Source organism: Prionailurus viverrinus, chromosome E2 (assembly GCF_022837055.1).
Source record: "Prionailurus viverrinus isolate Anna chromosome E2, UM_Priviv_1.0, whole genome shotgun sequence".
NCBI lineage: Eukaryota > Metazoa > Chordata > Mammalia > Carnivora > Felidae > Prionailurus > Prionailurus viverrinus.
In genome coordinates, this window is record NC_062575.1 from 50,339,028 (window position 1) to 50,481,262 (window position 142,235).

At 41.9% G+C, this 142,235-nt stretch overlaps 3 protein-coding genes and 1 long non-coding RNA gene across 13 annotated transcripts; 3 read left to right on the forward strand and 1 right to left on the reverse strand.

The window, feature by feature from the left end:
* Positions 1-15,475: 15,475 nt before the first annotated feature.
* Positions 15,476-45,200, reverse strand: ZNF404 (zinc finger protein 404). 4 transcript variants are annotated; one of them, XM_047834860.1, is made up of 5 exons: positions 41,317-41,394; positions 40,382-40,465; positions 29,549-29,624; positions 26,637-26,763; positions 15,476-20,306 (listed from the first exon to the last, which is right to left on the reverse strand). In XM_047834860.1, the coding sequence occupies exons 3-5, from the start codon at positions 29,555-29,557 to the stop codon at positions 18,784-18,786; spliced, it is 1,659 nt and encodes a 552-aa protein (XP_047690816.1). In that variant the 5' UTR covers positions 29,558-29,624; positions 40,382-40,465; positions 41,317-41,394; the 3' UTR covers positions 15,476-18,783. The 4 variants fall into 4 exon arrangements, with proteins under 4 accessions (XP_047690816.1, XP_047690815.1, XP_047690818.1 ...); XM_047834859.1 differs by lacking the exons at positions 29,549-29,624; positions 41,317-41,394 and adding an exon at positions 45,189-45,200 and having other exon boundaries at positions 40,382-40,767; XM_047834862.1 differs by lacking the exon at positions 40,382-40,465 and having other exon boundaries at positions 41,317-41,435.
* On the forward strand, positions 41,464-44,015 carry LOC125152686 (uncharacterized). The gene is made up of 2 exons (XR_007147267.1): positions 41,464-41,562; positions 43,395-44,015. It is a non-coding gene; the product is annotated as an uncharacterized LOC125152686 (long non-coding RNA).
* A 7,712-nt stretch (positions 45,201-52,912) lies between the features above and the next one.
* ZNF45 (zinc finger protein 45) lies at positions 52,913-84,365 on the forward strand. Of its 7 annotated transcripts, none has more exons than XM_047834947.1 (7): positions 52,913-52,978; positions 68,739-68,892; positions 68,985-69,057; positions 71,555-71,605; positions 75,774-75,900; positions 76,985-77,080; positions 81,811-84,365. In XM_047834947.1, the coding sequence occupies exons 4-7, from the start codon at positions 71,591-71,593 to the stop codon at positions 83,643-83,645; spliced, it is 2,073 nt and encodes a 690-aa protein (XP_047690903.1). In that variant the 5' UTR covers positions 52,913-52,978; positions 68,739-68,892; positions 68,985-69,057; positions 71,555-71,590; the 3' UTR covers positions 83,646-84,365. The 7 variants fall into 7 exon arrangements, with proteins under 7 accessions (XP_047690903.1, XP_047690908.1, XP_047690907.1 ...); XM_047834950.1 differs by lacking the exon at positions 52,913-52,978 and adding an exon at positions 55,384-55,438; XM_047834949.1 differs by lacking the exon at positions 52,913-52,978 and adding an exon at positions 57,190-57,306.
* An 11,922-nt stretch (positions 84,366-96,287) lies between these two features.
* Positions 96,288-141,751, forward strand: LOC125152580 (zinc finger protein 234-like). The gene is made up of 11 exons (XM_047834658.1): positions 96,288-96,346; positions 101,412-101,502; positions 103,857-103,983; positions 104,505-104,597; positions 113,256-114,647; positions 122,225-122,384; positions 123,895-123,959; positions 126,987-127,094; positions 128,471-128,565; positions 131,144-131,270; positions 139,210-141,751. The coding sequence occupies exons 2-11, from the start codon at positions 101,488-101,490 to the stop codon at positions 141,075-141,077; spliced, it is 4,050 nt and encodes a 1,349-aa protein (XP_047690614.1). The 5' UTR covers positions 96,288-96,346; positions 101,412-101,487; the 3' UTR covers positions 141,078-141,751.
* The last annotated feature ends 484 nt before the right edge of the window (positions 141,752-142,235 follow it).

A 142,235-nucleotide genomic window follows, 5' to 3' on the forward strand; every position in this document is an offset into this window, starting at 1 on the left:
GACAAATTTCAGACACTCTGAAAAACTTACAGAATAGTATAATATCCATATATTCTATTTAGAATCAATAATTGTTAACATTTGGTCCTATTTGTTTTCTCTATGAATTTATACGTACATATGTGTATGTATACTCATGTCGTTTGACTTACGATGTAGAAATTATGACACTTCCTTCCTGAACATATTAGCGTGCATCTTTTAAGAATAAGAACAGTCTTGGGGTGCCTGGGTGGCTGGTCAGTTAAGTGTCCAACTCTTGATTTTTGCTCAGGTCATGATCTCGTGGTTGTGAGATTGAGCCCCGTGTCATGCTCCATGTTGAGTGTGGAGCTTGTTTGAGATTTTCTCCCTCTTCCTCTGCCCCTCCACTGCTCGTGCTTCTTCTCAAAAAAGATTTTTAAAGAATAAGCACAGCCTTTAAGACCATGGTCATACAGGAAAATTATCAATAATTCTGTAATATTCTTTTATATTAACTTTATATGTCCCAGTACTCCCAAGCTACCCTATTGCTTTGTATTTTCCTTTTATTTTATTTTTTATTTTTATTTTTTAACATTCATTTTTGAGAGACAGAGGGAGACAGAGCATGAATGGGGAAGGGACAGAGAGAGGGAGACACAGAATCTGAAGCAGGCTCCAGGCCCTGAGCTGTCAGCACAGAGCCTGACACGGGACTCGAACTCACGAACTGTGAGATCATGACCTGAGCTGAAGTCGGATGCTCAACCGACTGAGTCACCAAGGTGCCCCTGCTTTGTATTTTCTAATGAGCATCTCGTTTATATTCATGCATTGCATTTGGTTTTCATGTCTCTAGATTTTAATCTTGAACAGACTTAAATTTTTTTTAACATTTATTTTTGAGAGAGAGGGAGACACAGAATCTGAAGCAGGCTCCAGGCTCCACGCTGTCAGCACAGAACCTGACAACGGGGCTCAAACTCACAAATCGTGAGATCATGACCTGAGCTGAAGTCGGATGCCTAACCGACTGGACCATCCAGGCACCCCCTTGAACAGACTTTTTGAAAATTAAGGAAAGCTGGTTTGTAGAATCCCATGCATTCTAGATTTGTTTCTTCCCTATGTCCTTTGTATCTCTGATAAAGTCAAGTTAGAGCCAGAAGCTTAAACATTTTTGGCCAAATACATCATAGGTGGTGATAGGTACTTCATATTGCAACACACCAGAGACACTTGCCAAAACTAAGTTTGCTCATTTGATTCCGATGGTGACTGCTAGAGCTCCCCATCATAAAGGTCCATTATACAACTACTTGGCCAACTACTTTTGAAAATGTAGTCCTATCATATGTATATATAAGTTCTGAATTAAAGAGAAAATTGAAACAATTATAGGTTGTTCGAAAAGTGATGATGAAATTGTGTATCAGAACTTGTAGAATGTGCCTGAAGCTCTGTTCCTTGGAAAATGCCTTTTAAAGTGTCTTGGAGAAAACCAAGATGCATCTGGCCAAATGGAGGGCCAGACCTATGCCTTGTTTTCCCCAGTATCTACACGGTCCCTGTCACACTGAACTAAGAAGCTATCAAAATAACAAACCCTAAGCCAATATACAGAAACCATTTATACCACTAAAATTGTCCCAGAACTTCTGAAGTTATGTGTCAAAAATTACCAGTACTGAATAGTGCTTGAGAAATCGTGGGAATCTCTGGTTAAAGAAGCTTATGAAGTAGCACTTACTAAATCTCTCAAGGAAAAATCAAACCACCGTATCAATTTATTGGAAAACTAAAGAGTATTCTAGTGAAGAAAGTTGTTCAACTTCCTTTAAGTTGGTGTATCTCAAACTTTGCCATGGAAATACAGATTCCCATTATGTATTTCCATCTTAGGGATATGAAACTGTATTGGGAAATGCTGCCATAACTAGAGGCTCTAAAGTTGGGCATTTCAGTCACCAAACGTGCCTGGGAGCTATGAGGGAATGGGCAGTTAGCATCATGCTCTCAAACAATTGCCTTCTAATGTTTTCTCTTACTCGTGAGTAAAAATCTTTGTTGTAGCTAAGTCGAAGTGGCTCCTGAGTCTTACCAAATGTCATTTCATCATCCCTTCCTGCAATGTATAGTATTTAATTTGTTAACATGATAATTTATATTGACAGATTCTCTTGAATCTTTTTCCCATTCCCGGATAAGCCCAGGTTAATTGTGTATATATTTTGATGTATTTTATTTGATATATTTATTTTACTTTGATATATATTTTGTATGTATTTTGATGCACTGCTGGATTTCATTTGCTCCCACTTAGAATATTGACATCTTATGAGTGAGATTACATAATAGTGTTATTTTTAAGATATATATATATATATATATATTTGTATTGCAATTACCTGTTCTTTAAAACTGTATTGGGGTGTTTTGAATTGGAGATCTTTAATCACATTTCTAGTTCTATCTGTTGATTTTTCTTGTCTTTGAAATTCTGCTTTGGACACAACAAATTCAGAGTGCCCAGCATAGTTCCTTTAAGGAGACTTTTCAGCCATGTAGTACCGGTCATGATCCACATAAAACGAGCATTCCAACATGGCCCCTCATTGAAAATCCTTCATTATGTGTTCTTGGGAATACTATGTTGGGAAGTCAGAGCTCCTCATCAGACTATTATGATCATACTTGTACATGTCTTTCTCCATATACTGGAAGTGGAGTTGTTTGGGTTTGGTCAGGGATATGCTTGTGTTCAACTTTAATTCTTCTAAATACATTCCCAAACAAGTGTACCAACTGGCACTCCCACCAACAGTTGTATGAATGTTCTGCTTTCTCTATATCCTTGACAACATTTGGCATCAATTTAAAACAATGTTTGCTACTCTGGTAGATATCATGGTTTGCATTTCCTTTTTTTTTTTTTTTTTCTGATTATTTATTAGCTGTTTGGATATTCTTGCAATTTCTCTACTCTTTGCTCCTGACATTGGATGCATTAGGTGTATCTGGTTTCACAAAGCATCTGTAAAACATGTAGGGCAGGATGTAACACCTGGGCAGTGATAGGCAGTGACTGTGTGTGTGTGTGTGTGTGTGTGTGTGTGTGTTCATCCCCCAGCAGACATGAGCTGGGTGATGGCTGTGGTGGAATTAGTTTTATCTTTGCCTCTCTAGCTCCCAATATGGGCCATGACCCTTAGTTATTTGATGTAGTTAGGATATACTCAGCAAAAATCAGAATACCAAACTAGCTGAAGCAATGAGGAAGTATACTGAGTCAAATAACAGGCTCTTGGGAGGAGAGGAGTTTCCAGAGATTTTTGATTCATCAGCAAAAGGAAATATTCAGAGACGCATGTTCTCTTCTGTTTTTTACTATGCATTCTTCAGTGTTGACTTGGGTACCATGATGGCTGACAGACATTTTAGACATTATATACAGGCATGACAATATTCAGGGCAAAGAGTATGAGAGATCAATTTTTGTGACGTTTAGGAGCAAGGAACATTTCCCATTAGCCAACATTGTATGTCTGCTTTTATCCTAATTGTTAAATTGGGTCACAGGTAATTTCTGAAATAATCACTGGTATTACTTTAAGTTAATCACAGACTCTTGAAGGTTTTATTTAAATAAATAGATCAGGCTCAAAGATTTCATTATCTTTTTTTTTTTTTTTCTTTTTTTTTTTTTGAGAGAGAGCAAGCAAGCGAGCACAAGCAGGGGAGGGGGCAGAGGGAGAGAGAGAATCTTAAGCAGATTCCACGCTAGACCGACATGGGGCTCAATCCCATGACCCTGTTATGGCCTGAGCTGAAATCAAGAGTCAGACACTCAACTCACTGAGCCACTCAGGTGCCCCTTCATTATCTTTTTATGCATATATGAAGAAAGAACCAGTGATCCTTTATTTTAACAATAACAAAAAATTTTACATGTATACATGTCACAAAACAGATAACAATTTAAAATTAAATGTAGGGGCGCCTGGGTGGCGCAGTCGGTTAAGCGTCCGACTTCAGCCAGGTCACGATCTCGCGGTCTGTGAGTTCGAGCCCCGCGTCGGGCTCTGGGCTGATGGCTCGGAGCCTGGAGCCTGTTTCCGATTCTGTGTCTCCCTCTCTCTCTGCCCCTCCCCCGTTCATGCTCTGTCTCTCTCTGTCCCAAAAATAAATAAAAACGTTGAAAAAAAATTAAAAAAAAATTAAATGTATATATTAAGACCACCAAACATAATCACAGACTAATCAGAGGTTTGCATTTATTTCGCAAAGGCAACAAAAATTCTGAAGTAGTCAATATTATTAGAACATTTACTAGTACTTTTTCATCATCTGATTTTTTTGTGTGTGTGCAGCTATGAGGGACAGGGGAAATATTAATGGTTTAACCTTGTAAAGTGTTTTTTTTTGTTCCCAGAGTCAAAGAAGCCTACTCTTTTAACTCCTGGAATTCTGTTAGTTTCAAGGATGAGAAGGTCAAGGTTGGCAATGTGGAAATGAAGTCAAAGGTGTAAGTAGAATTGGGCGGAATGTATTTGCTAAGTTTATTTTTATAGCACACAAACATAGTGCTAAATACAAAAGAAGTGTTTTTCTGTCCCCTTTCCTATACAATGACTATTCAGAGAAAACTACATTTTTCATCTTCTTCTGTATTCTTGGGCAGATATTCTGTATAAAATAGCAGAATATATTGCCTCAGAGTAGACATTCAAGACTGAAAATATCCCATTAATGCCTCATAATTCAGTGTCACCCATATGCCATTATTATGGATTTCACCAATAAAAATTTTCATTCAGTTTACTTTTACTATTCCTGAGTGTTTACTGTGGAGGAAAGGGTCTGCATTATCCTTGGCCACAATTTTTAAATATCACCCATTCTTAATGCTTTTTATGCCTGTTGCTCAAGAGATGTTTTGATTTCTTCTACCACCATCACTATGGTGATTTTCTTTACTTCTCTCCTATGTTGAATTTTTAATTTTCTTTCATTTACCTGGTGGAAAACCTCTAGTTGCTTTCTTAGAAGTGATTTTGAAATCATGTGGTTAAAAAAATTATTCTACCCTTCTGTTTCTAGTGTCTCCTTATTTGGGTCATATTGTATTAAATTTATGCCTACATATAAATGATTGCTTTTAAAAGTCTAGTACTTGAGGTAAATGCCTGACGTCTAAGTGCTACACCAGACTTAGACCAATCCATTCCATTACCTACCAGGCATTGTTCTCCCTACTGAATATAGTGCAGGAGTTGGCAGATTTTTTCTGTAAAGGGCCTGACAGTCAGTATTGTAGTTTGTGAGCCACAGGGTCTTTTTTTTTTTTTTAAATGTTTATTTATTTCTGAGACAGAGAGAGACACAGCATGAGTGGGGGAGGGGCAGAGAGAGAGGGAGACACAGAATCCGAAGCAGACTCCAGGCTCTGAGCTGTCAGCACAGAGCCCAACGTGGGGCTCGAACTCACGAACTGTGAGATCATGACCTGAGCTGAAGTTGGTCGCTCAACCGTCTGAGCCACCCAGGCACCCCTTCATGGGGTCTCTCTCTTTTTTTTTTTTTCTTCAATATATGAGGTTTATTGTCAAATGGGTTTCCATACAACACCCAGTGCTCATCCCAAAAGGTGCCCTCCTCAATACCCATCACCCACCCTCCCCTCCCTCCCACCCCCCATCAACCCTCAGTTTGTTCTCAGTTTTTAAGAGTCTCTTATGCTTTGGCTCTCTCCCACTCTAACCTCTTTTTTTTTTTTTTTTCCTTCCCCTCCTCCATGGGTTTCTGTTAAGTTTCTCAGGATCTACATAAGAGTGAAACCATATGGTATCTGTCTTTCTCTGTATGGCTTATTTCACTTAGCATCACACTCTCCAGTTCCATCCACGTTGCTACAAAGGGCCATATTTCATTCTTTCTCATTGCCACGTAGTACTCCATTGTGTATATAAACCACAATTTCTTTATCCATTCATCAGTTGATGGACATTTAGGCTCTTTCCATAATTTGGCTATTGTTGAGAGTGCTGCTATAAACATTGGGGTACAAGTGCCCCTATGCATCAGTACTCCTGTATTCATGGGGTCTCTTGTTGATCACAACTACTGAGCTCTGAGGTTGTAGCATGAAAAGAAGCCATAGATGATATATAAATGATTGGGTGTGGCTATGGTCCAATGACATTTGACATGACATTGAATCTTAAAATTTTCAACTTCCACAAAGGACTGTCCTTTGATTTCTTCCAACACTTAAAAATGGAAAAACCCCAAGGGGCGCCTGGGTGGCTCAGTTGGTTAAGCGTCTGGCTTTCGCTCAGGTCATGATCTCACAGTTCCTGAGTTCAAGCCCCGCATCGGGCTCTGTGCTGACAGCTTAGAGCCGGAGCCTGCTTCGGATTCTGTGTCTCCCTCTCTCTCTGCTCCTCCCCCACTCATTCTCTGTCTCTCTCTCCTTCAAAAGTAAATAAAGATGTTTTTTTTAAAAAATGGAAAAACCCCATAACCTCAAAATGTAAAAACTATTCTTACTCTGGTGATTGGCCATCGCCAAACAAAAAAAGACAGTGGGCCAGATTTGCCCCATAGGTCATAATTTTCTGACTCCTTTTAAAGATGAATAACTGAAAAGTCAACAATCATGCTGTAATGGACATTTTATTTTGCCTTTGGAGATGGACTTAGGAAAATCCAAATATAAACATAAAATGACACATTATGATGAGTGATAATGAAGAACAAGAAGGATTTTTTTTTGAGAACCAATGATGGGTGATCTTGATTTAAATATGGATATAAGAAGGGCCTGTAAGAGAAATCAATAAATACACTACAGTTTGAAAGACGAGAACACATTCCTATGGCAAAGACCAGGGGGAAGAGAATTCCTGGTACCACAAAGTCCCCAAGAAAACAAAGTGCTCGAGACTCTGAGAGGAACTGGAGGACGTTCAGAGATGTGGGAATATCAGTGCTGGGTGTTCACCTCATCCCCCTCTGTGAAAGCTTAGTTCTGATTTAAATGTTTAAATGTCATTTGGCTGGATCCCCTTTCTTAAGAGTTCCCTTAGACAGCTTATGTGGGTCACTTACAGTAAATGGCAGAATTGCTGAGCCCTTGTATGCCTGAGATTTCTTTTGCTCTTTTATCAGTCTGGGTTCTCCAGAGAAACAGAACCAATAGGATAGATAGAAAGATAGAAAGAAAGATTAGATAGATGATAGGTAGATAGGTAGATAGATAGATAGATAGATAGATAGATAAAATCTGTAGAGTACTATATATGTATGTCAATCCATCTGTCTATCTATCATCTATTGAACCAATAGGATGGAAAGAGGTAGGCAGTCCAAGAAGTCCCAAGATCTGAACTTGACAAACTGGAGACCCAGGAGAGTCAGTGATACATATATCACCATATATAGTGCCAGTTGGAGTTTGAAGGCTAAAGCTGATGATGGTTTAAGTTCCAATTGGAGTCTGAGTCAGAAAGCAGGAGGAGACTGATTGATGTCCCAGCTTCAAAACAAACACAGAATTCTTTCTTATTCAGCTTTTCAATTCTATGCAGGCTTTCCCTGGCTTGGGTGTGGCCTTCTCACACAGGGGAGGGCAATCTGCTTTACTCAGTCCTGATTCAGGTGTTCATCCATACAAGACACCCTCACAGACACACCCAGAAATAGTGTTTATCTGAATAATTCAAATACCTGAACACCTATGGCCCAGTCAAAGTGGCAGGTAAAATTAACCATCACAGCTCTGATACGATAGGGGGATTTTGGCTAAAGCAATAGACGCAATTCGTGTTCACCCTAACGATCATTGTCGGTTTTATTCCAGCGACAACATGCCTACCCCAAGGAGGGGGACTAAGTAAATTATGTTTATGCTTAATGTGTCTGGTGCAGTGCTAAAAGATTCATATAGTTAACCAATTTAAATCTAGCAACAAAACCCTGCATGTATGGTAATATATTGCCATTATAACAAAGAGGAAAAAGAGAGCTTATGAAAGTTAAAAAACTTGTTCAAGGCCCACCAACTTCCAAGAGGGGGAACATGGATTTGAACTGAAATGTTCAACCGAACTGAATGAAAAGAGGCTTAACCACTCTTTATATATAATCTTTAATTATTACAAATATTAAGGGAGGAATTATTATCTTCCTAAGGATGAAGAAACTTGAATTTCAAATTTTTATCAACTAGTTAGAATTAGCCAGTGTCTAGTATCATATATACTCTTAAAAATGCTGTTTATATTACAGATTTATATTTTAGGGCACATCTACAATTATACAAAATTGGGGAGACCTATTTTTGTATGTAACCTGTTTTTTCTTATTTCTTGAAATGTGACTATCAGCCATTATACCTCTACATAATTACTATTATTAACACCTGCCCAGATTCCCATTTTTAGAATACAATACTTTATTTGCCTATTCATAATTATTGTTTGCTAATATAATTAATCCTATGGAAAATAAAATTTTTTTCACTCTATCCATTACTGCGAAGTATTCTTTTATTTTTCTGTTTATTTTTTGTTTTTGTTTTTAATGTTTATCTATTTTGAGAGAGAGAGCACATGTGCACATTGTATGAGTAGGGGTGGGGCAAAGAGAGAGGGAGAGAGAGAATCCCAGGAAGGTTCTATGCTATCAGCCTGGAGCCCAAAGCTGGGCTGGATATCACAATCTCACAAACTGTGAGATCATGACCTGAGCTGAAATTAAGAATTGGACGCTTAACTGACTGAACCACTCAGGTGCCCCTGAAGTATATTCTTTTAAATGGTTGCCGGATTAAAGAACATATTTTATTTTATTTTTATTTTCTTAGAACATACTTATTTTTTAAAACTTTTTTTAGAGAGGGAGAGAGAGAATTCATGATCAGGGGAGAGGGGCAAAGGGAAAGAGAGAATTTTAAGCAGGCTCCATGCTCAGCATGGAGCCCAATGCAGGGCTTGATCCCATGACCTTGGTGTCATGACCTGAGCTGAAATCAAGAGTCAGACTCTTAACCAGCTGAGCCACCCAGGTGCCCCTAGGGCATATTTATTTTAAATAAGGACATAAAATACCCTCTAGGAAAGTTGTATATGGATTATTTTACACCAAATTAACTTGGAATTGATAGCACATAAAATTTATGGTACAATGGATATTATTTTTATAAAAGTTTGCCAGTTTTTAGGCTAATACGTAATATTTAGTGACGTTTCTACTCATGTCATAAATTTAGATATTTTTTCATGTACACATTTGTTTTATTAAATCTCCATTTATATCCTTAGCTCATTCTTTTTCATATCAGAGTGTTCATCTCTGTATTGCTGTACATAAGCTGCTTACTGAGGTGCCTGGCTGGCTCAGGCATATGACTCTTAATCTCAGGATTGTGGGTTTGCACCCCACATTGGGTATAGAGATTACTTAAAAATAAAATCTTTAGGGGTGCCTGGGTGGCTCAGTTAAGCATCTGACTTTGGCTCAGGTCATGATCTCACAGTGCATGAGCTCAAGCCCGACGTCGGGCTCTGTGCTGACAGCTCAGAGCCTGGAGCCTGCTTCAGATTCTGTATCTCCCTCTCTCTCTGCCCCTCCCCTGCTCACACTCTATCTCTCTCTCTGTTGGATTATATGGTAATTCTATAATCTCTGTTGGATTATATGGTAATTTTATATTTAAAATTTTGAGGAATCATCATAGTTTTCCACAGCAACTGCACCTTTTTACATTCCTGCCAGCAATGCACAAATGTTGCTGTTTTTTAACGTCTTCATCAACCCTTGTTATTTTTTTTTCTTTTTAAAGCATTTTTTTAATGTTTATTTTTGAGAAAGAGAGAGAGACAGAGTGCGAGTGGGGAGGGGCAGAGAGAAACAGAATCCCAGGCAGGCTCCAGGCTCTGAGCTCTCAGCACAGAGCCCAATGTGGGGCTGGAACTCACCAATCACAAGATCATGACCCAAGCCGAACTGACTGAGCCACCCAGGCACTCCTCTTTTTCTTTTTTTAAATAGTCATCCTGCTCAGGGTGAAGTGGTATCTATTTGTGGTTTCGATTTGCATTTCTTTAATGATTAATAATATTGATCATCTTTTCATGTGCTTTTTGGCCATTTGCATATCTTCTTGGGAGATACATATATTCATTTGCTCTTTTTAAATTGGGTTGTTGTTTTGTTGTAGAGTTGTAGTAATTCTTTATATATTCTGGATATTAATCTGCCAGATAGATAACCTGAAATATTTCCTTTGTTTCTGAGGGCCACATTTTCACTATATTTATAGTAACTGTTGATATACAAAGGTTTTTAATCTTGGTGAAGTCCAACACATCTATTTTTTCTTTCCTGTGCTTTTAGTGTTATATCCAAGAAATCACTGTCAAATCCAATTTCTTGAAGATTTCCTCCTATGTTTTCTTCTAAGAATTCTACCAGCTCTTAGTTTTGATCCATTTTGGGTTATTTTTTTGTATATGGTGTGAGACAAGGGTCCAGCTTTATTCTTCTGCATGAGGGTATGCAGTTTTCCCAGCATCATTTGTTGAAGAGACTGTTCTTTCCCCATCGAATGGCCTTGGCCTCCTTGTCAAAATCAGTTGACAGTATAGTGTATGGGTTTATTTATGGTCTCTCAATTCTATTCTATTCATGTGTAGGTCTATCACTTATGTCAGTAACAGTTTTGATGATAGCTTTGTAGTAAGTTTTGAAATCAGGATGTGTAAGTTCTCTAACTTGGTCAATCTTTAAACAACCCATATACATTTTATTCAGTGCTTGTTAAGTACATGGCTTTTATAATATGCTCATAAGATCAACATATTGATCATGCAATTTCTATCTGTTTGAACTTTTTACTGAGAGATGTGTTAAAATCTCCCACTATGTGTATGGATTTGTCTGTTACTCCTTGTAGCTTCTAGCATTGTTTTTGTCTCCAGGTCCATTCATTTTGTAACATCCCAAGGAGCCTCAGCATTATTGCCTTTTCAGCTAACTTTTTCATTTTTGCCCCAATGCAGATTTAATATTCTCAGATACTCAGCTCTATAACATTTATAGAATATCTATCAGCATTTGAGATAATTTTTCTATTTTACTGAGCATTTCCTGATATTTTGTAGGATTTTTCAAGTTATCTAGTCTGCTCCAAATAGAAGTCTTCATATTATTTCATGAAGTCCTGCCAGATTCTGTTTGTTTTCAGTGCCTACCTACCTCTGCCCCCTTTACTCTTATTTCATATAGTTGTACGGCATTATAAGTGTCATTTTATTGGTCTTCCTTTCTAACTCAACAGGCAGATCTTTGAAGGGACATACATTTCAGATTCATCTCCGTGTCCTCAGTAGAAGAGCTATCTCTAGGTTAAAAGAAGGTTCTTGGTCCCAAAATCCTGACAGGAAATGAAATCACAGAGTGTCAGAGGTCATGATTGGAACTAATGCAAATTTAGTAAATAGTAGGCTCATGGAAGAAGTACTTAAAATATTTGTTTCTGGGCTAGGTGAGAGAAGGGCCAATCACATGTCTGAAGGGGATAATTTGGGCCTAAGAGTTCACAGGAGTATTTACTTATCCCAAGCTTTAGGGCAAAAACCTTCATCCTTACAGTGCCAAGGACTTAAGTCATGTATCTGGTTCTGTCAGGAATTAAGGTTAGGAAAGATTAAGGACAAACATCCTAGCCTAGACCTCAATCCTCAGACTCTTCTTTGGGTCTAGTTTCAATTCTGCCCTTTGTAAGGAAAATTGTAACCCCTTTCTGCAAATTTTGAATGAATCAGGATATGGCATCTAATAGGCTAGAGTTCTGTCTCCACTCTTGAAAGAACCTAGGGTTCCCGAGGTTGGAGGTAGCAGTCCAGATTTGTGAAGTGTGAGTTGCAGAACGGAATTACTGTAAGTTGCCTAATTAGGAGTGATAAGTCAGCACTGTTCATTCATGGATTGTAGCTCCTCTTTCTCCACCTGCTTCAAAGCAGTTTTCTGTTTCAACTTCCCAAAGATAGACATGGGGGAATCATCAGTTTAAAAGCCAAGGATAGCAGGCTTTGATAATTCCACTATCTTCTGCTAATGCTCACTGCTTATGTTTCCCAAGCTTAGAAGCATTTATTTTACTTAAGTTCCTATTTTACAGTGTTCTAGAAATTATCTTAGCTCCTCTTCCCCAAGGAAGGTCTCAAATAACAGCCACTAATGCCTTTTCCTCCAAAGTTCATGTAGTCTTCCAAAATGTCACTTAGCACTATTTGAATTGTTAAAAAAGCAGAAAAGCGTGTCCCTAAGGAGGGAAATATCAGTGTCTCACCCTTGCAGGTATTCTGAATTTTTGATGAGGTGGGAATAAACACTTACGTGGAAATATTTATGTAAAATCTTTGCTCTGTTTTTGGTTGAGGTGAGATAGGAACATGTGATAGCTGTTTTTAGTATACAACAACCTGGGTGAATCAGTAGAGATTATGTTCGGCTGTAAGACAGAGACAGAACGACTGGCTCAAACAGGAAAATTTTTCTGTCACCTAGAATTCTGGAGGTGGCAGTCTAAGCCTGGTTTTGTGGCTCTGCTCCAAAGTCCTCCAAACCATTTTATCCAGCTCCAGGCAGCAGAATGGAGACACGGAGTAAGGAAGAAAGGGAGATAGCCAGGCGTGTTTAAGGAAGATTTCCCCAAACTGCCACACAATCTCAATGGTCTCCAGTTGGCCATAACAGAAGATCCATAATAAGGCGGGGGAATCATCATTCTGAGTTATGCACATAAGCAAATAAAGAAGTGGTCATTCTTTTATTATGGAAGAAAGTGGATGAATATAGGAGATAATTAGCACACTTGGCCCTAATTCAAATACGGACCATGGAAACCATCTTCTTGGATACCAGTATTGAACAAAAACTCTAAGGAGTAAATAATTGAGGGGTGCCTGAGTGACCCAATCGGTTAAATGTCCGACTTCGGGGGGCGCCTGGGTGGCGCAGTCGGTTAAGCGTCCGACTTCAGCCAGGTCACGATCTCGCGGTCCTTGAGTTCGAGCCCCGAGTCAGGCTCTGGACTGATGGCTCGGAGCTTGGAGCCTGTTTCCGATTCTGTGTCTCCCTCTCTCTCTCTGCCCCTCCCCCGTTCATGCTCTGTCTCTCTCTGTCCCAAAAATAAATAAAAACGTTGAAAAAAAAAAATGTCCGACTTCGGCTCAGGCCATGATCTCATGGTTTGTGGGTTTGAACCCCGCATTGGGCTCTGTGCTGACAGCTCAGAGCCTGGAATCTGCTTTGGATTCTGTGTCTCCCTCTCTCTGCCCCTCTCCCACTTGTCCTCTGTGTGTCTCCCTCTCTCAAAAATAAACATTAAAAAAATATATTTTTTTAAATAATTGAAATGGGAGTTTACAGGTACACTTACAGTATTTAAGTTTTTCTGGGGGTGCCTGGGTGGCTCAGTTGGTTGAGCATCCAACTTCGGCTCAGGTCACAATCTCACGGTTTGTGAATTCGAGCCCCATACCGGGCTCTGTGCTGACAGCTCAGAGCCTGGAGCCTGCTTCGGATTCTGTCTCCTCTCTATGCCCCTCCCCACTTGTGCTCTGTCTCTCTTGTCTCTCAAAAATAAACAAATGTAAAAAAAAATTAAAAAAAAGTCTTTCTGGAATTTTTGGTCTCTTACATCCCATTATGTCCTGCTAATTCTACTTAAAATATGAAAATTTTTTGACTTTTTTTCCTACCATCACAGCTGTAGTGAATCTTCCTTATATGCAGCCTGGATTATTGCAGTCCCTAGTAATATTGGACAGATACTTTGTATTCAGTTTTTCCTGATGCTCCTCTCATTCCTGTCCTATATCCAATACATACTATATGGCCACCCAATTGAACTTTCTAAGACACAAGGCTAGTGTAACTGAGAAATTGATTTAAACTTTATCTAATTGTAGTTAATTTAAATATACAAACAAAAGCAGTGTAGGGGCAACTGGCTGGCTCAAAGAGTGTGCAACTCTTGATCTCTGGGTCATAAGGTCAAGCCCCACGTTGGGTGTAGAGATTACTTAAATGAATGAATAAATAAAACTTTTTAATTTTTTTTTTTATTTAAAAAAAATTTTTTTTAACGTTTATTTATTTTTGAGACAGGGAGAGACAGCATGAACGGGGGAGGGTCAGAGAGAGAGGGAGACACAGAATCTGAAACAGGCTCCAGGCTCTGAGCTGTCAGCACAGAGCCCGAAGCGGGGCTCGAACTCATGGACCGTGAGATCATGACCTGAGCCGAAGTCGGACACTTAACCGACTGAGCCACCCAGGCGCCCCAATAAAACTTTTTTAAAAAGCAGTGTTGACATATTTTGCCATTACTGACAACTTTATTGTTTTGGAAGGACTACATTTCACTTCAACCACTGCATAGATCTTATTTTTGTATTATAATGTACATGTCCTGTGTAGATGTTGTTTCTAGTGTTACACGTAATCACATCATTGATGTAGCTGATGTCAAGCCATCGATGGGTTTACTTGGGTATTTTATGAAGACAACGTGAGTTGCAGTGATATGAAGGAAATAATAATTGGCAATTAAATATAAATACTTATTACTTTAATCATAATTAAATTGTTCTAGGTTAAATAAATATGTACGAATTTTAAAAGTTAAAATGAGGGGCGCCTGGGTGGCACAGTCGGTTAAGCGTCCGACTTCAGCCAGGTCACGATCTCGTGGTCCGTGAGTTCGAGCCCCGCGTCAGGCTCTGGGCTGATGGCTCAGAGCCTGGAGCCTGTTTCCGATCCTGTGTCTCCCTCTCTCTCTGCCCCTCCCCCGTTCATGCTCTGTCTCTCTCTGTCCCAAAAAAATAAATAAATGTTGAAAAAAAATAAAAAAATAAAAAAAAAATAAATAAAAGTTAAAATGAAAGCATACTAATGGCCTGTAGTCAAATGGAAGCCAGTACTCTGGCCAGAGTAGTAAAAAATAAGAGGCTGGAAGAAGTGCTATGAATTTCACCATAAATGCCAATTGCAATTTGCTGTGAACAGAGCAAACAAACAAAAAATTTTTGAAAATTTTTTGGAAAAAAAATTGATGAAAATTTTCAATAACCAAAAAGGAATAGATAAAAGCACTTGCCTGGAAGCAGCATTAAATGGGCAACCAAAATATTTAAATAACTTTGAAACATAATCTGAGCTTGTAACTGTGTGTAGCTATAAAATGGCTTTGTGTCTTACACACAAAATATCAATTTTCAGATGGAAATATAGAAAGATAAATTATTTTAGTTATGGAGTTTTGTTAGGATATGAAGACTAAACATTATATTTTATAAAAAAAGGGGCACCTGAGTGGCTCAGTTGGTTAAGCATCAACTTCTGCTTAGGTCATGATCTCACAGTTCGTAGGTTTGAGCCCCATGTTGGGCTCTGTGCTGACAGCTCAGAGCCTGGAGCCTGCTTCGGATTCTGTGTGTCCCCCTCTTTGCCCCTCCCTGGCTCACGCTCTGTCTCTCTCTCAATAATAAATAAAAACATTTAAAAATTTTTCAAGTAAAAAAAAATTTTTTTAATTAAGCCACCAGTCAACTGCTCATAAAAGATCTTTCTAACAATATTAAAGATTAATTCAAAATTAGTAAAGCTACATATATTCTTCTTTAGTTTTTAGGTGAGTTGTACAATATGAAATATTGCCAAATTAACACTCTGGGTACATTTTGTTTCAAAGACTTCCAAATCAAATAGAAATGTTGTCAATTTTCAGCCTACAAAATTAGATTCATACCATAGATAATTAAAAATCTATATATGTCAAAAAAAGAATTTCCTCTAGATATGAAAAAAAAAATAACTTCTATTACAATAGGTGGTGCTCCAGCCATGCTGTTAAAATGTGGATTCCTTGGAATTTTAAGGTAAGAGCCTAATGTCTCCCTAATTGACTTGCTTCCCAGTAGGAAAAGTATGATGGCTTGGTATATACATGTAAATGTTATGAATCATTGTCATTTATGGAGCTGTTGAAAGAAACAGAAAACAATGAATTTATTTATCTTATGTTTTTTGCCAGTGCTCATTGGTTGAATGGTGGAAGAGTTATACAAAGATTTACGGTACTTTGAACTCTGAGGCTTTCTTTTAAAAAAAAAAAAATACTTGGTGGGGTGCCTGGGTGGCTTAGTCAGTTAAGTGTCTGACTTTGGCTCAGGTCATGATCTTGTGGTTTGTGACTTTGAGCCCCTCGTCGGGCTCTGTGCTCTCTCAGTCTCTCTCTCTCTCTGCCCCTTCCCCACTTGTGCTCTCTTTCTCTCTCTCAAAAATAAACATTTAAAAAAATTTAAAAATACTTGGCAAATATTTCATAATCAAGACCCCCAAAATGACAGTGTGATTTGCTTTCTCACAAGTATCACACTGCATTTGAACAAACAAAATCTGAAATTCCAAGGAAAGGAAAAACTGTTTTTATGACTTAGCTAAAAGGGTAGGAATATTTACTGAAAGTGATACTTTTCATAAGTTAATACTAATTTTACTAATTTTCCTATCATGAATTGATATATGAAAGATTTTCTTCAGAATCAAAAGCATTGTCAAAATATGCAATTAAGAAACAGGAAATCTTAGTAAGGAAATAGAAGCTATAAAAAAAGCACTAAATGAGGACTACAGGACTAAAAAGTGCAACATCTCAAATTTAAGACTTGATAGATAAGCTTAACAGCATAATTGAAATGATGGGAAAAAGAATCAGTGAATTTGAAGATAGAGTAATAGAAATTATCCAATCTGAAAAACAGAAAAACAGTTGAAGAAAACAGAACAAGTGACCTGTGGAATAATATCAAAAGATTTAACATGAGTACTTGGAATCCCAGAAGGAGAGGCAAGGGCAGAAAAAAAAATCTGAATATGGTTAAAGTTTCTGGAATTTGGGGAAAGGCATTAGTGTACAGATTGCAGAGGCTCAGAGAACTCCAAACAGGATTAACATAAAACCATACCTAGACCAGCACAGTCAAACAGATGAAAAACAGATAATGAGAAAATCTTGAAAACATGCAAAGAGAAATGACACAGAAGGAAAATAATTCAAATGACTTATCATCATAATCTATGGAGGCCAGAAGTCAGCGTTACAATATCTTTTTCAAAATACACAATAAAACCCATAAATCTATTTTAAGAAAAATACTCCCTTCAAGAACAAAGGCATTCAGTAAAAGAAACTGAAAATCCATCACCAGCAGATGTGCACTCCAAGAAATGCTAAAGTTCTTTAAGGTGAAGGAAAATGATACCACATGGAAATTCAGACCATTGGGAATTGGTAACTGGGAATAATGAAGAGCATGGGGAAAGGTAAATATATGGATAAAAACAAAATATGAGGAGTTTTGGGGGGGTCTTAATTTCTTTAAAATAATAACCAATTTAAATTTCAAGTGGCATGCCAATGTGACTTTCCGTGGATTACTAATTGCAAAGAAAAAATGTACCAGTACAACGGAGAGAAATGGTGATCAATACATGAACCAAGAGACCAAACATAGTTTCACTGGTATGCCAACTGATATTTTATAATATTAAGTACACTATTACCTATGAAGTTGTCTTGTAAAAAATGTGTAATCTGAAACCTAATCAAGCCTCTAGACATAACCTTCAGTTCAAAATAAATACAAAGGAAAGAGGAAAAGTTAAGCCCACCTTGAGAAAAAGGACAAATATGGAATTAACAATATTATGTAGGTTACTTCTTCTGAGTCTTCAAAAAAGGTAAGGAGGTGGAGAGTAAATTCTTGACCAGTTCTTATCAGCCTCAACAAGCCACAGTCATATAACATATATGAGCTTAGTTTGGTTTTTGACTTTTTAAAAATCCAGCACTTTTAGATGTTCTTTAAACAATCAGAAAAATTTGTAAATGGGCTGAATGTTGTGAAACAATATAGGGTTATTGTTAATGTCTTTTTAGGTAACAGTGGGTTAATGGTCATCTAGAAGATTATCCTTAATTCTAAGAATTGTATGTTGACTTTTTAGAGGTGAAGTGATATCTAAAACATTCACTGAAAAACACAGCAAAATGATATATGTAAAATACATTCAATATGCAATAAGAATGATATATGGTATTTGTGCATCTGTATATATACATGTTCATACATAGAGAGAGAAATGTTAGATATTGAATCTAGGTGGAGGGCAAAAAAACATCATTGTAACACTGCTGTACCTTTTATGTAAGTTTGGAAACTTTCAAAAACTTGAGGAAAACTTTTCCAAGTCAACGTATGTCTTTGGCTACCAAATTATTAGTTTTTAATTTATTTCAATTGTAGGGAATGTGGATTGTATGTTATCTGTATTACAGAATTGATTGTAAGAAAAGTTTCTGCAAACTACTTTCTAGTTTTTCAACAGCTAAATTCTCAATATTCAATAAAGGCACAGGGTTTCTTCTTATTAACCTTCAAGGGGTTGAGCTTTGAATAAAAAAGGGTCTTGTTTAATATATTCTATGGGATTTTGTCCAGAATGAATTATCTGAAAAAAATATGCTTCTAGAGTCCTCCTTCCACATGAATTTATATACAGTAATACTAGTGATTATCATTTAAAAACCACAATACTTAGTAAACAAACACTATGTGCCAGATGCCTTTCTAAGCATTTATATTTTTATGTTAAATAACTTAATCTTTACCATAACATCATTAGGTGGTGGAATAGTGACAATGGTAAAGGATGTGCCATGGCTAAAAGGCTTTCTGACTCTCACTACATCAAGAGTTTCTCACCACTATGAAATCTTTGATGTTGGGTAAGTTGATAGCAATGAGTAAAGGCCTTTCCACAGTCCTTACATTTGTGTGGTTTCACACCAGTATGAATTCTCTGATGCTGAGTCAGACGATCACTACGATTAAAGGCCTTACCACATTCTTTACACTCATAGGGTTTTTCACCAGTATGAATTCTCTTATGTTGAGAAAGACCTGAGATAGAACGAAAGGCCTTTTTACATTCTTTACATACATATGGTTTCAAACCAGTATGAACTGTCTGATGATAAATCAGCTGAGAATTAAGTCTAAAGGTTTTTCCACATTCCTTACATTCATATGGTTTCTCCCCTGCATGAATTGACTGATGTGTTTTAAGGTCTCCAACACGACTGAAGGCTTTCCCACATTGTTTACATTCATGTGGTTTCAAATTAGTATGAATTATCTGATGTTGAATAAGGTATGAATGAAGCTTAAATGTCTTCCCACATTCTTTGCATTCATGTGGCTTCTCACCAGTATGAATTCTTTGATGTTGTGTAAGTTGAGAGCCTCTACAGAAGGCCTTCCCGCATTCCTTACAATCATAGAGCTTCTCACTACTATGAATTCTCTTATGTTTAAGAAGGCTTGAGCCCCTACTAAAGGCCTTTCCACAGTCCTTACATTCATGAGGCTTCTCGCCAGTATGACTTCTCTGATGTTCAATAAGTAGATAGCTGCGAACAAAGGCCTTTCCACATTGTTTACATTTATATGGTTTCTCACCAGAATGAATTTTCTTATGTTGATAAAGACTTGAGCGATGACCAAAAGCCTTCCCACATTCCTTGCATATATAGGGTTTCACACCATGATGCATTTTCTGATGTAGGCACATATGTCGGTACAATCTAAAAGTTTCCCCACATTCATTACATTCATAGGGTTTCAAACCGATATGAATTTTCTGATGTTCAGTAACGTGAGAATAACGTCTAAAAGACTTCCCACATTGCTTACATTCATAAGGTTTTACACCAGTATGAATTATCTGATGTTGAATAAGCTGTGAATAAAACCTAAAGGCCTTCTCACATCCATTACATCCATAGGGTTTCAAATCAGTGTGCATTTTTTTATGTCTAATAAAATGCTGGAGAACTATAAAGGCCTTTCCACATTCTTTACATTCATATGGTCTCACACCATTATGGTCTCTCAAATGTTCAGTAAAGTGTGATTTTTTTCTAAAGCCCCTCCTACACTCCTTACATTCATAGGAGTTCTCTCTAGAGTGAATTCTCTGATGTAGAGGAAGAGATATGTGTTTTATAAATGTCACTTGACTAAAACATCCCATGTTGGGTCCCTGTTCTCTCCCAAATTCAATTCTGCACTGTGGGTCATTTCTGAAAATAAACCTCATTAGGTTGAAGGTTTTACTTCTTTTCATTGTCTCCCGATGGTATGAATTTACTTCATAACTGCGTTTTTCTGAAGATAACTTGTTGGTCTCAGTTGTAAAATCAAAGTCTGAAAGAAAATGAGAAAATAAATGCTATTTTCCTGTACTGGGGGTGAGGAGGGGCCTTCTAGAGTAAAAATAGGGATAAATTGAGAAGTATACTCACTGGAAGTAAAAGGGTTATAAAATCCTAAAATCATGTCATTAAATTTTTAAGAGGCAAGAAGGCCTCAGGAAATTATAAAAGTTCATACGAGACTTTTAAGGTTTGTGAGTAGGCAAAGAGAAAAAGTCAGTAGTTCTCATATTTAGTGTGGGTCAAAATTAGAGAGAGCTTTTTATATATAGTGCCTTTTAGAGATCCACTGAGACTGAATCAGATTCTGCAGGAGTAGGTTCTGGTTATCTACATTTCTAACATTATCTATCAGAGGTTCCATGTAATTTTTTCGGTGGGTTGTCTTTATCTTAGCATGAAACCTAAATACACAATCATGAATAAAAAGGATGTCCTATTTACACAAATTCATTTCAAGCCCTTGGCATATTTGTTCCCTATATACTATCCCAATGCATCTCTTCAGCTACTAAGATGTCCCATGACCTTTCCCATTCCCTGGGGCTCCACCTTTCGGAAATCCTCTCACCTCACTCCTTTAAATTACTATCTTCAGGTGTTGCAGGTTAGAAATCACTTTTTCAGAAAGGCTGCCTCCGCTAACTCCACGTAAATTCATATCCTTTATCCTGTACTCCAACACCTAACTTTTTGTCTTCAGAATACTTTTCTCTATTACATACTTATTTTCTCATTTGTTTTACTACTTAGTTTCTTACTCTAAAACTCAAAAATTCTTGCAACCACTACTGCAAAACAAGTCCTTACTCGTAGAATAAAGTACTGAATTTTAAAAAATAACTTGGATGAAAATAAAGGTAAATAAGGCTGAAAATCAAGGTCACTGGGGAAGACAGCCAAGCAAAATAACCATTTCGTTTCTGAAAATGATGCAACAGTTATCAACTATCTCTCGCTGATCCTAATCTCTCATGCCTTATTATAGTAAAGTATGCTTTCCTCTATCATTTACCTTACAGGTGAGAAAAATGTACATCCGAACTAGCTTAGTCAAAAATATAAATGGAAAGAGGTGAGACCTGATCGTTCTCCACCTGCTTATCCCCTTAAATTGACGTACATTGTTCCATCCTTCCTGTGCCAAGTCATGATTGTTTTTCTGCTTTATCTCAATCAGATAATCAGATGGTGTATTACCTTCATCAGAACTTTAACATTGTTTATCCATCCTACTGATGCTAACTGTGTTCTGTTTCTCTAATGACTTTCCCAAATCCTCCCTTCCATTCCTTTATAGGCAAGGCGAATTGTCCTTGAATTTCACAGAAATGCATTTCAGGAATTGCAATAGTTAATATTATTTTTAAATGCTTATGAACATCTAAGAAATTAAACTTGAGGATGTTGGGGAAAAATAAAGTAACTAAATACCATGGGAACAGACCCTGGGAAACCAAATGCCTGGGACGCTGCAACAAAGAATACATTGAATGTAGGCTAAAAATGGGCTGTCTGGATGGTGGAGCAGCCTGAAAGACTCTCATGTGCTAAATGGGTCGAGTATGAGGTGAAGCCAAGTGGGATTCTTCTATGAATGAAGTACAATATGTTCACAAAGTTGAAGTAAAGCAAGCAATATTCTCTGAATCAATGAAAAATGAATAGCAATCTCAAAAAACCAAAACCCTTTCTCTGGATAAATAAAAACCAACAACTACTGTTAGAGAATGATAACATACAAAATGAAACCACAGAACATCTTGAAAAGAATGATAGTAAAAATACAACACATCAGAATCTATGGCCTTCAACTGTATTGCTGCAAACACATGGACCAAAAGGCATACATCTAATGAAAAATTAAAGAACTAAAATGAATAAATTAAATATGAAATCCAAAATTAGGAAAAGACAAAAATTAGAAAAAGAATGATAAAATATATTGAAGGAAAGCAGAAAAGGAAAATCAATAAAAACAAATTTTAAATAAAACTGTACAATTAACACATACGAACAAACCACTAGCCTACCTATTCAAGGAACAAAAGATAGGAGGACAATCCAAACGCAATGACAACAGGCAGTCAGTCATCAATAAAGAAATAGAGAATGTTTAAGAAATCCTTAAAGACAACTATGCAAATAAATTTGAGATGTACATGATGTTTTTTTCTGAAAATATTATTTATAAAAACTGACCCCAGTGAGATTTACTGACTTGGTCCTAACAAATAGAATATGAAAAGGGAACAAAAATAATAACTTTTCAGTGAAGAAAACTAACAGACACCACTTTATACAAGTTTTTAAGGTTAGCACACTGATAAATCATATCGATATCATGTACTCCCGTTATACAATGAGAAGGGGACTTCTCTGGTATTCTTCCCCCAAATCCATAATCTCAGTTTGATCATAAGAAAACAAACAGCCCAAAATTTGGAGGCACTCTACTAAATACCTGACCAAACTGTATCTTCAAAAGTATCAAGGTCAAGAAAGAGAAGGAAAAACTGAGAAACTGTCACATTTGGAGGAAACTAAGGACACGTGATGACTAAAAGTAATGTGGTATCCTGGATTGGATCCTGAAACAGAAAAAAAGACATTAGTGCAAAAACTGGTGAAATCTACATAAAATATTTAGTTTATAGTAATTGTAAAATGTTAATTTGGTAGTTTTCACAAATGTACCATGGTTATGTAAGATGTTATCATCATTATGGGAATGGTATACTAGAACTCTTTGTACCACATTTATAACTCTTCTGTGAATCTAAAATTATTTCAAAATAAAAAGTAAGACAATAACAGAAATAGACCCCAGAAGAGATGGAAAATCTAAACAAACCAATTTCCATAGAAGAAATAATTTTAAACATGTGTATTTATGCCCACAAAAAGGTGATTACAATTAGCTTCCCTGTTGCCCAGGTTTCAGTCTCTGTAAACTATTTCCCACTAATGTGAACTAGGGTGCCTTGGAGAAATAGCTAATTCCTGGTCCAGGGCAGGGAAGATATAAGGTGAGTCTAAAACCTCTTGCATTAAAGTGCAAAGAAGCTCTCAAAGACAGAGGGAATAATTTGTGATTTTGGTCATGTAACATTAAGAGGGATCAAATTTACCCTCCTACCTTAAATAACTAGAAAACCCAACAAAATAGATGAAACAATATCATTCAAATATTGGAAAATAGCACCAGACAGAAATCTCCTGAGAGAAGGGAAACAAATGAAGTATGCCCCACAAGTACCACATCTGACTGCTTAAAGAGAATTTCCAGAACAAAGCACAAGGAGGGGAAACTAAAACAGTGCAGCTATATCCCTGAGTTGAGAAGACAGAGTAGGGAATGAACGGAAAGAAAGAGATGCAGAATTTGCAAGTTGGAGTACTAGAAAGGAGGAAGAGAGATCTCTAGAGATCTGTAGAGGAATCTCCTTGAAGCTGGATGAGTATGAATCTGGACATCTGTGTGAGGAAACAAATAACGAAGAATGTACTACCAGATAGAAGTTGGCAGAACATCCCCTGGAAGTCAGAAAGGGCCTGGGAAATTCCTGTTTCCACCAACCAGAATGGAAAGACCCCATAACACGAGGCATCAAACAGAGTCCACAGAAGGATACGGCCTCAGTGGGGTGGGGGTGAGGGTGGGGCAAATTATCCCTAGACTAAAAGCTATTCTGGACCCACCCTAACAAAACTTAAAAGCAAACCACAAAAGGATCAACAGATTCCAAATTACATAACTGTATCCCAGACCAAAGCCCAAAAATGTGTAAAAGAATATTAGAAATCCAGCATCCCAACACAGTAAACTTCACAATGTCTGGCATCTAATAAAAAATGATCAGGCATGCAAATAGCAGGAAAATATGACCCTTACTAGGAGAAAAATGAATCAAAAGAAACAGACCAAGGAATGATGCAGATAATATAATTAGTAGGCAAGGATACTGAAAAAGCTATTGTAAGTATATCCCATATTTTAAAAAGATGGCTACTCTTCTCATTTTTTAATGTTCTTTTTTTCTGTTTCAAATTTTTATTTAAATGCTAGCTAGTCAACATACAGTGAAATATTACAGGAACAGAAAGTGATGCATCAGTTACCTACAACACCCAGTGCTTATCACAGCCAGTGCCCTCCTTAATACCCATCACCCATTGAGCCCATCCCCCACCTCCCTCCTTCCCTCAACCCTGTTTGTTCTCTGTCGTTAAGAGTCTATTATATGGTTTGTCCCTCTCTCCATAGTTTATTCTTTGTTAGACTCAACATGCAAAAGCATTTATGGGGAATATTTTCCCAAAATTCTTACATGTTCAAACTGTTGCACCTATACTTTAATGACAGATGATTTAGGCCTGAATCTTCTAATTTTGGGGGAGACTCTTGATGACTGATTCAGTTCCTTTAGTGCTTATGAGACTTTTCAGGTTTTTTTCTGCAGTGGAAATTTTTGTAGAGTAAAATTTTCTAATAATCTATTTCATTTGATTTTTCGTTTCTTTTTGGCAGGATGATTTTCAAAATACTGTATTTCACGGCTTCAAGGTTTGTAATGAGGTGGCTTTTTTCCTTACACAGATTTTTTTTTTCTTGATTCATGTTGAGAGAGAAGCAAATTGATTTGACTTGCTCTTTTGTGTTTGGCTTTCATTTCATTACTTTCTACTTTCTTTTACTATTTCCTTTCTTCTACTTTCTTTAAGTCTGTTATGCTCTTCTTTTCCTGGCATGTCAAGCGGATGATTCACTTATTAATTCTCAACAATTCTTCTGGAATCAAAAAAATCCATTCAGAGGGCACTTGGGTGACTCAGTCGGTTGAACGTCTGACTCTCGATTTTGGTTCAGGTCATGATCTCACAGCCGTGAGATTGAGCCCTGCATCAGGCTCTATGATTGGGATTCTCTCTCTCTGCTCCTCCCCTGCTCCCTCTCTCTCTCATATAAGTAAACATTAAAAAGAATTTTTTTTCAAAGATCGTTTGGGAGAAGCAGCTTAAAATCGACACAGATAAGCAATAAGAGCCATGAAGAAGTGGTGAATTGGTCCTGAGGATCCACTACTCTTCCCCTGTAGAAACTCATTGATTCCGAGTGCAGCTAGCAGTAAAGTGATAAAAAAGAGGTAGCTGGCCATTACCCAAACTGAAAACTAGCACTGACCCAGCTCATTCCCTGATTGTATTATAGTGATCAGCCTGCCATCCTGTCAATTAATAGAGGAAAATGTAAATACTCTGGTGGAAGATCCCATCATATGGAAACTGTTCAGTTCTTGTGAACACGAGGTCCAGCATACAATCACAATTCCAGGTGACTTAAAGAGGAATTACCAGATGACGAATAATGAGAGAAAAAAAAAGAAAGAGAATCATACCCAAGGATAGTACAAAAAATGAAGGCCTTCAAAATTCCATAATAGCTTTGATTAAAATGTTTAAGAAAACAGATGAGAAAACAGTAATGAAAAGAAAGTAAATAAAAGAATGAAGAATTTCAACAGATAATTAGATGCCATAAAAGACCACCAAATTGAATTTCTAGAACTGAAAAAGACCACATCTGATATGAAAAATCCATATTTAAGAGCAGACTCATCATAGCAGAATATGGGATAAATGAGCTGAAATACACGTCAACAGAAAATAATAGAGAGAAAGGGAAATAAATACATGATAGAACTGTGCGATACACTCAAAATATCTAACATCACCATAACTGGCATCCCAGGAGAAATAATGGTCAAGCATTTTCCAAAAACTGAACAAAGACTTTCACTTCTCAGTAGAATCTATAAAAGCACTGCAAACCAACTTTTCTCCTGCTGTAAATGCAAAAATAATACTAAGCAGATAATACTCTTGATTCATTCTACACTGTAGAAATTACCATGGTTCTTTTGTAGCAAAGGGAAAACCAGGACCCCATGTTATCTGTTCTCCATGTAGGTGGAGGACCAGCAATTAAAGTGGAATATTTGTAGATATTCTGGACATACACATAATATGAAATTTATTTCCTTTGCATTGGTTATGCAGGAAAAAGTCCAATAATTCAAACCTTTATTGATTTAGAAAAAGAAGGAATTGTAGGATGGGGTGGAGGGAGGTAAATGAAAGAAAAGATTCAGGTGCTGAAGAGAGATGCCCATTTCCACCTAATAAAGGTCAAACTAGGCCTTGGAGAATATGAATATGGAGACATTTATCTGGTTTCTCGCTATAGAACATAAAATACACAGTGGAGAAAGCAGCTATTCCAGACAGCAGATTCTACACCACTTCAGGCAGATGTCCTTACCCAGTGAGACCAAGTTAGTATAATTCTCCAACATCACATCTCTGTACAAATCCCTCTGATCAGAATTTAGGCATTCCCACTCCTCCTGAGAAAAGTCTATGGCGACATCACTGAATGTCAGTGGCACCTGAAATGACAAACCCACGTATTATTTGTAACAGTAAAGAAAAAATGTTCAAGATGGAATGACTGAATTGCAGTAAGGGGGCAATACAGAAAAACAAGTAAGCGGAGTTACAAGATCATGACACGATCAGACGAAAATAAATAAATTAGCTTCTGAAGTAGAGTGCCAACACAGTCTTGAAGAATCCTGTTGGAGTACAACAAATTTCTTTAAAAATAGAGGAGAACTTTAAATGTATGAAAGTGAATTAAGTAACCAAGACTTTCCCAATTAAATGAAACAGTATATATAAGCACATTACCTACTATGTACCTAAATCAGACACTATTAGTAAATGCACGTTCTGACATTTTTTCTCCTCAGTGTATATGTAAGGAGCATTGTTCACTTTCTTCCCCAAAATGAATTAAAAAATCTATCCCAGCAAAAATGGAGTAACAGGGATTGGATTTACCTTCCCATGTGAAATAACCAAAAACATGGACAAAATGTATGAGACAATAGTTTTCAAAACAGAAAATATTAGGTAGTGATCATTGAGAGATAAGTAACAAATGCCATGAACTCTATGATTGCCCTAGCTTACTGCTAGGAGACAGTATTCTACATAATTATTAGAATGGCTAAAATTTAATAGACTGTGTTAGGTGTTGCCAGGGATGTGGAAAGAAATGGAACTCTCAAATACTGATGGTGGGAATGTAAAATGGTACAATCACTTTGAAAAACGGTTTATTTCTTTTTGAAAAAATTGTTTTAATGTTTACTTATTTTTGAGAGAGAGACAGCGCAAGTGGGGGAGGGACATAGAGAGAGGGAGACACAGAATCTGAAGCAGTCAGCACAGAGCTTGACGCGGGGCTTGAACTCATGGACTGCGAGATCATGACCTGAGTCGAAGTCAGACACTTAACTGACTGAGCCACCCAGGTGTCCCAGTTTATTTCTTAAAAAGTTAAACATCCACGTTACCCAGTCATTCCACTCCTGGTGTTCACCCAAGATAAATGAAAGCATATGTCCACACAAAGATTTTGGCATGAAGCATTTTGGCATAGCAGCTTTACTTATAGTAGTCAAAAAGTGGAAAGAACTTAGGGGCACCTGTGTGGCTCAGTCGGTTAAGCCTCCGACTTCAGCTCAGGTCACGATCTCACGGTTTGTGGGTTCAGGCCCCGCATCAGGCTCTGGGCTGACAGCTCAGAGCCTGGAGACTGCTTTGGATTCTGTGTCTCCCACTCTCTCTGCTCCTCCCCTGCTCACGCTCTGTCTCTCTCTCTCAAATTAAAATAAAAATTTTTTTTTAAAGTGGAAAGAACTCAAATATCCATCAAAAGAAGAATGGATGGAAATTTTTGGTATATCCTGAGACGAGAATACTAATCAGTAATTAAATGGAATATACTACTGGAATGGAATATATACTGGAATAAGATATGCAACAATATGGATGAATCTCAACATAAATATGCTGAATGAAATAAGCTAATGAAAGAGCACATGATGTATGATTACATTTATATAAAATTCTAGAAAAATGCAAACTAACCTATAGTGACAGAAAGGAAGACAGCAGTTGCCTGGGCACAAAGGGCAAGGTTGGGAGCAGGTAAGGAGGGGGCGATTATAAAGGGACATGAGAAAAATTTTTATTATCTTGATAATGGTAAGAGTTTCACAGGTATATACATAGGTCAAAACTCATTAAATTCCACACTTTAAACATGAGCAATTTATTGTAAATTAAATTTCAATAAAGCTACTCTAAAGAGACAAAATACACTCAATTATATGTCAGTTATACTTCAAAAAGCTGATAAAGTTTCTATCTTCGGAAATAGTTTCTATAAAATTAAGTAATTTTATCAAGATGTAATATATGTCAGGTTGTGTATCATAAGCATCTCCTTTATTTTCACAAGTTAAAGTTTTCATTTAGTCCCTCTTAAAGACATCAGATACAATTTTTCTTAAAGTCTTAAGGTGTTATTAATGTTACTAAAATAATATTAAATGTAAAGTATTATGCTATTATGATATTTAGGGTGGACCCAAATCGTAAGCTTTTCCCCACTGTTCAGTATCATCTAGGACATGTAGTTCTAGATGATCTTCCTTTCTACAATCCCTTACTGAATTCCTGTTCCTGAGTTAGAACACACTAATATAGGATGATCAGACCAACACTGATTGACTCAAGACCAGCTATTTATCTTCCAATACAAAATGGACCTTACTACCGTATTCAGTTCTCAGTGATTCCTTAGCCAGGGCCCTGATGTCTGTCTGTCTGTCTGTCTGTCTGTCTCTCGGCACCAATACCATTTCTACCCAAACTGAAAAGCTTTTCAAAGCTGAGGTTTCATCTCACACCTGGCCCTGAGAACATTCCTAACCCAATTCTCCCTTACCTCCCTGGAAAACTATGGAGAAAGTGTACCCTCCTGTGATCAAATAGGACCATCACTTCTATCTCATGAAACCACAAACCTGATAAGGGAAGCTCAAATACTTCCTTCCAGGTACTTTACTCTTTCACTCCTTTAACAATGCTCTCGAGAGAAGACTGAACACATAGAAGATAAATGAATTATTTGATGAATAACTGAAATCAGTTCTAAAAAAAAAAAAGGAGCAAATGAGGAGGACATCATCTTTCTCTGTAAGGGGAGAAACCATGAAATAGGGTCAGAGATACAACTTTCCTAGATAGGGGGATTGGGGATAAAGAATGAAAGTTTTATATGAGCTAAAAATCATAGTATTTCAGGATAGAGACACCTACCTGGGCCATGGTTTTCAAACCACCTGTCTTCCTCAGGTTTCCTCTACTAGGGAAGCTGAGTTCAGAGAAGCCAGAGCTGAGAGAGGAAAAAGAGGCCTTGAGACCTTGTGTATCTCGGAACTCCAAAAATTATTTAAGGTAGGAGAACCTTTCTTTTTTCTTCTTTATTTCTGCTTCCCACTGTTCTTTCCCACTCTCCACCCTCCCAAACACATTAACACACATCAGGGGATATGAGAAGTCCAGAGAAACCCAAGCCCTTCCCCATACCTACAGATACAAGCCACACAAGAGTGGATACAGAACAGGGGCACTCTTGCACCAAAGCTCGATTCGGACACCCACAGTGCCTTATTTTTCATTCTTACCAAGCCAACTGAACCCTGCCTGGGTTGTTCAGTGATTCTGAATAGATCCTCCCCCATCCAGGCCTATGTTCCAGGGTAAAGACCAAGTCATACAACACAATCTGCAACAACCTTTATCCTTCATGGGCCTGGACATAAAATCTTTTGCACCAAGGACAGAAAACAGTAGAGACAAACCTGGAAACCTTGACCACTGTAAAACTGCCTGCCCATGTGAAGTCTTTCCCCTAAGCCAAAACTTTGACTTCTAAGATCCTCTGGGTTGACCAACCTGGATTTCCCTATCAGGATCTACTTTGCTGGCACAAGTCCTTGCCTGTGCCCGCAGCTCCCGACCCACCCAGTACCCACAAGAGAGGAGTGAATTCCTGCTTACTGAAACCACACAGCAACATACAGATTTTTGCAACCTTACGTGATAGGTAGTGTGTACACGTTAACATTTAATTAAAGCCTTTTTCCCTATATCACGAACAATAAGTAGAAGTGATATGTTTTGAATTTAATTTCTATAATTATAGGGCCAACTTTTCCCCCCAACTATTGCCTTTGAAACCCAGATTTTTTGTTCCCTTGTGTGAAACCTAAGAATAGGTAATTAAAACTTCACCTATCAAAAGATTTACTAAACAGATGTTTTTTAAGCAATAAGGTACTAACATTTACAGGTATTCAATTGTTGGATTTCAAAGGTTGATGATGTACCACATACAGTAAGGTTGTGGGGAAAAGAACATTTTTTTTTTTAATTAGAGAGAGAGTGAGAGCGAGAGAGAGAACACGCAAGCACAGGAGAGGAACAGAGGAAGAGAGAGAGAATCCCAAGCAGGGATTCTCTGTTCAGTGAGGAGCCTGATATAGCACTCAATCCCATGACAGTGGGATCATAACCTGAGCCGAAATCAAGAGTCAGATGCTCAACAGCCACCCAGGTGCCCTAAGAGCATTCTTATGGTGTCCTGTGGACTTCTGAAAACCTAGTGCAGTTGAGACATGTAAGTAAAATTTTCCATAAGAATTTAGCCATGAAAGGCCATTTGTGAGTTTCCATCCAAAGGAAATAACTGTAAAATGTGCCTAGAGATGTATAAAGGAATATTATAGATACTAGTTAAAATTAAAAGAAAAAACTGGAGAGAAATCTAAAGGTACTAAATCTAAAGGTACTTAGATAGATGGTCAATTACATAAATTATAGTGTGTTCATGCAATGGAAAGTGAAGGAGACTTTGAAAATGACTGTACAGACCATTGGTTCTCAACAGGGGAACATTTAGGAATGTCTGAAGACATATTTGGTTGTCAAAATATGGAAAGGGCTGCTATTGTTTCTAGTGAGTAGAGAACCAGAGGTGCTGTGAAACATCCTGTAATGTACAGGAAAGCCCCCTCCTCCCCACAACAAAGAATTATCTAGCTGAAAATATCAACAGCATTAAGACTGAGAAATCCTTGGGGCACCTGGATGGCTCAGTCGGTTAAGCGTCCGACTTAGGCTCAGGTCATGATCTTGTGGTCCGCGAGTTCAAGCCCTGTGTCGGGCTCTGGGCTGACAGCTCAGAGCCTGGAGCCTCTTTTAGATTCTGTGTCTCCCTCTCTCTCTGCCCCTCCCCTGCTCATGCTCTGTCCCCCTCTGTCTCAAAAATAAATAAACGGTAAAAAAAAATTTTTTTAATGAGAAACCCTTAAGTAAACTCATTAAAGGAAGATAGCCTAATCCAGAGTCTGTATATTATCCACAATGCCAGCATACAATAAAAATTATTAAACATGCAAAGAAACAGGAGAAGGCTACTGATAATCAACAGAAAAAAATCTCAGTATAAACAGATCCAGAGATTATCTACATAGTGAAGCTAATAGACAAGGACTTAAAAACATTATATTAAGATGCTCAAAAAAATAAAGAAAAATATGGGCAAAATGGGATGCAAAATGGGTTCAACTGGTAGATCACATGACTACTGATATCAGGGTTGTGAATTCAAGCTCCATGTTGAGTGTAGAGCTTACTTAAAAAAAGTGGGGGAGGGGGGTTCACCTGGCTGGCTCAGTCAGACTGCAAAATGAAGCATATCAATAGAGATTTAGAATCTTAAGAGATTCACATGAACATTTTATTAAGAATAGAATACTGAAAATTAAGAATGTATTGAATTGTCAATGTAAAGTCAAATTAACAATAATCTTATGCAGAGAGAAAAAAGGAAAGAACAGAGCAGAATGTAAGAGAAATACAAGAGATAGTCAAGACATGAGATTGAACACCTAAAAAAATAAGACAGGAAATTTACTTGAAGAAGCAATGGACAAAAACATCACAAATCTCGTGAAATGCTTTGATGTATGAATCAAAAAACTCATCAAACCTAACCAGATAAAATGCGCAAATCCATACCTAGGCACAGCATGGCCAAACAACTGAAAAACAAAGTTTAAAAACATTATCTTAATAGTATGTTGTTAAAGGATATCAGTTATAAGAACACAACAAGAGAAAGAGTTCATTTCTCAACAGAAATTATAGTAGCCTAAGAATGGAATCAGATCTTTAAAGTGTTGAAAGAAAAATATGACAACTGTGAATTTTATACCTGAAGAAAATATTGTTCAGAAATGAAAGTGAGGGGCGCCTAGGTGGATCAGTCAATTAAGCATCTAACTCTTGATTCTGGCTCAGATCATGATCTCATGGTTCGCGGGATGGAGCCCTGCATGGGGCTCTGCGCTCACAGCGTGGAGCCTGCTTGGGATTTTTCTCTCTCCCTCTCTTCTGCCCCTTCCCCCCTTGCTTGCTCTCTCTCTCTCAAAATAAATAGATAAACAGTTACAAAAGAAATGAAAGTGAAAGAGGCCTTTTCTAACAAAAGCTTAGAGAATTTCTTATTAACAGACCCACAATGCAAGAAATACTAAAGGACAGCAATCAGGCTAAAGGCAAGTAATCCCGGATGGAAGTGTGGATGTACAAAAAGGGCAGTATATATATGAATAATATGACTAAACAAATGGACTGTTTTACTTTTTTTTTTTTAATTTTTTTTTTCAATGTTTATTTATTTTTGGGACAGAGAGAGACAGAGCATGAACGGGGGAGGGGCAGAGAGAGGGAGACACGGAATCGGAAACAGGCTCCAGGCTCTGAGCCATCAGCCCAGAGCCTGACGCGGGGCTCGAACCCACGGACCGCGAGATCGTGACCTGGCTGAAGTCGGACGCCCAACCGACTGCGCCACCCAGGCGCCCCACAAATGGACTGTTTTAAAGCAACAAAAATAATAACACTTGTGGGGCTTGTAATGAAGAAGAAATGACAGTAACACCATAAATGGAGTTAAACTTAAAATGGTCTCACATTATTTGGTAGGTAGTAAAAGCCCTAATCTAAAGGAGACTATATTAAAGATGCAGTCAAAAACAGCTCAGTTAAAGAATTATAGAATTATACAAAGAATTAAAGAATTATACAAAGATGTACAACCAGAAAAACCTAACAGAGAGATAAAATGAAATAATAAAAAATACTTGATTAATTGAAAATAAGACAGGAAATGAGAATGAGTAGGACAAACAAAATATATCCCAAGATTACAGACTTAAATCAAACTCTATCAGTAATTATAGTGAAATATAAATGTACTAAACATTGCATTTAAAAGCTAAGATTGTCAGATTAGATTGAAAAGAACAACAGGATCAATTATGCTGCTTATAAGAGATACATTTGAAACATAAAGACACAGACATATTAAAGATAAAAGAGTGGAAAAATGTATTAGATATTAATTAGAAGAATGCTGATGTTAGTATATTAATAACAGATACAATAGGCTTCAATGCAAGCAGCATTATAAGTGACATGTTGTACAATTCAACAAGAACAAAATGGGAGTCTTACATTTCTTATGTACCTAATAACACAGCTTTAAAATATATAAAGCGAGGGGCGCCTGGGTGGCTCAGTTGGTAAGTGTTCAACTCTTCGTTTCAGCTCAGGTCATGATCTCACAGTTTGTGAGTTCGAGCCCCACATTGGGCTCTGTGCTGACAGTGCAGAGCCTGCCTGTGGTTCTCTCTCTCCCTCTCTCTCTGCCCCTCCCTTGCTCGCTCACTCTCTCAAAATAAATAAATAAACTTAAAAGATTAAAATAAATAAATAAAATATGTATAGGAAAGCCAACAGAATTAAAGGATAGTTTAAGATTTTAATACCCTTTCAAAAGTTTGAGATTTTAATACCCTCCATTGGTAACCAATGACAGGAAGAGAAAAAAAAATAAACAAGCCATAAAACTTTGAACAGGAGTAATCAAATTGACCTAATTGAACATTGTACTCCCAAACTATAGACTATATACACATTCTTTTCAAATGCTCACAGTGTATTTATCAGAATATTCTGGGCCATAAAACAAGCATCTATAAATTTCAAATGATTAATATCAAAAAAGAATGCATATATTCTGAAGCCTCTGGAATTAACTTAGAACTTAAAAACAGGTATTTCTCAAATGTTTCCAAATATAAAAAGTTCACTTCTAAATAAATACAGGTCAAAAAACAAATCATAATGGAAACCAGACCTGAATGATCCTGAGAGTATGATATAACACAACTTGTCAGATGCAACCAAACCAATACTTACAAAGATATTTTTTACCTTAAAAAATTTTTTTTAATGTTTATTTATTTTTAAGAGAAAGACAGAGACAGAGCGTGAATGGGGGAGGGGCAAGGAGAGGGAGACACAGAATCCAAAGCAGGCTCCAGGCTCTGGGTTGTCAGCATAGAGCCTGATGCGAGGTTTCGAACCCACGAACCATGAGATCGTGACCTAAGTGAGCTGAGGTCAGACATTTAACTGACTGAGCCACCCAGACGCCCAACATTTTTTACCTATGTTTTTTTTTTTTAATAAATGCTGCAGATAAATGCCATTCATTGTTTAATCTCCATCATAGTTGTTAGATGTACTACAGATATGTTGACAAAGCAAGTAAATTAGTAATGAAATTACGATGGAAACCCTGTGTCAAATTATGTCAATGCTAATAAATCTGGAATTTATTTTCTCCCAGTGGACAGCATGAGCATTTGTAATAATTGTCCACTTAGGTTATTCTTTCTTTACACTCTTTGACCCCCTTCAGCTAAACATAAATGTATGTATTATCAAAGTATAAAGGTTAAAAATCAATGATCTACCTTTGGAAGCTAGAAAAAGAAAAGCAAATTTAGAAACCAGTGACATAAAAAACCCACATATACAACAGAGAAAAATGAATAAAGCCAAAAACTATTTCATTGAAGAGATAATATTGATAAGCCTCTAGCTATACTGGTCTAGAATATAAATGCCAATATCAGGAATATGAAAGGAGGTATCACTACATATATTATAGACATTAAATTGATGACAGAATTTCATGAACAACTTTATGCCAATAAACTTGAAAATGTAGATGACATTTTAAAATTCCTTGATGGGGCGCCTGGGTGGCTCAGTCGGTTAAGCGGCCGACTTCAGCTCAGGTCACGATCTCGTGGTCCGTGAGTTTGAGCCCCACGTCGGGCTCTGGGCTGATGGCTCAGAGCCTGGAGCCTGCTTCCGATTCTGTGTTTCCCTCTCTCTCTGCCCCTCCCCTGTTCATGCTCTGTCTCTCTCTGTCTCAAAAAAAAAAAAAAAATAATAATAAAATTCCTTGAAATAAATTTAACTGAACTGATAAAAGAAATGGAAATTCTGAATATTGTTGTATTTACTAAAGAAAGAAAATCTTTGGGGCACCTGGCTGGCTCAGTCAGTCAAGTGTCCGACTTTGGCTCAGGTCATGATCTCACTGGGTTCGTGAGTTTGAGCCCCATGTTGGGCTCTGTACTGACAGCTCAGAGCCTGGAGCCTGCTTTGGATTCTGTGTCTCCCTCTCTCTCTGTCCCTCCCCAGAAAGAGTCTCTCTCTCTCTCTCTCTCTCTCTCTCTCTCTCTCAGAAATAAACAAACATTAAAAAAAAAAAAAGAAATAAAACCTTTATTAAGGAACTTCCCATAAAATGTCAGGCCCAGAGGCTTTAGTGGCAAATTCTCCCAAACACCGAAGGAATTAAAAATACTAGTAAAACTCAGTATCTTCTAGAAAACAGAAAAAAAATGGACCATGTCATGAGGCATAACTGTAGTATCAAAACCTGACAGGGATATTAATCACAAGAAATGAAAATTACAGCATATCTCTCTCATGAACATAGATGGAAGCATATTAAACCAAATATTAGGAAGCATAGTAAACCAAATAGTACCAGTGATAATAGATGATGAGAAGGATTTAATGTAGAAATACAAAGGTCATTTAATTTTCAAAAAATCAATGTAAACTTCCAAACTTAAAAAATAAAGGAGGAAGCCATTCATACATTTTGTCAGATGGAGAATCTTTGATAATATTCAACCACAGTTCATGATAAAAATTCTCGGCAAACTAGGAAAAGAAGGGAACTTCTTTAATTTGATAAAGGGAATCTACAGAATAAAACCACAGCTACCATTATATGAGAGGTGAAATATGGGTCGCTGGCCTTCTGAGTTCAGAAACAAGGTAAGGTTGTCCATTCTTACCAGTTCCATTAGATTTTATACTACAAGACCTATCCAGTACCGTAAAGAAAAAAAAAGTGAAATGAAAGGTAAGATTGGAAAAAAAAAAAGTAAAGCCATCTTTGTTTGCAGATAACATGGTTTTGAACACTGAAAAAAATTCAGTTCTACAAACTATTAGGATAAATGAATTCATTAGCAAGATTGTTGAATAAAAGGTCAAAGTATAAAACAATTAATTGTATTAAAGCAAAGTTACTGGAAAATGAAATTTCAAAATCCCAACAGTTTATGAAAAAAAAACTAAAAAATACAACACTTTGGAAAAACCTAACAAAAGAGGTACAAGACTTTTAGACTGAAAACAACAAAACATTAAGAAATTAACAATTAAACAAATGGAAACATATTCTATGTTAAAGAATTGGAAGACTCAATTTTAACTTTTAGTTCTCTCTAAATTGATCTAATGATTCAATGCAACTCCAACAATATCAGCAGGATATTTTTTTAAAGAAAATTAACAGCCAATTTGACAAGTTATATTAAAAAAAAAAGACAGAAAATTAACAAACTTGTTCTACATTTATATGGAAATGCAAAGAACCCAGAATAGTCCAGGCAATTCTGAAGAACAAAGTTGTCAAAACCACATTACTAGATATCAAGACATGACAGAAAGCTACTGTAATTAAAACAGTGACAGTTACACAGGATTGGCAAACAGACCAATAGAACAGATTCCAGATGGGGCGCCTGGGTGGCGCAGTGGGTTAAGCGTCCAACTTTGGCCAGGTCACGATCACGCGGTCCGTGAGTTCGAGCCCCGCATCAGGCTCTGGGTTGATGGCTCAGAGCCTGGAGCCTGTTTCCGATTCTGTGTCTCCCTCTCTCTCTGCCCCTCCCCCGTTCATGCTCTGTCTCTCTCTGTCCCAAAAACAAATAAATAAATAAATAAAAAGTTGCAAAAAAAAAAAAAAAAAACAGATTCCAGACAGAGACTTGCACATATATAGTCACATTTTTCAAAAAAGTCTGATTGCAATATAAATCAGAAAGGATAGTCTTTTTCAACAAATGGTGCCTGAGCAATTGAGTGTCTGTGTGCAAAAAAATGATTTTGACCCTGATTCTACTACATAGAGATATAAATTCAAGATGGATCATATGCCGAAGTTTGAAAACTGAAACAATGACCCTTCTGAAAGAATAAGAAGATATCTTCAAGATTATGGATGTGCAAAATTTCCCCCCGTTTTTAGTTTAATTTCTATTTTTACTTATTTTAGACTTAGCGAAAAGTTCCAATAGTACAGAGAGTTCTTTTTCCCCCTCACCCCAATGTTAACATCTTACATAGGACAGTAATCAAAACCAGGAGATTAACAGTGGGACAATACTAGAGATGGCACATCTTATTCAAATATCACCGGTTTTTCACACTAATGTCCTTTTCTTTTCCAGGATCCTATACGTGATCCCACATTGCATTTAGCTACTATTTGTCCTTAGTCTCTTCCAATCTCCATGGTCTCCTCACGGTAATAGTTTTCAACTGCTGCCATAACAAACCACCACAAGTTTAGCTTACAACAACACATATTTATCATCTCACAATTTCTGTGGACCCAGAGTTTGCACACAGTTTAGCAGGATGCCCTCCTTAGGCTGATCTCATAAATTGCAAACAAGGTGTTGGCTGGGCTGTGTTCTCATTCAGAGGTTCACCTGGGGAAGAACCCACTTCAGAGTTCATTCGGATTGTTGGCAGAATTCATTTCTTTGCAGCTATACGACTGAGGGCCCCAGCGTTTTGCTGGCTGTCACCTGGTGGACACCCTCAGGTCCTAGAGGCCACCTGCGTTTCTGGCAAATGGGCTTCTCCCGCATGGCCGCTTACTACATCAAGCCCTCAAGGAGAGTCTAGCTCTAGTCTGCTATAACGGAGTCTTCCACGACATGATATAACCACAACAGTGACATACCATTACTTTGACCATAATGTAACTTTATCACAGGAGTGACATCCCCTCACATTTGCTATTTTCTCTTGGTTGAAAGCAAGTCAGACGCTCAGCTTGTATTCCAGGGGTGGGGATTATACAATGGCACAGACACCAGCAGGCAGGAATCGAGCGGTCACCATAGAGTCTGTCTACCGCACCTATCTTCATGACCTTGCCATCTTGGGGGGAATACCAATTATTTTGTCAAATGTCCCCCCACTTGGTTTTTCTAATATTTTCATGATTGGAGTGAGGTCACGTATTTTTGGCAGTACCACAATGATGCTGTGTCCTTCTCTTCACACCGTAAGAAAGGGCCCATGATGCCAATGCCTTATTACTGGTGAGGTTAACCTTGAACACTTGATTAGACTGCTTTCTGCTGGGTTTCCCCACTGTAAAGTTACTATCTTTCCCTTTGTAGTCAATAGGCAGCGTGGGAAATATTTTGACACTACAAATCCTTTCTCTCCTCAAATTTTCACCCACTAGTGTCAGCATCTATCAGTTGATTGTGTCTGAAACAACTATTTCTGTGGTGTTTGCCTAATTGGCATTTTCTGTCTCCCTCTTCCCTTCTACACTCAACACCTGGAATTCTACCGTAAGGAAGAGCTGTCCCTTCTTCCCCAGGAAAAGATGTTTTAAACAGAACAAAGACGCAATAACCGTAAAGAAAGACCGGTTAAAATTAAGAACTTCTCTTCATTATAAGATATCATTAATAAAGTGAGTAAGAAGCTCTAGGCTAATGAAAGATATTCTTTCTTTTTCTGTCTCTGTACACACACACACACACACACACACACACACACACAGGCATACATATGCTTACATACACACACAAAGGACTTGTATTCAATATGTATATAATTCCTACAAATCAACAGGAAAATGGCAAAAAACAGACCCAAAAATGGACAAAAGATTTGAATACTTAGTAAGAGTATATCAAAATGGACAGTATCATATGAAAAGATATTACATAACCACTTATCAGAAAATGCTAATTAAAATCACAATGAGATACTACTGTGCATCTATCAGAATGGACTAAAATGAAAACGATTAACAATATCAAGTGACGGCCAGTTTGAAAAGTAACTATACTTTGCAGTGGAGAGTAAATGAAGTCAATCACTTCCGCCCATAAGTACATACCCAGGAAAACCGAGAACAGATGTCCACATGAAGCCTTGTACAAGAGTGTTCATAGAAGGTTTATTCCTAACAGTCAAATGCGGAAAACAACCCGTTGTCACAAGAATGGATAAACAAAGTGTGGTAAGGTGACACAAGGGAGTTGGCATAATGTGATCATATTGTGACAGGGCTGCTAGAGACAGAATGGTGTCTCTTCCTGTGAACTCCTAAAGCAGATCACCTGAATTTCTCCTAATGGCCTCTCACATAGTCTATCTTATTCCTACTTTGATTTCATTTCCTTACTGGATGACAAGTAATTTGAGGATAGCAACTATATCTTTTTGTCATTGTATTCCAACGAGTACAAGCATATGGATATATTGTAAATATCTGATATTTGACTCAAATTTCAAAACTAGAAATTTATCCTTAGGGAATGACTGTAAAAGGACATAAAGATCTATGCATAATGATGTTCACTATAGACTAATTTAGTTGGTAATCAAAAATTAGAAACATAATAGCTAAAGGTAGGCAACAGATTAAATTATGGGGAGAAGGGCTTGGGGGTCCTGAGAAGGACGATCCACCTGCATGACCTCACACACAATTCACAGATAATGTCACTGTTAGGCAGGACATTTCAGAAGAAGGAAAAGAAAGGGTCTCATAACTTTACAATTAAAGTGCATTTTATGAATAATGAGGATATACAAACTCACCTGAACTTTAAATTTTAGATGTGTAACAAAAATTCTTTTTGCTCTCAGTATCTTTTTTTTTTTTTTTTTAAGAGACTGGCAGCACTGGGAAAAGAGAAAGCAATCATGAGACATCAGGATTTTCTTGGATAGCACAGTAACTTCTAACACCAGTCCCACACACACAACCAGACTGGGAGTAGAAAGGCAGTGTTGACCTTCCCAGTATGTGAGAGGCCAGGATCACTGACGTCTCGGGTGGAATCTATCTCCAATTCACAGCATGTTCCTGGGGCCGGAGTTCTGGAAATGCTGTGGTTAGGAAACATGTAGGTGACCTCTAGGAGCTTCCAGGGGGGATCCTACTCCTACTCCTGGGACCTCATCAGGTCTTGCCAAAAGCCTGCCTTGGGGCCACATCGAGCTTCCAAAAAAAAAAAAAAAATCTCATCTCAAGATCAGATCTGTGTGACCTTGCTGTAATTCTCCATTCTTCCATTCTAAGGCCCCGAATCTGGCTTCCCTCTTTTATCTGCGGCCGTCCCCAAGTGGCTGTGAGGACACAGGGCGGAGGATCCGCGGAGCCTAGAGCCGTGCGTTCCAATGACAACCCACACGGCCACACAACCGTCGGTCACCCATAAGCCATGAAGTTAAATAAGCACAAATCAAGTATCTGTCACTGACATGCAAACGCAGACGACGTCACGGAGACACGCTGTCACACACACACACACACACACACACACACACACACACACACACGCATCTCAGGGGCACACAAATCTCTGCTGCTCGCGCAGACACAGGCCTGAGACTCCTGGCTCTACACGCCCTGTCATCTCCCGGATTGTTTTCTTCTGGAGAGCCTCTCATCCCCTCCGCGGGTTGCGTCCCGCTCTGGTCAGAGTGCGGAAGCCTCCGCTGATTTTTATCTTTGGATAGGTCTTACTCACCACGTAGGGACCACAGCTGTTTGGACACCGGAAAAGGTCTCAGGGGTCGAGGGGGATGCGAGCCCGGTGGCTTCTGGGAAATGCAGTCCAGCGGGAGCAGCCAGGCAGCAGGGAGCGGGCGGTGCCGGCGCCTGTGCTCAGAGTGCGCAGGCGCAGGCGTGCGCCTGCGCGCGGCTCAAGAGAAGCGGACCCGTGGAGGGCGGTGATCTCAGGTGGTCCCGCATGGGTGGAGAAGGCGAGTGGGATGTAAGTCCTGGCTGTAGGACGCGGAGCAAGGGCATGCGGACTCCCGGGCCTCGACCCTGCAGGCGGGAAGTGGAGGTAGCAGGCTCCTGGGTACCATAGTTCCTTAGGTGCGAGCTCTGTGAGGGGGCCTGGACTTTCGTCCTTCGCGCCCCAAGGGTGGCACCTGCGCCTGCAGTAGAGCCAGGACCACCGCGGGTGTTAAGTATGCGTTTGTTTTAAAGAAACAATGCCTCGGTGTGTGTAGGTGTGTTTGGGTTTTCATTCTCCGTGACACTGGAACCCACTGTGCGTCTGTACTGTGTGTGTGTGTGTGTGTGTGTGTGTGTGTGTGTGTGTGTGTGTGTGTGTATGTGTGTGTGTGCGCGCGCGCGCGCGCACGCGCGCGCTTGTGTTTTTGTGTGTGATTCAGACCTTGTTACTTTGGTTGCAAAAGTGGTTTGTTTTTCAGATTTTAAGGCTGTATAAAATTTATTAAGCCCTGTTCTTCCTTACGCCTACATCTCCGTCCCAAAATTCCTCGTGCCCAGTAAGTTGTCTTTCTATTAACGTCGACTCTGACTGACTTCTGTCCAAGAGGTGTCCTAGCAGGGCCAACTCATCCATGAGGCAAGGTGGCAAAATGCCTAGGGCCCACAATACTTTTGGAGGCCCACCAAAAAAAAATTCTTTTAAAATCAGAATTAAAAATGAACGTTTAGGTCAAAGCGGCCCTATTTCTTTCCATTTTTAAATACAATACTAAATACTTAAGTATGCATCTCCTATAGGGTGTAGCTCCTATAGTGGCTATAACTGTCCATTGTGAGTTGGGTTCTCTCAGACTCACTAGGTCATAACATTGTAGATGAAAGTGGTACATCTGGAATCAAGTATGATCAGGACCAGAGTGCACAAGCAAGCTACCTCAGTGTGTAACCCTGTTTCCATTTCATTCACCATGGTTGCATCAGCACCTCTCCCTCAGCTCATGTGTGTACATGGCTTCCTGGGGGATCATTTATGACCAGCAGATAGAAGAGGAGAAATCCTGAGTTTGATTTCATGTATGTGTTCATTCAATATGCAAGCCAGGAATAGATGGGCAGGATACCATCACCCCATTCAGGAGTGGCCCTGAAGAACAGTGACAAATGAAAATTCTCCCTGTGGAGTAGGAAATTTATCAGTCTATCTGGTGACCCACTTCGTGTGAAAGGATAAGTGACCTAAAGTTAGAACGTATATAAACTCATGTGCAGCGGTACATGGATTGTCAATTGGTAAGATATTTGAGAAGAACAGTATTAGAAGACCAAGGAAAAGGAGGTCTGAGGAAGAGGGTTGTGGAGAGACATGGTAGTAGGCATGAAGTGTATGTAAACAACCTTGTATTTCATGTTAGTACCCACCAGAGAGCATGTGTGAGCGACACCAGATCAGGTAGACAAAATGTTGCGGTCAGTTAATATCATTTAGTCTTGTCATGTTTTACTAATTGTGGCACTATGGTGGCAGGGATAGAAGCTACCTCTGGGCCAAACAACATGGGCTTTCATTTACCAAAAATGATGTAACTATTAATACCACCATATATTCAACTTGCTAGCAACAGAGACAAATTCGGAATCCCAGATATGACATAGTCCCTCAAGGAGACCAATCAACCATTTGGTGGCAAAGCAGAACTGCTTCCACACTGGACAGGAATTAACACATATTCTGATTATGGGTTTACCTTTCCTGTCCACAAATTCTTCAGCTAGCCCTAGCATATGAAGGCTTACAGAGCTTTTGACTGTTGTCATGGATCCCAATAACATTCCATCTAACCAGGAACCTACTTTTCTCTAAAGGAGATGCAGGAGTGGACTCATGACCGTATGTTCCACGGTATTATATATTATACCAACCAAAAACTGCCAACCGGATAAAGCATCAAAAGGCCCTTTGAAGACACAGCTAACATGCCAGGTTGGAGGCCATACTTTGCAAGGCTGGAATGCCATCCTCTAGGATACAGTAATCCTTTGAATAAAAATTAAGTGAAAAATATAAATTTATAAATCCCAGAAGTTCCATGAACTCTAAGAAGGATGAATAACAAAGAAAACTACAGGGAGGCACAACATAATAAAACTGTCTTAAAGCAAATATAAAGAGAGATTTGTGAAAGAAGATGTATAAATGACAAAAATGATTGCCGACTTGTCATTAAAAAATTGAAAGACTGAAGACAATTGAACAACATACTTACAGGGCTGAAAGAAAAGAAATAAAGAGTAACCCCAAATTATTCATCCAGTAAAAAATCCTTCAATAACGAGAGCCAAATGAAGATATTTTTAGATTAAAAAGAGAGTTTATCATCATCAGAAGACCTTAACTACAAAGAATGCTAAAGGAATTTCTGCAGGCCGAAGGGAAAGATATCAAATGAAAACATTTTTAGGAAGAAAAGAAGTATGCACAAAACAGTAAATGTGTGGGTTATCTTTTTTTTCCCCAGTGCCTTTAAAACACATGACTGTTTAAACAAAACTATAACATTTTGTTGTGTAATTTAAAACATATGTAAATGTAACATATTTAATAAGTTCAATATAAAGTATAAAAATAAATGGAACATTACAGGTGCAGCTAAGATAGATTAAGTCCACTACAGCCTATATTCCCCATGGATTACAATCAAACTCTGAGAAAAATACAAAGAGCAACTACCTGAGGGCTTTGAAAAGCAAATAATAGCAGGAAGATTAAGGAGGGAAGTCAAAACTTCAAGATCGATTAGTGTGGCATGGTGAATCCATTTATTATTATTATTATTATTATTATTATTATTATTACTACTACTATTACTATTCCCCCCTTTTATCTCCTGGCTTTAAACTAATGGTTGGCCAAATTGGGAAACACCTGAGAACAGAGAGGTAAAAATTCTGAGAGAAGCTTATCTTCTGACCCAAGCACTAGAAAAGAGGGCCCCTGTGACACTTGAGAGTATGGGGGGGGGGGGTAATCCCCTTTTTTTCTTTTTTTCCGCCCCTTTCCTGGTGCCTGCCCAAGGCCAGCACCATTGGTGGAACTGCACTAACGTCAGTGCATATGAAGTCGTGAGTTAAAACCCATTTCTCTAGATACAGGAACTGAGAAAAGAGCTTTTCTTATGTAGAGTGTGGGAGTAATGGCCAATGTATGTTTCACTTTCACCACTGTAACCCCAACATTGTCATCTGGTAGTGTAGAAATATGTGATAGGGTATGAGGCTAAAACTCTGATAGAATCTAATCTTTTGGTTCAAATAAACTTGAAAGAGGGCCTTTAGGATCCAAAGTTCAAGAGGAGATTGAGAAGAGGACATTGCTGAAGGAGACACTTTAGTTCTGTGGATGAACTGATAAAATTTGAGGGTCACCCATAAGCTGCACATTCACAGAATATACCCAAAGAAGTGCAGAAAAGACATTGCTCAGAACTCAACTAATTTCTAAGTGGCTTAGTGAATGACAGACCCAAACAGTATATTCAATATTTTGGAACCAACACATACAGAAAGTGAGGCAGACTTTGTGATTTGAACCTAATCCAGTTGATTGCCTGCTAAAACAAACAAAAAAAATTAATATACTCCAGAGATTTTAATAGGAACCACAGTCTCTTAATGTTTCATTAAAAATGTCTGGGAGGGCACCTGGGTGGCTTAGTTGGTTGGGCATGCGACTTTGGCTCAGGTCATGATCTTGTGGTTTGTGGGTTCGAGCCCCGCGTCAGGCTCTGTGCTGACAGCTCAGAGCCTGGAGCCTGTTTCGGATTCTGTGTCTCCCTCTCTCTCTGCCCTTCCCCATTCACGCTGTCTCTGTCTCAAGAAAAAAAAAATTTTTTAATATCTGGGATACAATCCAAAATTACCTGATACACAAGAGCCAGGAATATCTGACCAATTTCAAGGGAAAAGACAATTAAGAGATGCCAACCCCTAAATGTTCCAGATGTTTGAATTACCAAAGATTATTTTGTTACAATAATAAAGCAAGTATTATAACCATTTTCCATGAAGCAGAAGTAAACACTCTTGAAATGAATGGAAATATAAAAGTTCTCAGGAGAGAAATAACAACCATATTGAAATTTTAAAACTTTAAAATACAATGGCAAACTTAAAAATTCAAAGAGCATCATGGCAGATAGAGATGACGAAGGCAGCTCAGTAAACTTTAAAAGTGATCAGTAGAAAGTATCCAATCTGAAGTAGGAAAAGAAAAATTAGAAAAATCTCAACTGAGCCATAGTGACCTTTGGACCCGTATCAAAAAGCCTAATATACGTGTTGTTGGAATTCCAGAAGGAGAGAAGAAAGAGGTATAAGATAAATTTTGGAGGAATCGTAGTTGAAAACTTCTCCAGTTTTTCAGATTCAAAAGGACATTTTTCGGGGCGCCTGGGTGGCGCAGTCGGTTAAGCGTCCGACTTCAGCCAGGTCACGATCTCGCGGTCCGTGAGTTCGAGCCCCGCGTCGGGCTCTGGGCTGATGGCTCAGAGCCTGGAGCCTGTTTCCGATTCTGTGTCTCCCTCTCTCTCTGCCCCTCCCCTGTTCATGCTCTGTCTCTCTCTGTCCCAAAAATAAATAAACGTTGAAAAAAAATTTTTTTTAAAAACAAAAGGACATTTTTCATATTCAAACAACTCAATAAAACCCAAACATGTTATAATAAAAGAAAGTCACTGGACTTATAATAGTTAAACTATAAGAGAAGAGACCAAAGATAGATTTTTAAATTCTTAAAAGCTAGTAGGGGCGCCTGGGTGGCGCAGTCGGTTAAGCGTCTGACTTCAGCCAGGTCACGATCTCGAGGTCCGGGAGTTCAAGCCCCGCGTCAGGCTCTGGGCTGATGGCTCGGAGCCTGCAGCCTGTTTCCGATTCTGTGTCTCCCTCTCTCTCTGCCCCTCCCCCGTTCATGCTCTGTCTCTCTCTGTCCCAAAAATAAATAAAAAACGTTGAAAAAAAATTAAAAAAAAAAAGCTAGTAGAAAAAATTTTCACATTATAAATAAGAGAACAATGTTTCACATCACTGCATATTTCTGATTAGAAACTATGTATGTGAGAAGACAGTAGAACAACATTTTAAATATGCTGGAAGTAATGAATTGTCAATCCAAAATTCTATATCTGGGAAAAAAATTCAAATGTGAAGACAAAATGATGAAGGAAAACTAAGAATTAGTCACCAGCAGACCTACTGTAAAAGAAATGCAGATGAGAAATGATACTAGATGAAAAATCTCAGGAAGGAAAGCAAAGCAACAGAAATGGTAAAATTTAACTAAATATAATATGGTATTTCTCCATTTAAATTCTTTAAATATGCATGATGATTGAATAAAAAAATCAATGTCTGGTATGATTTTTTTAAATAATAAGTTTTTTTTTTCATTTAATTTTAGAGAGCATGAGTGGGGGAGGGACAGAGAGAGAGAGAGAGAGATTGAGAATCTCAAGCAGGCTACATGCTCAGTGTGGAGCCCAAGGTGGGGGTCAATCCCATGACCCTGGGATCACAACACAAGCTGAAATCAAGAATTGGATGCTCAACTGACTGAGCCACCCAGATGCCCCCTGGTATGATTTTTCAATGTAGATACATATAATACATATGGCTGCTATACCATAAAGAGAGATGACAGAAGGACCTGAAGGAAGGTTGTAAAGTTTCCATGTTTTATGTCAAGTCATAAAATATTTACTCAAAGTAGTATGCAAAAGTTTATACACACACACACACACGAGTTTGTGATTATATATATATATATATATGTATATATTTCCCAGACCAACACTAAAATAAGTGAACAAAACAATAAAACACCAAACCAAAGTAATAGACTAAAAAGACAATATATAAATAAAAATGGAATACCCAAAAATACGCAAACAATGCAGAAGAAGATAGAAAACGTGGAGCATAGAAACAGAAAAGGACAGAGAATAATAAAATGGTAACCCAAATCAAACCATATCAATAATTAAAGTCTAAATATACTGAGTAAAAGGAATGTTTGTCATATGGTACATAAAGCCATGACTCAACTGTGCTGTCTTCAGAAAAATCACTTTCAGGGGAGCTAAGATGGCAGCATAGTAGGAGGAACCTAGGCTTGCTTCTTCCCTCGAACATAGCTAGATAACTACAAATCATTCTGAAAACCTGGAGTGCCTGCGTGGCTCAGTCAGTTTAGTGTTAGGCTCAGGTCATGATCTCATGGTTTGTGAGATCAAGCCACACATGTCGGGATTCTTTTGGGATCCTGTTTCTCCCTCTCTGCCCCTCTCCTGCTCTCTCTCTCTCTTTCTCTCTCTCTCTCTCTTCCTCTCTCTCTCTCTGTCTCTCTCTCTCTCAAAATAAATAACTTTTAAAAAATCATTCTGAATACCCAAGAGATCAACCCGAGGACTGATAGAACAAACTGCACAACTAGAGGGAGAGAAGAGACCACATCAAGGAAGATAGGAAGTGTGGAGACATAGTTTGAGGTGGGGGGAATTGGATCATGGGTACTGTGGAGGGGAAGGAACCCTGGCTACAGAGGAAGGTGAGAGAAAGTGGAGTGCACAGAGGTAGGCCCAAAGAGAACACTTCCCCAAAGCCATTGGCTAGGAAAATTAGAAGGGCTGGTTTTCCTGAGTTTTTGCAATGAGCAGAGCTCAAATACTGGAATTTTAGAGGTCTGTGGCTGGAATTCTAGGCTGGGATGGAGGCCTGAGGGCACTGCCCTACTCCGGGAGAAAAGGCAGACAAGCAACCCCAGGGCAGATGGTGCTATCTGAGGATCACCTAAGGCGCATGGGAGAGACTGTTCCCTCTCTTTGGAGTGCATCTGTGAGAAGTCGCATTGCCTCTCCAGGGACAAAAGATCCGGTGGGTGGCATTTCCCTCCTCCACCCCTCAGCATAGGTGCAAAGACACCTACTGAGGATGGCTAACCTGGACACTGGCTGTTTAGCCTGCTTTGCTCCAAATCTCATAGCCCTGCACTATGGCATGACTGCCATTCTGAGTCAAACCTGCATCAGTCCCAGGCTGGTGAGAACCTCTCCTGGAAGAGCAGTGCAAGTCACTGCCACACCAGGTCCCTAAAGTTTGGAGTTATAAAAGTCAGCAGGCTTGGGGCACCTAGGTGGCTCAGTTGGTTAAGCATCCAACTCTTGATTTTGGCTCAGGTCATGATCTCACAGTTCATGGGTTCCAGCCCTGAGCTGGGCTCTGTGATACTGCATGGAGCCTGCTTGGGATTCTCTCTCTCCCTCTCTCTCTCTGTGCCTCCCTTGAGCTTTTGCTCTCTCTCAATATAAATAAATAAACTTAAAAACAAAAACAAAGCAGGTTTGGCTGGGAGAGAGCCCAAAGTGTATTGACCTGCCTCAGGCAAGGCAAGCAACCCAGAGACAGTGTGAAAACAGCGATCTGAAAAATGCCTAGGATGCACAAGGGGAAATTATTTGCTCTTCTGGGAGGGCTTTCTTGAGAGCAGCAAGCACAGTCATCCATCTCCAGACACAAAAGAGCTGGCTGGTGCCATTTCCCTCCATTGCATAAACAAATCAGTAAACAGCACAGCACCAACACTGGCTGCTTAATCTGCTTACACCAAGTCCTTCCCTTTTGTGTTCTGCTGGTACTGATTTTCTACAGCAAGTGTGCCTTAGGACAAGCACAGTGGGTCCCTTCCCAAGAAGACCAGCACAAACCCCTGCACACACCATGTCTGCTGACCACAGGGTTTTATAAAGTTTCCGTTCTAGTGGAAATAACATCAGGTATCATTTAACAAGCAGATGAGAGCACAGCTAGTTAAAAGTCACCACATTCTGGCCAAGGTCCAAACACTCCCCACTGTAGGCAAGCAGACCTGAGGGAGTGGCCAAAACACAGCAGCAGAGTGCATGTGGCACACACCAGAGACACTTCCTGAAGTGCCAGGACCTAGAAATTATATGACCTCTTCTTCATAAAGCCATTACTCTCAGGAGCAGGAGGCATAACAGAATTTTCTAACACAGGGAAGAAGACAGAGACCTAGACAAAATGCCAAGATGGAGGAATTCATCCCAAAAGAAAGAATAAGGAAAGGTCATAGCCAGAGACCTACCAAACAGATACAAATAATATCCCTGACACAGATTTTAAAACAACAATCATAAGGATACTTGCTGGTTTTGAGAAGATCATGGAAGACATCGGGGACAGTCTTACTGCAGAGATAAAAGAGCTAAAAACCAACGAGGCATAGGGGTGCCTGGGTGGCTCAATTGGTTAAACATCTGACTCTTGGTTTCAGCTCAAGTTATGATCTCATGGCTCGTGAGTTCAAGCCCTGCATCGAGCTCCGCATTGACAGCGCAGAGCCTGCTAAGGATTCTCTCTTTCCCTCTCTCTCTGCCCCTCCCCCACTCGTGGTCTCTCTCTCTCTCTCTCTCTCTCTCTCTCTCTCTCAAAATAAATAACCATTAAGAAAAACCAATCAGGCAGAAATGAAAAATGCAATAACTGATATTTGAAACCAGCTGGATGTAATGACCACTGGGATGGAAGAAGCTGAAGAACAAATAAATGATATAGAAGATAGAATTATGGAAAATAATAAGGCTGAACCGAAGAGAGAAAGAAGAATGATGGATCGTGAGAGTAGACATAGAACTCAATGACTCCATCAAACATAACAGCATTCATATCATAGGAGTCCCAGAAGAAGAATAAAAGAGAAAGGGGACAGAAGGTTTTCTTTGAAGAGATTATAGCTGAAAAATCCCCTAATCTCAGGAAAGAAACAGACATACAAATCCAGGAGGCACAGAGAACTCCCATCAAAATAAACAAAAACAGGCCAAGACATACTGTAGTTAAATTTGCAAAATATAGTGATAAATAAAAATTCCTAAAAGCAGCAAGACAAAAGAAGTCCCCAACTTATAAGCAAAGACCCAGAAGGCTAGCAACAAATCTCTCTACAGAAACTTGGCAAGCCAGAAGGAAGTGGCATGATATATTCAGCATGCTGAATGGGAAAAATCTACTGCCAAGAATACTCTAGCCATCAAGGCTATCATTCAGAATAGAAAGAGAGATAAAGAATTTCCCAAAGAAAAACTGAAGGAGTTCCTGACCACTAAACCAGCCCTGCAAGAAATACTAAAGAGGACTCTTTGAGTGGGAAGGAAAGACCCAAAGTGACAAAGACTGGAAAGGAATAGAGAAAATCTCCAGAAACAACAACAAAATAAGAAATAAAATGGCACTAAATATGTATCTATCAATAATTAATCTGAATGTAAATTGACTAAATGGTCCAATTAAAAGACATAGAGTATCAGAATAGGTAAAAAACAAAAACAAGACCCATCTATATATTCCCACAGGAGTCTCATTTTAGACCTAAAAACACCTGCAAATTCAAATTGAGAGGATAGAGAAATATTTATCATGAAAATGGTTGTCAATAGAAAGCCAGAGTACCAATACTTCTATCAAACAAACTAGATTTTATTTAAAAAAATTAATGTTATTTATTTTTGAGAGCAAGACAGAGCATGAGACCAATACCCCAAATATATAAAGAACTCATACAACACAACAACCACAACAACAATAACTAATATGATTTATAAAAATGGACAGAGGAACTAAACAGACGTTTTTCCAAAGAAGACATCCAAATGGCCAACATGTACATGAAAAGATGCTCAACATTGCTAATCATCTGGAAAGTGCGGATCAAAACCACATAGATATCATCTCACACATGTTAGAATGGCTATCACAAAGAAGACAAGAGATAACAGGTGTTGGTAAAGATGTGGAGGTAAGGGAACCCTTGTACATTGTTGGTGAGAATATAAATTGGTTCAGCCACTATGGAAAACAATATGAGGTTCCTAAAAAATTATAAATAGAAGTACCATATGATACAGCAATTTTACTTCTGGAGATTTAACCAAAGGAAATGAAATAGGAGTTTTAAGAGATACATGCACTCCCATGTTTCTTGCAGCCAAAGTATGGAAACAATCCAACTGTCTGTCAACAAATAATTTGTGGTATATATACAGTGGAATATTATTCAGCCATGAGAAAGAAGGAAACGCTGCTGTTTGGGACAACATGGATGGACCTTTAGGGCATTATGCTGAGTGAGATATGTCAGAGAAAGACAAATACTGTATGATATATCATATGTGGAATCTAAAAAGGGCAAATTCATAAAAGCAGAGAATTCGATGGTTACCTCTGATGGTTACCAGAGGCTGGGGGGGTGGGAGAATTGGGGATATGCTGTTTGGAATATACAAACTTGGAAATAGTAGATGAAGAAATCCTGTAGAGCGAATGCACAGCATAGTGATTATAGTTAACAATAACTGTATTATAAACTTCAAAGTTGCTAAAAGATTAGATATTAATTGTTTTCATCACAAAAAAGAAATGACTAAGGGAGGTGACAAGTGAGGTAGGTGGTAATCACATTACAATATGTAAATGTATCAAATCAACATGTTTTACACCTTAAACTTATACAATATATATGTCAGTTACATTTCAATTAAATAGAGCAAAAATTATATATGATTCCTTAATTTGAACTCAAAGAGTTTTTAAAAAGACATTGTATAGGGTGGACCCTATTCTATATTTCCTCCAATTCCCTGCCAACGCAGGAAAAAATTCCTAACGTCTTTCCTAAAGCGAAGGTGAAGCGGAAAAGTTTGCTGCTTCTGTTTTATATCCTGTTGGATGGTTGCATCTCCTTTTTAATGGTTTCTTGGTCACAGGTGAATCCAGGCCCATGTAATAACGACTTGAGTGCAGCTCAGGCGTCACTTTTCTGATCTCTGTTTTTACCTAACCCATAGCACGCCTTTGCAATTATTTTACTTTTGTTTCTCATATTTCCAACTATGTCACGTATGATAGGGAGGAGTGAGGGAAAAAATAGGCCAACAAAGTTCCACAAACACCGAAGGGCTTATTTAGACTTCACCTGCTAATTCAAAAGGAAATTGCAGGCAGGCGGGAAGCTCAGCCCTTCAGAGGATTCTGGGATGTGTAGTCCACACGCTTTCTGGGATTGGGACACTTCCGCTTCGGGAAAGCGCGGATGTCTTTGCTCCGCTCGAGAAATAAGAGCGTATAAAACAGTGCTCCGCATTTTCGGAGGCATTTCTGCCACCTGGGGTTAAGAATGAGAAGCTCTTTCCTTTCGTGGACTCTGGGAATTGGATTCAGGCTGTGGGTCTCGGAGCCGGCTTCTCAGTCTCACACGGAGGCGGGACAGGGCCTCGGGTTGCTCTCGGGGATGCTGGGAAATGTAGTCCAGGAGCTCCGCGTTGTTGGAGGTATTTCCGCTGCGGGAGGTTAAGATCGCGGCCTTCATTTCTCTCGGGGAGGTGAGTGATACCCGCGACCCCGCGACTTCTTTTAACTTTTGATCTGGTAGTGGAATCAGCCGCGCCACGCCCTCGGTCCCGGGGGAGGAAAAGCCTCGGCCAACGGCAGAGAGCAAGGTTAAGGGACGGGGGCGGCCGCTTGCCTTCCCCTCCCCTCGCCGTAGCCTGTGCGTTTGGGGCGGTTCGCGAGTCTCCCCCTCCCCCGGCCTGGAGGCGGACCTAGATCCGCAGGGTTTGAGGGTCTTCCAGCTCCCCGCTGCCCTGCCCGGCTCACCTTCCGCACGCTGTGTCACTTCCTAGAACTTAATCTTTCTGTGCCTCAGTTTGCTTTTTTTTTAAGAAAAAAATTTTTAATGTTTATTTATTTTTGAGACAGAGACAGAGCATGAACGGGGGAGGGGCAGAGAGAGAGAGGGAGACACAGAATCGGAAGCAGGCTCCAGGCTCTGAGCCATCAGCCCAGAGCCGGATGCAGGGCTCGAACTCACGGACCGCGAGATCATGACCTGAGTTGAAGTCGGAAGCTCAACCGACTGAGCCACCCAGGCGCCCCTCAGTTTGCTTTTTTTGCAAACGGTGATATTACGAGTACCTACTTTACACATTTGTTTTGAGAATTAATGGTATAATACAAGTAACAGGTTTAGAGCTATTCAGCGGTGTGGCAAGGTGTTAGCTGTGAATATACACTCTGTGATAGTGATCAGGAAGGTATGTCTCTGGAAGCTTTTCGAAGTGGCCCTGGCCCTTCTTTCTGATCCGTATGGGAAAGGAGGCTGAGCCTGGACTACTTCTGACTCGTTTAATAAGAAAGTGCGTCACCCCCGGATTATCTTCTGCGGTTTTAACAGGGCCACCGACAAGATCATAGTATCTCGGCCTCCTTTCTTTCCGCTTTCTTGACTTCTAAAAGAGGGCTCCTGGCAGCAAAGCCCCACCGAGACGGAACTTAACATTCCTCTTCCTTTTCTGCGGTGGTAGAAGATATTTCATTCATTAGCAAAATGTTTCCGTTACAAGGGTGCTCAGTTAAACAGTTGGGAAAATCTGTAGAATATGTACAGGGCACAAATGATGGTCATAATGATTAAACGTTGAGCGCTAAGTGTCATCCTAAGGGCTTTATAAAAATTAACACATACAGTTTCCACAAAGCCCTTATGAAGTGAATAATGTTATTACCTGTATTTTACAGCTGAGGAAATGGAGGCAGAGGAGCATAAGTTACTTACCATATGTCACACTGCTAGTAGGAACAGTGGGATTTGAGCGCAAGGTGTGTGTTCCTTATGTCTGCGGATAGATATCCTTGGTCCCAAAGTGTAAAGTCCCCAAGTTGGAATTAGGACACAAAATAGAAATATATGCTAGGTAAGTATTTAACTATAGGAAACTGCCTGCAGAAGAGTCATTCGGGATCAAGTTGTGGAGTTTCATTGGACTTTTATTGCAGTGGAATTTGAAATCAGCATTTGTGAGTTTGGACTTCTTTATAAAATTTTGGAAGCATTCTCATTTAGTTTTATTTCAGAGAGTATTTGTAATTCATGTTCTCATTATGGGAGATATGCACACTCAGGGGCGCCTGGGTGGCTCAGCGTGTTAAGCTTCTGACTTTGGCTCTGGTCATGATCTCACAGTTGGTGAGTTCGAGCCCCACCTCAGGCTCTCTGCTGTCAGCACCCAGCCTGCTTTGGATCCTCTGTCTCCCTCTCTCTCTGCCCCCCCCCCCCCCCCCCCGCTCATTCTCTGTCTCAAAATGAACAAATAAATACATAAAGAATATAGGCACACTTACTGTAGGGAATTCAGAAAATACAGAATATATAAAGCATTAAGAATAACTAAAAAAAAAAAAAACCTCATAGTACTACAAAATAGACAGTGTTTAACATTTTAATGCACTTGTGTTTAGTAGTTTTTAAATGTGTATTTATTTTATGAAATTGTTATCACACTATTCATAGTTACTACCTTAAGTCTTTACTATGAAAATTTCCAAACGTACCCAAAGTGTAATGTAATGAACTCCTATGTAACCATCCCCCTGATTCAGTCCTTGCTAATTTTGTTGCTTCTCTGCTTCCCATGTACACATTTTGTTCTTCTTGAGTATTTAAAAAAAATTTTTTTAATGTTTATTTTTGAGAGACAGAGACAGAGCAGGAGCAGGGGAGGGGCAGAGAGGGAGGGGGAGACAGAGTCAGAAGCAGGCTCCAGGCTCTGAGCTGTCAGCGCAGAGCCTGATGTGGGGCCCAAACTCACAAACCACAAGAGATCATGAGCTGAGCCACCCAGGCGCCCCTCTCCTTGAGTATTTTATTTTATTTATTTATTTTAAAATATATAACTCTTGATTTATTTTTTGTCTCCTGTTGGCTGTAGGGACCACTGTTTCCTGGACCTCATCATACTTTATTCAGAGTGCCTAGCATGAGGTGATCAGAGAAGAGTTATTCAGTGAGTGTGATTCACATAGCATTCCAAAAGGGAGCCGCAGCCTGGGATTACAGGACAAAATAGAAAGATAATCTGGGTAGTTGGGTGACTCAGTCAGTTAAGCGTCCGACTTTGGCTCAGGTCATGATCTCACAGGTCATGAGTTCAAGCCCTGCATGGGGCTCCACTCTGTCAGCTTCAGATTCTGTCTCCCTCTCTCTCTGTGCCCCTCCCCCACTCATGCTCTCTAACGTTCTCAAAAATAAATAAACGTTAAAAAAAAAAAAAAGAAAGATAATCTCTATCCACATTCGTTGTCTTTTATCTCACTTGGGGTGGGCTATAGAATACATCAGTGCAGAAGTTGATGTACAATTATGCATAATATGTCATGATCTAAAACAGATGTCCTTAGAAACAAATCGGTGTTAATGTTTCGGTTTTTGTTTGTTGCGTGGAGATCATTAGGGGGGCGATTGGAATAGCTAACATTTGTTGGGCAGCTCTCATGACTTGGAGAATTTCTAACGCTTTACACGTGTTAACTCACTTATTTTTCACTACAATGCCATCATTATTATTCGCATTTTAATGGTGAATAGACAGGCAGAGACAATTGAATAAATGACCTGGTGGCACAGTTGGCGGGAAGCAGAACCAGGGTCAAAGTTAAGCAGCAAGGTTTGAAACCCAGCTCAAGCACTCTGTGACTGGATAACCTTGGGCACATTATTTAACTTCTGCGTGCCTCACTTTTCTAACCGGTCCAGTAGGGATAGCAGTACCTCCCTCCTAAGGCTTTTGTGAAAATTAAGAGCCATCTATGTGGGGTCCCTGGGTGGCTCAGTTGGTTGGGTGTCAGACTCTCGATTTCAGCTCAGATCATGATTCCAGGGTTGTGGAATCGAGCCCCATGTTAGGCTCCACGCTGAGTATGAAGCCTGCTTGAAATTCTCTTTCTCTCTCCCCCTCTCCCCCTTTCCCCTGCTTGTTCTCTCTCATGCTCTTTCTAAAATTAAAAAAAAAGGGGGGGGGGCGCCTGGGTGGTTCAGTCAGTTGAGCATCTGACTTCGGCTCAGGTCACGATCTCACGGTTGATCAGTTTGAGCCCCACATCAGGCTTCGCGCTGCTGGCGCAGAGCCTGCTTCAGATTCTCTGTCTTCCACTTTCCGTGCCCCTCCCCTGCTAATGCTTTCTCTCTCCCTCTAAATAAACATTAAAAAATTATCTTAGGGGCACCTGGGTGGCTCAGTTGATTGAGCGCCGCACTTCGGCTCTGGTCATGATCTCATGGTTCGTGGGTTCGAGCCCCGTGTCGGGCTCTGTGCTGACAGCTCGGAGCCTGGGGCCAGCTTCAGATTCTGTGTCTCCCTCTCTCTCTGCCCCTTCTAGGCTCACACTCTGTCTCTCTCTCTCAAAAATAAATAGACGTTAAAAAAAATTTTTTTTAATTATTTTAATTAAAGATTTAAAAGAGCTATGCTATGTAAAGTGCTTGAAATAGTGCTTGGCATGTTGTAAATCCTCCATGTGTTACAGACTGAAGTTATCTTACCATTATAGATGACTTTACAACATGGAAAATGCAGCCAGTTATTGAAAGGGCAAAAGGAGATTTTAAGGTATTCGTTTTTTTCATGCACCTTCTGCCTTCACTACTTCGGTTCTGTCATTCAGCTGAACAGAAATGGTTAGCTTCTGTAATAACCGTTGGTTAAGCTTGCAACTGACACGAATCTGCTGTCTTTTGAACCTAGAGAGTCCCTGGGAGATGGTTATGTGGTCTCTGTTGCTTTAAAAAGGTTCAAGTCTGCAGTATCCAATATGGCAGCCGTCAGGCACATGTGACAGTTGAGCACTCGAAATATGTCTGGTGCTGAGATGTGCTGTAAGTATAAACCATAAAATGGGTCAGGAATTTTTATAGCAATTGCAGATTCAAGTGGTAATATTTCGGGTATATTGGGTTAAATAAAACATACTGTTTAAATTAAGCCCATTTGGGAGCACCTGGGTGGCTCAGTTGGTTGAGCGTCCGACTTGGTCATGATCTCGCGGTTTGTGAGTTCGAGCCCCACGTTGGACTCTGTGCTGAAAGCTTGGAGTCTGGAGCCTGCTTCGAATTCTGTGTCTCCTTCTCTCTCTGCCCCTCCCCCACTCATGCTCTGTCTCTCTGTCTCAGAAATCAATAAACATTAAAAAAAAAATTAAAAGTAAATAAATAAAACCCATCTGCTTCTTACATTTTTTTAACATGGCTACTAGAAACATTTGAACTACACGTGGGGGCACCCGGGTGGCTCAGTCAGTTAAGCTTCTGACTCTTGATTTGAAGAGTCATGATCCCACAGTTTGTGAGTTCAGGCCCTGCGTCGGGCTCTGCGCTGACAGTGTGCAGCATGCTTGGGATTCTGCCTCCCTCTCTCTCTGCCTCTCCCCTGTTCTCTCTCTTCTCTCTCTCTTTCTCTCTCTCAAAAATAAATAAATAAATATTTTAAAAATAAAAAAATAAATTACACATAGAGCTTGGATTACGTTTCTATTGGGCGGCGCTGATTTCAATAGAACCTCCATTTTCACTCTGGGGATCTGCCTGCAGGGGCATCTTACAACGGAGAGAAGCAGGGATTTGGGAAAGCAGGAGGCCTGGGTGCCAGGTCTCACTTGACTTTCTGGGTGCCCTTGGGCAGTACAGAGAACTCCATGAGAGGCAGAATAGAATAATACAGTGGTTCTCAAACTTTGGTCATAGCAAAATCACGTTAGGGAACTCGATGCTGTCCTGCTCACTCCCTGTTCACGCTGTGTAGGAAGGAGAGTCCTTGTCCTGTGTAGGGTGAGATGCTGAATGGGTGACACGTGACACCGGGGAGGCGAGATGGGCAGCAGCTTACCCGCAGCCTTGTGGGGAGGACACTGCGTGTCCTACAGGGCCATCCAGGGGCCGGCACTCAGGAACAGAGCGAACCAGCAGGGGCCAGGGAGGTGGGTTTTGTAGTGACGAGGTACGGTGACCCTGGGCTCCTGCAGGAAGATGTGGCCAGCCTGTCTGGATAAGTTCACAAGCTGGAAGGGAGGTGAGACCTGTTAGGTTGATGACTGAGTAGTGTGCAGCTGGTCCGGTTAGTAGGGGGAATTGTGTCGGGTCTTAAGTTATAAAGGTGATTGAGTGACAACATGGAGAGGTTGATGCCATTGAGAAAGAAGGTTTTTAATTCAGTTCCGCCAGAAACGAGAGACACAGCCTGCCACACAGGACCACATGAAGCCTGTCACACGCAGGGTCGGGAAGCAGAGAGGGCCTGGGCTCTGCCTTTATGACGATCGTGACAGGAAGTAACTCCGTGGAGACACCCACCTGGGGTACCAGTGAAAATAGGCTGGGCTCAGTGGTTGGGGGAATTATATGACTCCTGCGTGCCCTCAGGAAGCTGGCTTTGGTTGACAGGCTGGCCTTGGGATTCAGCAGACTTATGCAGAGGTTAGGAATACCAGATGTCAAATAGCCAGTATAGAACCTAAAACCCTGGTTGATACATAGGGGGAGTAGCTGGGGTGGGAGCCTTTCCCCCCAGGGTCAGGGCCGTATCTGGAGACAGCAGAGGAACTCCTGGCTAGGCCTTTGGGCCCCAGGAAGCTCAAAGATGTCCAGGCAGCACATGGAATTTCAGGCCCTACAATTCAGTTGCATACTGGAGTTTGAGAACCACTACACAAATAGGACAAGGGCCTGGGCCTAGGCGACCTGCTGCCTGGGTTCTTTAGTGCCTGGTTCAGTGTCCTGACTGGCCAATGAAACTGTGGCCTGGGACAGTGGGAGGGGTGTAGAAATGCACCTGTCAGCCGCCCATGCCAGACCCGAGTTGATTAGTTGTGGCTGAGGCCTGAACCTTTTTGTTTGTTTGTTTTAAAGTTCCTTCTGAGTCTACTATGCTGCCTGAGTTGAGAACCAAGGTCTGAGTAGTAGATGAGGCTCTGGGTGAAAATCTTGACCCTTCCGTAGGGCACTGGTTAATCATGAGCCAAGCTACTTCTCTGTGCTCCATGTTCTTTATCTGTGAAATGGGGATAATCATTGTCTCAGTTTCTAGATTTGTGAAGATCAAGTGATGTAGTGCATGTAAAGCTTTCACGTAAGTAGTGCCTTGGTAGGTAGTAGGTCAGTTGCTGTGTCAGTTGCTGGAACTATTACTGGGAGTATTTTTATGAATGGTGTGGGGTTTCCTTGTGGGTAAAATTAGGTGCTTAGAGTTGCTCTTGGAGTGCTTTCTGATCTTAACAAACCTTGATTCTGATCCTGTTGTTAGAACCCTAGAGAAAGAGAAGTTTGCAATTTGTGTTTACTTTCTTTAACTTTTTTGCTCTTAGGCAACAGGGCAGTCTGTTGTAGTTAGTAGAAAAGGTGGAGGTGAAAACCTCGAGTCCTGAATCTGATGGAAAATATCTGGAGGGCTGGGTTTGGTTTTTTTTTTTTTTTTAATGTTTTATTTATTTTTGAGAGAGAGACACAGAGTGCAAGGTCGGGGGGAGGCAGAGAGAGAGGGACACACAGAATCCACAGCAGGCTCCAGGCTCTGAGCTGTCAGCCCAGAGCTCCACGCGGGGTCAAACTCACGAACCGAACCGTGAGATTATGACCTGAGCCAAAGCCGGACGCTTAACTGACTGAGTCACCCAGGCACCCCTGCAAGGCCATTTTTGACTGATACTACTCAAATAGTGACCCAGAAACCAACGGCATCAGCATCACCTGGGATATTGTTAAAAATGTAGATTCTCAGTCCAAATCCGTGATCTCCTGATGTAGAATTTCTGGGGTGAGACACAAGTACCTGTGCCTTCCCAGAGTCCCCCAGGTGATTCATGGAACATTAAAATCTGAGAGACAATAAATAAATAAATAAATAAATAAATAAATAAATAAATAAATAAATAAATAATCTGAGAGGCACTGGTAGAGAGAACAGACTTGTGGCTTTTTAATAAAAACAATTTTGTTTCTCTCTGGCTGAATTCCGCATCCTTCAGATACCAGATAGCCACATGGCTCTCTCTCTCTCTCTCATGATTCAAGTCTCTGTTCAAATGTGGGAGAAGCCTCCATGACAGAAACTTATTCTGTAACGGCCCCTCCTTTCATCTCTTCTTCTCTCTCTTTTAAAATGATCGTGCTGGGGCGCCTGGGTGGCGCAGTCGGTTAAGCGTCCGACTTCAGCCAGGTCACGATCTCGCGGTCCGGGAGTTCGAGCCCCGCGTCGGGCTCTGGGCTGATGGCTCGGAGCCTGGAGCCTGTTTCCGATTCTGTGTCTCCCTCTCTCTCTGCCCCTCCCCCGTTCATGCTCTGTCTCTCTCTGTCCCCAAAATAAATAAACGTTGAAAAAAAAAATTTTAAATGATCATGTTTTTTATTGATTGATTTTCAAATATCGAACCACCCATGTAACAGGAATAAATCCCACTTGATCGTGGTGAATGACTTTTTAAATGTATTGTTGGATTTGCTTTGCTGATATATGCAGAGGGTTTTTTGCATCTGTGTTCATCAGAGAGATTGGCCTGCAGTTCTCTCTTTTTTTGAGATGTCTTTGTCTGGTTTTGGTATTGAGGTAATGGTGTCCTAATAGAATAAATTTGGAAGTTTTCCTTCCTTTTCTGTTTTTTTTTTTTTTTTTTTTTTGAGTAGTTTGAGAAGAAGAAGTATTAACTCTTATTTAGATGTTTAGTAGAATTCAGGGTGCCTGAGTGGCTCAGTTAGTTAGGCATTTGACTCTCGGTTTCAGCTCAGGTCTTGACCTCACAGTTTGGGGGTTCAAGCCCTGTGTGAGGCTCTGCTGACGGCATGGAGCCTGCATAAGATTATTTCTTTCCTTCTCTCTCTGCCCCTCCCACACTCTCTCCCAAAAATAAACATAAAAAAAAAAAATGTTGAGTAGAATTCACCTGTGAAGCCTTCTAGTCCTGAACTTTTGTTTTTTGAGAGTTGGTTACTGATTCAATTTCTTTGCTGGTGATAGGTTTGTTCAAATGTTCTGTTTCTTCCTGTTTCAGTTTTGGTAGGTGATATGTTTCTAGGGGTTTGTCTATTTCTTCTGGGTTGTTCAATTTGTTGGCATATAGTTTTTCATAATATTCTCATAATTGTTCATATTTCTGTGGTTTTGGCTATTTCTCCTGTGTCATTTGTGATTTTATTTGAGTCCTTTCCCCCACTTTTTTCTTTATAAGGCTGCTAGACATTTATCAATTTTACTGATTTTTTTCCCCAAAGAACCAGCTACTGGTTTTATTGATCAGTTGTTTTCTTTCTCCATCATTTAGTTCTACTCTGATCTTTAATATTTCCTTTCTTCTGCTGGTTTTAGGTTTTATTTGTTGTTCTGTTTCTAGCTCCGTTAGATGTAAATCTAAGTTGTATGAGATTTTTCTTTTTTTAAAAAAAAATATGTATTTTTTTACCATTTATTCATTTTTTGATAGAGATAGAGAGTGAGTGGGGGAGGGGTAGAGAGAGAGGGAGACAGAATCTGAAGCAAGCTCCAGACTCTGAACTGAGAGCACAAAGCCCGATTCGGGGTTCGAACTCACGGACCATGACGTCATGACCTGAGCTGAAGTCGGAAGCTTAACCCACTGAGCCACCCAGGTGCCCCAGAGATTTTTCTTGCCTCTTGAGGTAGGCCTGTATTTCTTTAAACTTCCCTCTTGGGGGCGCCTGAGTGGCTCGGTGGGTTTAGTGTCCAACTTCAGCTTACGTCAGGATCTCAGGGTTCATGGGTGCAAGCCCCATGTCGGGCTCTGTGCTGAAAGCTCAGCCTGGAGCCTGGTTGGGATTCTATGTCTCCCTCTCTCTCTGCCCCTCCCCTGCTCATGCTCTCTCTCTCTCTCTCTCTCTCTCTCTCAGAAATAAATAAACATTAAAAAAAAATAAAAAAAATAAAGACTTTTAAACTTCCTCTTGAACTGCTTTTGCTGCATCCCAAAGGTTCTTAACAGTTGTGTTTCCATTTTCATTTGTTTCCATGTACTTTTGGATTTCTTCTTTTATTTCCCGTTTGACCCGTTCATTGTTCAGTAGCATGTTATTTAACCTCCCATGTATTTGTGGTCTTTCCAGGTTTTTCCTTGTGGTTGGCTTCTGGTTTCATAGAGTTGTGGTCAGAAAGATGCATGGTATGACTTACTGAATTTATTAAGGTTTGTTTTGTGGCCTTAAATCTGATCTCTTCTGGAGAATGTCCCACGTGCACTTGAAAAGAATGTGTATTCTGCTATTTTAGGATAGAAGGTTTTGAATATATCTGTTAAATCCATCTGTTCCAGTGTGTCATTCAATGCTATTGTTTCCTTGTTGATTTTCTGTTGGGATGATCTATTCATTGATGTAAGTAGGGTGTTAAAGTCCCCTAGTATTATTGTATTATTATGGATTAGTGCCTTTATGTTTGCTAATAACTGTTTTAGGTACTTAGGTACTTTCATATTGGGTGCATAAATATTTACAATTGTTATATTTTCTTGTTGGATTATCCCCTTTATTATTATATAGTATCCTTCTTTGTCCCTTGTTACAGTCTTTGTTTTAAAAGCCATTTTGTATTTAGGGTATTGCAATTCCAGTTTTCTTTTGACATCCATTTGCATGATAAAGGTTTCTCCATCCCCTCACTTTTTAAAACATTAATTAATTAATTAATTTTATTTTTTAAGTAAGCCTCATGCCCAGCATGGAGTCCAACGCAGGACTTGAACTCATGACCCTGAGATCAGGACCTGAGCTGAGATAGTCTGACATTTACCCAACTGAGCCACCCGGGGGCTCCACCATCCCCTCACTTTCAGTCTGCAGGTGCCCCCTCACTTTCAGTGTTTAGGTGTCGGTCTCCTGTAGGCAGCATTTAAATGGGTCTTGTTTTTTTAACCATTCTGTCACCCTGTGTCTTTTGATTGGAGCATTTAGTCCATTTACATTCAGAGTAAATATATACTTATTGCCATTTTATTACCTGTTTTGTCATTGTTTCTTAAGGTTTTCTCTGATCCTTTCTTGTCTTTCTCCCTTTTGTGGTTTGGTCATTTTCTTTAGTGCTATATTTGGATGGCTCTGTCTTTATTCTTTGCATATTTATTAGTGGTTTTTCATTTGTGGTTACCATTAGGTTTGTATATGATCTCTTTTGCAGATAGCAGTCTGTATTAAGTCGATGGCCTTTTATGTTTGAACCCATTCTTTTCTCCTCTCCTCCCCATGTTTTAGGTCTGTGGTGTCATGTCTTACATCCTTTCGTGAGCTCCTTTTTTTTACCTTTATTTTACAAAAGTAGTCAATTTTTACTGCTTTTGTGTTCCTACCTTCTTACTGTCGCTTTTGGTATTTCCTTTCCACTCAGAGAGTCCCCTTTAATGTTTCTTGCAGGGCTGGTTTAGTGCTCATGAACTTCTTTAGTGTTTGTCTGGAAACCTCCTTATCTCTCCTCCTGTCCTTTTTTTTGTTTTTAATTTTAGAGAGAGAGAGTATGTGGATGGGGGAGGGACAGAAAGAGAGGGAGAGAGAGAATCTTAAGCAGGTTCAGTCCCCTGCGGTGGGCTCCACGACCCTGAGATCATGACCTGAACCAAAATCCAGAGTTGGACGCTCAACCGACTGAGCCACCTAGGTGTCCCTCTCCTTCTATTCTGAATGACAACCTTGCTAGATAGAATATTCTTGGCTGTAGGTTTTCTCCAGTCAGCACATTGAATATATAACGCCACTCCCTTCTGGCTTGGAAAGTTTCTTTTTTCTTTTCTTTTCTTTTCTTTTCTTTTCTTTTCTTTTCTTTTTTAAACTTTTAACGTTTATTTATTTTTGAGACAGAGAGAGACAGAGCATGAACGGGGGAGGGGCAGAGAGAGAGGGAGACACAGAATCGGAAGCAGGCTCCAGGCTCTGAGCCGCCAGCACAGAGTCTGACGCGGGGCTTGAACTCACGGACCGTGAGATCATGACCTGAGCCGAAGTCGGATGCTCAACCGGCTGAGCCACCCAGGTGCCCCTCTTTTCTTTTTTTTAAAGTTTATTTATTTTGAGAGAGAGAAAGAGAGAGACAGACAGAATCCGAAGCAGAGTCCACGAGGTCAGTGCAGAGCCCCACACGGGGTTTTGACCCACAAACTGTGAGATCGTGACCTGAGTTGAGATCGAGAGTCAGATGCTTAACCAACTGAGCCACTCAGGTGCCCCGGGCTTGGAAAATTTCTGCTGAAAATCCCTTGATAGCCTTATGGGGTTTCCCTTGTTCATAACGGTCTTCTTTTGTCCTGCTGCTTAAAATTTTTTTTAAAAATTTTGTATGTTTGCCATTTTAGTTACAACATGTCTTGGTATGGATCTGCTCTTGTTGATTTTGTTGGGCATTCTCTGTGCCTCCTGGTTCTGGATATCTGTTTCCTTCCCCAGATTAGGGAAGTTTTCAGCTATTATCTCTTCAAATAAATTTTCTGCCCCCTTTTCTCTAATTCTGGGACGCCTATAATGCAAACGTTGCTAATGTTTGATGGAGTTGTAGAGTTCCCTAAGTGTATTCTTGTTTTGCATGATTCTTTTTTCTCTCTTTTGTTCAGCTTGATTGCTTTCCTTTACTCTTTTAGGTCATTAATCCGTTCCTCTGCTTCTTCCAGCCTGCTCTTCATTCCATCAAGCGTGTTTCTTGTTTCATTCACTGAGCCCTTAATCTCTATGTTACTCTTTATCTCTGTGATAATGGTCTTACTGAAGTCTTTCACTCTTTTCTCAAGTCCAATGAGTATCTTTATGATCATTCCTGTAAATTCTCTATTAGGCATGGTACTTGAATCTGTGTCACTTTTATCTCTGGCCATGAGCTTGTTCTGGTCTTTCGTTTGGAACATATTCCTCCGTGTTCTCATTTTGTCTGGGTCTCTGCGCCTGTTTCTCGGTGTTAGGAAAATCAGCTACATCTCCTGTAGTTGATGGTTATGGGCTCACGAAGAAGAGGTCCTCCAGTTCGTGCAACGTAGTGTCCTCTGTTTTCCCAGGGCCTGGTGCTTCCGGAGTGTCTCCAGTGTGTGCTGTGTGCACTCTGCTTGGTTTAAGCAAGAGCTTAGGGGCGCCTGGGTGGCGCAGTCGGTTGAGCGTCCGACTTCAGCCAGGTTACGATCTCGCGGTCCGTGAGTTCGAGCCCCGCGTCGGGCTCTGGGCTGATGGCTCAGAGCCTGGAGCCTGTTTCCGATTCTATGTCTCCCTCTCTCTGCCCCTCCCCCGTTCATGCCCTGTCTCTCTCTGTCCCAAAAATAAATAAACGTTGAAAAAAAAATAAAATAAAAAAAATAAATAAAAAAATAAAAAAGAGCTTAAATTTAAAGAGTGTCAGTGCTGCTCTGGTTCTTGCAGGTGGCTCTGTGTTTACGCTAAGGGGTGGGGGATGAAAATGGCACCTGCCAGCTTCTTTGTTCCGGGAGGGCCTCTCCGTGAATGCTGCCTCTCTGGAACACACTCCGAGATGAGCTAATAACCTCCCCACTGTGTGTGCCCCAGGCGCGCTTCAGATTGCTGTTGCCACGTTGGGTGTCTGTGGTCTGGTTCTGTGCTGCCTTCTCTCCGAGAGCAGTCCCGGTGTCTCCCGGCTGTCCCCAAGCCAAGCCTGCTGACCTTTAATACTCCAGGCTTTCAGGGCGCCTGGGTGGCTCAGTCAGTTAGGCGTCCGACTTTGGCTCAGGTCGTGATCTTGTGGTTCATGGGTCCGGGCCCCCGTGGGGCTCTGTGCTGACAGCTCAGAGCCTGCAGCCTGCTTCGGATTCTGTGTCTCCCGCTCTCTACCCCTCCCATGCTTACTCACGATCTCTGTGTGTGTTTCTCTACATCAAAAGCAAATAAACACTGAAACGAAACAAAACAAAAAAACCCCACCAGGCTTTCAGCCTCGCTGGTTGCAAGAATTCAGCTTCTCTTTCTTTCCAAGCCCACGGCTCTGGGGATTCATTGTCCCTGTGCGTCCCCTGCGTGCCAGTCTGTCCCTCGCCTTCTGTGCAACTGTGGCTCCCCCTTCACCACTGAGGCCATCATCTGTTTCTCTCCAAAACTGTATCTCCACACTTCCTAACATCTTCAGCCGGGCTTCTCCTCCACCCTTAGTGGAGTTTGTGCTACCATTGTTCAGGTTGATTTCTGGGGTATTTAGGATGGTTTCGTAGTTACCTAGTTGTGTTCGTGGGAGGAGGTGAGCTTAGGGGCCTCCTACTCCGCCCCCATCTCCCCCTCTCCAAGAAGGAGGTGACTCTTGACGTGGCTCTCCTAACAGTGCTCTCTGGCCCCAGCCACTTCCCCCTCGAGTCTCTCTGCTGAAAGAGTAATCTGTTTCCAACACAGAAGGAATCTTTTTACCCTCCCTCAAGGCCTTTGCTGCTTTCCTGCTGAAATGCAGATAAAACTGGGACGCACCTCACCATAGTTTGTTTTTTATGTTTACTTTTGAGATACAGGGGCAGAGTGTGAGCAGGGGAGGGGCAGTGAGCGAGGGAGACCCAGAATCCGAAGCAGGCTCCAGGCTCTGAGCTGTCAGCACGGGGCTTGAACCCACAAACCGTGAGATCATGACCTGAGCCGAAGTAAGACATCTAAGCCACCTGAGCCACCCAGGCGCCCCACATCACCATAATTTGAATCCTGCTTACCTGCTTATCTGTTGCTGCCTCTTGTTTGTATTCACTCCCATCATAACATATGTTCTCATGAGGTTTTCTAGCGATTCTGCTTCTTTTTGGCTAACAGAACTCCATCGTCCCCCACAGCTCAGCTAAAGCCCTGTTTATGTAGGACCTGCTGTGTGGGCCGTGGGGCACCAGACCCTGTGCCCTACTCTGCCCTGTAGCAGTGTGTGATCACCAGACCGTGAGCAAGTTGGCACTGGGTAATTGTCTTCCTTTCAGGGAGGTTTCCCTGAGTGTTCAGTGAATTAGTAAACTCAGTTATTTAATGAAGAGTTTATAAATTAGCCTGTCTAATGGTTAACTATGTAGGCAGTGGGTTGGTGGTTCTGAATATTTTGATGGACACATTCTGTGGATTTTGTATCAGAAGTTCATGTAGGCACTGACTGTGAAGAGCAGACATCACCTTCTAAGATGGCATTTAAGAAAATTCAGAGGCTCTTTTCCTTCCACAGATGACCTTGGTCTTGCAAATATCGTGAAAGAGCTGGAGGAAAAAGTTAGAAATAAAACCCCCACTCTCCAAATCCTCCCAACTGGGATCAGCCTCAAAATTTTACAACTCAAAAAAAAAAATCTCAGACCAATGAGTCTTGTCTTCCGTGTGCCTCCGCCTGTCTGCCTGGTGGCAGGTTCATTCGTCAAGACACTGACACTGACTGCTGAGTGACTCCTGAGCAGTTTCTGTTACAAGCGCTGTTTCAGGTGCTTGAGCTGTAAAGCTGGGTAGGTGTTAATGACGAGGTTGATTTACCGATTATGTTCCTCCCCCCCATAGGTGATGGAAAGATCTCCCCACGGAGCCCTCTTAACGAACAGAAGTTGTTGGGCAAGCAGTCAGAACCAAGTGAATCACAAATCCTGAAAGGGTATTTCTTCCAGGATTAGGAAGTCTTCCACTGCCCTTTTCCCTACTAGCGTTCTCGTATCTAAAGATGGCGCAGTCACTAATAGTAATTAACAAATTGTCCAGCAGTGAACCAGCAATATAACCTGAGCACTTTCAGTTTCCACCCTCCCAGGATCAGAATCCTACCCTGAGAGCTACAAGCAGAACTTGTATTCAGGCCACCAGTGTGGCTGGGTGGGTCGTTCACTGCCCGGGGGCTCTCGCCTGGAAGGGGAGTGGTCTCTGGAATCTAGCCCACACACTGCTCAGCAAACAGTGCTCAGCTGCATCCACCCTGAGGAAAGGGGTGGGGGGCGGGGGGTCCTTGACGGTTCCGTGTAAAGCGGCTATATGGGTAACCCGTATTGAATGTTTTAGCTGCAGACTCTGTTTCAAATGTTTGATGTATAGTCACGTAGGCTGAGTACCCTTCCCCTGGGGTTGGTAGTATTATTGTTGTCATTATCATTATTGTTTCCAATTTATAGATTGGAATTTGAGGCACAAAGTAGTAGCAAGTTGGGGATGCCACTGTTCCCGTCCTGGTTGTCTGATTCCAGAGCCTGCGCCCTTCACGACTCTGTTCTCTTCTCCCTCAACTAGATCCTGTGGCTTCAGAGTCCTCTTCCTGTTTCTGTGTCTATCATCCTTAGCTCTCAGGCTCTCGTATCCCTTTCTGTGAGACCTTAGAGTCCCGTCTGCTTGTTTTTGTCTTTACAAACCAGAGGGACAAGACCTAGAATGCTGGTTCTGGGGTGAGAGCTGGATTCCGATTCCGCCCCTGCATCTTGACCTTACCAAGCCTCAGCTTCCTCGTCTATTAAATAGGAGCGACTGTCCTCATCATCATCGTTGATTAAGAACTTCCTAAAATGCCAGGTACAAAGCCAAGGGCATTGCGTGGATCCACTTATTTATTCTCCCACAATACTCCTATGACTGAAATTCTGTTTTTATTTCCTTGTTAATAGCTAAGGATGGGCTCAGACGTGTAGGTGATTGGACCAAAGTCACACGACTTGTACAAGAGTAGCTTCCTCACAGGTACGTGGGTAGCACCTCAGTGAAACTGCGCATGCCAAGCGCTCTGCCGGGTCCCTGACGTGTACTCGGCACCTATGTAATGTCACACATTGCCATTTTTGTTGTTTTTAACCATTTTCTATGATTACTGTAGCTTGTGAGTTCGAATGACCTATTGATTGCCTAACTTACAGTTAAACGAATCTTGCAGGGTCACAGGCTTTTATTAATTTGTCTTCCGTCTTCATGAGAGTTTATACATATATATATATATTTTTTTTTAATTAATTTATTTATTTTGAGAGAGGGAGAACGTGAGCAGGGGAGGGGCAGAGAGAGAACGAGAGAGAGAGAACCCCAAGCAGGCTCCAAGCGGTCAGCACAGAGCTCGACACAGGGCTCGTACCCGCGAACGTGAGCTCACGACCTGAGTCGAAACCAAGAATGGGACGCTTAACTGACTGAGCTGCACAGACGCCCCTTGATATGGAGTCCTTTTTAAGGCCCTACTGTTAAACAGAGTAAACTTTACATGATCTCATATCTTTCAAAAAATAGTCGTCCGTAAAAAAAAAAAAAACAAAACAGTTGTCTGCATAGTCAAATTCACAGAGAGAAAGTAGAATAGTGGTTACCAGGGGTAGAGGGGAGGGGTGATGGGGAGCTGCTGTTTAAAAATTTTTTTTTTTTTTCAACATTTATTTATTTTTGGGACAGAGAGAGACAGAGCATGAACGGGGGAGGGGCAGAGAGAGAGGGAGACACAGAATCGGAAACAGGCTCCAGGCTCCGAGCCATCAGCCCAGAGCCCGACGCGGGGCTCGAACTCACGGACCGCGAGATCGTGACCTGGCTGAAGTCGGACGCTTAACCGACTGTGCCACCCAGGCGCCCCGGGAGCTGCTGTTTAATGGATACAGAGTTTAGTTGAGGATGGTGAAAAAATTCTTGAGTTGGATGGTGGTGCTGGTTCACAACAAGAGGAATGCATGTAATGAACTGTATAGTACTTTAAAATGGTTTAAAATGGTAAATTTAGTGTTATGTATATTTTACACAGGGAAAAAAGTCATCCACGTAATCTTAAATATTATTGCAAAGTCATCACGTTAAGAATGACCGACCAAGATGGGGCGCCCGGGTGGCTCAGTCAGTTGAGCATCCGACTTCGGCTCAGGTCATGATCTCGTGGTTTGTGGGTTCGAGCCCCACATCGGGCTCTGTGCTGACAGCTCAGAGCCTGGAGCCTGCTTCGGAGTCTGTGTCTCTCTCTCTCTCTGCCCCTCCCCCACTCATGCTCTGTGTCTCTCTGTCTCAGAAATAAATAAACATTAAAAAAAAAAATAAATCAATAAATAAAAAAAGAATGACCGACCAAGAGAGATACCATATTTCAGAGGTTACAGGTGGTTTTCATAGGACAGAACAACAGCCTCTAAAGACACCATTGATAGAAACCATTTATGAGGACAGGTTTGGTTTTTTTTTTTTTTTTTTTTTTTTTTTAAATTTTTTTTTTTAACGTTTTATTTATTTTTGAGACAGAGAGAGACAGAGCATGAACGGGGGAGGGGCAGAGAGAGAGGGAGACACAGAATCAGAAGCAGGCTCCAGGCTCTGAGCCATCAGCCCAGAGCCCGACGCGGGGCTCGAACTCACGGACCGCGAGATCGTGACCTGGCTGAAGTCGGACGCTTAACCGACTGAGCCACCCAGGCGCCCTGGTTTTTTTTTTTAATGTTTTTATTTATTTTTGAGAGAGACAATGTGTGAGTGGGGGAGGGGCAGAGAGAGAGGGAGACACAGAATCTGAAGCAGGCTCCAGGCTCTGAGCTGTCCGCACAGAGCCCAGTGCTGGGCTTGATCCCACAAACTGCAAGATCACGACCTGAGCCACAGTCGGACGCTTAACCGACTGACCCACCCAGGCGCTTTGGGGACAGGTTTTATGTTAGCGAATGTTACCTGCTTTTCTGCAGCTACTGAGAAATAAGGTACTCTGAAAGGGTTCTGTGTGCTTTGTGCCTGCTGGTTTAATTCTTAAAACAGTCCTATGAGGTAGGCATTGTTAATCCCTCCATTTTTGCAGGTGAAGGAATTCAGGCACGGAGATATTAATAATTTGTCCAAGATTTCACAACTAATAAGTAGCAGTACCATGAGCCTAAAACATTTGGCCCCAGAGACTGCTCTCTTAACTTGACTGTCAATTTCCACCTTCCCTAGGATCAGATTCATACCCTGAGAGTGACAAGGAGAACTTATATTAGGACCACCGTGTGTGCTTAGGTGGTTGTCCCTTGTGCAGGGGCTCTCGGCTGAGGGGGTGGGTGGTCTCTGGAATCCAACCCACGCTCTGCTCATCGAGCCCCCTGAGGAAACGGCGCTTTTGCAAGTTCATGTAAAGCATGAAACCTAGGTAGTGATGTGTGTTAGCCATATAGGTTGGCGACAGTCTTGGCCAGACTCTGATGGTTTTGTTTTCTCCTTCCTCTTCCCTTTTTTTTTGCCTTCTCAGGACTCAGCCCTTCCCTAGAAGTAGAAGGAGGACAAAATGACCAAGTTCAAGGTGAGTTGGGCTTCCTTTCTAGATTTGAAATTACTGTCTCATTTCTCAATGATTAGTTGCATCCTTGAAAACAATAGATTAATAGGCCTTTCAAAACCTCTTCTGTGCCAGAGGATCACTACTTCCTACTTTGGTGTGGTTTAATTTTTTTTTTTAATGTTTATTTATTCTTGAGAGACAGCAAGCCACGGAGGGGCAGAGAGAGAGAGAGAGAGAGAGAGAGAGAGAGAGAGAGAGAGGATGCGAAGCAGGCTCCACGTTGTCAGTGCAGAGCCCAGCATGGGACTCAAACTCACGAACTGCCAGATCATGATCTGAGTTCAAGTTGGATGTTTAACTGACGGAGCCACCCAAGAGCCGCTAATACAGTTTAATTTTTGTTGTTTTATTTTATCTTTCATAATTTCACGAATAAAATAGAGGAGAAAAGTGAATAGCAGTGAAAAACGCCTCCCTAATTTTACTTATAAAAACTGTTTTCATTTTCCCATGTCCTTTCCCTCGTAGGCATTGGTTCCTGTATATATATTTTTTTAATTATTATTTTTTTTTAACATTTATTTATTTATTTTTGAGACAGAGAGAGACAGAGCATGAATGGGGGAGGGGCAGAGAGAGAGGGAGACACAGAATCCAAAACAGGCTCCAGGCTCTGAGCGGTCAGCACAGAGCCTGATGCGGGGCTCGAACTCACTGACCGCGAGATCGTGACCTGAGCCGAAGTCGGACGCTTAACCGACCGAGCCACCCAGGCACCCTGGTAACTGTATATTTTTAATAGTTACAGAAAAATTCTCAAATTATGCCTTTTCTAATTAATACAAATATATTTTCTACATTTATTTTATTTATTTATTTTTTTTACATTTAGTTATTTTTGAGAGACAGAGACAGAGCATGAGTGGGGGAGGGGCAGACAAAGAGGGAGACACAAGATCCAAAGCAGGCTCCAGGCTCTGAGCTGTCAGCACAGAGCCTTATGCGGGACTCGAACCCACGAACTGTGAGATCATGACCTGAGCCAAAGTCGGACACCTAACCGACTGAGCCATCCAGGTGCCCCTATTTCCTACATTTTTAATGGCTACATTATATTCCCTTATATTGATGTAGTCTGTGTGTATGTCTCATAACTTTTACCCCATTCACGGACATTCAGGTAGTTAAGAATTTTTACTATTTTATTTATTTTAATGTTTTATTTATTTTTGAGAGAGAGTGCAAGTCGGGGAGGGGCAGAGAGAGAGGGAGACAGGATCCCAAGCAGTGAGCAGTGACAGCAGTGAGCCTGATGTGGGGCTTGAACTCACGAACCGTCAGATCATGGCCTGAGCCAAAGTTGGGTGCTCAACCGACTGAGCCACCCAGGCGCCCCCAGAATTTTTACTATTTCAAAGGACATTGTTATGATGAGCACCAGCTATTGTATAGAAGTGCCGAATCACTGTATCATACACCTGAGACTAATATTACACTGTATGTTAACTAACTGGGATTTAACAAAAATTTAAAAAAATGAAAACTAGGAAAGTAAAATTATAATAAATTCTGATTTTGACATACTTAAAAAAGAACATTGTAGTAACAGTTGGCCTAACGTAAACCATTTTCCTCAAAAAGGAATTTTGAGGAGTTTGCCATTTGTTGTTCTTAATGTTTTTAGGAATGTAAATTGAAAAAGTACCTTTGATAGGCAAAATCCTCAGGGATATTGAATGTAGAATACTCAGATATGACAGTGCAACCAGGTATAACTGATGCTTTGCACAGAGAGAACATTCTTCCATATTTTCCCATAAGAAAGCTAGATACTTGGGGCGTCTGGGTAGCTCAGTCAGTTAAGCATCCAACTTCAGCTCAGGTCATGATATTGTGGTTCACGAGTTCAAGCCCCACGTCGGGCTCTGTGCTGACAGCTCAGAGCCTGGAGCCTGCTTCGGATTCTATGTCTCCCTCTCTTTCTACCACAACCCTGCTCACGCTCTGTCTCTCTGTTTCTCAAAAATAAATAAACATTAAAAAAAATTAAAAAAAAAGAAAGCTAGATTCTTTCTCATCCATGTCCGAATCCTATCATGTACATGTTTTATTTACTGATTTATATTTTTTTATTTGGGTATTGATTGATTTTTATCAAAGTAATAATGTGCTTTTTTTTCCCCCTCCCTCTTTTTTATTCTTTTCAGTTTTTTATTTAAATTTTCGTTAGAATAGTGTTGGTTTCAGAAGTAGAATTCAGTGATTGATCACTTACATACCACACCCAGTGCCTTTCCCAACAAGTGTCCTCCTGTACCCATCACCCATCCAGCCCATCCCTCTCCCACCTCCCTCCATCAACTCTCAGTGTGTTCTCTATCATGAAGAGCCTTTTATGGTTTGTTTCTTCCTCTTTTTCCTTTTTTTCCCCCCTCCCATATGTTCATTTGTTTCTTAATTCCACAGATGAGTGAAATCATATGGTATTTGTCTTTCTGCTACTTACTTACTAGCATAATACCCTCTGGCTCCATCCGCGTCGTGGCAAATGGCAAGATTTCATTCTTTTTGATGGCTCGGTAGTATTCCATTAGAAGGTACTTAATTTTATAAAGTCCAGTAGCACAGGGAGACATTCCAGATGCTTTTCTTACTGCGTTTAGCTTCCGACTGACCTTAAGAGGCAGTACTTTGTCTCCTCTGCATTTTAATTACAGAGACACAGGAGTGTAGAATTTCAGAAAACGGTTTAAGTTCACACAGGAAAGCAAAGGTCTAACTGACCCAAAAAGACTCCGTGGAGTTTTATTTGGATAAAGAGGGAGGCAAGGGCAAACAATTCTCCCGTCAGGGTCTTGGCCCTTCTACGTGCACTTGGTTGCCCTATGCATGGAAGACAGCACAGATGATACTGCCTCTACGTGGTCACTCTTCAGAGGCTCCTTCTTTAGGATCTCTGATGCTCGTTCAGGACGCTTGGATGTGCAGGGCTCCGGCGATGAACACACAATTCTCATATGAAAAGTTAAGACGGGGGGCGCCTGGGTGGCTCAGTCGGTTAATCATCCAACTTTGGCTCAGGTCATGATCCCAAGACTTGTAACTTCAAACCCTGAGTCAGACTGTGTGCTGACAGCTCACAGCCCGGAGCCTGCTTCGGATTCTGTGTCTCCCTCTCTCTCTGCCCCTCCCCTGCCCTCATGCTGTCTTGCTGTCTCTCAAAAATAAATAAACATTAAAAATTTTAAAAAAAGAAAAGTTAAGACAGTACCGTGCATCAGCAATTCTTGACCGTGGGTGATCTTTGCCCCCAGGCAGTGTCTGGAAACATTTCTGGCGTCACCACTTGAGGGAGGCTTCTGGCTTCCAGTGCATAGAAGCCCGGGATGCTGGTAAACATCTTGCGGTGCGTGAGACAGGCCCCCGCCCCAACAACAAACATTATCTGGCCCAAAATGTGTGTGTCGTGTCAAGGTCGAGAAACCATGCAGTGCACGAAGCTATACAAGAACAATAGCAAAACGTGGGTGACAGTATTTAAATATGTTTAAAAAAAAAAAAAGCTTCAAATCTCTAATAGAAATTTTGCAGTCATAAAGTAAAACTCTGGTTGGGCTATGAGCAAAGAACATTAACTGGCAATGTACTGAAGCAAAAAATAAAAGATGGCCAGTAAATATATGAAAATACGATAGCTCGTTAATTACCGAATTAGTACGAAAAGAACAAGTTGCTTTTCGCTGATCAAATTTCTTAGGACTCAGAAACACTGGTTATATTCAGTGTTGCGTATGATGTGGAGAATCAGGGATGTTTATATTCTCTTGGGGGAAGCGTAAAATACGGAGAAAGTTGAAAAGAAAACCTGGCGTTGTACATAGTAGTTTTGAAGTGGCATATTCTTCAACACTGCAATTTTTACTCCTTGGAACTTATCCTAGGAAAAGAATTAGACGGGAGGCTAGGATTTATGGAAAAGGTTGTTCTTTTCAGTATTCATTTTGAAAAGAAAAGAATGCCAGGTAAGACAGTATGTATTATTTGAAATGTTTAATCAGATAGTAGTGAAAATCTGTGGGGTCTGAAAATCGGGAACCACTTTGTACCCACCCTTTCCAGTTTTCTCAGTGCTCTTCCTCTGAGTGGCCATCGGGCGCAAGATTGAGCTTATGTGTGCTTGATGTTGTAGGAGGCGGTGACGTTCAAGGACGTGGCTGTGGTCTTCACCGAGGAGGAGCTGGGGCTGCTTGACCCCGCCCAGAAGAAGCTGTATGGAGACGTGATGCTGGAGAACTTCCGGAACCTGCTCTCTCTGGGTGAGGACAGGTGCTCTGTGACTGAATGTCACCCCCTCTGTGTGTTTTATTTACCCTCCGATGTGTGGGGCTTTGGAGCTCTTGACCTGGTTTCCAGTGTTCTAATCAGCATAAGACGCAGAGAGGGCATTTTTCTGGTCCTTCCCCCCCCCCCGCCCCCAACAAAGTTTGTGTTTTGTACATGAGCCATAAATTGACGCCTGACTGCTGTATCCACATTTTTGGCTTTTCTCCAAGTTGTGGTCATTTCCAATTAGTGGGTCGTGACACATATTTAGGGTATTGTACCAGCATTTTTAAAGTTTATTTATTTATTTTGAGTGACAGAGCGTGCGTGGGGGAGGGGCCAAGAGAGTGGGGGGACAGAGAATCCCAAGCAGGCTCTGGGCTGTCACACAGAGCCTGATGCGGGGCTTGAACTCACGAACCGTGAGATCATGACCTGAGCCAAAAACCAAAAGTCAGATGCTTAATTGACTGAGCCACCCAGGCTCCCCTATACCAGTATTTTTAATGAAATACAATAGGGTAGGGCACCTGGGTGGCTCAGTCAGTTAAGCATCAGACTTTGGCTCAGGTCATGATCTCACAGTCTGTGGATTCAAGCCCCGTGTCGGACTCTGTGCGGACAGCTCAGAGCCTGGAGCCTGTTTCAGATTCTGTGTCTCCCTCTCTTTCTGCCCCTCCCCTGCTCACACTCTGTCTCTTTCTCTGTCTCTCTCCAAAATAAGTAAACATTAAAAAAATTAAAAAGAAAAAAGAACTACAATAGGGTAGAAAACGTCAGAGCCCTTGGCAATAACTACACATTGCAGCAGCAAAAACTACAGCCAGTTGCTGAAAATTGTGTGAGCAGTGGCGGAAAAAATCTGAAGAAAACAGACATTTTTTTACCCCGGTAGTTCATACTTAGATCTACATATCCTGGATTTTTGCAATAAAATGTCGTCCTCTGATGCATCATAATTAACAGTTTGGAAAACACTAATTCTGATGTCCTAAACATGGTGTGGTGAAAACGCATGTGTTGTGATTTTGGCCTCTACTATATTAATTTAAAATGTTTGTCCTTGCCTTTCCACAGGGCACCAACCCTTCACACCAGATGCAGTACCCCAGTTCAAGAGGGGAGGAAGGCTTTGGATGATAAAGGCAGCAACCCAGAGCCACGGCTCCTCAGGTGAGAGCCATGCGGCTCAGTCTGTCACGTCTCTTGTCACCTCCACAGCTCTGGAGCGGGTCGCGGTCAGTGCCTTGTCTCTGAATTTCTGCAGCAGTTTTTAGCACTCTCCCTCTCTCCTTTGCTCATTTACAGTTGTTCTCCACTGGAAGTGACTCTTTTTTATTTTTATTGTAGAGAGAGCGAGAGCAGGGGAGAGGGGCAGACAGAGAAAGAACCTTAAGCAGGCTCCACCCTCCACACGGAGCCCGACACGGGGCTCCACCCCACGACCCTGGTATCATGACCTGAGCTGAAATCAAGAGTCAGGTGCTCAAGCGGACGGAGCCCCCCAGGAGCCCCTCGAAGTGATTCTTTTGCATGTGTGTCAGGTCTTGTCAGGCCTCTGCTTGAACCTCTGGTAGCTTCTTACCTGATTCAGAGTAGAATCCAAGTACTTACAGTGACTTCTGATGTCCCACCTGTCTGCTCCTTGCTCATCCTCCATCCCTCTGCAGACGTGACCTGTCGCTTTCCCCCATGCCTGTCTGTTCCGTCCAGTTTTGTCACTCTGCTATGCTACCCGTGGCCCGGCCTCGTCACCCTCTACCTGTTCTTCCTTCTGTCATCCTCTTGGCCCCTCCCTTACTTCGCGTAAGTCCTTCTCAAATCCTAACATCATAAGAAAGACCTTCCGTGCCCACTGTGTTCCTGACCCCTTCTTCTTCCCCCGTTCTCCTTTCCCTTACCCCGACTGATTTGGTGGCTAGGCATTGATCACCGCTTACCATATTAACATATATTTTTGCTTCGCTCACTCTATTCTCACTAGAATGTAATTATCAGGAGAGAAGAAATTCTGTTGCCTTTATTGCTATATCCTCAGTGTGTAGATCAGACTTGGCAGAGGACAGGTGTGCTATAAATATTTGTTGTGTGAATGAATGAGCTGATAATGGTTACATGGACTTTTTCCCATTAGTCGTGGACGTACTTAAAGGCTGTTAAACAGAAATGTGTGGTGAAGGCATCGTCTGGAACAGCCCGTGATTATCGTGATTATCTAATCGAATATAATTGATTAGGTCCTTTTAGATATGTGTAGTTTGTATCCATTAAACCATATCCGATGACAGCTTAACTTTGCACTTGTAACCACAGCGAATATCATTTCAGCTCTGTGGCTTTCCTGCAGGTTTTAGTAGTTAATCCTACTGTCTGAGTGAAGAACCACTTTTTAGAATGAAGAATCTGATAGCCACTTTTGAGGCAGGTCTCCTATTAAGGAAAGTATCAGATATTAACTAGCTTTCAAGTTAGTCTTTCCCTTTGTCGGTTTTCCTCATGGCAACCACCAACCTCATCCAAACAGTTAAAGAAAACGATGTCACCAACCAATATCCCTGTGTGTGTGTGTGTGTGTGTGTGTGTGTGTGTGTGTGTGTGCGCGTGTATATAGTTCTAACATGCATTTTATATAGAGAAACCTTTACTTACAAAGCACTTCTAATATTTTACTATTCTGCTAATGCTGGTCATCAGCCACTAAATTTATTTCAGACTCACTGAGTCCAACCTGTAGCTTGTAAAACAGTGGTGTTGTCCATACAGGAACATGTTTCTGTATCCATCAGTTTGACAGCCTGCTTTCGGAGTCATTATTCCTGAGGCTCTAAATATTGACTCCTATATGAAGAAGGAAAAGTTTTACACACATAGGAAGGGATTACAAAAATTCAGAAGGGGGTGCCTCGGTGGCTCAGTCGGTTAAGCATCTGACTCTTGATGTTGGCTCAGGTCATGATCTCACAGTTTGTGAGTTCAAACCCCATGTCGGGTTCTGCACTGACAGTGTGGAGCCTGCTTGGGATTCTCTCTCCCTCTCTCTCTGCCCCTCCGCCTCATGTGTGTGTGCTTGTGCCTTCTCTCTCTCAAAAATAGATAAGTAAACACTGAAAAAAATTTTTTCACAAGCAATTGATCCATAGGCCCCACGGCCGCTTGTATGCCTTATGCTTTTTTTTTTTTTTTCCTTCTTTCCTCTCAAGCGATTCTTGCCATGATTTTATGATCAACATGATTTTATCATCAGCAACATCCACTTAGGTTAGCCCTGCCTCTGGTGAAGCCTTTCAGCTTCCCAGCAAAGTTGCTGCTTCCATTCCTGTTATGGGTAACTTCCTTGAAAACGCTCTTTTACTTTTGTAACAGAGCTCAGACTCTCGCAAAGAAGTCAAACTGGGGCTTATTTGTGTGTTCAACATGTACTTACGGAACGCTGCCATCTGGGAGTGCTGATAAAGCAACGAATGATCTAAGTGCTCGTCCTGGTGGATATTGCATTCAGGTGGGAGAAGACATAAAACAAAACGATAAAGGGCATAGATAGTGCATCTGATGTAATACGTGCCATGTAAAAACAACACAGGGTAGGGGCGCCTGGGTGGCGCAGTCGGTTAAGCGTCCGACTTCAGCCAGGTCACGATCTCGCGGTCCGTGAGTTCGAGCCCCGCGTCGGGCTCTGGGCTGATGGCTCAGAGCCTGGAGCCTGTTTCCGATTCTGTGACTCCCTCTCTCGCTGCCCCTCCCCCGTTCATGCTCTGTCTCTCTCTGTCCCAAAAATAAATAAACGTTGAAAAAAAAAAAAAAATTAAAAAAAAAAAAAAAAAAAAAAAAAAAAAAAAAAAAAAACACAGGGTAAGGTGAATGCCGAGAAGGTTGCTGGGGGTGTCAAGGGATAGGGAGAATTTCCTGCTGGATGCTGGATGGTGAAAGAGGCCTCACTGATGAGGTGTTATTTGAAGAGAGAGCTGAAAAGAAGTAGGTAGCAAGCTCTATAGTTTATTGACGGAACAGAGTCCCAAGGAGAACATAGCTCTTCCTGACTGATCCTGACGTGGAGAATCCACGCCATGCCCTGCTCCTTCTCACAGGTTCTTGCTCTGTTCTAAAAGATGAGCATCTCAGGGGGACCTGGTGGCTCAGTCAGTTAAGTGTCCGACTTCAGCTCACGTCATGGTCTTATGGCTTGTGGGTTCGAGCCCCGCATCGGGCTGTGTGTTGACAGCCCAGAGCCTGGAGCCTGCTTCGGATTCTGTGTGTGTGTGTCTCTCTCTCTCTGCCCCTCCTCTGTTCACGGTCTGTCTCTCTCTCTCTCAAAAAAATAAATAAATATTAAAAAAATTTTTTTAAATGAATGAAAATAAAAGATGAGCTTCTGATTTTCCACTCTTTTTTTTCCCCCCGAGGTGATAGGAACTTTATTGCTATGAGGTTTTAGAATAATGTATGCTAGTACCGTAAACCTCTTCCCCGATGGCCGTCCTGAAGGACATTTTCCTGCTTATACTCTGAATTTCAGGCACTTGGGTGATAAGGTCTGTTCTCCCAAACACCTGTCTTTCCAACCAACCCAGTACATCAAGGCTTCTAACATGGAATAAAGTCCAATGAAATAATTTGAAGCAAAGGTTTTCAGATGTGTCTTCGGCACATCTTCTGATCGTCTGTCTGTAAGGGTCCTGCTGGACATTTTGAGCATTTGGTCAGATGTGGATGCAGTAGGCAGAATTACGTGGAGACTATTTATCGGACACCTGGTTTAGCAAAGAAGAGAAAGCTTTTAGGTGGGTGCAGCTTCGTCTTTGGAAAGATTCCCTGGGAAGTGTTTTTCTTGATCTGCAATCACCAATTCATACTACATACTACATATCTCATTAAGGTGTAGTGAATAGGAGCCTGGTGGACCACCCCTAGGTTTTCGATGATAAAAATGGCAGGGTGTCACAGACTTTGAATCTGGAGTTCTCTCTTGTCCAGCAAGAGAGCGGACGCAGACTTGAATATGAGAGAGGCTAATGTCCGGGAGGAGACAAGCGTCCCGAGTAAGGGTCCTTGTTCGTATTTATTAGGATCGGATGGCTTACAAGTGTGATGGACATGCAGAAAGCGAAGGTGAAACAGTGAACGTTAACTCCTGTGTGTGAGACAAAGGGAGTTTCAGAGGTATGAAGTGTTAGGGGTTGGGGTTAAGACAAATCAGAGTCCTGGTGCCGAGCAGACAGCCGTTTACCGCAGGCACCAGGCACCGTGTCTGTTTATCTTAAATTTCTAGGGGCCAAGACAAATAGAGCATGCTAACTCAGGGCTAACAAGGCCTTTTTCTCACCAGTTAGCTCTGGGCACTTCCACCTGGTGGCGGCTTTCCACTCTATGCTTTGTTTTACTTCATGATAAATCCTGGGCACTTTTGCCCTGCTGTGGCGGCTTTCTGCCTCTAACTGTTCCCCTACCTGTTCTTAGACACTTGCATCCTTTGGAAGCGGCTTTCCGCTCTATGCTTTGTTCTGTGCTTGGCTTTTTCACCCTGTGGCAGCTTTCCACCTCAACCTTGTTAACCCATTGGTGCAAGCTCAGGGAATTCTTAAACTTATTCCCTACAGTGTGGCGCCTGGGTGGCTCGGTCGGTCAAGTGTCCCACTTTGGCTCAGGTCATGATCTCACGGTTCATGAGTTTGAGCCCCGCATGGAGCTCACTGCTCTCAGCACAGAGACTGCTTGGGATCCTCTGTCCTCCTCCCACCCCTTCCCTGCTCCCGCTCTCTCTCAAAAATGAATAAACATTTTTAAAAAACGGTACCTTCTCCTGGTTCATGTTAAGCCTTCGGGTGTGGGCCTTAAGTTTATAACCTTGGTACCTCTGACCAAAGCATTTAATGTGCCCCATCTCTAAATTCTCTTTATCCTTTTAGGAGACAGGAATCTAAATGATGCGGAGACTCTTCAGGAAATTGGATTAAAGTACCTGCCACATGAAGAGCTTTTCTGCTCGCAAATCTGGCAACAGGTTACAAAGGAGTTAATCCAGAGCCAAGATGCCATGGTAAATATCCAAGGAACTGGCTCTCAGCTGGAAAAACAGGGTGATGCACTCTATAAAGATGGGGAGTTTGGTAAAGGCTTTAATCAGACTTCGTGTCTTCAAATTCACCACAGAGACCACACAGGAGGAAACCCCTATAAGGGGGGAGAGTGTGAGAATGGTCTCATTGAGCACTCTCATCTTCAGACTCACCAGACAGCCCATGTGGGAGAGAAGCCCTATAAATGTGGAAAATGTGGAAACACCTTCCGCCGACTTTCCAGCCTTGAAGCCCATCAGAGAGTCCACAGCAGGGAGAAATCGTACAAACGCGATACATCGCGTAAGGGTCTCCGACAGAGGTCACATCTTCGCCATCCGCAGAGAGCCCCCCCTGGAGAGAATCCACACAAGTACGAGGAGTGTGGGAGGAGCGTCCGGAGAAGCTCCCAGTGTCAAGCTCCTCTGATAGTCCGCACGTTGGAGAAACCTTATAAATGTGAGGAGTGCGGGCAGAGCTTCAGTCAGGGCTCGTATCTTCAAGTCCACCAGAGAGTCCACGTGGGAAAGAAACCCTATAGATGTGAAGAGTGTGGGAAGGGCTTCAGTTGGCGTTCGCGACTGCAGGCTCACCAGCGAATCCACACAGGAGAGAAACCATACAAATGCGAGGCCTGTGGCAAGGGCTTTAGTTACAGCTCACACCTTAACATCCATTGTCGAATCCACACAGGAGAGAAACCCTATAAATGTGAAGAGTGTGGGAAAGGCTTCAGTGTGGGCTCACACCTTCAGGCCCATCAGGTCAGCCACACTGGAGAGAAACCTTACAAATGCGAGGAGTGTGGGAAGGGCTTCTGTCGGGCCTCAAATCTTCTGGACCATCAGAGAGGCCACACTGGTGAGAAACCATATCAGTGTGATGCCTGCGGAAAGGGCTTCAGTCGTAGCTCGGATTTTAACATTCACTTTAGAGTCCATACGGGAGAGAAACCCTATAAATGTGAGGAGTGTGGGAAGGGCTTCAGTCAGGCCTCAAATCTTCTGGCCCATCAAAGAGGCCACACTGGAGAAAAACCGTACAAGTGTGGTACGTGTGGGAAGGGCTTCAGCCGGAGTTCAGATCTTAACGTTCATTGTAGAATCCACACGGGAGAGAAACCCTATAAATGTGAGAAGTGTGGTAAGGCCTTCAGTCAGTTCTCGAGTCTTCAAGTGCACCAGAGAGTCCACACTGGAGAGAAACCGTATCAGTGTGCGGAGTGTGGGAAGGGCTTCAGCGTGGGTTCACAGCTCCAAGCCCATCAGAGGTGCCACACTGGAGAGAAGCCGTACCAATGTGAGGAGTGTGGGAAAGGATTCTGTCGGGCCTCGAATTTTCTGGCTCATCGTGGCGTCCACACGGGAGAGAAACCGTACCGGTGTGACGTGTGCGGTAAGCGCTTCAGACAGAGATCCTATCTTCAAGCCCACCAGAGGGTCCACACTGGGGAGAAACCATACAAGTGTGAGGAGTGCGGGAAGGTCTTCAGTTGGAGCTCATACCTTCAAGCCCATCAGAGAGTCCACACTGGAGAGAAACCATACAAGTGTGAGGAGTGTGGGAAGGGGTTCAGTTGGAGCTCAAGCCTTATAATTCATCAGCGAGTGCATGCTGACGATGAGGGTGATAAAGACTTTCCCACCTCGGAGGATTCGCGCAGGAAGGAAGCTCCAGAAAAGTGATAATGTTTTAATACCTCAAATGGGTGCTGAAACAATCCCGTTACCAGACCTGTCATAGGAGACAAAACATTTGTTGAAAGAGAGTCAGTATTTCAGCCGGAGCTCCGCATGTCTCAGTGGTTGGGCGACCACATAGCAGAGAAGCCTCATGAGAGCGGAGACTTAAAGTAAGGGCTTCATTTAGAACGTTGACACGTAGCAGATGTGACACAGAAGAGAGGCTTAGGAGGGATGAGTCCGTCTTCCGCTAGAATATAAGCTCCAGGAGAGTAGAGATGCGTCGGCTGCCAAATCTATTCAGCCTTTCAGTGCCTCACACGTTGTAGGTGTTCGGTAACGTTCAATCAGTGTAGGGAGAAGAGTCATCGTTGAGATTTTTTCTTCGGTTCGTCTTGCAAAATGTCTATGAGATGTACTTAGAAGAAGAATCTGCAAGGCTTAGAGGACACGTAAATTAGGCATGTGGGCTCATTTCCCCAACCCTGCAGGTCCTGTGAACTGGTGTTTCTCAGCCTGTCAGGAGGTCCAAAAATCAATTCAGTGGGTTGTAACCAGCACTTATGTGTGCGGATACTTTATTGAGGTATAATTTGCATGCAGTAACATGCATAAATCTCAAGTGTACAGCTTCCTGAAGTTTTGCAAATGTATAACACTTGTGTAATCCTCACCCAAATTGATGTGTGCAGTATTTCTATTAAACCAGACTGTTTCCTCGTGTGCATTTCTAGTCATTCCCACCTCCAGTGGCGACAAAGATGGTTTTTATACCTCACGTTGGTTGAGGCTGTTCTTGGACTTCCTGTGGCTTCAGTATGTACTCTTTTATGTCTGGATTCTTTGGATCAAACATGATCATCAAACATGAAAGCAAAGTTGAAAAAATTCAGTATCCATGAGAAAAATTCCTCAGGGAGATAAGAGCCTTCTATGAAAATTCTACAAGTTAGCATTCTTTAAATTTTTTTTTTTAATGTTTATTTATTTCTGAGACAGAGACAGAGCATGAGCAGGGGAGGGACAGAGAGAGAGGGAGGCAGAATCTGAAGCAGGATCCAGGCTCAGAGCTGTCGGCACAGAGCCCAACGCGGGGCTTGAACCCACGAACCCTGAGATCACGACCTGAGCCAAAGTCAGACACTTCACCGACTGAGCCCCCCAGGCACCCCTACAAGTTAGCATTCTTTTTAAAATTATTATTAAGGATTAATTTATATGCAGCAAATTGACCCTTTGGTGTAGGGTTCTGTGTTTTGGCAAATGATTACTATTGTATCACCACCCCAACAGTCAAGACATTTAACAGTTCCATGACCCCCTTGCCCTGAAATTCCTTTGTACTCTCGTGGTCAGCCCCTTCCCTATCACCCCTCCCTACCTTTGGCAACCATCTACCTGCTCTCTGTATGCATAGTTTACTTTTTCTGGAATGTCCTAAAATGGAATCATTCAGACTGTAGTCTTTGGAGTCTGGCTTCTCCCACTTAATGCCTCTGAGATTCATCGATCTTGATGTGCGGATTGCTAGTCATTCCCCTTGTCGCTGAGTCGTGTTCTGTTACAGGGATGTACCACGTTTGGTTTACCCATTTATCACTTCAAGGATATTTGAGTTTCCAGTTGTTAGTGGTGATAAAGAAAACAGTGACTAGTGTTTGCATACAGGGCCGTGTATCAACACAAGTTTTCTTTGTCTTTGTAAATACTTAAGAGGGGGGTTGTATGCATGTTCAACTGTATGGAAAAGCTAACGGCTCTAAAATGGATGTACCGTTTTGTAGTCCCACCATCAGTGCGTATCAAAGTTTTGTTTTGTTTTTAGCATTTCGCTAGGTTCATAGTGGCATCTTTCTTTGGTTTTAATTTACATTTCCCGGGGCACCTGGGTGTCTTGGTTGGGCATCTGACTTCGGCTCGGGTCATGATCTCATGGTTTATGGGTTCGAGCCTTGCGTTGGGCTCTGTGCTGACAGCTCAGAGCCTGGAGCCTGTTTCCAATTCTGTGTCTCCTTCTCTCTAACCCTCCCCCGCTCACACTCACTTTCTCTCTCAAAAATAAATAAACATTGAAAAAATTTTTTTAATTTACGTTTCCCTAATGACTATGTTAGGCATCTTTCATATCTGAATGTTTGCTATACATGTATCTTTTCTTTGGGGGACTGTTCTCTTCTTGAATTTTGAAAGTTTGTATGTTCTGGATGTATGTCCTTATATGTTTTGCAAATGTTTTATCTGTGCGTGTGGTTTCTGTTTTTATTCCATTATCAGTATTTTTTAAATTATTTTTTTAATGTTTGTTTATTTTTGAGAGAGAGGAAGACAGTAAGTGACAGGGGAAGGGGCAGAGAGAGAAGGAGACACAGAATCCGAAGCAGGCTCCAGGCTCTGAGCTGTCAGCACAGAGCCTGATGCGGGGTTTAAACTCATGAACAGTGAGATCGTGACCTGAGCCAAAGTTGGACGCTTAACTGACTTAGCCACCCAGGCGCCCCCATTATCAGTATTTTTCACGAAGCAGGTGTTTTGTTTTTGATGAAGTTCAGTTTTCATCTTCCGTGGATTCTGCTTTTGGATTCAGATCTGAGAACTCTGCCTAATCCAAGGTCACAAAGATTTTTCTCCTTTTTTTTCCTTAAGTTTATTTATTTTGAGAGACTGAGACACGTGTGTGCGCGTGGGTGGGGGAGGGGCAGAGAGAGGGGAAGAGAGAATCCCACGCAGGCTCCACACTGTCAGCACAGAGCCTGACATGGGGCTCCATCTCATGAACCATGAGATCGTGACCTGAACCATGAGATTGTGAACCATGAGATCAAGAATCTGATGCTTAACCAACTGAGCCACCCAGGTGCCCCTCTCCTCTTTTTTATCTAAAAGTTTGTTTCAGGTTTAACATTTTGCTCTATGATCCATGTGAGTTAGTCTGTATAAAATGTGGGGTCAAGGGCCAATTTTTTGGCATGGAAACATCCAGTTAACTATCCTTTTAACATCAAATTGCTGTTGTACCTTTGTGAAAAACCTGTAGATCATACATGTGTGGGTCTTTATCTGGCCTCTCTTTGGTTCCATCAATCTATATGTCTATCATTTTGCCAATATGTAGCTTTATACACTAAGTCTTGAGATGAGATAGTATGAGTCTTCCAACTCTATTCTTTTTCAGAATATTTTGGCTATTTTTTTTTAAGTTTAAATTGCCTTTTTTTTTTTTTTTTAGTTTATTTAATTTTGAGACAGAGAGAGAGAGTGTGTGAGCAGAGGAGAGAGGCAGAGAGCGAAGGAAAGAGAATCCCAAGTGGGCTCTGCATTGCCCGTACAGGCTTAAACTCATGAACCATGAGACCATGACCTGAGCTGAAATTAAGAGTTGGAATCTTAACCAACTGAGCCACCCTGGCACCCCCTATTTTGGCTATTTTGTCTGTGTTTTTTTTTTTTTTTTTTTAACGTTTATTTATTTTTGAGAGAGAGACAGAGCATGAACGGGGGAGGGGCAGAGAGAGAGGGAGACACAGAATCAGAAACAGGCTCCAGGCTCTGAGCCATCAGCCCAGAGCCCGACGCGGGGCTCGAACTCACGGACCGCGAGATCGTGACCTGGCTGAAGTCGGACGCTTAACCGACTGCGCCACCCAGGCGCCCCTATTTTGTCTGCTTTTCCATAATTTTTAGGATAAGCTTTGTGACTAAGCTTTGTGAAATTAAGCTCATTACTGCGAATTTTATTGAAATTGCATTGAATATATATAGGTGAGTTTAGGGAGACTTAGCATCTTATCGATATTGGATATTCTCTTTTTTTTTTTTAGCAATATTTAATATTCTAAACCACAGATACCATATATCTGCCTATTTGTTTAGGACTCCTTTAATTTCTTTTATCAGTAATTTGTAGTTTTCAGTACATAGATCCTGCACATATTTTATTAGATTTATACTTAAGTACTCTGGTTTTTGTTATTAAACTAAATGGTACTATTTTTCAAATTTCAACTTCCAGCTGTTCATTGCTAGTATATAGAAATGCAATTGTTCCATGTTAACCTTGTAGCCTACAATCTTGTCAAACTTGTATATTAAAGTAGCTCCTCTATATAGATTTCCTGGGATTTTCTGTAATCAGATAATGTCATCCACAAAAAGATCAATCTTTCCATGCCAGTTGATGTGCATGTTCAGCAACTTCACTGTGACGTAAGGAAGCTTCCCCACCAACATTAGGTTTGGGTCACAAAACTCATGACAGACACCCTTTGGGATGATCAAAGGTGGAGAGAACACTTGTCCAGGAGAAGGTCCAGAGCAGAAAGAACAGTCAATGTTCAGGTATTTTATCGAGTAGAAGTCCTCTCGAAGTTAAGTTTAAAAAATGAGTGGTGCCTGGGTGGCTCAGTTGGTTACGTGTCTGACTTCGGCTCAGGTCATGATCTTGCGGTTTGTGAGTTTGAGCCCCGTGTCGGGCTCTGTGCTGACAGTTCGGAGCCTGGAGCCTGCTTCCGATTCTGTGTCTCCTCTCTCTGCCCCTCTCCCACTTGTGCTCTCTCTCTATCAAAAATAAATAAACATTAAAAAAAGAAAGAAAGAAAGAAAAGGCTTCGTCTTCCTAAGTACCCTGCTACCCTGCCAAACATTGCAATGTTAATCTTTCTCCTGGGCTTCCCTCAAGGGGACCATTTGGCTGGGATTACTGGATCATGGCTCTGAACTGGCCCATTGATTGATGCTGCTTGGCCCTGGCGAGTGGGAAGTCAAAGTTCTCCTAGGCATATTGATAAGACTATGCCAGGGGATGGGAAATAAATTCCCTAAAAATCTAGGTGCCTTCTACTTAAGTAAAGTTTCTAAGGGGTCGTTGGTGTTGGCATGTTGAAATGCCACTTCTAAAGTAAAGGACGTGTTGCATCCAGGTCCCTCCTACAACCAAAAGAGAGTCACCATGCCTAGTGTGCTCCCTCAGATTTTTGAACACGCATATTTCTCATTGAGGTGTTCTATGCCCTATTATGTGTGACCTGAAAACCTTCTGCCTGGAGCCCAGAGGAGAATAAGGCTGTCAGGTCCAGGCTTCCATGGAAGCTCTCTACCACTTGGGCCATATGACCCAGCAGATTAAAAGGTTCTTGAAATGTCAGTAGCAGACAGAAATGATGTTTGGAATGTCTGGCTAGCTCCTAAAGATAATTCACAGCACAGACCCTTAGAATTTTGGCATCAAGCCCTGCATCCTCTATAGACACCCACCTCTCTTTAAGAAATAATTTTGGGGGGCACCTGGGTGGCTCAATCAGTTAAGCGTCCCAATTCTTGATTTCAGCTCAGTCATGATCTCAGGGTTCGTGAGTTCAAGCCCTGCATCAGGCTCTGCGCTGATAGCATGGAGCCTGCTTGGGATTCTCTCCCTCTTTCTCTCCCCCTCCCCCACTCATGCTCTCACTCTCTCTCAAATAAATAAACTTTAAAAAAGTTATATATATTATATTATATTATATTATATTATATTATTTTTTTAAATTTTTTTTTTCAAAGTTTATTTATTTTTGGGACAGAGAGAGACAGAGCATGAACGGGGGAGGGGCAGAGAGAGAGGGAGACACAGAATGGGAAACAGGCTCCAGGCTCTGAGCCATCAGCCCAGAGCCTGACGCGGGGCTCGAACTCACGGACCGCAAGATCATGACCTGGCTGAGGTCGGACGCTTAACCGACTGCGCCACCCAGGCGCCCCTATATTATATTATGTTATATTATATTATATTATATTATATTATATTATATTATATTATACATAAAGAAACCACTTTGGTTTTGTCATTGCACTTTACTAGACTGAAGAGTTAACCATGGGCTCCCAAATTACCACACGCTCTGACTCTCCTTCATGGACTAGGTGTCAGCTCACCAATGTAGGCTTGGATTTGACAACAGAAGCACTCTGTTGTCAAATGGAAGAGATATACATGAGAAGTAAATGGAAGTATATTTATATGAAGCATTGGAAGCATCAGTAAATGGCCCAAATGCCCACGGTCCATACTTGTATTATGTTACTTTCTCCCAGTGTGCCCCTATAGCTTCGTGGAAAGTTCCTTATGACCAGTTGGGCGAGGAAGGGAAAGTTCACTCCTGGCCAATTTGCAGATGGTTCTGCATGGTAGGTAGACAGGCACCGACCTGAAATTGTTCAACTAAAATATAACAGCTTCTTTCTGGGATGTCCCTAAAGGGCAATTGTGAAGGGAAAACCTCTTAATGGGCAGAACTTTGACCAGTGTGCCTTTGTTGCTCATTTGGCCTAAAAGAACAAATGGCTAGAATTAAGAGTCTGTATAGTTTTACAGGCTGTGGTCAAAGGTTTGGCTAGATTTTCAGGTTCTTCAAAGATACGTGATTGGAAAATTAATTGCAAGGTATCCTAAGGGAGAGGTATTTTGGATAGACCACTCTGAGTGGGGAAAGAATGTGAAGATAAGTGTGCTCCACGTAAACAACCACCGTATGGTACTTTCAGTAGAGGAGGGTTTCAATAAACAAGTAGTTTGATCCAGTGTGTCTCTCTCTTTTAGCTTCTGTCAACAGCCACTTCTGTCATTGCCCAGTGAACTCATGAGCCAAGTGGCCATAATGGCAGGAATGGAGGTTATCCATGGTTTTAGCAATGTAAACTCCATGTACCAAGGCCATCCTGGCTATAGCTATTGCTGAGTGCCATGTGCCAGCATCAGAGACCAACATTGGTTCCTTGATATAGTCCCTTTCCCCAGGATGATTGGTTCCATTAGACCATTTCCATCATGGAAGGGGCAGTACCTTGTTTTTAATCAAATAGGCACTCTGGATATGGATTCACCTTCCATACCTGCAGTGCTTTTGCCAAAACTACCAACTAGGTACTCTAACAGTCCTTTTCCACTATTTTTGTGGTATTCCACGCAGCATTCGTTCTCTTTTTTTTTTAATTTATTTTTATTTCAATTCCAGTGTACTTAACATACAGTGTTATATTTATTCAGATGTACAATATAGTGATTCAGCAATTCCGTATATTACTCAATGCTCATCAAGATAAGAGATAAGTGTACTAGGGGCACCTGGGTGGCTCAGTGGGATGAGCATTTGACTCTTGATTTCAGCTTAGGTCGTGATCCCAGGGTTCTGGGATTGAGTCCCATGTTGGAATCTGCGCTGAGTCTGGAGCCTGCTTAAACTTTCTCTCTTTCTCTCTCTCCCTCCCTCCCTCCCTGCCCCTGTGCCCCTCTCCCCCACTTGTGCCCCCTTGCTCTCTAAAGTTAAAAAAGGGAAGAAAAAAAAAGATAAGTGTACTCTTAATCTCCTTTACCTATTTCAACCACCCCCCACCCCACCCTCCAATGGTAACCATCAGTTTGTTCTCTGTAGTTAAGAGTGTTTTTTTGCTTGTCTCTTTTTTCCCCTTTGTTTATTCGTTTCTTAACTTCCACATGTGAGTAAAATCATATGGTATTTGACTTCCTCTGAGTGGCTTATTTCATTTAGTATTGTACTCTCTAGATCCAGCCCTGTTGTTGCAAATAGCAAGACTTAACTTTTTTTAAATGGCTGAATTAAAAAAAAATCACATCTCCTTGATCTCTTCACCTATCAGCGGACACTTGGGCTACTTCCATAATTTGGCTATTGTAAATAATGCTGCAGTAAATATAGGAGTGCATATATCCCCTCGAATTAGTGTTTTCACGTTCTTAGGGTAAATACTGCAATTACTGGATCATATGATGGTTATATCTTTAATTTTTTGAGGAACCTGCACACAGCATTGCTTCTGATAAGGAATTCACTTCATAGCAAATGAAGTGTGGCAGTGAGCCCATCCTTGTGGAGTGCATTGTTTCGATCCTGTTCCCCATTACCTTGACATATTTGGATTGATAGAAAGTGGACTGGCCCTTTGAAAATTCAGTTACATTACCTGGTAGGTGGCAGTATCTTGTTGAGCTGTGGCAGTGTTCTCATAGATACTGTATGTGATTTAAATTAGTGCTCAGAATATGGTGTCTATAACCAAGCTTCACAAGATCAGGAATCCAGGGGTAGAAATTTGAGCGGCTCCACTTACTTCTAGTGTTCCAATAGCAAATATTTTGCTTCCTGTCTCCATGAGCAGGCTCTAAAGAGATCTTAATTCCAAGGGGAGGAATGATTTCATCAGAAAACACAACAATGATTCCATTGAACTTGAACTTGATATTTCAGACTGGGCACTTGATGTCTCCTACTTCTGAATGAATAGTCAAAGAAGGGGGTTATTTTACTGGTTGGGGTAATTGATTCCAATAACAAACAATTGAGTTGCTACAGCACAGTGGAGGTAAGCAAGAGTACGTCTGGAATGCAAGAGATCACTTAGGGGTCTCTTAAAAGCACCATGTCTAATGATCAAAAACCAGTGGAAAAATACAACACAGTTCAGGCAGGACTGTTAATGTCTCAACCTTGAAGAATGAAAATTTGGTTCATCCTGCTAGGAAAAGAACCACAATGAACTGAGGTGTTTGCTGAGGACAAGGGGAATATGGAATGGGTAGTGAATGATGATAGCTGTAGATCATTACATCAGTTCCAGAAATGATGACTGTAATGCTTATAAACATTCATTGTTTTGTTATATTTTCACATACTCACAAAATATTTATTTTCTTTTTATCCCCAGTTTTATTGAGAAATGATTGACCTACATCACTGTATAAGTTTAAGTCATATAGTATGATGGTATGATTTACATATATTGTGAAATGATTACCACGGTAGGTTTGGCTAACGTCCATATTCTCATGTAAATAAAAAGAAGGGGAGCCTGGGTGGCTCAGTTGGTTAAGCATTCGACTTTGGCTCAGGTCATGATCTCATAGCTCGTGAGTTCGAGCCCCACGTCAGGCTCTGTGCTGACAGTTCAGAGTCGAGCCTGCTTCAGATTCTGTGTCTCATCTGCCCCTCCCCCCGCTTGCACTCTGTGTGTGTGTGTCTCTCTCACTCAAAAATAAACAACAAAAAAAGGAAAACATTTTCATCTTGTGATGAATGAGAACTCTTAGGATTTACTCTCACGAAGTTTCCTATATATTATATGGCAGTGCTCACTGTAGTCATCACGTTGTACATTACATCCCTAGTACTTATCTTATAGCTGGAAGTTTGTACCTTTTGACCACTTTCCCCCAATTCCCCTTCCCCCCACCCTCTGCCTTTGGTAACCACAGTCTATGAGTTTGTTTCTTCTGTGAGTTTGTTTTTTTGTTTGTGTTTTAGATCCCACATATAAGTGAACTTATGCAGTATTTGTCTTTCTCTGACTTTTCATTTAGCATAATGTCTTCAAGTTCTATCCATATGGTTGCAAATGGCAGGATTTCATCATTTCTTTTTATGGCTGAATAATATTCCATCGTTAGTATATACAAAAGCTTCTTTATCCATTCACTCATTGATGCAAACTGAGGTTGTTTCCTTGTGTTGGCTATTGTGAATGCTGCTGCTGCTACAAACACGGGGGTGCCGATATCTTTTCAAATCAGTGTTTTCATTCCTTTAGATATATTCCCAGAAGTGGAATTGCTGAATCCTACAGTAGTTCTATTTTTAATTTTCTGAGGATCCTCTGTACTGTTTTCCACAGTAGCTGTATCAATTTACAGTCGAACCAGCAGTGCACAAGTGTTCTCTTTTCTCCACATCCATAACATCATTTGTTATCCCTTGTCTTTTTGATGATGGCTGTTCTAACGGGGATGAAGTGATACCTCCGTTGTGGTTTTAAGTTGCATTTCACTAATGACTAGTGAAGTGTAGCATTTTTTCATGTACCTGTTGTTCTTTTGTATATCTTCTTTGGAGAAGTGTCTACTTAGGTCCTCTGCCCATTTTAACTAGATTATTTGTGAGAGGGGTAGTTTTGCTGTTGAGTTGTTTGAGTTCTTATATATTTTGGATATTAGCCTCTTATCAGATACATGGTTTGCAAATATTTTTCCTCATCCCATAGGTTGTAATTTCCCTTTGTGGATAATTTCTTTTGCTCTGCAGAAGCTTCTAAGTTTGATGTAGTCTCACTTGTTTACTTTTTATTTTGTTTCTTGTGCTTTAGGGGTCATATCCGATAAATCATTACTAAGGGCCATGTTGAGATTTATTCCTGTTTTCTTTTAGGAATTTCTTACATTTAAGTCTTTCAATTCATTTTTAGTTAATCTTTGTGAATGGTATAAGATTTGGGTCCAGTTTCATTCTTTTGAATGTAAATATCGAATTATCCCAGCACCATTTATTGAAAAGAGAGTCTTCTCCATTGAGTGTTCTTGACTCCCTTTTCAAATATTCGTTGACTGTATATGCTTGGATTTATTTCTGGGCTATCAATTCTGTCCCATTGGTATTAGTTTTTGTGCCAGTACCATACTGTTTTGATGACTATAACTTTATAGTATAGTTTGAAATCAGGACGTGTGATGCCTCCTGCTTTGTTCTTTCTCGGGATTTATTTGGCTATTGGGGGTCTTTTGTGGTGCTATGTAAATTTTGGGGCTGTTTTTCCTACTTCTGTGAAAAAAAAAAAGCTGCCATTGGAATCTTGATGGGGATCTCATTGAATCTATAGATGCTTTTGGTAGTCTTGATATTTTAACAGTATCAATTCTTCCAGTCTATGAACATGGATACTTTTCCATTTATTTGTAACCTATCAGAATAAGGCCCCACTCTAATGACCTATTTAATTGCCTTCTTAAAGAGCCTATCTCCAAATTCAGTCATATTGGGGTTTAAGGCATCAGTATGCATGGGCAGGGGGCACAAACCAGTCCATAGTATCTTGAGAGTGGGAAATAGTTTCAAACAGACCAACCTCTCTTTTTGATTGAGATATACTTCACATACCTGAATATTCACACTTGTAAGATGTATAATTGCATGATTTTTGGTATATTCACAAAGATATAAACTATCACCACTGTCTCATTCCAGAGCTTTTTCATCAGCCCACCAACCCCTCCACCCCCCAACCCCCATCCATTAGCATTCATTCTCCACTCCCAATGAACAAGTCCCTGGTAATAACTAATCAAATTTCTTCCTGTATGGGTTGATGTATTATGCACATTTCATATAAATGGGATCATAAAACACATTGTTTATTGTGTCTAGCTTCTTCCACTAAGCATGTTTTCAAGGTCAATCCTTGACTGAATCAGTATTTCATTTTTTAATTGCAGAGTAAGATCCCATTGTATAAATATATCACATTTTATTTACCTAGTCATCAGTTGCTGGATATTTGGATTGTTTCCACAATTTGGCTATTATCAATAATGCTGCTATAAACACTTTTGTACAACTGTGGGCATGTGATTCATTTCTCTTGGGTATATACCTCGGAGCGGAATTTCTGTGTCATAGACCCAATCTTTTTGAAGGTCAGTTTTGCTGATATCCAGCTAGGGCTGACATCATAGATAAATAAAGATACTCATGGCTGTGCAGCTTATAAGACTATGTATGCTTAAAGAGGTGAGAACATCCGTTAGAATAAAGGAGACTGTATCACTCTTAGGTCCAAGTAGGTGGGGTCAGGCCCTGTGCCTCAGGAGGGCCTACAGTATGCAGTGCCCAAATTTTTCATGTTGCCCTCTGCTGCCTGAGTCTGGTTATGACTGGTAGTGTTATCCAGTTAGGGTGTCTAGAGCCTGGATCTGAACTTGTGTGTGTCCAATCTGGTTTCTCCTTCTGGGGTTGTCTCTGGTCTTTATCCCATTTGAGTGGTCTATCAGATACCCAGGAAACTTCCAAGACTGGTGCCCATGAGGTTGTGTCGAGGTGCCTTGGTCCTTGCTTCTCTGTGGCACAATATTTTAAGCCGTCACATGATGAGTGTACTGCCAGGATGGAGGTGACTCATGGATTCTGGCACTCATGATTCAGACCCATATGGAAGAGTAATAAAGAATCAGTCAAATCACCATAACTGTCTTGGGCCCATGAATTTTGTAGTACAGTTTTAAAGTATTTTTATCAACAGTTCTGCTGTGTAGATTTCCAAACGCGCAGCTTCTTAAGCCTTCACCCTGTGCATTCTTCAGAGTATCTGAAGTTCACCACTGCAACTGAACTGAACTTTCCAATGATATATTAGGGATATATATCATTTATATATTCCTATATCAAATATATATATATATCATTTATATATTCCTATATCATATATATATATATGATTTCAAATATATATATATATATATTTGATATATTTGGATAACAGCTAGATTTAGTGTTATAGTAGAGACAAAACTAACAGCAGCTTAAATAACCTAGAATATTTTCTGCTGCCGGATTTCGGAGAGGTTAATTCTTGCCCCCACTGTGGGAACCCACGTTACTACTGCCCTTGAAGTCGACAGTATGAACTCCGCCCCCATGACCGCTGTGGGAACTATACTACCGAATCTCTCAGGAGGCGCAAGCACTTCCGGCCAAAGAGGGTGGGAATGGGGCGGTGGTTCTCTGGCTTTCTGGGAAGTGTAGTCCGGAAGTCCCGTAGACAGTCGTACACTTCCCCAAGGCCGTCTGGAAACGTGAATTCTGGGTAGTTCATCCTTCCGCAGCCTGGGGCGGGGCGGTCTCAGGCACTTCCGCTCGGGTGGCCAGGTTGCTACAGGCTCTTCCGTCGCTTTGGTGAGTGGGTTCTCGTTTCGAGGCCCTTCTGAACTTCCCTGGGTGCCAGTACCACCGGCCATTGATTTGGGGAAAAGAGCTGCGTCAGACAGCGGTGGTTTGAGGACTGGAGTGGTGTTTCCCTCCCCAGGGACCCTCTTGGCGTTTGGGGATCTTGTGCTGTGCATGGCCAGGTTGGGGGGGGGGGGTCTCCCGGGCTCTCTGCCTACGGTCCTGCCCCCCACCCCAGGGCAGCCACCTTTCCCTCGCTCCGCCTTTTCACTCGGTTGAACATTGGGGGACTTAACATCTGTGTCCAATTTTTTTTTTTTTTTTTGTAACGTTGGGGTGACTTTCCTACCTTCCTATAATACAGTGGTTTGAGAATTAAACAAATGGGTTAAGTAAAGCCTTAAAGACAGTTCCTGCCACGTGGTGAATGGGGATCTCTTGGTATTAGACTCTTTAATTTTTTTAAGTGCTTAGTAACCTGAAAGCCATGAATATCGGATGGAGTGAGAGCTTCAGCTGCAGTGACCCCTGTCATTTCTCTTTGATCCCAATCGTTAGCTTCATAGTCCCCAGCCCCTTCTGAAGAGTTCCTCCTGTGAAAGTTAGTGAGAAAACCTCCTTTAGGATGGCGTCCGAGGCTGGCAGGGAGAGCCCTCACACCCTGTCGCTCTTGTCAATTGTAAGAGACCCAATTGGAAGGCCCTATTGGAAGAGACCACCTTGCAGGCTGATAACTACCGTAGCTCTTCGTTGCTATCCCAGAGGGAACCAGAATGGCTTTCCTCCCCCAGCTCCGCCTCAGCCCAACCAGTGAAAGATTGTCAAAACTCAGCCAATGAAAAGCCACCATATTTCCAAGTCCCGGTTAATCCAATGGGCTTTTTGTTTATGACAGCCTGCCCAGTTTCTCCCTTTCCTCTGTAAAAGAGTGGGTTTCTCCTTTGTTCTGCGGACTTGCCTGTGGTTTTGCCATATCCTGCTCGTCCTGGATTGCAGTTCTCTACTATTCCAGTAAAATAACTGGCAGTTTTATTTTTAAGGTTAACAGTCCCAAACCGTTTCTGGCTGAAAGTAGGGGGTCTGGAGGAGGGCAGAATATCTCATGATTTCTCAGGGACAGAGACATAATTGTGGCATTTCAGAGCCTCCTCTCTTTCCTTGGTTTTTGTCGCAAAAAAAAAAAAATTGTGTTTCTCGCTGCACCATTGTGGTTATGTCTAAAAATTGCTGATGCTTTTGGAGTTACGTATGATGAGTTGAAGACACCAACACCTATCTGCCGCCAGCTGTCAACTGTCCTTGCCCCCTTTTTTTTTTTTCCTTCACGCATCTCTTTTTTTCAAGAATTGGGGATTATGCTGTAGAAAATACTTCTTCGTCCCTAAATATTTGTATTGTTAGCAAAAATTCAACTGAGTAAACGTGAAGACTTCATTGGCTTTATTAAGCGGTTCATAAATTGGGTGGCATCCCATAAAACAAGTAGGAGGGATCTCCCAGGAGTTGTACAGAATGGAAGGTTTTTATGGGAAGGAGGGTGGGGCAAGGAAGTTATTAGCAAGTGGAAAGAAAGGATTGTTCTGGGCACGGTCACTTTCCCTTAGAGGGAAGAGCAGGGGATCTTATGCATCTTGCCGGGATGGAGAGGGTCTGTGTGACAGATTACTCAGCTGGTGCTTATCGGAGAATTTCTGAGTTTCTGGGGGAGTCTGAAACTGCAATTAGGTTAGGCATTAAGCCCCAGTTTGGTCACTTGGCCTAAGTGACAGCGTTTTAGGGCTGTGCTTTTCTTTTAAACAGTGTCTATTTTCTACGAACAAGGATATTCTCTTCTATACTCACAGGGTCAAAATCAGAAAATGACATTGTTAATATGCTGTTATCTAACCCATAGTCCATATTTAAATTTGTGCTGTTTTTTTTTTTAATTTTTTAAATATTTTTTGAGAGCAAGAGTGCAGGCTGGGGAGGGGCAGAGAGAGAGAGAGAGGGAAACACTCTTTAATTGACTCCTTTAATCTGGAATGATTCCTTCATTTTGATCATGATGTTTTTGTTCACAATGTGTAAGCACACTGTATTGGAGAAAGTCCATCTCGTGAAGTTTGTGTGATAGATTTCGTGGTTTGATTCAAGTTTTTATTTCAATTCCAGCTACTTAACATACAGTATAATATTAGTTTCAGGAATAGAATTCAATGATTCATCACTTACATACGACACCCAATGCTCATCACAAAAAGTGCCCTCCCTGGGGCGCCTGGGTGGCTCCGTCGGTTAAGCATCCGACTTTGGCTTAGGTCATGATCTCGCAGTTTGTGGGTTCGAGACCCTCATCAGGCTCTGTGCTGACAGCTCGGAGCCTGGAGCCTGCTTTGGATTCTGTGTCTCTCCATCTCCCGCCCCCTCCCCTGCTCATGCTCTGTGTCTCTGTCTCTCAATAATAAGTAAATGTTAAAAAAATGTTTTTAAAGAAAAGTACCCTCCCTAATACTCATCACCCACTTAACACATCCTGCCATTCATCTCCCGTCCAGCAACCCTCAGTTTGTTTTCCAGTTAAGAGTCTCTTTTATAATTTGCCTCTCTCTCTTTTTCCCTCCTATGTTCATCTGTTTTGTTTCTTAAATTCCACACTGAGTGAAATCATATGGTATTTGTCTTTCCCTGAGTGGCTTAATTCACTTAGTGTAATACACTCTAGCTCTACCCATGTCATTGCAAATGGCAAGATTTCATTCTTTTTGATGGCTGAGTAATATTTCATCATACACACACACACACACACACACACACATATATATCCATTATATATATATAGAGAGAGAGAGAGAGAGAGAACATCTTCTTTTTTTTTTTTAAATTTTTTTTTTTCAACGTTTATTTGTTTTTGGGACAGAGAGAGACAGAGCATGAACGGGGGAGGGGCAGAGAGAGAGGCAGACACAGATTCGGAAACAGGCTCCAGGCTCTGAGCCATCAGCCCAGAGCCTGACGCGGGGCTCGAACTCACGGACCGCGAGATCGTGACCTGGTTGAAGTCGGACGCTTAACCGACTGCGCCACCCAGGCGCCCCGAGAGAACATCTTCTTTATCCATTCATCCATTCTTGTACATTTGGGCTCTTTCTATACTTTGGCTATTGTTGATAATGCTGCTATAAACATCGGGGTGGAGTAAATACCTAGTAGTGCAATTGCTGGGTCATAGGGTAGTTCTATTTTTTCTTTAATTTTTTTAATGTTTATCTATTTTTGAGAGAGAGACAGAGACCGAGCATGAGCAGGGGAGGGGCAGAGAGAGATGGAGACACAGAATCTGAAACAGGCTCCAGGCTCTGAGCTGTTATCACAGAGCCTGACATGGGGCTCAAATTCACAAGCTGTGAGATCGTGACTCGAGCTGAAGTCAGACGCCTAACTGACTGAGCCATCTAGTCACCCCAGTTCTATTTTTTCATGTTTATTTATTTTTGAGAAAGTGAGAGAGAGCGAGAAAGCACAAGTGGGGGAAGTGCAGAGAGAGAGGGAGTCAGAGGATCTGCAGTAGGCTCTTTGCTGGCAACAGAGGGCCCAATGCGGGGCTCAAACTCAAGAACCATGAGATCACAGCCTGAGCCGAAGTCAGACGCTTGAACAACTGAGCCACCTGGGCACCCCAATAGTTCTATTTTTAACTTTTGAGGAACCTTTATACTGTTTTCCAGCGTGGCTGCACCAGTTTGCAGTCCCACCGACCATGTAAGAGGGTTCCCCTTTCTCCGCATCCTCTCCAACACCCGTTATTTCCTGTGTTGTTCATTTTAGCCATCGGACAGATGTTAGGTGGTATCTCATTGTAGTTTTGACTTGTATTTTTCCTAATGATGAGTGACATTGAGAATCTTTTCATGTGTCTGTTAGCCATCTATAGGTCTTTTTTGGAAAAATGTCTGTTCATGTCTTTTGACCATTTTTTAACTGGATTATCTGTTAAGTCCATCTGGTCAGTGTTTCATTCAAAACCATTGCTTCCTTGTTGATTTTCTGCCTAAATGATTTGTCCATTGATGGAAGGGGAGTATTAAAGTCCCCCACCATTATTGTATTATTATCAGTGAATTCCTTTATGTTTGTTATTGTTTTATATATTTGGGTGCTTCCATGTTGTGGGGGAAAACACTTGTCCACAACAATTTAAAAATTGTTCAGCTAACACAATATTAGGGAAGACAATGAAGCAGAGTTAACTGATTTTTCAAAGGTTATGAGTGACCTCAGAATAGTCAGTGTCAGATTCGGATATCATACAGTGTCTTTTGGTAGAAAATCATATTTATAAGAGAAATTTCACATTACAGAATGTCCTCTTTTTTAATATTAGCTACAAAAATAAGAAACTCTGAGTGTATTCAAAGTGTTCTCCAGCTCTCAACAGCTCTAGGATTTGGAAATATTATTCTCCCATTTGTACAGATGACAAAATTGAGGGAAAGAGATGTTATTAAATTACCTAAGATGATACAACTAGTGAGAAGCTGAGGTAGAATTTGAACCCAGATATGATCGCCCTAGAGATGATTCTTAAGTGTTTTTTTTTTTTTTTTTTAGCATTTATTTATTTTTGAGCAATAGGGATAGAGCATGAGCAGGAGACAGGCAGAGAGAGAGGGAGACACAGAATCCAAAGCAGACTCTAGGCTCTGAGCTGTCAGCACAGAGCACGACACAGGGCTCGAACCCATGAACCGCGAGATCATGACCTGAGCCAAAGTCGGACGCTTAACCCACTGAGCCACCCAGGTGTTCTGCCCCAGAGATGATTCTTGTTGGGTGCATTATGTTGTCTCAGTTTCCATCATATCAGAATCTCAGCTGCCACCTTGGAAGCCACAAGTCAACACACCAAGTCAACACACAACAGTGAATGTGCGTGGGGGGCAGGAATGGAGTATCCATGCCCTGATCTGCTCTTCAAGTTGTGTATGACAGGAGCCACCCCAAGAAAGGGGCTCCTGGGTAATTCACAATAAGCATTCATGTGGGTGAACATCGTCCCTGGTCACCCATTCATGTCCTTTTCTGCCTTTTCCAGACACTACCAGGCACAGATCTGCCTCAGCAGGACTCTATTCCCAGAATCTGTTCATCTCCAGAAGTAGCAAGAGAAAATGACCACATTCAAGGTGCATATGGCTTCCCTTTCTTCCTGGTAAAATTCCATTTCACTCCTCAAAGTGTTACACATTTGTGTCTTTTCCTCGGTGACTCAAGGAGAGCACCAGGCTAAATGACCTGTTTGTTTTTTATTTTTTTGGTTTTTTGGTTTTTGGTTTTTGGGTTTTTTTAGCATTTGTTTTATTTTGCCATTATTCATTTTATTTGAAAACAGTGTGGACAAATTAGTAGGAATGCTTGCTTCACTGCTGACACATTAACTATTTTATTTCCCCATACTCTTTCTTGTGCACATTCATAGATTTATTCGCATTCATGATATACATCTAACGTTGACTTGTGTCTTTTTCATTTAGCATTATATAACAGCCATTATTTATGGTTGCTTCTAGACATTAAGGTGGCTTAGGAGTTTGTTGTAAGGCACACTGCATTGATCATTTTCCTGCCTGCAGGTTTTTCTCCAAAAAATCAATTCTCCGAACACGCTGCCTATTTTTTATCCTCAGTGTACTAAGAACTCAGTAACGAAAGAGTACACATGATACATGCCGTGTTAGGATTTTGTAGACAGATATTCAAATACAGCATAGTGCAACAGGCTCTAACCACTGCTTTATGCAAATATTGTTGGAGATTTTCACACAGGAAGAGCTAGATTCTGTCTTTCCTGTGTCTGAGTCATACACTGCATGTCTCTTATTACTTACTGGTGTACTTAAAAAAATTTTTTTGGGTGGGGGGCTCCTGTGTGGCTCTGTCAGTTAAGCATCCGACTTCAGCTCAAGTCATGATCTCATGGTTTGTGAGTTTAAGCCCCGCCTTGGGCTCTGTGCTGACAGCTCAGAGCCTGGAGCCTGCTTCAGAGTTTGTGTCTCCCTCTCTCTCTGCCCCTTCCCTGCTCATGCTCTGTCTCTCTCTCAAAAATAAATAAACATTTAAAAAAAAGAAGAAACTTAAAAAATTTTTTTTGAAACTTTTTATTTGTTATTATTTAATTATTTTGAGAGAAGGAGAGGGAGGGGCAGAGAAAGGGGGAGAGAGAGAGAATCCCAAGCAAGTTCTGCACTGTCAGCACAGAGCCCGATGTAGGGCTTGAACCCATGAATGGTTAAGATCATGACCTGAGCCAAAACCAAGAGTCAGACACTTAACCAACTGAGCCATCCAGGCACCCCTGGTCTACTTTTATTCCTTCACGTATTGATGAGTTTTTTCAAAATAACATATAACCTTAGGTTTGCATATGTGTTTTTCAGTAATAGATTTTATTTTTTTAGGGCAGTTGAGCATTGACAGTAAAATCCAGCAGAAAGTACAGAGATTGCCCGTGTACCCCCTTCCCCCACACACCCACAATCCCTCCCATTGTCAACATCCCCCACCAGAGTGGTGCACTGTTACAGTCAATGAACCTGTATTGGGACATCATTATGACCCAGAGTCCCTAGATTACATTAAGATTCACTCTTGATGTTGTTCTTTCTGTCGGTTGGGACTTTATAATGATATGGCCCCACCATTATAGTATCATACAGAGTAGTTTCACTGCTCTAAAAAATCCTGTGTTGCACCTATTTACCCCTCCCTTTCCCTAACCCCTGGCAACCACTGATCTCTTTACAGTCTCCACAGTTTTACCTTTTCCAGAATGTTATATGGTTGGAATTGTACAGTATATAACCTTTCAGATTGGCTGCTTTTACTTAGTAATATGAATTTAAGGTAAAAACATATCTTTTTTTTGTGTGGCTTGATAGTTGTTTTTTTCCCCCTTAAATTATATTCTGGTGTTGGGCACCTGGGTGGCTCAGTCAGTTGGTTGAGCATCTGACTTCGGCTCAGGTCACAATCTCACGGTTCATGGGTTCAGGCCCTGCATCGGGCTCTGTGCTGACAGCTTGGAGCCTGGAGCCCATTTTGGATTCTGTGTGTGTCTCTCTGTCTGCCTCTATCTCTCAAAAATGAATAAATGTTAAAAAAAAATTTTTTTAATTATATTCTGGTATGGATGTGCATAGTTTATCCATTCACCACCTAAGGGACATCTTGCTTGCCTCCAGCTATAAACTAAGGTATAACTTTAGTTTAAAATATCCAGTCTTGCTGGATTTGCCAGGCACTTAGTTCTGTCTCTGCATTTACTCCTCAGAGCTGTTGTATAAGGAGGTTCTTGATTGCATCTTCCACTTACATATGTAAAATATAGGAAACCTGCTCAGGTTCACACAGGAAACCAACGGTCAAGAACATTAGCCATTCCGTTGAGTAAAAGTGACAGATAAGAAGATAGTATCTCAGCGCTATCCCTCACAGTGAAGGTTGGTTGTAAGATTGAGGTTATATGTGCTTGGTGTTGTAGGAGGTAGTGACATTCAAGGACGTGGCTGTGGTCTTCACGGAGGAGGAGCTGGGGCTGCTTGACCCCGCCCAGAGGAAGCTGTACGGAGAAGTGATGCTGGAGAACTTGGGGAACCTGGTCTCTGTGGGTGAGGACATGAGCTCTCTGTAACTGAATGTTAGTCTCCAGGAGTAGCTTTGTATCCGTGGGTTTTTGAGGCTTTGGGGCGCTTGAAATGGTTCTCTGAGTTTGGGGATATGACTGTCCTAATATATATGGGACACACAGCATTGTTTTGTTTTGTTTTGTTTTGATCAACAGGCAAGTTTTTGTTTTATTGAAGAACTAAATGAACAGTATACAGCTCTACTTTTTGTATTTCTGACCCTATCATGAGTTATAAAACCAGTACAGGGAGCCCTATTATCAACTTTTAATGAAATAAACAAATGAGATGTTAGCAAGCTTCTCCCACTCTTCCAAAACATTGAAGAAGAGTATTTCTTAACATATATGTGTAGGAGACTTGGCAAATGATATTTCTTCAAATGGGTCATGAAAAAAGAAAGTTTGAAAAATGCTGCTTCTGAATGCTTGAAGAATATGTAGTGGGAACCTAATTCTCCAGTGAATTTTACCTACAACACGTATGACTTTGTGTGCTCGCAGGGCATCAACCATTCAAACGAGATATGGTCCACTTGGTAAGGGAAGGAAAGTTTTGGATGATGAAGTTAGCAACCCAAGGAAAAGGCAATTCGGGTAAGATCCAAGTAACTGTGAGTCGTGGAGGCAACTCACCCGTCTCTTTCACATTTTTCCATGCTCATTTCCATCGCCTTGTTCTAAACTGCCAAACCTCTTTCCTGGATTATTACAACAGCCTTTTTATGGGTTGTCCTGCTTCCACACTTCCCATCCTACGTGTGTTATCCACGGGAGCAGCCACAGTGATCCTTTGGAAGTGTACACGAGATTGCCATTCCTCTGTTCAAAATCCATTATGGCTTCTTTTTCCCCCTTAAAGTTAAAACCACTTAAAGTGGTTTTGTTTTTTTTTTTTTTTTAATTAAAAAAAATTTTTTTTAATGTTTATTTTTTTTGAGAGAGAGAGAAAGACAGAGCTTGAGGTGGGGAGGGGCAGAGAGAGAGGGAGACACAGAATCCGAAGCAGGCTCCAGGCTCTGAGCTGTCCGCACAGAGCCCGATGCGGGGCTTGAACCCACGAACCGTGAGATCATGACCTGAAGTGACATCAGGTGCTCAACTGACTAATCCACCCACGTGCCCCTACAGTGGCTCTTAGAGTCCTCCCTGGTCTGTTCTGCATCCCCACTCTCTCTCCTTTGAATGCATTTCCTGTTCTCTCTCCGTTTTTCTTTCTTTCTCAAGATTTAAAAAAATTTTTTTAATTTTTTAGTTTTTTTAATGTTTATTTACTTTTGAGAGAGAGAGGGACAGAGCACGAGCAGGGGAGGGGCAGAGAGAAAGGGAGACACAGAATCTAAAACAGGCTCCAGGCTCTGAGCTGTCCGCACAGAGCCCAATGTGGGGCATGAACCCACGAACCGTGAGATCATGACCTGAAGTGACATCAGATGCTCAACCGACTAATCCACCCACGTGCCCCTAAAGTGGCTCTTAGAGTCCTCTCTGGTCTGCTCTACATCCCCACTCCCTCTCCTTTGAATACATCTCCTGTTTTCTCCATTTTTCTTTCTTTTTCAAGATTAAAACAAATTTTTTAAATTTGTTTTTTAATGTTTTTAATGTTTATTTACTTTTGAGAGAGAGAGAGAGGGACAGAGCACGAGCAGGGGAGGGGCAGAGAGAAAGGGAGACACAGAATCTAAAACAGGCTCCAGGCTGTGAGCTGTCAGCACAGAGCCCGACGCGGGGCTCAAACCCACAAGCTGTGAGATCATGACCTGAGCCAAAGTCAGACGCTTAACCGACTGAGCCACCCAGGCACCTCAAGTTTTTTTTTATTTTTAAGTTGTCTCTACACCCAACATGGGGCTTAAACTCACAACTGAGATCGAGAGTCACATGCTCTTACCGATGGAGCCAACCAGGTGCTCCTCTCGCTCCATTTCTCCACCCACATCGCCCTCCCTGCTGTTACCAGGACCTGCCCAGTATACTGTACTTTGCTTATTGCTGACTTTCCAAATTACTATGAGTGGAGTAGACTAAACGACAAAATTTTAAGGTGTGTTTGTTCTTGAGGTGTGAACTTTGACACATCTCACTGGGATAACAGCAAGGTGCCTACAGAGCCGTGTTCCTCTTTGGATGCTCAAGGGGAGAGGTTTTTCCCTCGGGCTACCAGCATGTGCGGCCTGCCCAGTTCTCGACTCTCATTCTCCCTCCTCCATCTTCGAAACCAGCGACACTGCATCTCCCTGACCGTTCTTGGGTACTCTCCCTCTGCCCCTCTTCTGCCTCTTGTGTCTGCTGCCTTTCAGGACCCTTCTTTTTTTTTTTTTTTTTTTTTAATTTTTTTTTTCAACGTTTATTTATTTTTGGGACAGAGAGAGACAGAGCATGAACGGGGGAGGGGCAGAGAGAGAGGGAGACACAGAATCGGAAACAGGCTCCAGGCTCTGAGCCATCAGCCCAGAGCCTGATGCGGGGCTCGAACTCACGGACCGCGAGATCGTGACCTGGCTGAAGTCGGACGCTTAACCGACTGCGCCACCCAGGCGCCCCTCAGGACCCTTCTGATTACATTCCTCCCGGATAATCCAGGACGATCTTCCTCTTTTTCTGATCAGCTGATCAGCAGCCTGCATTGCATCTGCAACCCAGGTAACATAACAAAAGGTCACGGGTTCTGGGGATGGGACACGGACATCTTTCAGGAACCATTATTAAGTCTGTTACAGAAGCTTCTCCCTCAGGGTCCTTTACTTCTTTGCTCTGCCTGGAACAGTCTTTCCCCAAAACTTCCTGCCGGCTCTTCCCTTCTTCATTCCGGTCTCTGCAGAGCTTTACTACCATGACACAGGCCTTCTGACCATTCTGTTTAAAATACAATGCTGTCTTTACTCTTCCTGCCTTATATTGTGTCTCATATGTCTTTGCCTCTTACCCCTCTCTCTCCAGTGGATATAATCGTCAGGAGGAGAATTTTGATTGATTTGATCATTGATGTGTCCTCAGTGCCTAGACTAGTCCTGGGATATGGCAGATACCTGTAAATGTTTATTGACTTAGTGAAGGACTTAATGGATAGGAGAAATGGACTGTATTTCTTGCTTGTGGTGATGCAGGATAGTTTATTTTTCTGAACGCTTATTACAGGCTTTTTAATTTATTTTACAGTGCGCTAAAAGGTCTTTCATTTGCAATTTGGAAAAAACTGCTGAAGACCAATTTATCTATGTCCAAAGTTTTTCCACCCCATTTTCAACGAAACAGCCCAAAGAAACATCCAGACCTTCTCTAAGAAACCAGTGTGTAGGCTTCCTTTTCACCCAGTCACTCCATGACTCATGGAAACCGCTAATAAGTGATCCATAAACCAGAGTGAATTGAAGAAACTGCAGAACATGTCTTGTCCTCGAATGGCCGGCTATCCGGTTTCTACTTATTTAGATGTAATCACACTTAAGTTTGATTCTTTATGTACCCTTGACTTGTATCACAAGGAGATTTCTTTTTTGATGTTTAAAATATTTATTGATTTACTTTTTATGTATTTTTAATTTATATCCAAGTTAGTTAACATACAGTGTAATAATGATTTCAGGAATAGAATTTAGTGATTCATCACTTACTTTGAACACCCAGTGCTCATCCCAACAAATGTCCTCCTTAATGCCCCTCACCCATTTAGCCCATCCCCCCCACCCAACACCCCTCCAGCAACCCTCAGTTTGTTCTCTGTATTTAAGAGTCTCTGATGGGGGCGCCTGGGTGGCGCAGTCGGTTAAGCGTCCGACTTCAGCCAGGTCACGATCTCGCGGTCCGTGAGTTCGAGCCCCGCGTCGGGCTCTGGGCTGATGGCTCAGAGCCTGGAGCCTGTTTCCGATTCTGTGTCTCCCTCTCTCTCTGCCCCTCCCCATTCATGCTCTGTCTCTCTCTGTCTCAAAAATAAATAAACGTTAAAAAAAAAAAATTAAAAAAAAAAAAAAGAGTCTCTGATGGTTTGTCCCCCTCCCTGTTTTTATATTATTGTTGCTTCCCTTCCCTTATGTTCATCTGTTTTCACAAGGAAACTTCTAAGCACTGTGCTTGTGACCATACAGGCAAACATGCTTTCCCTAGGGCTTTCCTTTTAGAGGGGGCATAGTCATTTCTGGAAAGAAATACTTCTTTTTTTTAAGGTTTTTATTGTAATTCCAGTTAATGTACCATGTTACATCAGTTTCAGGTGTACGATATAGTGATTCAGCAATTCCATACATCACCTCACGCTCATCACAACAGATGCACTCCTTGATCCCCATCAGCCATTTCACCCACCCCCCCACATCTCCCTTCTGGTAACTACCAGTTTTTTCTCTGTAGTTTCTTGGTTGGTCTCTGTTTTTTTTCCCCCCTTTGTTCATTTGTCTTCTTTCTTCAATTCCACGGATGAGCGAAATCACATGGTATTTGTCTCTCTTTGACTTATTTTACTTAGTATTGTACTCTCTAGATCCATCCATGTCATTGCCCATAGCAAGATTTCGTTCTTTCTTCTAGCCAGATAATGTTCCATTGTGTATATATACCACATCTTTATCCATTTACCGGTTGATGGACACTTGGGCTGCTTCCACAATTTGGCTATTGTTAATAACACTGCTATAAACATAGGGATGCATGCACGTATCCCTTTGAACTAGTTTTTTAATATTCTTTGGGTGAATAGCTGGTAGGGCAATTGCTGGATGGTAGGTTAGCTCTGTTTTTAACTTTCTGAGGAGCCCCCATACTGTTTCCACAGTGGCTGAACCAGTTTGCATTCCCACCAACAGTACACAACTCCTCACCAACACTTGCTGTCTTCTGTGTTTTTTATTTTAGCCATTCTGACAGGTCTTTTGATAGGGATTGCATTAAATATGTAGATTGCGTTAAATATGTAGATTGCTTTCATCAGTGTTTTATAGTTTTCAGAGTATAGGTCTTTCACTTCTTTGGTTAGCATAATTCCTACGTATCTCATTATTTTTAGTGCATGTGTAAATGGGATTGATTCCTTAGTTTCTTTTTCTGCTGCTTCATTACTGGTGTGTAGAAACGCAACGGATTTCTGTACATTGAATTTGTATCGTGTGACTCCACTGAATTCATTTATCAGTTCTGGCAGTTTTTTGGTGGAATCTTTCAGGTTTCCTATATAGGGGATTATGGCTTCTGCAAATAGTGAAAGTTTGACTTCTTCTTTACTGATGTGTATGCTTTTTATTTCTTTCATTTATTTATTTATTTTTAATGTTTATTCATTTTTGAGAGAGACAGAGACAGAGACAGACAGAGCACGAGCAGGGGAGGGGCAAAGAGAGGGAGACACAGAATCCGAAGCAGGCTCCAACCTCTGAGCTGTCAGCACAGAGCCCGACGTGGGGCTCGAACCCGCAAACCATGAGATCATGACCTGAACTGAAGTCGGACACTTAACCGACTAAGCCACTCAGGTGCCCCCCAGGTGCTCTTCAGATCTCCCGTTTCCGTGCTGTATGTCCATGGGCTGTTTGTCCTGCTTTCCTTCCAAGAGCAGCCCCAAAGACTTCAGGCTGTCCCCGAGCCAAGCCTGCTGACTTACAGCTCCAGGCTTTAAGCACCGCTGCTTGCAAGAACTCATGAAATTTGGCCCCTCTTGCTTTCCAAGCCAATTGCCGTGGGGATTCATTTTCCCCGTGCGCTCCCATGTGCTCGTCTGTCTCACCCCCTTCTCCACAACTACAGCTCCCTCTTCACCACAGCAGCCATGATCCGTTTCTCTCCCAAACTGTGTCCCCACACTTCCTGACTTCTCTGCGGCTTCTTCTCTACCTTTAGTTACAGAGTTTGTGCTGCCATTGTTCAGGTTGATTTCTGGGGTATTTAGGATGTCTCATAGTTACCTACTTGTATTCATGGGACAGTCCATGGGTACTCTTATTCCATTGCCATCTTCCTTCTTCCCCTCAAATACTTCTCTTTTAAAAAAATATTTTTTTAAGTAATTTCTACGCCCAACGTGGGGCTTGAACTTACAACACCAAGATCAAGAGTCATGTGCTTTACTGACTGACCCAACCAAGCACCCCTAGAACATCTTTTTTTTTTTTTTTAATATTTTAAAAGTTTATTTATTTTTAAAGAGACAGAGGCAGCATGAGCAGGGGAGGGGCAGAGACAGGGAGAGAGAGAGAGAATCCCAAATAGGCTCTGCACTGTCAGCACAGAGCCCAACACGGGGCTCAAACTCCCGAACTGTGAGATCATGACCTGAGCCCAAACCAAGAATCGTATGCTTAACCGACTGAGCCACCCAGGCGCCCCAAGAAAATCTTTTTTTAAAATGAGGATTCTGATGTCTTTTCCTAGATAGCTGCCCAACAAGTGGAGAAAAAAAAAAAATCTCAACTTCCTGATCTCTCAAGATAGTAATCAGCTTGAAAGGTTTCGTTTTGCACAGTTTGCCCATCTACAGAGCACTGGCATCTTACAAAGCCTACATCCACCCCACTGTTGCCAAGTTTCCTCTCCATGTGCCAGAAAGGGAGAAGATGAAAGTAACCCCAGTCACACAGCTGAATGTTGTCTATACCTGATCATTTTGGTCAAAAATTAAGGTATCTATTTCTGCACCTTTATTTTCTACAAATTTAGCCATTAAAGAATAATCATTTCGCATGATTTCCATACATTTATCATGAAGCCTATTGTTTCATCTGCAATTGATGAACATTATAACCTGGAAAGTATCAGGAAACAGCCCACTCAAAATTGTCACATCCTTGGAGAGACTTTTTTTTTTTTTTTAAATTTTTTTTTTAACGTTTATTTATTTTTGAGACAGAGACAGAGTATGAATGGGGGAGGGTCAGAGAGAGAGGGAGACACAGAATCCGAAACAGGCTCCAGGCTCTGAGCTGTCAGCACAGAGCCCAACGTGGGGCTCGAACTCCCAGACCGTGAGATCATGACCTGAGCTGAAGTCAGATGCTTAACCGACTGAGCCATCCAGGTGCCCCGGAGAGACTTCTTATATCCCCCGCCCAAAGAAAACTATTTTAATGTTTATTTATTTTTGACACACACACACACACACACACACACACACAAAATGTGAGCAGGGGAGGGGCAGAGAGAGGGAGACACAAAAGCTGAAGCAGGCTCTAGGCTCTGAGCTGAGGGCACAGATCCTGATGCAGGGCTTGAACCCACGAACCATGAGATCATGACCTGAGCCGAAGTCGGATGCTTAACCGACTGAGTCACCCTGATACACCAAAGAAAACTATTTTAAAGGGACAGTTTATTAAATATAACCACACACTAGCATCTACCAAGAGGTGCATACACACCTATTAATATTTTTCCAAGTTTTTGCCCTTAGGACTTTCCATTTGAACGCTTTAATTATAGACTTGCTGAGTTCCTGAACTAAGTTTTCAAACTTTCTAGAGCACAAGCCCTACTAGGAAATGCATCTTTCAGTGTACCCAAAAGAAACATTTCATTTGTGTGTAGATTTATGTGTACGACTTTATAAGAATTCTTGCAATCACCCCATTCCTATGAATAATGATACTCTGATGATTTCTGTCCCTTTTTTTCTAAATGCTTATTAAATGATTTTAAATTTATTTTACAGCCAACTAAAAGGCTTTAGTTTTCAGTCAGAAAAACTCATGTGAAAGCCTAATATTCTACATCCAAAGATTTTCCACACTGTTTAGTATGAGACAGTCCAGAAGCCTCAGAAGAAACCGGTGCATAAGCCTTTATGTATCCTTTCCACCCCTCGCGGTTCTTGCCATCTTCCAGTTCTTTCATTAGGAACACCACCCTCCTTGTATTCCTGTGGGGTACAAATTTCTGACCTCACAGTAAAACTGCAGTTTCCTGTCCCTTTTTAATTTCAGGTATCTTAATTAAGTTACTACATATATTAGCACAAAAATAAGATGAGTTACACATACTGTGTAGAATTTGCGGGAATACTTAGAACATATAGATATAATCAGTTCTGGGTGCTTGATATGTAGGATTGCAAAGAGTCTAAGCAACTGTAAGGTTTCGAGGGACAGTTCACACAGACCTCCTGTACTTGACACCAACTAAAAGTTTGAGGGGTTCCCAAAATTGCCTTCAGATTGAATAATTTTCTAAAAGGGCTGGCAGAATTCACTGAAAGCTGTTATGCTTAGTTCATTATAGGAAAGGCATGAGAAAAAGCATAGGAGAGAGAGTTTAGAGAAGTACCATATGCAGTTTCCATTGTCTTGTCTCCATAGACTCAGGGACTTGTTATTGTGTTACTTTTCAAAATGAAAGTGTACAGTTATACACAGGATATTGGCAATTAGGGGAACTCATGTGATCCTCAGTGTCCAGAGTAATTATTGGAGCTCTGTCACATGACCATTCAGTATAGACTGTATGGTTTCATATGGTTATTCTCAGTCTCTTGGTCCACGCTACCAGGTGATTGAAAGCCCCGCCCAACATCATGTTCTTAGTTTTTCTGGTGTGGTCAGTGTCATCCCTAAATCATACTGTTAAAGTAATCTAATGTGACCGAAGTCCCTATTGCGCTCATCTCAGGCATGACATTCCAGGGGCTTAGAACTGTCTCTTTGATGTTGAGGACAGGCCTCGTTGTTGTTTTTTTTTTTAATTTTTTTTTTTCAACGTTTATTTATTTTTGGGATAGAGAGAGACAGAGCATGAATGGGGGAGGGGCAGAGAGAGAAGCAGACACAGAATCGGAAACAGGCTCCAGGCTCCGAGCCATCAGCCCAGAGCCTGACGCGGGGCTCGAACTCATGGAGCGTGAGATCGTGACCTGGCTGAAGTCGGACACTTAACCGACTGCGCCACCCAGGCGCCCCAGGCCTCGTTGTTTATATAACTTATTTGCTGCATATTTTACTATTTAAGAATTTACAGCGATTTATGAAATTGAGTGGAAGTCACAAAATTAATATGTATCATTATCATTTTTGTTAATTCTTTGATTTCTAACTTGTCCATTACATATGAGGCTTGGCATGATTCTAAATTTGTTTCATTGGTGCTTAGTGGATAGGACCCTACTGGATTACCTCTTGGTTTCTGTAGGCGTTTAAACCAGAGACCATGGTACACACTAGAAGGATGTAGGGAATATTCCCTGGGTTCATTAAACTCTCATGCTCTTTCCTAACTGTTAAACCTTGAGGACACCGAACAAAGCCTTCATTTGCCCACATCTCTGCATTCTTTGTCTTTTAGGAGACAAAATCCAACACAAGATGGAGACTATTCCTAAAGTGGAACCACATGAAGAACTTTCCTGCTGGCAAATCTGGCAGCATATTGCAGATGACTTAACCTGGTGTCACGACTCCATGATAAAGACTTCTCAATTCCACAGACAATGGGATTTACCCAGCCACGTTGAGGCAGCACGGTCTATAACCCACACAGGCCAGACGACTTCCCTGGGAAATGACTGCAAAAAGATCTTTAGTGATACCTCCCACTGTGATCTCCAACACATAAACTCAGGGGAGAAGTCTCACACATGTCGCGATTGTGGGAAATGCTTCTTTTATAGCTCCGCGCTTCGTGTTCATCAGAGAGTTCACCTGGGAGAGAAGCGGTATAGGTGTGAGGAGTGCGGTAAGGAATTCAGTCAGAGCTCATGCCTGCAAACTCATCAGAAAATCCACACCATAGGGAAGCCATTCAAATGTGGGGAATGTGGGAAAGGCTTCAGTCGTAGATCAGAACTTAGTAATCATTGCAGGTTACACTCAGGAGAGAAACTTTATAAGTGTGAGGGATGTGGAAAGGCCTTCATTAATGCTTGCCATCTTCAGGACCATCAGAGAGTCCACACCGGGGAGAAGCCATTCAAGTGTGATATCTGTGGTAAGAACTTCCGTCGTAGATCAGCACTTAATAGTCATTGTGTGGTCCACACGGGAGAAAAACCATACAAGTGTGAGGAGTGTGGGAAGTCCTACACTTGGCGTTCACGTCTTCGTATCCATAAGAAGGTCCACATGGGACAGAAACCATACAAATGTGAAGAATGTGGAAAGAGCTTCTTTTCTAGGACACATCTTTATTATCATCGGAGGTTCCACACAGAGGAGAAACCTTACAATTGTAAGGAATGTGGGAAGAGCTTCAGGTGGGTCTCACCTCTTTTGACACATCAGCGAGTCCACAGTGGAGAAAAACCATTCACATGTGAAGAATGTGGGAAGGGATTTGGTCAGAAATCGTGCCTGCAAGCTCATCAGAAAGTCCACACCAGAGAAAAGCCATACAAATGTGAGGAATGTGGGAAGGGCTACAAGACGAGCTTGGATCTTGATGTGCACCAGAGTGTCCATTTGGGAGAGAACCCATACACCTGTAGGACATGTGGTAAGCACTTCACTAGGACCTCAAATCTTAAAGTTCATCAGAGAGTCCACACTGGAGAGAAACCGTACAAATGTAATGTGTGTGGTAAGGTCTTCAGTCAATCTGGACATTTAAAATCTCATCAGAGAGTTCACACAGGGGAGAAACCTTACAAGTGTGAGATATGCAGTAAGCAGTTCAGTTCAAGTTCGTATGTTAAAATTCATCACAGAATCCACGTTGAGGATAAATCTCATTCTGTCTCATAGGAGGGAAAACATTTGTTTCATTAAAGTGAATGTTTCAGCCGTAGCTGAATGCATCCTGGTGATCCCAAGGTCACATAAGTGGTGCAGTGTACAAGGTACAAGAACCTTGGCAGTTGTAGCTATCACTCCAGAAAAAGGCCTAAATATAACAATTTCTTTAGGCCTTTATCAGATTCTAATGGTGCATGTTAAAATCGATGTCCCCTGAAATAGAAGCTTCATGAGGGCAGGGAGTTTGTTTGCTGCTGAATCTATACAATCAGCATTGAATAGCACTCTGTGTATGCACTTAGTACACATTTGTTAAATGAATCAAAAGGAAGAGAGAATTAGGGAAGATTGTGGAGTAGGAGGACGCTAAGCTCCTCTCCTCTCATCGATGCAACTAGACAACACTCACATCAGCGTAAATAACCCAGAAATTGACCCCGACACTGGCAGAACAAAGTCAACATCTAAAGGTGTAAAAGAGGCCATATCAGAGAAGGTAGGAAGGGCAAAGATGCAGTTTGGGAGTGAGCCAGACTGGCCGTCTGTGGAGGGGAAGGAACCAGTGGTGTAGAGAAGACAAAAAACAGACTGTCACACTGGGGAGCCCACATGGGGAAGATGAATCCCTGTAACACTTGGCTTTGAAAGCGAGAGGGGCCAAATGGCATGAGTTCTTAGCAGCCAGCTGGACTTAAAGCCTGGATTTCCAGTATCTGTGGGCTGGGCTCTGGGAGAGCACGATGAACAGCAGGTGGAGACACAACCAGGAATCAAGTTTGGCAAATGCCAGGGGCAGACAGCAGGGACAGCAATTTACTGAGTGTGGCCTGGAGAGCAGGGATCATGGGGACACTCCTTTGGGAACAAAGGAGGGAACCATTTCCCTCCCTGGCCCCCCCAGCATAAGCACACGGGTACCTGCTGGAACCAGCACGGCGCCCACACTCCTTACCTAACTTGGTTACACCAGCCCCTGCCCCCCTGTGCTCTGGTGGGTCTGCCTTCCCCAATCACACCTGCTTCAGTCCCGGCACTGTGAAGACCAGAGCAAGCCTACCTTGTCTCCTGACCTGTGTGTTTTGCAGAACATCAGTTCTAGAGGTGGCAGCTTCAACAGGTCTCATTTCACAAACAGACCAGCACATATCATTAAAATGGGCTCTACCCAGCTGGGACCAAACACTGCCCACAATAGGCAAAGAGAGCCTCTGCAGGTGACCAGACTGAATAAAAAGAGCCCAGGACACAGCACTGGGGCACAGGCAACACACATAGGAGACCCTGCCCCTGAAGCGACAGGTCCCAGGAAACAGGAGACCGTGCACTGCAGGGCACTACAGGACTTGTTCTTCATAAGGGCATTACCTTCAAGAGCAAGAGACACAGCTGACTTTCCTAATATGCAGAAATAGACATGGAGACAAAATGAGATGGGAATATCTCCCAAATGAAAGTACAGGACCAAACCACAGCAAGAGACCTAAGCGAAATGGATATAAGTAATATTCCAGACAGAGAATTTAAAGTAATGATCACAGATACTCACTTGGTTTGAGAAGAGTGGAGGACATCACTGAGACCCTTAATAGATTAAAAAGAACCAAGCAGAGATGAACACAATAAATTAAAAATGCACTTGATGGGATAAGAAGGTGAGATGAAACAGGAATGAATGAATGTCCTGGAAGACAGAGTAATGGAAAGTAAGCCACACAAATGAGAGGAAGAAAATCATGGAGATTGAGGATAGGGAACTCAATGACTCCATTAAGCATAATAGCATAGTAACATTTGCATTAAAGGGACCCCAAAAGAAGAGAAAAGGGGGCAGAAATTTTACCTGAAGAAATAATAGCTGAAAACTTACCTAATGTGAGGAAGGAAACATAACCAGATCCAGGAGGCAGAGATCCACCCAAAAAATCAGCCCAAGGATGTCCACACCAAGATACATATTTGTTAAAATGGCAAAAAGTGATAAAATATTTTAAATGAACCTAAGAGGCAAAATGTGCAATCTTTACAAATTGTATCTGGAAAAGGAAACCAGCAAAAAACTAATAAATAATTCTGAGGAACAAATAGTTGAAATGCAGAAATACACTGAGTACTGTGTTCCACAGCATTATTTTGGTAGTTTCCTATTATGGTTGGCTCTGGCTATCAGCCTGTGTTCTGAGGTTGAGTTCTTATTTTTCATGTCTTGATCTCATATCCCATTGGTTTACGCAGTAGCAGTTGAACTCTTGTGATTTTTCTCACACTGCAGACTGAAACAATTTAACTTCACAATAACTGGCCACTGCACATATCTTAATTGAATTTTCTCAACAAAGTTAAGGCAAGGGTTCAAAGAAACACTAAAAACATCAGATTTATATAGTAGTGATAAAAACATTTTTCTTAATTTTGAATTTGTCATTGAGTTTTAAATTTCTGCATTTCCATGTAGTCTTTGATATGATTGCCTTCTAATTGTAGGGTTTTTTTTTAAATCAAACTTCTGTGGTAGAAATTTATGCCAATTTGAAGGACATTTAATTTGTCAGCTTCCCATATTTTCCCCTCATCCCCATGAAAATAAATACTAGAAAAATTTGGGATTTGGTGATTGCATCAAATACATTAACTACAGGGTGCAGAAATGACAGTTATATGTTTTTCTTGGTGACAATAAAAACATTTTTTTGAAAAGCAGTATATTTCAGAATGTGTGACATGCAACTTCGATCTGGAAATCATACTATAGGAACATACTATGAGATTCAAACAATGAAAAGATGAATACCACATCAATAACGTCACAGAGTTTTAACAATGGAAATAACAAGTGTTCAATAAGAATTTGTTTAAATTTCATATATTCCCATAATAACATGGGGCCATTAAATTAATGTCAAGGACATGTAATACCAGGAGAAGAACATAACAAAAGCTTTGTGAAATCAGACCATAGCCTTCATAGTGTAATAAATTCATAACTCTGTGTATTATGTGTTTATATACATACATAACATAGAAATGGATACTCTAAATTATATTCTTTGGCAAGGAGTATTTGGTGGCGTTTTCCATTCTGTAATTCTACTGTGTGTTATTTCTCAGTGAACATCAATTTGATCAAACTGGCAAATTACAATAGAATTTGAAAGATGATTAGGAGTCCCTTATAGTTGGGTCACCTACTAAGATTGTTCTGCATTATCATATGGCAGATAAGATCAAAACTAAGGAATAAGACACAATTTGTATTCACAGATAAACTAATGAGTATGGTCAGCCATGTTTGTTGTTGATGCACAAGATTCATCTTGAGGCATAAGCCAGGGAGCAGGCAAATACTGGAGATAGTAAAGTAGTTATGTTGTGGAGGTTAAGAAAAATGCTTTGAAGAAAAAAATGTGCATGGGTAGGGGTCTTACAGAGCATTATAGCATTGGAGCCTCTAAGGAGAAAGAAGCTTTGGATGCCATTCCACACTCCGTGGATGCCATGGTGTTATTTTAAGTGTATTGACTGAGGGGTTTACTTACAAAGTGTATCTAATAGATTCATTTTCATAATCAATTTTCTGGGCTGTATCTCCACAGAATACTAGATACTGCGATCCATGCTATCTCAGTTTGCATAGTGGCTTGAGGGTCCCTTCTACCACCTTCAGGTTCTGTGACTTGCTGAGAGGACACAGAATATAGTTGGATTTAGGACTATATTTCAGTGAAAGAATACATGTGTGAAATGCCTACAATAGGACTACAAAAGAAAGGGGTTTCAAAAGGGATTCTTTAAAAAAAAAATATTCATTTTTGATAGCATGAGTGGGGGAGGCACAGGGACAGAGGGGGACAGAGGATGCGAAGTGGACTCTGCACTGACAGGAGCAAGCCCAATGTGGGATTTGAACTCACAAACTGAGATCATGACCTGAGCCAAAGTCGGATGCTCAACCCACTGAGCTACCCAGGCACCCCTGAGAACCTAGGGTTCTTGTTTTTGTTTATTTTTCTTTTTTTAATGTTTATTCATTTTTGAGAGACACAGACCGTGTGAGTGGAGGAGGGGCAGAGAGAGAGGGAGACACAGAAGCTGACGCAGGCTCCCGGCTCTGAGCTGTCAGTACAGAGCCCGACGCGGGGCTCGAACCCACGAGCTGTGAAATCATGACTTGAGCCGAAGTCGGACGCCTAACCGACTGAGCCACCCAGGCGCCCCTGAGAACCTAGGGTTCTTAATGAGGGCTGGTCATGTAGGCGCCATCTACTTAGCACGTGACAAATTCAAACCTTCAACAGAGAAAGCAGATGTTCAAAAGAAACCTTGTTGCGCAGTTGAGACACAGTGATCAGCTCTGACCAGTGATGGACGGAGTAAGTCTTCCCAAATCCATGTTCCCTGACACCAGCCGAAATCCAGCCTTGCAAGCAGGCCTAAGGACCATATATAATAGCAAACCTACTACTCCTCAGGGGATGTGCCAAAACGCTTAATTCATCCAGAAACACACCAGTAGTTGGACAAGTTGGGCTTATTATTTGTTGCAGTGGAGTACACCCACCAGGGAAAACCATGAAGCGTCACGAGAGAAAGAGGGTGTCAGAAAGAATCTATTCTAGGATTTGAGCTCTGTTTGGGTGGTTTAGGGAAGGCCTAAAGAAGCAGGGTTCCTGGAGATGAACTACCGTCGGAAAGCAGGAGGAATTCTAAGAGTGAGTATTTCAACAGGTGTTACCTTTTGGGAAGGCAGCCTGGAACAAGAATAAAGGTCCAAGTGACAAAGAAGTAGCAGTCACCCATCTAGCAAAAAAGGGATGTTAGGCATTGTGTGATGGCACAGTGACCTCGTTTTTGTGTGCATCTCAACAAAATTAAGAAGGGGACTTGTTTCGTCTCACTTTACCATGGTCTCAGAGAACGCTCATTCGAGGATGGTATTCTGTGATTCATTTATGTCCAAAGGAGACTAACATGGCCTAGCTTCGAGGGCTACACCAGCTTCCAGATGTCGGGCTGTTTCGTTTTTAGTTCTCAGTCCATCCAGTGTAACATTCCACAGCCATCATTTGGAAGGAGTTAGACTTTTTTCAAAAAAATTTTTAAATGTTTCTATTTATTTTTGAGACAGAGAGCATGAGCAGGGGAGGGGCAGAGAGAGAGGGAGACAAAGAATCTGAAGCAGATTCCAGGCTCCGAGCTGTCAGCACAGAGCCCGACGCAGAGCTCAAAGTCACAGATGGCGAGATCATGACCTGAGCTGAAGTCGGATGCTTAACCGACTGAGCCACCCAAGCGCCCCTAGACTTTCAAAACTGGTATTACAAAATGTTCAGCTTATATAGATATAGAACATGAGACTTCATTTTATTTTTCAATTACTTTTTTTTTAGAGAGAGAGAGACTGTGTGTTTGTGGGGGGTGGTCAGAGGGGCAGAAGGAGAAAGAGAATCTTAAGTAGGCTCCACACCCAGCACAGACCCTGACAAAGGGCTTGATCTCACCACCGTGAGATCATGGCCTGAGCCAAAATCAAGAGCGAGACACTCAACCAACTGAACCACCCAGGCACCCTGAGACTTCATTTTAAAAATTAAATATAGGGGCGCCTGGGTGGCTCAGTCAGTTGAGTGTCCGACTTCAGCTCAGGTCATGATCTCACAGTCAGTGAGTTCGAGCCCCGCGTCGGGCTCTGTGCTGACAGCTCAGAGCCTGGAGCCTGCTTCCGATTCTGTGTCTCCCTCTCTCTCTGCCCCTCCCCAGCTCATCTGTCTCTCTTAGAAACAAATAAACATTAAAAAAATTCTTAAAAAAAATAAATAAATAAAAATTAAATATATATGTTGATAGCTAGATATAGATATATATTGATATATGTTTATGGGGAGACAATTTTTATCTTCAGGAGGAAGGATTCTAGGTGCATTTTTCTTATTTTGCTTCATACGATTTTTAGTTTTTAGTAACATACATCTTTTAAAATTAACTATATGCAATAAAATAACTATAAAATATAAGATATTTTTATCAGAAAGTATAAAGGAAAAAACTCAATACTAAAATATGCTCTCTCACCTACAGAATCCTCCTCCGTGATTTGCCTTTAAATCATGGGCTTTGGGTGTCAGAATAACTCCAATGTCAAGTTCTGCAGCTATTACCCTTGCTTTGAGATACTGGACAATTTTGTAACTTCACAGAAGCTTGACATGTTCACCTCCCAAGTAGGGATAATAATTTTTTAAAAAATTTATTTTAGAGAGAGAGTGAGCGAGAGCGCACACATAGGGGAGGGGCAAAAGAAGAGAATCCCAAGCAGGCTCCCTGATCAGCGCAGAGGCCAACGTGGGGCCGGATCCCACCACCCTGAGATCATGACCCGAGCCAAAATCAAGAATCACATGCTCAACCTGCTGAGCCACCCAGGCACCCCGGGATAATAATTTTAATATACAGTTTAAATGAGGGAAGCGTGCTTTTCCATGAGGACAAGCTTCCACTTGGGCCCTAAATTCCTCCCAAGTCTGTGGTGTGTCTGGAGTAGAAGCGGGTAACCTCCTCGCTTCTCACCGCCCCTCCCGAATAATTCTCCCTCACCCATTCTTTGAACTCTGTTTTGGCCTCATATCGTCAGATTACATTAAACATCCTCCCCCTCTCAGTCGTCTAGTGTCCCTTAAGCAATCATTCCCCGTTAATTTCTTGAAGATTGCACCTCCTCACCTAATCCCTTTCCAACAACACTCCTGTCACAATTGGAGGCATTTCGAATTCGGAAGTCGTGTCCATGGAATAATTTCGCTGAGGACTCAGGCAGAGAGGTAACACAGACTCTTAACATGGAAACCCGTATTACCACCTAGGAAGTCGGGACTGCGTGACCCCTTCCTTTCTGGCATTTGGGGAAGCGTAGACAAAGAGCTTCCAGCAGCCGCAACTTGTTTAGGAGCGCGAGCCTGAGAACCTTTTGCCTTTAGCATTCTGGGAGATGTAGTCCCCGCGCTCCGTGTAGTCGCGCTCACTTCCGCTCAGGAAGGCGGGTCTGGTGCATCCTGGGAGATGTAGTCCAGAAGCTCCAGGTTCTCGCGGGCACTTCCGCTGGGGGAGTGGGAGGTTGCTCCTGAATTTTCTATGGGAGCGGTGCGTCAGTTCCGCCTCTCCCAGCGCTTCCAAACTTCCTGAATCTGTGCTTGGAACCTGCAGCGACAGGGCGACTTAGGGGGGAAAAAAAGCCTGAGCGGAGCACGCAGGTATTAGCGGGGCGGAAGGCAGTGGTGTGCGTCTCTGGGGGAGTCTCTGCGTTCGTGGTGGGTCCCGAGGCCCGGGGTGGGGCGTGGGGTGGGGTCACCTATGGCCTGGCTTGAGTTTCTGCTTGTCTCCGCTCGCCCCGTCCGCCTCCCTACACCCACGCGTGCCTGTGCATCCTGGTGTTCAGGATTGTAAGAGGTGGTGAAAGAGGACTTCAGCTGCCTCCATTTTGACCTCAAACTTTCTGGTTGGCTTCTTTCCAGCTTGTCTCTTGGCGCAGGTGGCACAGCCTTGAGGGCAAAGCAGCCCCTGGTGAGAACCTAAACTAACCCCTCAAGCCGTAAGGGCTGCCCTGCGCCAGCAAGACCCCGTTTGTGATTGACCCCAAGATAGTAATCCATTTGACCTTCGCTGCCCACCTGCAGTACCCGCCCGCCTTCACCCCACCTTTTGCTTGTATAAACCTGGACGTATTTTCAGGCACTTTGAAGACAGTCTTGGAGCCGTTAGTCTGCAGTCTTTTGGCGTTCGCCTTACTGAGATAAATTCTTTTCTTATTCACCTGGACTAGATTCTCTGCCTTCGGATTTTGTCAGCAGCGAGGGACCAAATGGGGTCTGTTTGGGACCTCCCCAAAGCCAGATGCTCTTGCCCCCTCCTCCCCACCCCGCCGCCGCTCGCCAGCTATGGCTGTGGAAATAAAAATCTCAAAACAGCTCCTGGCGTATGGTGAATGGTGATCTCTTTTTGGTATTAATTTCCCGAGCATCAGTCAAGTCCCCAGGTTAGGGTCACATGTCCAACTGCGGTGATCTTTGCTCTTCTCTGATTCCTGGTGGATCAGGTTGCTGGATCATCCTGGGCTCCGTCTTTAAAAAAAAAAAATTTTTTTTTTAATGTTTTTATTTGTTTTGGGGAGAGAGACAGAGCATGAGTGGGGGAGGGGCAGAGAGAGAGGGAGACACAGAGTTCGAAGCAGGCTCCAGGCTCTAAGCCATCAGCACAGAGCCTAATGTGGGGCTCGAACCCACAAACTGTGAGATCATGACCTGAGCGGAAGCCGGACGCTCAACTGACTGAGCCACTCAGGCACCCCATCCTGGGCCCCTTCTAATCTCTCTTTTCAGAAGGTGTGGGTAGTAATGGAACTAAGGTTGAGTTCCCATCTTGGTGACTCAGAAACCTTACCAGATTGAGTTGTTGCATAAAGAAAACTTTGATTTGCAAGCAAAGAAGGAAATCACAGGGGAATAGCTTCCGCAGCCGGGAATCCCCAAAAGAGGGTGGATGGCTTCCTTTTGTTTAGGGTTAGGATGGATATTTAGATAGGGAAGGCTTGTCATGGTATGTAGAGGCAGGCATAGGGATGAGCATGCGCCCTAAGGAAACATGCCTATATGTTGTGTGTTATGTACGTGAGGCTGAGGCTCCTCCTTGGGCAGAAATTTTAGGATTATAATGAGGTAAAGGTAATTGTAGGTCAGTCCAGAAGCCACTCCATGGTCCTTCTGTGCAGGCACGAGTTGGGGTTCTAGCGCAGAAGTTCTGGGTGGTCTGGGTCTGCGGCAGGTCTTGTCAGGGCAGTTGTCATCACCTGAGGTGGTTTCCGGTTTCATTCGCCGGAGTTAAGAGGTAAGCTAGAAAAGAGAGCTTAAGGGAAAATGTAAGACATAGGTGGGTGAGTGCAAGCAGGTGGGCGTTAGATGTCAGGTCTTGGGGTCTAGTTGGTGATGAGGGTTGCTTCCAGATTGCATTATTATTATTATTATTATTATTTTAGAGAGAGAGAGAGAGAGAGAGAGAGGATGCATGAGTTGGGGAGAGGAGCACAGGGAGAGAGAGAATCTTAACAGGCTCCACAACCCTGGGATCACGACCTGAGGCGAAATCAAGAGTCTCTTGCACAACCAACCAGCTGAGTCACCCCAGGCGCCCCCCTAGATTGCACTGTTATTGAGGACAGTGACATGATCATGGCATTTCATGACATTATATTTTTCTTCCCCAGCCTGATTTCTCAGAAAGGGCTGCACAGAGGTGGAAAGAGTGACTCCCCTGGCTACTGACAGCAAAGTTCCACGTGAGTGGGATTTGGCATCTTTCTTTCTTTCTTTCTTTCTTTCTTTCTTTCTTTCTTTCTTTCTTTTCTTTCTCTCTCTCTTTCTTTCTTTCTTTCTTTCTTTCTTTTTAATGTTTATTTATTTTGAGAGAAAGCGTGTGTGGGTGAGTTGGGGAGGGGGAGCGAGAGGGAGAGAGAGAATCCCAAGCAGGTCCCCTGCTGTCAGCACAGAGCCTGTCACGGCCTGGGAGAAGGAGGGGGGTTGCTCATTCTCCCTACCTGAGATCATGACCTGAGCAGAAATCAGGAGTCAGACGCTTAACGGACTGAGCCACCCAGGGGCCCCTGGGCATTTTTCTTTTACGATAGTCACATCAATTAGATAATGTATAGGTTGTGTAATTGGGCATGGGTCTTAGTAATAATCCTTAATTGCCAACCTCAACCATGATGGTTTTATACAAATAAATATATTGGGCCACACCACAGCTATGTGAAGAAATTCTGCCTTTTTTTTTTTTTTTTTTCCTAGTCAATAAAATGAGATTGAGACCCAGGGAGCATAAGTGATTTGCCCACAGTCCCCACCTAGTAAGAGGCTGAACTGGGGTTGGAATGAAGGCAGCCTGAGTCCAGAGCTCAGGTTGCTAATCTCTTGAGCATGTTCTGCAGCTGTAGGAACCAGCAGGCATCAGACCCTGGGGTAGTTAGTACTTGGGTCTGGAGGACCTTAAAAGCAAGGCTAACGGGCTTTGATTTTTCTGAGTTTTTAAAAGCATTGTGAACTATTTTATTCTGCTTATTACTAGTAATATGCTTTATTCTTTTTTTTTTGAAGTTGATTTATGTATTTTGAGAGAGACAGAGGCATTGTGAGTGGGGGAGGGAAAGAGAGAATCCCAAGTAGGCTCAGCAGTGCCAGCACATAGCCCAATATAGGGGCCCAAACCCATGAAACCATGAGACATGACCTGAGCTGAAACTAAGAGTCGGACACCTAACCGACTGAGCCACCCACGTGCCTCCTTAAAGAACTGTATCATTATGGAACAATCAAAAAACACAGAAATATGAGGGAAAAATTATTTTATTTTTTAAGAAATTTTTTAAATGTTTACTTTTTTAAATTTTTTTTTTTTTTTCAACGTTTATTTATTTTTGGGACAGAGAGAGACAGAGCATGAACGGGGGAGGGGCAGAGAGAGAGGGAGACACAGAATTGGAAACAGGCTCCAGGCTCTGAGCCATCAGCCCAGAGCCCGACGCGGGGCTCGAACTCACGGACAGCGAGATCGTGACCTGGCTGAAGTCGGACGCTTAACCGACTGCGCCACCCAGGCGCCCCTAAATGTTTACTTTTTGAGAGAGAGAGTGTGAGTGCGGGAGAGACAGAGAGGGAGGAGACACAGAATCGTAAGCAGGCTCCAGGCTCCGAGCTGTCAGCACAGAGCCCTACGCGGGGCTTGAACTCGGGAACCGTGAGATCATGACCTGGGCCGAAGTCGGACACTTAACCGACTGAGCCACCAGGCGCTCTGGAAAAAATTTTAATTACCTGGTAATCAAGGATGTAAAGATAATAACTGTGAAGCTTTTAATGAATTTCTATTTGGTGGTTGTGTATATTTGTATGTTTGTTTATGAACATTTTACACAATGATCATATTTTTCTGTGTGTAACTTCTGATGTATTTTAACTATGGAAATTTTGTTTACGATTTAAAAAAAATTTTTTTTAATGTTTCTTTATTTTTGAGAGAGAGAGAGGGAGAGACAGAACACAAGCAGGGGAGGGGCAGAGAGGGAGACACAGAATCCAAAGCAAGCTTCAGGCTCTGAACTGACAGCACAGAGCCCGACGCGGGGCTCGAGTTCATGAACTGTGACTTCATGACCTGAGCTGAAGTCAGAGGCTTAATCGACTGAGCCACCCAGGCGCCCCTTTTTTTAACGATTTTTAAGTAACCTCTACACCCGTTGTGGGGCTCATATGATCAAGAGTTGAGCCAGCCAGGCAAGGTGCCACAGAGCTATGGCCAATTTTTAAACATTGCCAAGAAAAATGAATTTCCATTTAATTTCATGATCATCTTTATTATCCCCGTTATTATTGTTGTTCCTGTGACTGTTTCCTGACAGTATAAGACTTTATTTTTGCATAATTTAAAATTAAAAATTTTTCCATTGAAAAGTTGCAAAACTAGTGTAAGGAGTTCCCATATACTCTTTTTTAAGTTGTTTTCTTTTTTCTAACTTATGTGTTTTGAGAGAGAGCGAGTTGAAGAGGGGCAGAGAGAGAGGGAGAGAGAAAATCCCAAGCAGGCTCCTTGCTGTCTTGTGCAGAGCCTGATGCAGGGCTCAATCCCACGAACCTTGAAATCACTACCTGAGCTGAGATGAAGAGCCAGATGCTTACCTGATTGAGCCATCTAGGTGCCCCCTCAAATACTCTTTACACAAATTCCCCAATTGTTTACATTTTGCCTGTCTGTCTTGTGGCTCCGTCAGCCACATAACACCAGGAATATACCTGCAATTCAATGACAGCTTCTTTTACCTTTCTGAAGGAAGGAAGCCCCACATATGGGTAATCAGGTATCTTGGTAAAAAGGATTTAGGGGAGGCTGATTACAGAATTTTAACATTCCGTGCTTGGTAATATTGGATGTTATACTATATGATAGAATTATCTATCAGATGTTAGATGTTTAGTAAGTAATTACAAATAGTAGTTAATGGTGTTGTTACTTATTAAATAATGCTAGATAACATGTAACATCCTGGTTTGTAATCTGCAGTCTTCTATTTAATTTCGTTCTGTTTTTCATGTATAAACGCCTTATCACCAGTCTCCCCTCCCCCATCTCATTTCAAAGTCCAATTTTATGTACTGCCTTAAACTGTATATTTGTTGATAGACATTGTACAAAAATTTTATCATAAACTTGATATTCTTTAATGTGGAATGCATTCCATAACCTTTGTGTTTTTTGTTGATGGTGCTTCTTTTTTTTTTTTTTTTTTTTTACTTTTTGTTTTTCACGTAAGCTCTACACCCAACGTGGGGCCCGAACTCACAACCCGGAGAGCAAGAGTCACACGTGCCATCGACTGAGCCAGGTGCCCCTGTTCTTGATGCTTTTGAAGAGTGTAGAGGCAAGTTAGTTTGGAGAAAGTTCTCCATTTGGGGTTTATCAGATGTACTTACTACATGTTTAGGTTCGGTAATGCGGCATTAGCAGGGATCCCATAGAACATTGAGGCGTCCTTGACATTGCAGCATAACAGGAGCCAAAGGACGTCGGTCTGTCCGTATATCGGTGAACTCAACGTTGTTACCTAAGCTAAGGTGATTTCTATTAGGTTTCTCCACTGCGAAGTCACTAATTTTTATTTATTATATTTTTTTAAAGATCGTATTTTTTAAGTAACCTCTATACCCAGCGTGGGGCTGGAACTCACAACCCCCAGATCTAGAGTCGCACGCTTTACCGACTGAACCAGCCAGACTCCCCTAAAGTTACTATTTTTTAAATCAAAATGAGTAAAGTTTATGGGGAGATACACTTACTGGTTGGCATTCTGCTGTGAGGCCAGGCTTCCCCATGTTCCCTGCTTATTCACTCAAATATAAATACCTTTTTTTTTTTTTAATTTTTTTTTTAACGTTTTATTTATTTTTGAGACAGAGAGAGACAGAACATGAACGGGGGAGGGGCAGAGAGAGAGGGAGACACAGAATGGAAGCAGGCTCCAGGCTCTGAGCCATCAGCCCAGAGCCTGACGCGGGGCTCGAACTCACGGACCGCGAGATCGTGACCTGAGCTGAAGTCGGACGCTCAACCGATTGAGCCACCCAGGCGCCCCTCAAATATAAATACCTTTATCAAGATGCACTCAGAATCTGTCAATTAGTTTTGTGATTTAAATGACACGTAGATGAACAAACATTTATTTATATGAACTTGATGTGTATTGTACATATCATAGAATCTGCCCATTTTAGTTACACAAATCGGTGATTTTTAGTAACTTCGCTGAGTGGTGCAGCCATTGCTGTAATTCAGTTAGAACATGTTCATTCCCCCAGTTGGATTCCTCAGGCCCATTTTCAGTTCACCTCCATTTTCTCCCCTAATACCCAGGTGACCACCAACCTGCTTTCTTTCTCTTTAGATTTGCCTCTTCTGGACATTTTCTAGAAATGGAATCATAAAATATCTGGCCTTTTGTGACTGGCTTCTTTGACTTTCAGCAGCGTTTACCAGGTTCATCCATGTTGCAGCATGACCCATACTTCATTCCTTTTAATTATAGTAAAAGTATCTGAAAAACATTCCACTGTACAGATTTGTCACAATTTGTTTATTCGTGCATAGGTCATAGGTCGACATTTCGGTGGTTTCCAGTTGGAGGGTTATCAGGAATAATGGTGCTGTGAACACTCATGTACAGATTTCCAGTAATCATCCCGGGACGGGAGGGGAGTGACATCCCGGGCTACCTTTAATGTCTTTTTTCCGCTTCCCTAGGCCCCCCACCAGGCGCCGTTCTGCCTTCCTGGGATCTGTGCAACTCTGCGCTCTGCACACTGCCAGAAGTCGGAGGACCCGTGACCATGTTCAAGGTGAGTAGGGCTTGCCTTTCTCACTTTCCAGATTCCATCTCATTATTCAGATGATCACACCTTTTTCTGGGGATGACTCAAGCAGAACTCCAGGCGTTTGAGGACCTGTTTTGTGCCAGGGTCTTCCCTTGTTCCTTTTGAATTTACTTTGCATGTATTTTTAGTTTTTGTTTTATTATTATTTTTCTTACGGAGTAGAAAAATGACTAGAAATGAGCAATTCTTCCAATTCATTACTTCCTTTCTGACAAGTGAGCTATTTTTATTTTCTCCCTCTCTTGTCAGTATCCATAACTGAATTTGTATTTGTGATATACATCTGATTTTAATTCTGATTTTTTTCCTTTAATGTTTTGTAATGTTCATTTTTCACAGTTGCATCCTGTCCCCATGGAATCGATGTACCTTTTTATCTTTACTTCCTGTTCAAAGACATGTATGTGGTTTAGGGATTTTACTGTTTTTTATTTTTTTATTTTTGAGAGAGAGCGTGAGCAGGGGTGGAGAGAAGAGAGAGAGAGAGAGAGAGAGAGAGAGAGAGAGAGAGAGAATGAGAATAAAAGCAGGCTCCATGCTGTCAGCACAGAGTCCAATGCAGGGCTTTTGAACCCACAAACCATGAGATCATGACCTGAGCTGAAACCAAGAATCAGACGTTTAACCAACCGAGCCACCCAGGCACCCCTCGAGAGATGATTTCCATAGCTGGCCTGCTCCCTGACCCCTTTCTCAGAGTCACCCCGCCACACTGACCTGCTCAGCGCTGCAGGCACGTTGATAGCAGTTAGCACAGTCGTTTATAAAATTTAAATTTTAAATGTAAAATCTTTAAATTTCTCTGTGGCCAGAGATACCTGATACGGAATTACCAGGAGCAAATACCTGGGGCAAAAATGCTTGCTACAGGGATGCCAAGATAAAAAGGCAGAGCCCATAATAGGAATCTTATGCATATGGTAAAGGGCAAAAATCCAGTGAAATACAAACAAGGATGAGAGTAGGCATGTGAAAAATGAGAAACACAAATAAACATCTCAAAGGTGGTTCTGTGAATTTACAGTCAGATAAGTGGCAATAATAATACAAGTTGTTCTTATAAACCAGATTACCAAAACCGTGGAAAAATGTATAGCCTACTCTTGGCTGTCATTTGGAGACCCAGGACTGTTGTATTCTTTTGAAAGATTAGCGGTGTAGGAAAAAGAGGGGGAAGAAAATCTGCCATCATATGATCACAATTTTAAACGTGCTCATTTTTGACGTTTTAATTTTCCTTTGCGATCATTTTCAAGTGGTCAGGGAAACAAGGTCTATGTAAAATGATGTTCTTTGCAGGATACGTTGTAATGAGAAAAATGCGTAAAATTAAATACTGTTTAATCGGTATCGTTAAGTATAGTTTTCTGTTCTCTGGGGTAACAGCCGCAAAATGAGATGAAATATTTTTTTAATTTATTTATTTTAGAGAGCCAGAGCAAGTGGGGGAGGGGCAGAGAGAGAAGAAGAGAGAGAATCCCAAGCAGGTTCTGCACTGCCAGCACAGAGCCTGATGTGGGGCTTGAACTCTCTAACCATGAAATCACGACCTGAGCTGAAATGAAGAGTTGGACACTTAACCAATGAGCCACCCAGTCACCCTAAGGGGAAATATTTTTATTTTTTATTTTTTTAGAGAGCTTGGGAGCAAGTGTATGCAGGTGGGGGAAGGGCAGAGGGAGAGAGAGAATCCCAAGCAGGCTCCACGCCTGGTGCAGACCCCACCCTGGGGCTCGAGTTCACAACCGTGAGATCTGAGATCATGACCTGAGCCAAAATCAAGATTGGACGCTAACCAGCTGAACCACCCGGGTGCCCTGATGAGATAGTTGTTGGTAATGGCAACGTGAAGAAATAATATGAATAATAAAGGTCTGTTAGGCACTTACTCTGTGCCATGCACTGTTCCAAGTGTTAGGGATATTCCCTTGTTTAAATCTTGAAGGAACTCTGTCACAGAAGGACCGCATACGGAGAAGAAACTCAGGCACATGGACAGACTTGTCCAAAGTCACACAGCTAGTAAGGCACAGGCCCTTCGGAATCGGCTCCGGAACATGATGCTGAACATTACATGGGAGAACCACGTAGCTGTCCCACGAGGTTAGCAAAAGCTCGTTAGTGGCACATGTGAAAGCAAAGTGATAGGGTTCGTGCGTGTGTGAGAGGAAGAAGGTGGGTGTTGTCAAACGTTTGAACTAAATTGCTGAATGCTTCTGGGGCAGTCAGCACCACGCGTCGCGAAGTGAAACGTGTGTTGTCCAGGATGCGTGTTTAGAGTTTTTGGCGGTTACTTGTAAGTAGACTCCACGAGGACACAAAAACACAAGGACGTTGTCATTGCCACACATTTTGGTGAGGCTGACGAAACTCACCGTGGCATTGGCAGGGTAGAAGGAGAAGCGCCTGGAAGGCTACAGATGGACTTGAGTCCCTCACACTCTGGAACTACGTCCCACCATCCTCTCCAGCTTTTCCGTGCTGCCCCGCTCCCAGTGGCCTTTGGGTGCGAGATTGAGGTTATATGTGCTTGGTGTTGTAGGAGGCTGTGACGTTCAAGGACGTGGCTGTGGTCTTCACGGAGGAGGAGCTGGGGCTGCTTGACCCCGCCCAGAAGAAGCTGTATGGAGACGTGATGCTGGAGAACTTCCGGAACCTGCTCTCTCTGGGTGAGGACAGGCGCTCTGTGACTCAGTGTCAGCTTCCTGGATTGGCTTTCTGTGTTTGTGTGTTCAAAGCTTTGGGGATCTTGAAATGGTCCCTTGTATTTATGGTGTACTAACAATTTTTAATAACATAAAGTGGAAAATCTCAGTTTATTAGAACAGAATATATTGCAGCAAGATCTCCCGCCAATTTTGTCTGTGGTGTAGGAGCCCAGTGGGAGATTTAGTGAAAATAGACATTGGTTAGAAATAGGTGTTTGTAGGGGCGCCTGGGTGGCGCAGTCGGTTAAGCGTCCGACTTCAGCCAGGTCACGATCTCGCGGTCCGTGAGTTCGAGCCCCGCGTCGGGCTCTGGGCTGATGGCTCAGAGCCTGGAGCCTGTTTCCGATTCTGTGTCTCCCTCTCTCTCTGCCCCTCCCCTGTTCATGCTCTGTCTCTCTCCGTCCCAAAAATAAATAAACGTTGAAAAAAAAAATTTTTTTAAAAGAAATAGGTGTTTGTAATGCACGTTTCTGCATGTATGTCTGGGTCTTGAAATATGGGCCATGTTTGTTTGTTTTTTTAATTTTTTTAATGTTTATTTTTGAGAGAGAGAGACAGAGTGTGAGCGGGTGAGGTGCAGAGAAAGAGGGAGACACAGAATCCGAAGCAGGCTCCAGGCTCTGAGCGGTCAGCACAGAGCCCAACTCAGGGCTCGAACCCACAAACCGCGAGATCATGGGCTGAGCCGAAGTCGGAGGCTTAACCAACTGAGCCACCCAGGTGCCCCAATATGGGCCATGTTTTTAAAAATGTTTGAAAAATGCTGGTTTTGATTAATTGATCAGTATGTGCAGGAATCCAAATGTTCAGTCGATTGTACCTTTAGTGTGCGTTCTATTTATTTCTAAATGTCTTTTTAGTTTTGAGAGCATGTGTGCTCAAGCACGTGAGTGGGGGAGGGGCAGAGAGAAGGAGAGATGGGATCTGAAGTGGGTTCGAGCTCACGAACCATGACATCATGCGTTGAGCCAAAGTTAGATCCTTAACCAACTGAGCCACCCAGGCGCCCCTAATGTGTTCGTTTTAAATACGGACTTTGCATGCTCACAAAGCACCGCCTCTTCAAACATGATACATTCTGCTTAGAGAAGGTAAAAACGCTTTGGATGATGCTAGCAAGCCACAGACGAGAGAAATCAGGTAAGAGCCAAGCAGGTGGGAGTCCTCGTAGGTGTTCTCCTGTGTGTCTTCGCTTCTTTCCGCCCCCTTTGCTGTCACCTGGTCCAAACTTCTAAACTGTTTCTTGAATCCTTTCAGCCGCTTGCCTGTTTCCACGCTTCCTCTTTGTTTGTCTGTTCTCCGCGTAGCAGCCCGTGTGATCCGTAGGAACTGGAAGTCAGAGCCCCGTTCCTCTGCTCAAGACCCTTTGGGGCTTATTTTTCCCGGAGTTGAAACCTCTCGAAGTGGCTTCTTGAGTCCTCCATGGTGTGCTCCCCGTCCCCCACTTCCTCTCTGAATACCTCGCCCGTCCCCTTCCTCTTGCTCCGCCTCGTCCACCCACACCATGCCCCTCGGGGCTCCCAGACCTGCCAGGGACGCCCTAGCGCCTGCTGCCGGAACAAACTGCCAATGCGCTTCATGGCCTAGAGCAACACGGTTGATTACGCTTCTCTGGGTCAGAAGTGTGGCATGGTTCTTAACCAGGCTACAGTCGAGGTGTCTGCACAGTTGCATTTCTTTTTGGAGGCTCTAGGGGAGGATCTGTGTCTTGGGTTTTTCAGCCTCTAGAGGTTACCCCCCGTTTTTGAACTTACGGCCCCTTTCTTTCGTCTTCACCGCCAGCACCCTGCTTCTCCCTGCCCGTTCTCTTGTGGTCGCATTGCCTTCCTCCGCCCTTCTTCCGTAGCTTTCTTGCACTTTGAAGGATCCTCTTGATTGCCTTGAGTCCACCTGGGCAATAGAAGATAGTCTTCCATTTTAAGGTCAGCTGATTAGCAGCCTTAATTTCCATCTGCAGCCTTAATTCCTCTTTGTCATATACTTAACGTATTTTAGGCTCCAAAAATCAGGACGTGGATTCTTCCGGAGCCAGTTAATCTCCCTACTACACATACTTCTGCCTCAGAGCCCTTACTTACTCTCTGTGGCTCTCTCTGACATATTTTTTTGCCTGAAATCCTTTTGTCCCTTCACTCCTCCCCTCCCTCCTTCCTTCCTCCCTCCCTTCCTGTGTCTGCTCGGTTTTAATGTCACAGGAACGGCCTTCTCTGACCAACTTAAGTAAAACATCACCCTCTTTACTTTTCTTGTTCTGCCTTATGTTGTGCCTCATACATTTTTGTTTGCTTGTTCATCTCCTCTCTGTCCCCGCTGGAGTTTGATCCCTGCCCCCCACCCCCTCCGCCCCCGGCAAGGGATTTTGCCTCTTTCGTTCATTGCTCTATTCTCAGTGCCTAGAATCGTCTGGTATGTGGCAGGTGTCTGGAAGCATGTACTGACTTCGTGAATGTGTTAATGGAAGGGAGACCTCCACGTGTCCATGGGTCCTGGAGATAGCTATAGGTCGTGTGCAAACCAGAGCGAAGGAAGGATGTTGCAGAACATTGTTTGTTTTCTGATGAATGCCTATCCAGTTTCTTTCTGTTTGTTACTTTCTTGGGTGCCCTTGGCATGAAAGTGTGTTTGGGTATGTGCACTTGACCCGTGTCCCAGGGCAACTGGTAAGCATTGTGCTTGTGGGCATACTGAGTAACATGCTTTGTCTCTGTGCTCTGTGGCTTTCTTGGAACCTTCTGTTGGGGAGCATTTTTTTTTTTCTTTTTTAATTTTTTTTTAATGTTTGTTTATTTTTGAGAGAGAGACAGAGTATGAGCAGGGGAGGAACAGAGAAAGGGGGAGACACAGAATCCGAAGCAGGCTCCAGATTCTGAGCTGTCAGCACAGAACCTGACACGGGGCCCAAACTGACAGACAGTGAGATCGTGACCTGAGCAGAAGTCAGAAGCTTAACTGACTGAGCCCCCCAGGCGCCTCAGGGGAGCATTTTCATTTCTGGGAAGAATACTTTTGGAATGACAATTCTTCTTTTTTTTTTTTGAGAGCATGTGTGTCCTGGGGAGAGGGGCAGGAGGATGGAGAGAATCTCATGCAGACGCCACACCCAGTGCTGAGCCTGATGCAGGGCTTGATCTCATGACCATGAGGTAACCACCTGAGCTGAAATCAAGAGCCAGATGCTTGGGGCACCTGGGTGGCTCAGTCGGTTAAGCATCTCTTTTTTCGGTTTTGGTTTTGTGTTTAAATTTATTTTTATTTATTTTGAGACAGAGAGCAAGCCAGGGAGGGGCAGAGAGAGGGAGACAGAATCCCAAGAAGGCCCCGCACTGTCAGCACAGAGCCTGATGCAGGGCTCAAACTCATGAACCTTGAGATCGAGACCTGAGCCGAAATCAAGAGTCGGACGCTTAACCGACTGAGCCACCCAGGCGCCCTTGGAATGAGGATTCTGATGTCCTGTTCTCAGATCCCCCAACAGAAGGAAGAAAGATATGTTTCCTCTTTCTTCTTCTATATGTTTCTTCTTCTGTATCAGGCAGTATCAGCCAGGTTGCAAGCTGCCTTCCTTTTGAAGAGTTGCCATCTGCAGCCCATTTGCCTCTTTCAAAGCACCCACCCACGTTACTGCCTCCAGGTTTCCCCTTCCCTGTCCTCGGAGGGGAAGATTTAAGGTGAGAGCGATAGGAGACACATACCCGAATGCTGCCTGCATCTGGTTCAAAAATAGATCATGCTTTTTATTTTCTACAAAGTTAGCCATTAAACAAATGTGAAAGAATATAGATTTCATACAGTTTTTCCTTGATTTTTTAAATGAAGATTTGGTGCTTTTCAATTAGTAAACATTCATTGTGTTTTAATTAGAACTTTTTTTTTTTAATTTTAGACCGAGAGAGAGCAAGTAGAGGAGAGGGGCAGAGAGGAGAGAGAGAGAGAATCTTACATAGGCTCCATGCTTAGCACAGAGCTAGACACGGGGCTCGATCCCGTGACCCTGGGATCATGACCTGAGCCAAAGTCAAAAGTTGGACATTCAACCAACTGAGCTACCCAGGTGCCCTTCAACTAGTGAACATTCTGACGTAGAAAGAATCAGGAAATTTCCTGCTTAAAATTGTCAACATCCTCAGAGAGGCTCCCTGTTCCCCTCACACAACTCCTCCTTTTAGGGGTCGGTTTGTTAAATATAACCATAAACGGAATTACTCACCAAAAAGTACATACTCACCTATTAGCGTTTTCCCAAGATTCTAGTAACTTATCTTTCCATTTGGACAATTTAATTAGGGACTGGGTAACTTGTAGAAGCAAAGTTTCCGAGTCTTTCCGAGTGTGAGCCATAGTAAGAAACACATCTTTCATTGTAACCAGAACATTTTGCATGTTGTAGATTTATATGTGACTTTCACAGGCATTTCGCATAATGACACCTGTCCTGTTGGCATTGATGCTCTGATAGTTTCTGTCCTGGTTCTTTTTTCTGACAGCTTATTACAAGCTTTTAAATCTTTTCAGCTTACTAGAGTCTCGAAAGTTTTCGAGTTTGAAAAACTGTTGTGGTGGGTTATGTTATCCACACATCCATACATCCACAGTTCTTCCACATCCTATTATCACAGAGATAGTCCTAAAGCTTCAGAAGGAACCAGCAATAGGCCTTCCTTTCTTTTCACCCCAGAGACGCTTGCCACGTTTTATTGTTTTTGTTAGCATCCTGGTTGAGGTACCCCTGTCTCTCGATGTCCCCTGTGCAGCTTTTCAGCTTCCCGGCAAAACTGCAATATTCTTTCCCTTTCCTGTATCAAATAACTTACCTGGAAAAGATATTTTCTTTCTAGGGTGTGGCTTCAACTCTCACCAGAATAGTTGAACCAGGATTCATTTATTTCATTTAACATGCACTTGTGGAGTACTTTCCACACTCCAGGCAGAGTCCTGGACATTGGTTATAAAGTCGGAAAGTGTAAAATGTGTTCACCGTACAAGGTATAACATGCTTCCCTCCTTGGTGCTGCACTGTGGTGGGAAAGACATATGGTGCCCGACAGATGACCTAGCAAGTCACATGGTGAGAGGGGTGCATGGAACATAAGGAAGGATGGGAGTTGCCGGAGGTGAACTGGGGGCGGACAGGACTGATTATTTTACGCTGGGCTGTAAAGTGGCTTGTTGCTGGACTGACTTTGAGCAGAGACCTACAAGTCATGAGGAATCATCCATGTGTCTGTCCAGGAAGTGTTCCTGGCAAGATCAGACTCCCACAGTTGGGCTGGTTTTCGGAGGTTACACCATAACCTCATCTTTTCCTTTTCCCAGGCTCTGTCTCTGTTGTTTTTACTTTTTTTCTGGAGTTTTGAATTACCATCAGGTTTTAGAACCATGTATGTTTTCTGTTCAACTTTATTTCCCTTTTGTCCTCACGAAGGAAACTTGCCCGTAGAAGATAAAGTTCTGCTGTCTGCTTTATGCTATGTTTTAGTCAGTGTGCCATTAGGTATTTGCTCCCAAACCCGCAAGTCATTCTAGATACTCCAGGTCACCTGGACGCTGAAGTAACTTTCCAATAAAGTGACCCAAGGCGGGGCTCTGTAGAGGCTGTTTCCCACACGTCTAGTGGATCGAAACGGGGGCAGCTTTTAATTGACTATTCATACGGGGAGGCGAGTGAATTTCCCTTTTAAACATTTCTTCAGCAGTGTTTTCAAAGACTTATCTTTCTAGAGCAGTTTTAGGTTCACAGCAAAATTGAGCGAAAGAGACAGAGATATCCCATGTATCCCCTACCCCCACACACTCACCTCTTACATGATCAGTATCCCCACCAGATACAATTGATGAACCTATATTGACACATCATTGTCACTGAGTCTATAGTATACATTAGGGTTTACTCATGGTATCATACATTATATAGACTTGGGCAAATGGATAAAACCACATATCCATCTTTATAGTATTATATAGAGTAGTTATACTGCCCTAAACATTCCTCTGTCCTCTGCCCGTTCATCCCTCCCCTCTAACCCTTAGCCACCATTGATCTTTTTACTGTCTCCATACTTTTACCTTTTCAGCGATGTCATATAGTTGGACTCATACTTTTCAGTTTGGCTTTTTTCACTTAGTAATACGCATTTACATTTCCTCCATATCTTTTCGTGGATTAGTAGCTCATTTCTTTTTAGCACCAAATAATATTCCATTGTGTGTATGTACCACAGTGAATTTTTATCTGTCCGCCTACTGAAGGACATCTTGGTTCATTCAAAGTTCGGTCCTTGTGAATAAACCTTGTCCAGGTTTTGTCTGTGTATAGATTTCTGTGTGGGCGTACATTTTCAGCACCTTTTGGTTAATAGCAAACTGTGCAGTAGTGGGAGAGTATGGTAAGGGTATGTTTAGTTTTGTAAGAAACCACCAAACTGTCTTCCAAAGTGTCTATACCGTTTTGTATTCCTACCAGCGATGAATGAGTTCCTGGTGCTCCACGTCATGGCCAGCACTGGTGGTGTTGGTGTTCTAGATTTGGGCCATTCTAATACATGTGTAATGGTGTCTTGGTGTTTGGATTTGCATAAAATAACATGGGAGCATCTTGTCATACACTTACCGCCATCTGTAGATCCTCTTCAATGTTTTTTTTTTTTTAATGTTTATTTCTGAGAGAGAGAGAGAGAGAGAGAGAGAGAGAGAGACAGAGCATGAGCGGGGGAGGGGCAGAGAGAGAGACACACACAGAATCTGAAGCAGGCTCCAAGCTCTGAGCCATCAGCACAGAGCCTGATGCGGGCCTTGAACCCACGAGCCATGAGATCATGACCTGAGCCAAAGTCAGACGCTTAACCAACGGAGCCACCCAGGTGCCCCGATCCTCTTCGATGTTAAGAAGGTCTTTGGTACATTTTTTAATCAGGTTCTTTTTCCTTATTGTTGAGTTTTAAGAAAAGTACTTTTTGAAAAGTTTATTGAAAAAATAATCTTCAGGGGCGCCTGGGTGGCGCAGTCGGTTAAGCGTCCGACTTCAGCCAGGTCACGATCTCGCGGTCCGGGAGTTCGAGCCCCGTGTCAGGCTCTGGGCTGATGGCTCGGAGCCTGGAGCCTGTTTCCGATTCTGTGTCTCCCTCTCTCTCTGCCCCTCCCCCGTTCATGCTCTGTCTCTCTCTGTCCCAAAAAATAAATAAATTAATTAATTAACTAACTAATTAATTAATTTAAAAAAAAAGAAAAAAGAATCTTCAGATGTTTAGATAATCTTTATGTAAATACAGAGACTTGGGAATATGAATGGGGTAAATGTTTTAGAAAACACATTTCTGAACTTAAGTTATTAGAGGTGGTCAAAAGTTTGTAATGGTAGCCAACCCATTTAATGTCTGTCAACACAGAAAGATAAGGTTAGGTGAACATGTGCAGAATTTTAGGAATACTTTGAATATAGAAATATAAATATGTCAAGGTATTTGGTATTAGGACATATAATAAATCCAAAATTTGGTTATGTTACTGCTTTTCTTTAAGTTCTAATTGATTGATATTATCTATATAACTTTTCTGACTACATAATTTATTAACTACATAATTTTCTATTCAATATTCTACACTGACTTTCAAATTCAACAGAAATGGCCATAGAGGCAAACCATAAGAGACTCTTAAATACAGAGAACAAACTGAGGGTTGATGGGGGGAGGGGGAGGGAATATGGGCTTAGTGATTAGGAGCCCACTGGCCCCCCTCTGGTGTTCCCTACACCTGCAAATCAGAGACTGTGATACATGGTGGAAAAGACCGACTGGACATTCTCTGGGTTCAGTAAAGTCTTATGGTCTCTCCTAAATGCGAAATCTTAAATACTGAACAAAGCCTTCAGCTGTCCACATCTCTGCATTCTCTGTCTTTACAGGAGGAAAGATCCAAAATAAAATGAAGACTGTTTTAGAAACAGAACCACACAAAGAGCTTTCCTGCTGGCAGATCTGGCAACAGATTGCAAGTGACTTAACCCAGTGTGAAGGCTCCATGATAAAGAGTTCTCAGTACCCCAAACAAGGTGATTCACCTGGACAGGTTGGGGCCGGACTGTCTGAAACTCACACAGGTCAGAAACCTGATCAGTGCAGTGAATTTAAGAAATATTTCAGTGATGTCTCCAACTTTGATCTTCATCAACAAGTACACTCGGGAGTGAAGTCTCACACGTGTCGTGAGTGTGGAAAAAGCTTCTGTTACAGTTCAGCACTTCATATTCATCAGAGAGTTCACCTGGGAGAGAAACGCTATAAGTGTGATGAGTGTGGGAAGGAATTCAGTCAGAGCTCATGCCTGCAAACTCATCAGAAAGTCCACACCATAGAGAAGCCATTCAAATGTGAGCAGTGTGGGAATGGCTTCTGTCGTAGATCGGCACTTAATGTTCATTATAAGTTGCACCTGGAAGAGAAACCTTATCGTTGTGACCAATGTGGAAGGGCCTTCATTCATGCTTCCCATCTTCAGGAACATCAGAGAATCCACACCGGGGAGAAACCCTTCAAATGTGATAAATGTGGTAAGAATTTTCGTCGTAGATCATCACTTAATAGTCATTGTATGGTCCACACGGGAGAAAAACTGTACAAATGTGAGGAGTGCGGGAAGGGTTTCTTTTGTAGCACAAATCTTCACATCCATCAGAAGGGCCACACGCGAGAGAAACCTTATAAATGTGAGGAGTGTGGGAAGGGCTTCATTCAGCCTTCTCATTTTCGGGCCCATCAGAGAATCCATACTGGTGAGAAACCATATGTGTGCAAAGTGTGTGGTAAAGGCTTCACTATGAGTTCAAATCTTCAGGCGCATCAGAGAGTCCACACAGGAGAGAAACCATACAAATGCAACGAGTGCGGGAAGAACTTCGGGACGAAAACCCGTTACCAGGTTCATCTGGTGGTACACACGGGAGAGAGACCCTATAAATGTGAAGTATGTGGGAAGGACTTCAGTCAGAGAGCATATCTTCAGTCCCATCTGAAGACGCACAGCGTGGAGAAACCTTACAAGTGTGAGGAATGCGGGCAGGGCTTCAATCAGAGTTCCCGACTTCAGATTCACCAGCTGATCCACACCGGAGAGAAGCCACACAAATGTGAAGAGTGTGGGAAGGGATTCAGTCGTAGAGCAGATCTCAAAATCCACTGCAGAATCCACACTGGAGAGAAACCATTTAATTGTGAGGAGTGTGGGAAAGTATTCAGGCAGGCCGCAAATCTTCTGGCGCATCAGAGAATCCACAGCGGAGAGAAACCTTTCAAGTGTGCAGAGTGCGGGAAGAGCTTTGGTCGCAGTTCACACCTGCAAGCCCATCAAAAAGTGCACACCGGAGAAAAGCCATACAAGTGTGAGGAGTGTGGGAAGGGCTTCAAGTGGAGCTTGAATCTGGACATGCATCAGAGGGTCCACACGGGAGAGAAACCCTACAAGTGTGGGGAGTGTGGGAAGCACTTCAGTCAGGCCTCAAGTCTTAAGGTCCATCAGAGCGTCCACAGTGAGGAGAAACCGTACAAATGTGATGTGTGCGGCAAGGTCTTCCGCCACTCTTCGCAGCTACAGTCTCATCAGAGGGTTCACACGGGGGAGACCCCTTACAAGTGTGAGACCTGTGGTCAGAGCTTCCGTTGGCGATCCAAACTTTCACATCATCGCAAAACTCATGGTGGCAGTACGGTTTATGAAGGTAACAAGAGTGGTAAGAACATGAAGGAATTGTGTGTGGAAAGAAGTTCTCCAAAATGACGTTGTGTGAAACCCTGAATTCTTACCATCATCGAGTCTCATAAGAGAGAAAATACTTGTTTGGTTTAGTTGGTATTGAAGCAATAATTGAACCGATCCCGGTTTTCACCAGATCACACAGTGGAGAACCCTTAAGTGGTGTGATACGTCTTTGTTCAGAAGCACTTAGATAGTACTTAGGAATAGAGTTTGGTCTGGCCTTTAACACAAGTATAATGGTGTGCATGCCAGAATTCATATGCACTAGAATGTAAGCTGCATGAGGACAGGGACTTTGCTGCTAAATATACATAGCCCTCAATGCTGGAGGCATCATAATTCTGGACTTCAAGTTATATTGCAAAACTGTAACAAACAAAATAGTATTGTACTGGCACAAAAATAGACACGTAGGTCACTACAACAGAATAGAAAACCCAGAAATGAACCCACAAATACATGGTCAGTTAATCTACAACAAAGCAGGAAAGAATATCCAATGGGAAAAATAGCGTTGGGAAGACTGGACAGCAACATGCAAGAGAGTGAAATTGGACTGCATTGTTACCCCGTACACAAAAATAAATCCAAAATAGATTAAAGACCTAAGTGTGAGACCTGAAACCATAAAAGTCCTTGAAGAAAGCAAAGGCAGTAATTTCTCTGATATCAGCTGTAGCAACTTTTTTTTCTAGATAGATCTCCTGAGGTAAGAGAAACAAAAGCAAAAATAAACTATTGGAACTACATCAAAAGAAAAAGGTGCACGGCAAAGGAAACCACAAAACTAAAAGGCAGCCTACTGAATAGGATATTTGCAAATGATGCATTCGATGAGGAGTTACTATCCAAAATAGATGAAGAAATTATAAAACTCAACACCCCCTCCCCCAAAAATCCAATTACAAAATGGGCAGAAGACCTGATTAGACATTTCTCCAAAAAGACATCTAGATGGCCAGCAGACACATGAAAAGATGCTCAACGTCTCTTCTCAGAGAAATGCAAATCAAAATTACAGTGAGCTTTCACCTCACACCTGTCAGCATGGCTAAACTCAAGAACAAAAACAACAGGTGTTGGCAAGGATGTGGAGAAAGGGGAACCCTCCTGCACTGTTGACAAGAATGCAAACTGGTGCAGCCACTGTTAAAAACAGTATGGAGGTACCTCAGAAAA

Coding starts and splice junctions, on each gene's coding strand:
- ZNF404 (XM_047834859.1), bottom strand. CDS start 40,495: ATGTCTCATGATTGCTTTCTCTTTTCCCAGTGCTGCCAGTCTCTTAAA. Junction 26,764..40,381: donor ATCTAAAATTTAAAGTTCAG/GTGAGTTTGTAT, acceptor TTGTCATTTCAG/GTGCCACTGACATTCAGTGA. Junction 20,307..26,636: donor TACTAACTTGGTCTCACTGG/GTAAGGACATCT, acceptor ATTTTCTTTCAG/ACTTTGATTTTACAACTGAG.
- ZNF45 (XM_047834947.1), top strand. Junction 75,901..76,984: donor CCGGAACCTGCTCTCTCTGG/GTGAGGACAGGT, acceptor GCCTTTCCACAG/GGCACCAACCCTTCACACCA. Junction 77,081..81,810: donor CCAGAGCCACGGCTCCTCAG/GTGAGAGCCATG, acceptor TTATCCTTTTAG/GAGACAGGAATCTAAATGAT.
- LOC125152580 (XM_047834658.1), top strand. Junction 114,648..122,224: donor TAAATCTCATTCTGTCTCAT/AGGAGGGAAAAC, acceptor TCAAGCCGTAAG/GGCTGCCCTGCGCCAGCAAG. Junction 128,566..131,143: donor GACCCGTGACCATGTTCAAG/GTGAGTAGGGCT, acceptor TTGGTGTTGTAG/GAGGCTGTGACGTTCAAGGA.